We start from the raw sequence: 140078 nt of genomic DNA, 5'->3' as shown, positions 1-140078 counted from the left end.
GCGTTTCCCTCCCTCACTGTGTGTGTGCGTGTTTCCCTCCCTCGCTGTGTGTGTGCGTGTCCCCCCCCCTCGCTGTGTGTGAGCGTGTCCCCCTCCCTCGCTGTGTGCGAGCGTGTCCCCCCCTCGCTGTGTGTGTGAGCGTGTCCCTCCCTCGCTGTGTGTGAGCGTGTCCCCCTCCCTCGCTGTGTGCGAGCGTGTCCCCCCCCTCGCTGTGTGTGAGCGTGTCCACCCCTCGCTGTGTGCGAGCGTGTTTCTCCCTCGCTGTGTGTGAGCGTGTCCCTCCCTCGCTGTGTGCGAGTGTGTCCCTCCCTCGCTGTGTGTGAGCGTGTCCCTCCCTCGCTGTGTGTGCGTGTGTCCCTCCTTCGCTGTGTGTGTGCGTGTCCCTCCCTCGCTGTGTGCGAGCGTGTCCCTCCCTCGCTGTGTGTGAGCGTGTCCCTCCCTCACTGTGTGTGTGCGTGTTTCCCTCCCTCGCTGTGTGTGTGCGTGTCCCCCCCCTCGCTGTGTGTGAGCGTGTCCCCCTCCCTCGCTGTGTGTGCGTGTCCCCCCCTCGCTGTGTGTGAGCGTGTCCCCCCCTCACTGTGTGTGAGCGTGTCCCTCCCTCGCTGAGTGCGAGCGTGTCCCCCCCCTCGCTGTGTGTGTGCGTGTTCCCCCCTCACTGTGTGTGAGCGTGTCCCTCCCTCGCTGTGTGTGTGCACGAGTATCCCCCTCGCTGTGTGTGAGCGTGTCCCTCCCTCGCTGTGTGTGAGCGTGTCCCCTCCTCGCTGTGTGTGAGCGTGTCCCCCCCTCGCTGTGTGCGAGCGTGTCCCCCCCTCGCTGTGTGCGTGTGTGTCCCCCCTCGCTGTGTGTGAGTGTGTCCCTCCCTCGCTGTGTGTGAGCGTGTCCCTCCCTCGCTGTGTGTGAGCGTGTCCCTCCCTTGCTGTGTGTGCGCGTGTCCCTCCCTCGCTGTGTGTGAGCGTGTCCCCCCCCTCGCTGTGTGCGTGTGTGTCCATCCTCGCTGTGTGTGAGTGTGTCCCTCCCTCGCTGTGTGCGAGCGTGTCCCTCCCTCGCTGTGTGTGAGCGTGTCCCCCCCCTCGCTGTGTGCGAGCGTGTCCCTCCCTCACTGTGTGCGGGTGTGTCCCTCCCTCGCTGTGTGTGAGTGTGTCCCCCCCTCACTGTGTGTGTGCGTGTCCCTCCCTCGCTGTGTCTGTGCGTGTCCCTCCCTCGCTGTGTGTGCGCGTGTCCCTCGCTCGCTGTGTGCGTGTGTGTCCCCCCTCGCTGTGTGTGAGTGTGTCCCTCCCTCGCTGTGTGTGTGCGTGTCCCCCCCTCGCTGTGTGCGAGCGTGTCCCCCCCTCGCTGTGTGCGAGCGTGTCCCCCCCTCGCTGTGTGCGAGCGTGTCCCTCCCTCTCTGTGTGCGTGTGTGTCCCCCCTCGCTGTGTGTGAGCGTGTCCCTCCTTCGCTGTGTGCGTGTGTGTCCCTCCCTCGCTGTGTGCGTGCGTGTCCCTCCCTCGCTGTGTGCGTGCGTGTGTCCCTCCCTCGCTGTGTGCGTGAGCGTGTCCCTCCTTCGCTGTGTGCGTGTGTGTCCCCCCTCGCTGTGTGCGTGTGTGTCCCTCCCTCGCTGTGTGCGTGCGTGTGTCCCTCCTTCGCTGTGTGCGTGTGTGTCCCCCCTCACGGTGTGCGTGTGTGTCCCTCCCTCGCTGTGTGCGTGCGTGTGTCCCTCCCTCGCTGTGTGCGTGCGTGTGTCCCTCCCTCGCTGTGTGTGTGAGCGTGTCCCTCCTTCGCTGTGTGCGTGTGTGTCCCTCCCTCGCTGTGTGCGTGTGAGTCCCTCCCTCGCTGTGTGCGTGTGTGTCCCTCCCTCGCTGTGTGTTAGCGTGTCCGTCCTTCGCTGTCTGCGAGCGTGTCCCCCCCTCGCTGTGTGCGTGCGTGTGTCCCTCCCTCGCTGTGTGCGTGCGTGTGTCCCTCCCTCGCTGTGTGTGTGAGTGTGTCCCTCCTTCGCTGTGTGCGTGTGTGTCCCTCCCTCGCTGTGTGCGTGTGTGTCCCTCCCTCGCTGTGTGCGTGTGTGTCCCTCCCTCGCTGTGTGTTAGCGTGTCTGTCCTTCGCTGTCTGCGAGCGTGTCCCCCCCTCGCTGTGTGCGTGAGTTCCCCCCTCGCTGTGTGCGTGAGTTCCCCCCTCGCTGTGTGCGTGAGTTCCCCCCTCGCTGTGTGCGTGAGTTCCCCCCTCGCTGTGTGCGTGAGACCCCCCCTCACTGTGTGCGTGTGTCCCCGCCCTCGCTGTGTGCGTGAGCGTGTCCCTCCATCGCTGTGTGTGAAGTGTGTGTCCCCTCGCTGTGTTAGTGTGTCCCCCCTCGCTGTGTGCGTGAGTCCCCCCCCCGCTGTGGGGGTGAGTCCCCCCCCCGCTCTGGGCGTGAGTCCCCCCCCTCGCTGTAGTGCGTGAGTCCCCCCTCGCTGTGTGCGTGAGTCCCCCCCCCGCTGTGTGCGTGAGCCCCCCCCCCTCGATGTGTGCGTGAGTCCCCCCCTCGCTGTGTGCGTGAGTCCCCCCTCGCTGTGTGCGTGAGTCCCACCTTTCGCTGTGTGCGTGAGTCCCCCCACTCGCTGTGTGTGCGTGAGTCCCCCCCTCGCTGTGTGCGTGAGTCCCCACCTCGCTGTGTGCGTGAGTCCCCCCGTCGCTGTGTGCGTGAGTCCCACCTTTCGCTGTGTGCGTGAGTCCCCCCCCTCGCTGTGTGTGCGTGAGTCCCCCCCTCGCTGTGTGCGTGCGTGTCCACCTCTCGCTGTGTGCGTGCGTGTGTCCCCCCCCGCTGTGTGCGTGCATGTGTCCCCCCCCGCTGTGTGCGTGCATGTGTCCCCCCTCGCTGTGTGCGTGTGTGTCCCCCTCGCTGTGTGCGTGCGTGTGTCCCCCCTCGCTGTGTGTGAGCGTGTCCCCCCCTCGCTGTCTGTGAGCGTGTCCCTCCTTTGCTGTGTGTGAGAGTGTCCCCCTCCCTCGCTGTGTGTGTGCGTGTCCTCCCCCTCGCTGTCTGTGAGCATGTCCCCCTCCCTCGCTGTGTGTGTGCGTGTTCCCCCCCTTCGCTGTGTGCGTGTGTCCCTCCTTCGCTGTGTGTGTGTGTGTGTCTCCCTCGCTGTGTGTGTGCGTGTGTCCCCCCTCACTGTGTGTGTGCGTGTCCCTCCCTCGCTGTTTGCGTGTGTCCCTCCTTCGCTGTGTGTGAGCGTGTCCCTCCTTCGCTGTCTGTGAGCGTGTCCCCCCCCCTCGCTGTGTGCCTGTGTCCCCCCTCGCTGTGTGCGTGTGTACCCCCTCGCTGTGTGCGTGTGTCCCCCCCTCGCTGTGTGCGTGTGTCCCCCTCGCTGTGTGCGTGTGTCCCCCCCTCGCTGTGTGCGTGTGTCCACCCCCAGCTGTGTGCGTGTGTCCCCCCCCTCGCTGTGTGCGTGTGTCCCCCACTCGCTGTGTGCGTGTGTCCCCCCCCTCACTGTGTTTGTGTGTCCCCCCCCTCGCTTGGTGTGGGTGTCCCCCCCGTGCTGTGTGCGAGTGTCCCCCCCTCGCTGTGTGTGAGCGTGTCCCCCCCTCGCTGTCTGTGAGCGTGTCCCTCCTTCGCTGTCTGTGAGTGTGTCCCCCCTCGCTGTGCGCTTGTGTCCCCCCCTCGCTGTGTGCGTGTGTCCCCCCCTCGCTGTGTGCGTGTGTCCCCCCCCCTCGCAGTGTGCGTGTGTCCCCCCCTCGCTGTGTGCGTGTGTCCTTCCTTCGCTGTGTGTGAGCGTGTCCCTCCCTCACTGTGTGCGTGTGTCCCCCCCCCTCGCTGTGTGCGTGTGTCCCCCCTCGCTGTGTCCGGGTGTCCCCGCCCTCGCTGTGTGCGTGTTCCCCCCCCTCGCTGTGTGCGTGTGTTCCCCCCCACGCTGTGTGCGCGTGTCCCCCTCACTGTGTGTGTGCGTGTCCCTCCCTCGCTGTGTGTGTGCGTGTCCCCCCCTCGCTGTCTGTGAGCGTGTCCCCACCCCTCGCTGTGTGCGTGTGTCCCCCCCTCACTGTGTTTGTGTCCCCCCCCCCTCGCTTGGTGTGGGTGTCCCCCCCCTCGCTGTGTGCGTGTGTCCCCCCTCACTATGTGCGTGTTTCCCCCCCTGTGCTGTGTGTGCGTGTCCCTCCCTCGCTGTGTGCATGTGTACCCCTTCGCTGTGTGTGAGCATGTCCCTCCCTCGTTCTGTGTGTGCCTGTCCCCCCCTCGCTGTGTGCGTGTGTGTCCCCCTCGCTGTGTGCGTGTATCCCTCCTTTGCTGTGTGCGTGTGTGTCCCCCCTCGCAGTGTGCGTGTGTCCCCCCCTCGCTGTGTGCGTGTGTCCCTCCTTCGCTGTGTGTGAGCGTGTCCCTCCCTCGCTGTGTGTGTGTGTGTGTGTGTGTGTCCCCTCACTGTGTGCGTGTGTGTCCCCCCCCTCGCTGTTTGTGAGCATCTCCCCCGCTCGCTGTGTGCGGGTGTCCCCCCCTCGCTGTGTGCGCGTGTCCCCCTCGCTGTGTGTGCGTGTGTCCCCCTCGCTGTGTGTGTGCGTGTCCCTCCCTCGCTGTCTGTGAGCGTGTCCCCACCCCTCGCTGTGTGCGTGTGTCCCCCCCTCACTGTGTTTGTGTGTCCCCCCCTCGCTTGGTGTGGGTGTCCCCCCCCTCGCTGTGTGCGTGTGTCCCCCTCGCTGTGTGCGTGTCTCCCCCCTCACTATGTGCGTGTTTCCCCCCCTGTGCTGTGTGCGTGTTTCCCCCCCTCGCTGTGTGTGTGTGCGTGTGTCCCCCCTCGCTGTGTGTGTGCGTGTGTCCCCCCCTCGCTGTGTGTGTGCGTGTGTCCCCCCTCGCTGTGTGTGAGCGTGTCCCCCCCTCGCTGTCTGTGAGCGTGTCCCTCCTTCGCTGTCTGTGAGAGTGTCCCCCTCCCTCGCTGTGTGTGTGCGTGTCCTCCCCCTCGCTGTCTGTGAGCGTGTCCCCCTCCCTCACTGTGTGTGTGCGTGTCCCTCCCTCGCTGTGTGCGTGTGTCCCTCCTTCGCTGTGTGTGAGCGTGTCCCTCCTTCGCTGTCTGTGAGCGTGTCCCCCCCCCTCGCTGTGTGCCTGTGTCCCCCCTCGCTGTGTGCGTGTGTACCCCCTCGCTGTGTGCGTGTGTCCCCCCCCTCGCTGTGTGCGTGTGTCCCCCCCCTCGCTGTGTGCGTGAGCGTGTCCCTCCTTCGCTGTGTGTGCGTGAGACCCCACCTCGCTGTGTGCATGAGCGTGTCCCTCCTTCGCTGTGTGCGTGAGACCCCCCTCGCTGTGTGCGTGCGTCCCCCCCCTCGCTGTGTGCGTGAGTCCCCCGCTCGCTGTGTTTGTGAGACCCCCCTCGCTGTGTGCATGAGTCCCCTCCCCGCTGTGTGCGTGAGCCCCCCCCTCGCTGTGTGCGTGAGCCCACCCTCGCTGTGTGCGTGAGCCCCCCCTCGCTGTGTGCGTGACTCCCCCCCTTGCTGTGTGCGTGAGCGTGTCCCTCCTTCGCTGTGTGTGCGTGTGTCCCCCCCTCGCTGTCTGCGTGTATCCCCCCCTCGCTGTGTGCGTGAGCGTGTCCCTCCTTCGCTGTGTGTGCGTGAGTCCCCCCCTCGCTGTGTGCGTGAGTCCCCTCCCTCGCTGTGTGCGTGAGTCCCCTCCCTCGCTGTGTGCGTGAGTCCCCTCCCTCGCTGTGTGCGTGAGTCCCCCCCCCCGCTGTGTGCGTGAGTCCACCCCTCGCTGTGTGCGTGAGTCCACCCCTCGCTGTGTGCGTGAGTCCACCCCCCTCGCTGTGTGCGTGAGTCCCCCCCTCGCTGTAGTGCGTGAGTCCCCCCTCGCTGTGTGCGTGAGCCGCCCCCTCGCTGTGGGCATGAGCGTGTCCCTCCTTCGCTGTGTGCGTGTGAGACCCCCCTCGCTGTGTGCATGTGTCCCCCCCTCGCTGTGTGCGTGAGCCGCCCCCTCACTGTGGGCATGAGCGTGTCCCTCCTTCGCTGTGTGTGTGTGAGCGCCCCCTCGCTGTGTGCGTGTGTCCACCCCCCGCTGTGTGCATGTGTCCCCCCCTCGCTGTGTGCGTGCATGTGTCCCCTCCTCGCTGTGTGCGTGTGTGTCCCCCTCACTGTGTGCGTGAGCGTGTCCCTCCTTCGCTGTGTGTGCGTGAGTCCCCCCCGCTGTGTACGTGAGTCCCCCCCGCTGTGTGCGTGAGTCCCCCCCTCGCTGTGTGCGTGAGTCCCCCCCCCCCGCTGTGTGCGTGAGTCCACCCCTCGCTGTGTGCGTGAGTCCACCCCTCGCTGTGTGCGTGAGTCCACCCCCCTCGCTGTGTGCGTGAGTCCCCCCCCTCGCTGTAGTGCGTGAGACCCCCTCACTGTGTGCGTGAGTCCCCCCCTCGCTGTGTGCGTGAGCCGCCCCCTCGCTGTGGGCATGAGCGTGTCCCTCCTTCGCTGTGTGCGTGTGAGACCCCCCTCGCTGTGTGCATGAGTCCCCCCCCCGCTGTGTGCGTGAGTCCCCCCCCTCGCTGTGTGCCTGTGTCCCCCCTCACTGTGTGCGTGAGTCCCCCCCTCGCTGTGTGCGTGTGTCCCCCCCTCGCTGTGTGCGTGAGCCGCCCCCTCGCTGTGGGCATGAGCGTGTCCCTCCTTCGCTGTGTGTGTGTGAGCCCCCCCTCGCTGTGTGCGTGTGTCCACCCCCCGCTGTGTGCATGTGTCCCCCCCTCGCTGTGTGCGTGCATGTGTCCCCCCCTCGCTGTGTGCATGTGTCCCCCTCCTCGCTGTATGCGTATGTGTCCCCCTCGCTGTGTGCATGTGTGTGTCCCTCCTTCGCTGTGTGTGCGTGAGTCCCCCCTCGCTGTGTGTGCGTGTGTCCCCCCCCTCGCTGTGTGCGTGAGTCCCCCCCCTCACTGTGTTTGTGTGTTCCCCCCCCTCGCTTGGTGTGGGTGTCACCCCCCTCGCTGTGTGCGTGTGTCCCCCCTCACTGTGTGTGTGCGTGTGTCCCCCCTCGCTGTGTGTGAGCGTGTCCCCCCTCGCTGTGTGTGTGCGTGTGTCCCCCCTCCCTGTGTGTGTGCGTGTGTCCCCCCTCGCTGTGTGTGAGCGTGTCCCCCCCTCGCTGTCTGTGAGCGTGTCCCCCCTCGCTGTGTGTGTGCGTGTGTCCCCCCTCGCTGTGTGTGAGCGTGTCCCCCCTCGCTGTCTGTGAGCGTGTCCCCCCTCGCTGTGTGTGTGCGTGTGTCCCCCCCTCGCTGTGTGTAGCGTGTCCCCCTCGCTGTCTGTGAGCGTGTCCCTCCTTCGCTGTCTGTGAGCGTGTCCCCCTCCCTCGCTGTGTGAGTACGTGTTCCCCCCCTTCACTGTGTGCGTGTGTCCCTCCCTCGCTGTGTGCGTGTGTCCCCCCTCACTGTGTGTGTGCGTGTCCCTCCCTCGCTGTGTGCGTATGTCCCTCCTTCGCTGAGTGTGAGCGTGTCCCCACCCCTCGCTGTGTGCGTGTGTCCCCACCCCTCGCTGTGTGCGTGTGTCCCCACCCCTCGCTGTGTGCCTGTGTACCCTCTCGCTATGTGCGTGTGTCCCCCCCTCGCTGTGTGCGTGTGTCCCCCCCCTCGTTGTGTGCGTGTGTCCCCCCCCTCTCTGTGTTTGTGTGTCCCCCCCCTCGCTTGGTGTGGGTGTCCCCCCCGTGCTGTGTGCGTGTGTCCCCCCTCGGTGTTTGTGAGCGTGTCCCCCCCTCGCTGTCTGTGAGCGTGTCCCTCCTTTGCTGTCTGTGAGTGTGTCCCCCTCCCTCGCTGTGTGTGTGCGTGTCCTCCCCCTCGCTGTCTGTGAGCGTGTCCCCCTCCCTCGCTGTGTATGTGCGTGTTCCCCCCCTCGCTTTGTGTGGGTGTCCCCCCCACTCGCTGTGTGCGTGTGTCCCCCCCTCACTGTGTGCGTGTGTCCCCCCCTCGCTATGTGCATGTGTGTCCCCCTCGCTGTGTGCGTGTGTGTCCCCTCGCTGTGTGCATGTTCCCACTCCCTCGCTATGTGTGTGCGTGTGTCCCCCTCGCTGTGTGCGTGTGTCCCTCCCTCACTGTGTGCGTGTGTCCCCCCTCACTGTGTGTGTGTGTGTCCCCAACCCTCGCTGTGTGTGAGCATGTGTTCCCCCCTCGCTGTGTGCGTGTGTCCCTCCTTCGCTGTGTGTGAGCGTGTCCCTCCCTCACTGTGTGCGTGTGTCCCCCCTCACTGTTTGTGTGCGTGTCCCCAACCCTCGCTGTGTGTGAGCGTGTGTCCCCCCTCGATGTGTGCGTGTGTCCCTCCTTCGCTGTGTGCGTGTGTGTCCCCCCTCGCAGTGTGCGTGTGTCCCCCCCTCGCTGTGTGTGAGCGTGTCCCTCCCTCGCTGTGTGTGAGCGTGTCCCTCCCTCACTGTGTGCGTGTGTGTCCCCCCCCTCGCTGTGTGCGTGTGTCCCCCCTCGCTGTTTGTGAGCATCTCCCCCGCTCGCTGTGTGCGGGTATCCCCCCCTCGCTGTGTGCGTGTGTCCCCCTCGCTGTGTGTGCGCGTGTCCCCCTCGCTGTGTGTGTGCCTGTCCCTCCCTCGCTGTCTGTGAGCGTGTCCCCACTCCTCGCTGTGTGCGTGTGTCCCCCCCTCACTGTGTTTGTGTGTCCCCCCCTCGCTTGGTGTGGGTGTCCCCCCCCTCGCTGTGTGCGTGTGTCCCCCTCGCTGTGTGCGTGTCTCCCCCCTCACTATGTGCGTGTTTCCCCCCCTGTGCTGTGTGCGTGTTTCCCCCCCTCGCTGTGTGTGTGTGCGTGTGTGTCCCCTCGCTGTGTGTGAGCGTGTGTCCCCCTCGCTGTCTGTGAGCGTGTCCCTCCTTCGCTGTCTGTGAGAGTGTCCCCCTCCCTCGCTGTGTGTGTGTGTGTCCTCCCCCTCGCTGTCTGTGAGCATGTCCCCCTCCCTCGCTGTGTGTGTGCGTGTTCCCCCCCCTTCGCTGTGTGCGTGTGTCCCTCCTTCGCTGTGTGTGTGTGTGTGTGTCTCCCTCGCTGTGTGTGTGCGTGTGTCCCCCCTCACTGTGTGTGTGCGTGTCCCTCCCTCGCTGTGTGCATGTGTCCCTCCTTCGCTGTGTGTGAGCGTGTCCCTCCTTCGCTGTCTGTGAGCGTGTCCCCCCCCCTCGCTGTGTGCCTGTGTCCCCCCTCGCTGTGTGCGTGTGTACCCCCTCGCTGTGTGCGTGTGTCCCCCCCCTCGCTGTGTGCGTGTGTGTCCCCCTCGCTGTGTGCGTGTGTCCCCCTCGCTGTGTGCGTGTGTCCCCCCCTCGCTGTGTGCGTGTCCCCCCCCCTAGCTGTGTGCGTGTGTCCCCCCCCCTCGCTGTGTGCGTGTGTCCCCCCCTCGCTGTGTGCGTGTGTCCCCCCCCTCGCTTGGTGTGGGTGTCCCCCCCTGTGCTGTGTGCGAGTGTCCCCCCCTCGCTGTGTGTGAGCGTGTCCCCCCCTCGCTGTCTGTGAGCGTGTCCCTCCTTCGCTGTCTGTGAGTGTGTCCCCCCTCGCTGTGCGCTTGTGTCCCCCCCCTCGCTGTGTGCGTGTGTCCCCCCCTCGCTGTGTGCGTGTGTCCCCCCCTCGCAGTGTGCGTGTGTCCCCCCCTCGCTGTGTGCGTGTGTCCCTCCTTCGCTGTGTGTGAGCGTGTCCCTCCCTCACTGTGTGCGTGTGTCCCCCCCCATCGCTGTGTGCGTGTGTCCCCCCTCGCTGTGTCCGGGTGTCCCCGCCCTCGCTGTGTGCGTGTTCCCCCCCCTCGCTGTGTGCGTGTGTTCCCCCCCACGCTGTGTGCGCGTGTCCCCCTCGCTGTGTGTGTGCGTGTCCCTCCCTCGCTGTGTGTGTGCGTGTCCCCCCCTCGCTGTCTGTGAGCGTGTCCCCACCCCTCGCTGTGTGCGTGTATCCCCCCTCGCTGTGTGCGTGTGTCCCTCCTTCGCTGTGTGTGTGCGTGTCCCTCCCTCGCTGTGTGTGTGCGTGTCCCCCCCTCGCTGTCTGTGAGCGTGTCCCCACCCCTCGCTGTGTGCGTGTGTACCCCCTCGCTGTGTGCGTGTGTCCCCCCCCCGCTGTGTGCGTGTGTCCCCCTCGCTGTGTGCGTGTGCCCCCCCTCGCTGTGTGCGTGTGTCCCCCCCCAGCTGTGTGCGTGTGTCCCCCCCCTCGCTGTGTGCGTGTGTCCCCCACTCGCTGTGTGCGTGTGTCCCCCCCCTCACTGTGTTTGTGTGTCCCCCCCCTCGCTTGGTGTGGGTGTCCCCCCCTGTGCTGTGTGCGAGTGTCCCCCCCTCGCTGTGTGTGAGCGTGTCCCCCCCTCGCTGTCTGTGAGCGTGTCCCTCCTTCGCTGTCTGTGAGTGTGTCCCCCCTCGCTGTGCGCTTGTGTCCCCCCCCTCGCTGTGTGCGTGTGTCCCCCCCTCGCTGTGTGCGTGTGTCCCCCCCCTCGCAGTGTGCGTGTGTCCCCCCCTTCGCTGTGTGCGTGTGTCCCTCCTTCGCTGTGTGTGAGCGTGTCCCTCCCTCACTGTGTGCGTGTGTCCCCCCCCTCGCTGTGTGCGTGTGTCCCCCCCTGTGCTGTGTGTGCGTGTCCCTCCCTCGCTGTGTGCATGTGTACCCCTTCGCTGTGTGTGAGCATGTCCCTCCCTCGTTCTGTGTGTGCCTGTCCCCCCCTCGCTGTGTGCGTGTGTGTCCCCCTCGCTGTGTGCGTGTGTCCCTCCTTTGCTGTGTGCGTGTGTGTCCCCCCTCGCAGTGTGCGTGTGTCCCCCCCTCGCTGTGTGCGTGTGTCCCTCCTTCGCTGTGTGTGAGCGTGTCCCTCCCTCGCTGTGTGTGTGTGTGTGTGTGTCCCCTCACTGTGTGTGTGCGTGTCCCCACCCCTCGCTGTGTGCGTGTGTCCCCCCCTCGCTGTGTGAGCGTGTCCCTCCCTCACTGTGTGCGTGTGTATCCCCCCCCTCGCTGTTTGTGAGCATCTCCCCCGCTCGCTGTGTGCGGGTGTCCCCCCCTCGCTGTGTGCACGTGTCCCCCTCGCTGTGTGTGCGCGTGTCCCCCTCGCTGTGTGTGTGCGTGTCCCTCCCTCGCTGTCTGTGAGCGTGTCCCCACCCCTCGCTGTGTGCGTGTGTCCCCCCCTCACTGTGTTTGTGTGTCCCCCCCTCGCTTGGTGTGGGTGTCCCCCCCCTCGCTGTGTGCGTGTGTCCCCCTCGCTGTGTGCGTATCTCCCCCCTCACTATGTGCGTGTTTCCACCCCTGTGCTGTGTGCGTGTTTCCCCCCATCGCTGTGTGTGTGTGCGTGTGTCCCCCCTCGCTGTGTGTGTGCGTGTGTCCCCCCTCGCTGTGTGTGAGCGTGTCCCCCCCTCGCTGTCTGTGAGCGTGTCCCTCCTTCGCTGTCTGTGAGAGTGTCCCCCTCCCTCGCTGTGTGTGTGCGTGTCCTCCCCCGCGCTGTCTGTGAGCGTGTCTCCCTCCCTCGCTGTGTGTGTGCGTGTTCCCCCCCTTCGCTGTGTGCATGTGTCCCTCCTTCGCTGTGTGCGTGTGTCCCTCCTTCGCTGTGTGCGTGTGTCCCCCCTCACTGTGTGTGTGCGTGTCCCTCCCTCGCTGTGTGCGTGTGTCCCTCCTTCGCTGTGTGTGAGCGTGTCCCTCCTTCGCTGTCTGTGAGCGTGTCCCCCCCCTCGCTGTGTGCGTGTGTACCCCCTCGCTGTGTGCGTGTGTCCCCCCCCTCGCTGTGTGCGTGTGTCCCCTCCTCGCTGTGTGCGTGTGTCCCCCCCTCGCTGTGTGCGTGCGTACCCCCCCTCGCTGTGTGCGTGTGTCCCCCCCTCGCTGTGTGCGTGTGTCCCCCCCCTCACTGTGTTTGTGTGACCCCCCCTCGCTTGGTGTGGGTGTCCCCCCCTGTGCTGTGTGCGAGTGTCCCCCCCTCGCTGTGTTTGAGCGTGTGCCCCCCTCGCTGTCTGTGAGCGTGTCCCTCCTTCGCTGTCTGTGAGTGTGTCCCCACTCGCTGTGCGCTTGTTTCCCCACCCTCGCTGTGCGCGTGTGTCCCCCCCTCGCTGTGTGCGTGGGGCCCTCCTTCGCTGTGTGTGAGCGTGTCCCTCCCTCACTGTGTTTGTGTGTCCCCCTCCTCGCTTGGTGTGGGTGTCCCCCCCTGTGCTGTGTGCGAGTGTCCCCCCCTCGCTGTGTTTGAGCGTGTGCCCCCCTCGCTGTCTGTGAGCGTGTCCCTCCTTCGCTGTCTGTGAGTGTGTCCACCCTCGCTGTGCGCTTGTGTCCCCCCCCTCGCTGTGCACGTGTGTCCCCCCCTCGCTGTGTGCGTGTGGGTCCCCCTCGCAGTGTGCGTGTGTCCCCCCCTCGCTGTGTGCGTGTGTCCCTCCTTCGCTGTGTGTGAGAGTGTCCCTCCCTCACTGTGTGCGTGTGTCCCCCCTCGCTGTGTCCGGGTGTCCCCCCCTCGCTGTGTGCGTGTTTCCCACCCTCGATGTGTGCGTCTTTCCCCGCCCTCGCTGTGTGCGTGTTCCCCCCCCTCGCTGTGTGCGCGTGTCCCTCCCTCGCTGTGTGCGAGCGTGTCCCTCCCTCGCTGTGTGTGAGCGTGTCCCTCCCTCACTGTGTGTGTGCGTGTTTCCCTCCCTCGCTGTGTGTGTGCGTGTCCCCCCCCTCGCTGTGTGTGAGCGTGTCCCCCACCTCGCAGTGTGTGAGCGTGTCCCTCCCTCGCTGTGTGCGAGCGTGTCCCTCCCTCGCTGTGTGTGTGAGCGTGTCCCTCCCTCGCTGTGTGTGCGTGTCCCCCCCCTCGCTGTGTGTGAGCGTGTCCCCCCCCTCGCTGTGTGTGCGTGTGCCCCCCTCGCTGTGTGTGAGCGTGTCCCTCCCTCGCTGTGTGTGAGCGTGTCCCTCCCTCGCTGTGTGTGAGCGTGTCCCCCTCCCTCGCTGTGTGCGAGCGTGTCCCCACCCTCGCTGTGTGCGAGCGTGTCCACCCCTCGCTGTGTGCGAGCGTGTTTCTCCCTCGCTGTGTGTGAGCGTGCCCCTCCCTCGCTGTGTGCGAGTGTGTCCCTCCCTCGCTGTGTGTGAGCGTGTCCCCCCCTCGCTGTGTGCGTGTGTCCCCCCCCTCGCTGTGTGTGCGTGTGTCCCTCCTTCGCTGTGTGTGTGCGTGTCCCTCCCTCGCTGTGTGCGAGCGTGTCCCTCCCTCGCTGTGTGTGAGCGTGTCCCTCCCTCACTGTGTGTGTGCGTGTTTCCCTCCCTCGCTGTGTGTGTGCGTGTCCCCCCCCTCGCTGTGTGTGAGCGTGTCCCCCTCCCTCGCTGTGTGCGAGCGTGTCCCCCCCCTCGCTGTGTGTGAGCGTGTCCCCCACCTCGCTGTGTGTGAGCGTGTCCCTCCCTCGCTGTGTGCGAGCGTGTCCCTCCCTCGCTGTGTGTGTGAGCGTGTCCCTCCCTCGCTGTGTGTGCATGTCCCCCCCTCGCTGTGTGTGAGCGTGTGTCCCCCCTCGCTGTGTGTGCGTGTCCCCCCCTCGCTGTGTGTGAGCGTGTCCCTCCCTCGCTGTGTGTGAGCGTGTCCCTCCCTCGCTGTGTGTGAGCGTGTCCCCCACCTCGCTGTGTGTGAGCGTGTCCCTCCCTCGCTGTGTGCGAGCGTGTCCCCCCCTCGCTGTGTGCGCGTGTCCCTCCCTCGCTGTGTGTGAGCGTGTCCCTCCCTCGCTGTGTGTGAGCGTGTCCTCCTCCCTCGCTGTGTGCGAGCGTGTCCCCCCCCTCGCTGTGTGTGAGCGTGTCCCTCCCTCGCTGTGTGCGAGTGTGTCCCTCCCTCGCTGTGTGTGAGCGTGTCCCTCCCTCGCTGTGTGTGCGTGTGTCCCTCCTTCGCTGTGTGTGTGCGTGTCCCTCCCTCGCTGTGTGCGAGCGTGTCCCTCCCTCGCTGTGTGTGAGCGTGTCCCTCCCTCACTGTGTGTGTGCGTGTTTCCCTCCCTCGCTGTGTGTGTGCGTGTCCCCCCCCTCGCTGTGTGTGAGCGTGTCCCCCTCCCTCGCTGTGTGCGAGCGTGTCCCCCCCCTCGCTGTGTGTGAATGTGTCCCCCACCTCGCTGTGTGTGAGCGTGTCCCTCCCTCGCTGTGTGCGAGCGTGTCCCTCCCTCGCTGTGTGTGTGAGCGTGTCCCTCCATCGCTGTGTGTGCGTGTCCCCCCCTCGCTGTGTGTGAGCGTGTCCCCCTCCCTCGCTGTGTGTGCGTGTCCCCCCCTCGCTGTGTGTGAGCATGTCCCCCCCTCACTGTGTGTGAGCGTGTCCCTCCCTCGCTGTGTGCGAGCGTGTCCCCCCCCTCGCTGTGTGTGTGCGTGTTCCCCCCTCACTGTGTGTGAGCGTGTCCCTCCCTCGCTGTGTGTGTGCACGTGTATCCCCCTCGCTGTGTGTGAGCGTGTCCCTCCCTCGCTGTGTGTGAGCGTGTTCCCCCCTCGCTGTGTGTGAGCGTGTCCCCCCCTCGCTGTGTGCGAGCGTGTCCCCCCCTCGCTGTGTGCGTGTGTGTCCCCCCTCGCTGTGTGTGAGTGTGTCCCTCCCTCGCTGTGTGTGAGCGTGTCCCTCCCTCGCTGTGTGTGAGCGTGTCCCTCCCTCGCTGTGTGTGAGTGTGTCCCTCCCTCGCTGTGTGTGAGCGTGTCCCTCCCTCGCTGTGTGTGCGCGTGTCCTCTCCCTCGCTGTGTGTGAGCGTGTCCCCCCCCTCGCTGTGTGCGTGTGTGTCCATCCTCGCTGTGTGTGAGTGTGTCCCTCCCTCGCTGTGTGCGAGCGTGTCCCTCCCTCGCTGTGTGCGAGCGTGTCCCTCCCTCGCTGTGTGTGAGCGTGTCCCCCCCCTCGCTGTGTGCCAGCGTGTCCCTCCCTCGCTGTGTGCGGGTGTGTCCCTCCCTCGCTGTGTGTGAGTGAGTCCCCCCCCTCACTGTGTGTGTGCGTGTCCCTCCCTCGCTGTGTGTGTGCGTGTCCCTCCCTCGCTGTGTGTGCGCGTGTCCCTCCCTCGCTGTGTGCGTGTGTGTCCCCCCTCGCTGTGTGTGAGTGTGTCCCTCCCTCGCTGTGTGTGTGCGTGTCCCCCCCTCGCTGTGTGCGAGCGTGTCCCCCCCTCGCTGTGTGCGAGCGTGTCCCCCCCTCGCTGTGTGCGAGCGTGTCCCTCCCTCGCTGTGTGCGTGTGTGTCCCCCCTCGCTGTGTGTGAGCGTGTCCCTCCTTCGCTGTGTGCGTGTGTGTCCCTCCCTCGCTGTGTGCGTGCGTGTCCCTCCCTCGCTGTGTGCGTGCGTGTGTCCCTCCCTCGCTGTGTGCGTGAGCGTGTCCCTCCTTCGCTGTGTGCGTGTGTGTCCCCCCTCGCTGTGTGCGTGTGTGTCCCTCCCTCGCTGTGTGCGTGCGTGTGTCCCTCCTTCGCTGTGTGCGTGTGTGTCCCCCCTCACGGTGTGCGTGTGTGTCCCTCCCTCGCTGTGTGCGTGCGTGTGTCCCTCCCTCGCTGTGTGCGTGCGTGTGTCCCTCCCTCGCTGTATGTGTGAGCGTGTCCCTCCTTCGCTGTGTGCGTGTGTGTCCCTCCCTCGCTGTGTGCGTGTGTGTCCCTCCCTCGCTGTGTGCGTGTGTGTCCCTCCCTCGCTGTGTGTTAGCGTGTCCGTCCTTCGCTGTCTGCGAGCGTGTCCCCCCCTCGCCGTGTGCGTGCGTGTGTCCCTCCCTCGCTGTGTGCGTGCGTGTGTCCCTCCCTCGCTGTGTGTGTGAGCGTGTCCCTCCTTCGCTGTGTGCGTGTGTGTCCCTCCCTCGCTGTGTGCATGTGTGTCCCTCCCTCGCTGTGTGCGTGTGTGTCCCTCCCTCGCTGTGTGTTAGCGTGTCTGTCCTTCGCTGTCTGCGAGCGTGTCCCCCCCTCGCTGTGTGCGTGAGTTCCCCCCTCGCTGTGTGTGTGAGTTCCCCCCTCGCTGTGTGCGTGAGTTCCCCCCTCGCTGTGTGCGTGAGTTCCCCCCTCGCTGTGTGCGTGAGACCCCGCCCTCGCTGTGTGCGTGAGCGTGTCCCTCCATCGCTGTGTGTGAAGTGTGTGTCCCCTCGCTGTGTTAGTGTGTCCCCCCTCGCTGTGTGCGTGAGTCCCCCCCCCGCTGTGGGGGTGAGTCCCCCCCCCGCTCTGGGCGTGAGTCCCCCCCCTCGCTGTAGTGCGTGAGTCCCCCCTCGCTGTGTGCGTGAGTCCCCCCCCCGCTGTGTGCGTGAGTCCCCCCCCTCGTTGTGTGCGTGAGTCCCCCCCTCGCTGTGTGCGTGAGTCCCCCCTCGCTGTGTGCGTGAGTCCCACCTTTCGCTGTGTGCGTGAGTCCCCCCCCTCGCTGTGTGTGCGTGAGTCCCCCCTCGCTGTGTGCGTGAGTCCCCCCCTCGCTGTGTGCGTGAGTCCCCCCGTCGCTGTGTGCGAGTCCCACCTTTCGCTGTGTGCGTGAGTCCCCCCCCTCGCTGTGTGTGCGTGAGTCCCCCCCTCGCTGTGTGCGTGCGTGTCCACCTCTCGCTGTGTGCGTGCGTGTGTCCCCCCCCGCTGTGTCCGTGCATGTGTCCCCCCCCGCTGTGTGCGTGCATGTGTCCCCCCCTCGCTGTGTGCGTGTGTCCCCCCCTCGCTGTGTGCGTGTGTCCCCCCCTCGCTGTGTGCGTGTGTCCCCCCCTCGCTGTGTGCGTGTGTCTCCCCTCGCTGTGTGCGTGTGTCCCACCCTCGCTGTGTGCGTGTGTCCCCCCCTCGCTGTGTTCGTGTGTCCCCCCCTCGCTGTGTTCGTATGTCCCCCCCTCGCTGTGTGCGTGTGTCCCCCCCCTCGCTGTGTGTGTGAGCGTGTCCCTCCTTCGCTGTGTGTGCGTGAGACCCCACCTCGCTGTGTGCATGAGCGTGTCCCTCCTTCGCTGTGTGCGTGAGACCCCCCTCGCTGTGTGCGTGCGTGTCCACCTCTCGCTGTGTGCGTGCGTGTGTCCCCCCCCGCTGTGTGCGTGCATGTGTCCCCCCCTGCTGTGTGCGTGCATGTGTCCCCCCCTCGCTGTGTGCGTGTGTCCCCCCCTCGCTGTGTGTGTGTGTCCCCCCCTCGCTGTGTGCGTGTGTCCCCCCCTCGCTGTGTGCGTGTGTCCCCCCTCGCTGTGTGCGTGTGTCCCCCCCTCGCTGTGTGCGTGTGTCCCCCCCTCGCTGTGTTCGTGTGTCCCCCCCTCGCTGTGTTCGTGTGTCCCCCCCTCGCTGTGTGCGTGTGTCCCCCCCTCGCTGTGTGTGTGAGCGTGTCCCTCCTTCGCTGTGTGTGCGTGAGACCCCACCTCGCTGTGTGCATGAGCGTGTCCCTCCTTCGCTGTGTGCGTGAGACCCCCCTCGCTGTGTGCGTGCGTCCCCCCCTCGCTGTGTGCGTGAGTCCCCCCCTCGCTGTGTTTGTGAGACCCCCCCCTCGCTGTGTGCGTGAGTCCCCTCCCCGCTGTGTGCATGAGCCCCCCCCTCGCTGTGTGCGTGAGTCCCTCTCGCTGTGTGCGTGAGCCCCCCCTCGCTGTGTGCGTGACTCCCCCCTCCCTTGCTGTGTGCGTGAGCGTGTCCCTCCTTCGCTGTGTGTGCGTGTGTCCCCCCCTCGCTGTGTGCGTGAGTCCCCCACCTCGCTGTGTGCGTGAGCGTGTCCCTCCTTCGCTGTGTGTGCGTGAGTCCACCCCTCGCTGTGTGCGTGAGTCCCCTCCCTCGCTGTGTGCGTGAGTCCCCCCCCCGCTGTGTGCGTGTGTGTCCCCCTCGCTGTCTGCGTGTATCCCCCCTCGCTGTGTGCGTGAGCGTGTCCCTCCTTCGCTGTGTGTGCGTGAGTCCCCCCCCCGCTGTGTGCGTGAGTCCCCCCCCGCTGTGTGCGTGAGTCCCCCCCCGCTGTGTGCGTGAGTCCACCGCCCGCTGTGTGCGTGAGTCCACCCCTCGCTGTGTGCGTGAGTCCCCCCCCCCGCTGTGTGCGTGAGTCCACCCCTCGCTGTGTGCGTGAGTCCACCCCTCGCTGTGTGCGTGTGTCCCTCCCTCGCTGTGTGTGAGCGTGTCCCTCCCTCGCTGTGTGCGTGCGTGTCCCTCCCTCGCTGTGTGTGAGCGTGTCCCTCCCTCGCTGTGTGCATGTGTGTCCCCCCTCACTGTGTGCGAGCGTGTCCCCCCCCTCGCTGTGTGTGTGCGTGTCCCCCCCCTCGCTGTGTGCGTGTGTCTCTCCCTCGCTGTGTGCGTGTGTGTCCCTCCCTCGCTGTGTGTGAGCGTGTCCCTCCCTCGCTGTGTGTGAGCGTGTCCCTCCCTCGCTGTGTGCGTGTGTGTCCCACCTTTCGCTGTGTGCGTGAGTCCCCCCCCTCGCTGTGTGTGCGTGAGTCCCCCCCTCGCTGTGTGCGTGCGTGTCCACCTCTCGCTGTGTGCGTGCGTGTGTCCCCCCCCGCTGTGTCCGTGCATGTGTCCCCCCCCGCTGTGTGCGTGCATGTGTCCCCCCCTCGCTGTGTGCGTGTGTCCCCCCCTCGCTGTGTGCGTGTGTCCCCCCCTCGCTGTGTGCGTGTGTCCCCCCCTCGCTGTGTGCGTGTGTCTCCCCTCGCTGTGTGCGTGTGTCCCCCCCTCGCTGTGTGCGTGTGTCCCCCCCTCGCTGTGTTCGTGTGTCCCCCCCTCGCTGTGTTCGTATGTCCCCCCCTCGCTGTGTGCGTGTGTCCCCCCCCTCGCTGTGTGTGTGAGCGTGTCCCTCCTTCGCTGTGTGTGCGTGAGACCCCACCTCGCTGTGTGCATGAGCGTGTCCCTCCTTCGCTGTGTGCGTGAGACCCCCCTCGCTGTGTGCGTGCGTGTCCACCTCTCGCTGTGTGCGTGCGTGTGTCCCCCCCCGCTGTGTGCGTGCATGTGTCCCCCCCTGCTGTGTGCGTGCATGTGTCCCCCCCTCGCTGTGTGCGTGTGTCCCCCCCTCGCTGTGTGTGTGTGTCCCCCCCTCGCTGTGTGCGTGTGTCCCCCCCTCGCTGTGTGCGTGTGTCCCCCCTCGCTGTGTGCGTGTGTCCCCCCTCGCTGTGTGCGTGTGTCCCCCCCCTCGCTGTGTTCGTGTGTCCCCCCCTCGCTGTGTTCGTGTGTCCCCCCCTCGCTGTGTGCGTGTGTCCCCCCCTCGCTGTGTGTGTGAGCGTGTCCCTCCTTCGCTGTGTGTGCGTGAGACCCCACCTCGCTGTGTGCATGAGCGTGTCCCTCCTTCGCTGTGTGCGTGAGACCCCCCTCGCTGTGTGCGTGCGTCCCCCCCTCGCTGTGTGCGTGAGTCCCCCCCTCGCTGTGTTTGTGAGACCCCCCCCTCGCTGTGTGCGTGAGTCCCCTCCCCGCTGTGTGCATGAGCCCCCCCCTCGCTGTGTGCGTGAGTCCCTCTCGCTGTGTGCGTGAGCCCCCCCTCGCTGTGTGCGTGACTCCCCCCTCCCTTGCTGTGTGCGTGAGCGTGTCCCTCCTTCGCTGTGTGTGCGTGTGTCCCCCCCTCGCTGTGTGCGTGAGTCCCCCACCTCGCTGTGTGCGTGAGCGTGTCCCTCCTTCGCTGTGTGTGCGTGAGTCCACCCCTCGCTGTGTGCGTGAGTCCCCTCCCTCGCTGTGTGCGTGAGTCCCCCCCCCGCTGTGTGCGTGTGTGTCCCCCTCGCTGTCTGCGTGTATCCCCCCTCGCTGTGTGCGTGAGCGTGTCCCTCCTTCGCTGTGTGTGCGTGAGTCCCCCCCCCGCTGTGTGCGTGAGTCCCCCCCCGCTGTGTGCGTGAGTCCCCCCCCGCTGTGTGCGTGAGTCCACCGCCCGCTGTGTGCGTGAGTCCACCCCTCGCTGTGTGCGTGAGTCCCCCCCCCCGCTGTGTGCGTGAGTCCACCCCTCGCTGTGTGCGTGAGTCCACCCCTCGCTGTGTGCGTGTGTCCCTCCCTCGCTGTGTGTGAGCGTGTCCCTCCCTCGCTGTGTGCGTGCGTGTCCCTCCCTCGCTGTGTGTGAGCGTGTCCCTCCCTCGCTGTGTGCATGTGTGTCCCCCCTCACTGTGTGCGAGCGTGTCCCCCCCCTCGCTGTGTGTGTGCGTGTCCCCCCCCTCGCTGTGTGCGTGTGTCTCTCCCTCGCTGTGTGCGTGTGTGTCCCTCCCTCGCTGTGTGTGAGCGTGTCCCTCCCTCGCTGTGTGTGAGCGTGTCCCTCCCTCGCTGTGTGCGTGTGTGTCCCTCCCTCGCTTTGTGCGTGTGTGTCCCTCCCTCGCTGTGTGCGTGTGTGTCCCTCCCTCGCTGTGTGCGTGCGTGTCCCTCCCTCGCTGTGTGCGTGCGTGTCCCTCCCTCGCTGTGTGTGCGCGTGTCCCTCCCTCGCTGTGTGTGCGCGTGTCCCTCCCTCGCTGTGTGCGTCAGCGTGTCCCTCCTTCGCTGTGTGCGTGTGTGTCCCACCCTCACTGTGTGTGAGCGTGTCTCCCCCCTCGCGGTGTGCGTGTGTCCCACCCTCGCTGTGTGCGTGAGCGTGTCCCTCCTTCGCAGTGTGTGTGTCCCCCCCCCTCGCTGTGTGTGATGGTGCCCCCCCTCGCTGTGTGCGAGCGTGTCCCTCCTTCACTGTGTGTGTGTGTCCCCCCCTCGCTGTGTGTGATGGTGTCCCCCCTCGCTGTGTGTTAGCGTGTCCGTCCTTCGCTGTCTGCGAGCGTGTCCCCCCCTCGCTGTGTGCGTGAGTTCCCCCCTCGCTGTGTGCGTGAGTTCCCCCCTCGCTGTGTGCGTGAGACCCCCCCTCACTGTGTGCGTGTGTCCCCGCCCTCGCTGTGTGCGTGAGCGTGTCCCTCCATCGCTGTGTGTGAAGTGTGTGTCCCCTCGCTGTGTTAGTGTGTCCCCCCTCGCTGTGTGCGTGAGTCCCCTCCCCGCTGTGGGCGTGAGTCCCCCCCCGCTCTGGGCGTGAGTCCCCCCCCTCGCTGTAGTGCGTGAGTCCCCCCTCGCTGTGTGCGTGTGTGTCCCCCCTCGCTGTGTGCGTGTGTGTCCCTCCCTCGCTGTGTGCGTGCGTGTGTCCCTCCTTCGCTGTGTGCGTGTGTGTCCCCCCTCGCTGTGTGCGTGTGTGTCCCTCCCTCGCTGTGTGCGTGCGTGTGTCCCTCCCTCGCTGTGTGCGTGCGTGTGTCCCTCCCTCGCTGTGTGTGTGAGCGTGTCCCTCCTTCGCTGTGTGCGTGTGTCCCTCCCTCGCTGTGTGCGTGTGTGTCCCTCCCTCGCTGTGTGCGTGTGTGTCCCTCCCTCGCTGTGTGCGTGTGTGTCCCTCCCTCGCTGTGTGCGTGCGTGTCCCTCCCTCGCTGTGTGCTTGCGTGTGTCCCTCCCTCGCTGTGTGCGTGTGTGTCCCACCTCGCTGTGTGCGTGTGTGTCCCCCCCTTGCTGTGTGCGTGAGTCCCCTCCCTCGCTGTGTGCGTGAGTCCCCCCGTCGCTGTGTGCGTGAGCGTGTCCCCCCCCTCGCTGTTTGAGTGTGTCTCCCCCCTCGCGGTGTGCGTGTGTCCCACCCTCGCTGTGTGCGTGAGCGTGTCCCTCCTTCGCTGTGTGTGTGTCCCCCCCCCTCGCTGTGTGTGATGGTGCCCCCCCTCGCTGTGTGCGAGCGTGTCCCTCCTTCACTATGTGTGTGTGTGTCCCCCTCGCTGTGTGTGATGGTGCCCCCCCTCGCTGTGTGCGAGCGTGTCCCTCCTTCGCTGTCTGCGAGCGTGTCCCCCCCTCGCTGTGTGCGTGAGTTCCCCCCTCGCTGTGTGCGTGAGTTCCACCCTCGCTGTGTGCGTGAGACCCCCCCTCACTGTGTGCGTGTGTCCCCGCCCTCGCTGTGTGCGTGAGCGTGTCCCTCCATCGCTGTGTGTGAAGTGTGTGTCCCCTCGCTGTGTTAGTGTGTCCCCCCTCGCTGTGTGCGTGAGTCCCCCCCCCGCTCTGGGCGTGAGTCCCCCCCCCGCTCTGGGCGTGAGTCACCCCCCTCGCTGTAGTGCGTGAGTCCCCCCTCGCTGTGTGCGTGAGTCCCCCCCCCCGCTGTGTGCGTGAGTCCCCCCCCTCGCTGTGTGCGTGAGTCCCCCCCTCGCTGGGTGCGTGAGTCCCCCCTCGCTGTGTGCGTGAGTCCCACCTTTCGCTGTGTGCGTGAGTCCCCCCCCCTCGCTGTGTGCGTGCGTGTGTCCCCCCCCGCTGTGTGCGTGAGTCCCCCCCCTCGCTGTGTGCGTGAGTCCCCCCCTCGCTGTGTGCGTGAGTCCCCCCCTCGCTGTGTGCGTGAGTCCCACCTTTCGCTGTGTGCGTAAGTCCCCCCCCTCGCTGTGTGTGCGTGAGTCCCCCCCTCGCTGTGTGCGTGCGTGTGTCCCCCCCCGCTGTGTGCGTGCATGTGTCCCCCCCCCCGCTGTGTGCGTGCATGTGTCCCCCCCTCGCTGTGTGCGTGTGTCCCCCCCTCGCTGTGTGCGTATGTCCCCCCCTCGCTGTGTGCGTGTGTCCCCCCCTCGCTGTGTGCGTGTGTCCCCCCCTCGCTGTGTGCGTGTGTCCCCCCCTCGCTGTGTGCGTGTGTCCCCCCTCGCTGTGTGCGTGTGTCCCCCCCTCGCTGTTTTCGTGTGTCCCCCCCTCGCTGTGTTCGTGAGTCCCCCCTCGCTGTGTGCGTGAGTCCCCCCCCCGCTGTGTGCGTGAGTCCCCCCCCTCGCTGTGTGCGTGAGTCCCCCCCTCGCTGGGTGCGTGAGTCCCCCCTCGCTGTGTGCGTGAGTCCCACCTTTCGCTGTGTGCGTGAGTCCCCCCCCCTCGCTGTGTGCGTGCGTGTGTCCCCCCCCGCTGTGTGCGTGAGTCCCCCCCCTCGCTGTGTGCGTGAGTCCCCCCCTCGCTGTGTGCGTGAGTCCCCCCCTCGCTGTGTGCGTGAGTCCCACCTTTCGCTGTGTGCGTAAGTCCCCCCCCTCGCTGTGTGTGCGTGAGTCCCCCCCTCGCTGTGTGCGTGCGTGTGTCCCCCCCCGCTGTGTGCGTGCATGTGTCCCCCCCCCCCGCTGTGTGCGTGCATGTGTCCCCCCCTCGCTGTGTGCGTGTGTCCCCCCCTCGCTGTGTGCGTATGTCCCCCCCTCGCTGTGTGCGTGTGTCCCCCCCTCGCTGTGTGCGTGTGTCCCCCCCTCGCTGTGTGCGTGTGTCCCCCCCTCGCTGTGTGCGTGTGTCCCCCCTCGCTGTGTGCGTGTGTCCCCCCCTCGCTGTTTTCGTGTGTCCCCCCCTCGCTGTGTTCGTGTGTCCCCCCCTCGCTGTGTTCGTGTGTCCCCCCCTCGCTGTGTTCGTGTCTCCCCCCCTCGCTGTGTGCGTGTGTCCCCCCCTCGCTGTGTGCGTGAGCGTGTCCCTCCTTCGCTGTGTGTGCGTGAGACCCCACCTCGCTGTGTGCGTGCGTGCCCCCCTCGCTGTGTGCGTGAGTCCCCCCCTCGCTGTGTTTGTGAGACCCCCCCTCGCTGTGTGCGTGAGCCCCCCCTCGCTGTGTGCGTGAGCCCCCCCTCGCTGTGTGTGTGACTCCTCCCCCCCTTTGCTGTGTGCGTGAGCGTGTCCCTCCTTCGCTGTGTGTGCGTGTGTCCCCCCCCGCTGTGTGTGTGTGTGTCCCCCTCGCTGTGTGCGTGAGTCCCCCACCTCGCTGTGTGCGTAAGTCCCCTCCCTCGCTGTGTGCGAGTCCCCCCCGCTGCTGTGTGCGTGTGTGTCCCCCTCGCTGTCTGCGTGTATCCCCCCCTCGCTGTGTGCGTGAGCGTGTCCCTCCTTCGCTGTGTGTGCGTGAGTCCCCCCCCCGCTGTGTGCGTGAGTCCCCTTCCCCGCTGTGTGCTTGAGTCCCCCACCCGCTGTGTGCGTGAGTGCACCCCCCGCTGTGTGCGTGAGTCCACCCCCCGCTGTGTGCGTGAGTCCCCCCCCCGCTGTGTGCGTGAGTCCACCCCTCGCTGTGTGCGTGAGTCCACCCCTCGCTGCGTGCCTGAGTCCACCCCCCTCGCTGTGTGCGTGAGTCCCCCCACAGCTGTAGTGCGTGAGTCCGCCCTCGCTGTGTGCGTGAGTCCCCCCCCTCGCTGTGTGCGTGAGCCGCCCCCTCGCTGTGGGCATGAGCGTGTCCCTCCTTCGCTGTGTGCGTGTGAGACCCCCCTCGCTGTGTGCGTGATTCCCCCCCCCTCGCTGTGTGTGTGTTTGTCCCCCTCGCTGTGTGCGTGAGCCGCCCCCTCGCTGTGGGCATGAGCGTGTCCCTCCTTCGCTGTGTGTGTGTGAGCCCCCCTCGCTGTGTGCGTGTGACCCCCCTCGCTGTGTGCGTGCATGTGTCCCCCCCTCGCTGTGTGCGTGCATGTGTCCCCCCCTCGCTGTGTGCGTGTGTCCCCCTCCTCGCTGTAGTGCGTGAGTCCCCCCTCGCTGTGTGCGTGAGTCCCCCCCCTCGCTGTGTGCGTGAGCCGCCCCCTCGCTGTGGGCATGAGCGTGTCCCTCCTTCGCTGTGTGTGTGTGAGACCCCCCTCGCTGTGTGCGTGATTCCCCCCCCCTCGCTGTGTGTGTGTGTGTGTCCCTCGCTGTGTGCGTGAGCCGCCCCCTCGCTGTGGGCATGAGCGTGTCCCTCCTTCGCTGTGTGTGTGTGAGCCCCCCTCGCTGTGTGCGTGTGACCCCCCTCGCTTTGTGTGCGTGAGTCCCCCCTCGCTGTGTGCGTGCGTGTGTCCCCCCACGCTGTGTGCGTGCATGTGTCCCCCCCCCCGCTGTGTGCGTGCATGTGTCCCCCCCTCGCTGTGTGCGTGTGTCCCCCCCTCGCTGTGTGCGTATGTCCCCCCCTCGCTGTGTGCGTGTGTCCCCCCCTCGCTGTGTGCGTGTGTGTCCCCCTCGCTGTGTGCGTGTGTCCCCCCCTCGCTGTGTGCGTGTGTCCCCCCTCGCTGTGTGCGTGTGTCCCCCCCTCGCTGTGTTCGTGTGTCCCCCCCTCGCTGTGTTCGTGTGTCCCCCCCTCGCTGTGTTCGTGTGTCCCCCCCTCGCTGTGTTCGTGTCTCCCCCCCTCGCTGTGTGCGTGTGTCCCCCCCTCGCTGTGTGCGTGAGCGTGTCCCTCCTTCGCTGTGTGTGCGTGAGACCCCACCTCGCTGTGTGCATGAGCGTGTCCCTCCTTCGCTGTGTGCGTGAGACCCCCCTCGCTGTGTGCGTGCGTCCCCCCCTCGCTGTGTGCGTGAGTGCCCCCTTGCTGTGTTTGTGAGACCCCCCCTCGCTGTGTGCGTGAGCCCCCCCTCGCTATGTGCGTGAGCCCCCCCTCGCTGTGTGTGTGACTCCTCCCCCCCTTTGCTGTGTGCGTGAGCGTGTCCCTCCTTCGCTGTGTGTGCGTGTGTCCCCCCCTCGCTGTGTGTGTGTGTCCCCCCCTCGCTGTGTGCGTGAGTCCCCCACCTCGCTGTGTGCGTGAGCGTGTCCCTCCTTCGCTGTGTGTGCGTGAGTCCCCCCCTCGCTGTGTGCGTGAGTCCCCTCCGTCGCTGTGTGCGAGTCCCCCCCCCGCTGTGTGCGTGTGTGTCCCCCTCGCTGTCTGCGTGTATCCCCCTCTCGCTGTGTGCGTGAGCGTGTCCCTCCTTCGCTGTGTGTGCGTGAGTCCCCCCCCCGCTGTGTGCGTGAGTCCCCCCCCCGCTGTGTGCGTGAGTCCCCCACCCGCTGTGTGCGTGAGTCGACCCCCCGCTGTGTTCGTGAGTCCACCCCCCGCTGTGTGCGTGAGTCCCCCCCCGCTGTGTGCGTGAGTCCACCCCTCGCTGTGTGCGTGAGTCCACCCCTCGCTGTGTGCCTGAGTCCACCCCCCTCGCTGTGTGCATGAGTCCCCCCCCCGCTGTAGTGCGTGAGTCCGCCCTCGCTGTGTGCGTGAGTCCCCCCCCTCGCTGTGTGCGTGAGCCGCCCCCTCACTGTGGGCATGAGCGTGTCCCTCCTTCGCTGTGTGCGTGGGAGACCCCCCTCGCTGTGTGCGTGATTCCCCCCCCCTCGCTGTGTGTGTGTTTGTCCCCCTCGCTGTGTGCGTGAGCCGCCCCCTCGCTGTGGGCATGAGCGTGTCCCTCCTTCGCTGTGTGTGTGTGAGCCCCCCTCGCTGTGTGCGTGTGACCCCCCTCGCTTTGTGCGTGCATGTGTCCCCCCCTCGCTGTGTGCGTGCATGTGTCCCCCTCCTCGCTGTAGTGCGTGAGTCCCCCCTCGCTGTGTGCGTGAGTCCCCCCCCTCGCTGTGTGCGTGAGCCGCCCCCTCGCTGTGGGCATGAGCGTGTCCCTCCTTCGCTGTGTGTGTGTGAGACCCCCCTCGCTGTGTGCGTGATTCCCCCCCCCTCGCTGTGTGTGTGTGTGTGTCCCTCGCTGTGTGCGTGAGCCGCCCCCTCGCTGTGGGCATGAGCATGTCCCTCCTTCGCTGTGTGTGTGTGAGCCCCCCTCGCTGTGTGCGTGTGACCCCCCTCGCTGTGTGCGTGCATGTGTCCCCCCCTCGCTGTGTGCGTGTGTCCCCCTCCTCGCTGTTTGCGTGTGTGTCCCCCTCGCTGTGTGCATGAGCGTGTCCCTCCTTCGCTGTGTGTGCATGAGACCCCCCCGCTGTGTGCGTGAGTCACCCCCCGGTGTGTGCGTGAGTCCCCCCCTCGCTGTGTGCGTGAGTCCCCCCCCCCGCTGTGTGCGTGAGTCCACCCCTCGCTGTGTGCGTGAGTCCCCCCCCTCGCTGTGTGCGTGAGTCCCCCCCTCGCTGTGTGCGTGAGTCCCCCCTCGCTGTGTGCGTGAGTCCCACCTTTCGCTGTGTGAGTGAGTCCCCCCCCGCTGTGTGTGCATGAGTCCCCCCCTCGCTGTGTGCGTGAGTCCCCCCCTCGCTGTGTGCGAGTCCCCCCCTCGCTGTGTGCGTGCGTGTCCACCCCTCGCTGTGTGCGTGCGTGTGTCCCCCCCCGCTGTGTGCGTGCATGTGTCCCCCCCCGCTGTGTGCGTGCATGTGTCCCCCCCTCGCTGTGTGCGTGTGTCCCCCCCTCGCTGTGTGCGTGTGTCCCCCCCTCGCTGTGTGCGTGTGTGTCCCCCTCGCTGTGTGCGTGTGTCCCCCCTCGCTGTGTGCGTGTGTCCCCCCCTCGCTGTGTGCGTGTGTCCCCCCCTCGCTGTGTTCGTGTGTCCCCCCCTCGCTGTGTTCGTGTGTCCCCCCTCGCTGTGTTCGTGTCTCCCCCCCTCACTGTGTGCGTGTGTCCCCCCCTCGCTGTGTGCGTGAGCGTGTCCCTCCTTCGCTGTGTGTGCGTGAGACCCCACCTCGCTGTGTGCATGAGCGTGTCCCTCCTTCGCTGTGTGCGTGAGACCCCCCTCGCTGTGTGCGTGCGTCCCCCCCTCGCTGTGTGCGTGAGTCCCCCCTCGCTGTATTTGTGAGACCCCTCCCCGCTGTGTGCGTGAGTCCCCTCCCCGCTGTGTGCGTGAGCCCCCCCCTCGCTGTGTGCGTGAGCCCCCCCTCGCTGTGTGCGTGACTCCCCCCCCCCTTGCTGTGTGCGTGAGCGTGTCCCTCCTTCGCTGTGTGTGCGTGTGTCCCCCCCTCGCTGTGTGCGTGAGTCCCCCACCTCGCTGTGTGCGTGAGCGTGTCCCTCCTTCGCTGTATGTGCGTGAGTCCCCCCCTCGCTGTGTGCGTGAGTCCCCTCCCTCGCTGTGTGCGTGAGCCCCCCCCCCGCTGTGTGCGTGTGTGTCCCCCTCGCTGTCTGCGTGTATCCCCCCCTCGCTGTGTGCGTGAGCGTGTCCCTCCTTCGCTGTGTGTGCGTGAGTCCCCCCCCCGCTGTGTGCGTGAGTCCCCCCCACGCTGTGTGCGTGAGTCCCCCCCCCGCTGTGTGCATGAGTCCACCCCCCGCTGTGTGCGTGAGACCACCCCTCGCTGTGTGCGTGAGTCCCCCCCCTCGCTGTGTGCGTGAGTCCACCCCTCGCTGTGTGCGTGAGTCCACCCCCCTCGCTGTGTGCGTGAGTCCCCCCCTCGCTGTAGTGCGTGAGTCCCCCCTCGCTGTGTGCGTGAGTCCCCCCCCTCGCTGTGTGCGTGAGCCGCCCCCTCGCTGTGGGCATGAGCGTGTCCCTCCTTCGCTGTGTGCGTGTGAGACCCCCCTCGCTGTGTGCGTGAGTTCCCCCCCCTCGCTGTGTGCGTGTGTTCCCCCCTCGCTGTGTGCGTGAGCGTGTCCCTCCTTCGCTGTGTGTGCGTGAGACCCCACCTCGCTGTGTGCATGAGCGTGTCCCTCCTTCGCTGTGTGCAAGACCCCCCTCGCTGTGTGCATGCGTCCCCCCCTCGCTGTGTGCGTGAGTCCCCCGCTCGCTGTGTTTGTGAGACCCCCCTCGCTGTGTGCATGAGTCCCCTCCCCGCTGTGTGCGTGAGCTCCCCCCTCGCTGTGTGCGTGAGCCCCCCCTCGCTGTGTGCGTGACTCCCCCCCCTTGCTGTGTGCGTGAGCGTGTCCCTCCTTCGCTGTGTGAGCGTGTGTCCCCCCCTCGCTGTGTGCGTGAGTCCCCTCCCTCGCTGTGTGCGTGTATCCCCCCCTCGCTGTGTGCGTGAGCGTGTCCCTCCTTCGCTGTGTGTGCGTGAGTCCCCCCCTCGCTGTGTGCGTGAGTCCCCTCCCTCGCTGTGTGCGTGAGTCCCCCCCCGCTGTGTGCGTGAGTCCACCCCTCGCTGTGTGCGTGAGTCCACCCCTCGCTGTGTGCGTGAGTCCACCCCCCTCGCTGTGTGCGTGAGTCTCCCCCTCGCTGTGTGTGAGCGTTTCCCTCCCTCACTGTGTGTGTGCGTATTTCCCTCCCTCGCTGTGTGTGTGCGTGTCCCCCCCCTCGCTGTGTGTGAGCGTGTCCCCCTCCCTCGCTGTGTGCGAGCGTGTCCCCCCCCTCGCTGTGTGTGTGCGTGTCCCTCCCTCGCTGTGTGCGAGCGTGTCCCTCCCTCGCTGTGTGTGAGCGTTTCCCTCCCTCACTGTGTGTGTGCGTGTTTCCCTCCCTCGCTGTGTGTGTGCGTGTCCCCCCCCTCGCTGTGTGTGAGCGTGTCCCCCTCCCTCGCTGTGTGCGAGCGTGTCCCCCTCCTCGCTGTGTGTGAGCGTGTCCCCCACCTCGCTGTGTGCGAGCGTGTCCCCCCCCTCGCTGTGTGTGAGCGTGTCCCTCCCTCGCTGTGTGCGAGCGTGTCCCTCCCTCGCTGTGTGTGTGAGCGTGTCCCTCCCTCGCTGTGTGTGCATGTCCCCCCCTCGCTGTGTGTGACCGTGTCCCCCCCTCGCTGTGTGTGCGTGTCCCCCCCTCGCTGTGTGTGAGCGTGTCCCTCCCTCGCTGTGTGTGAGCGTGTCCCTCCCTCGCTGTGTGTGCAAGTCCCTCCCTCGCTGTGTGTGCAAGTCCCACCCTCGCTGTGTGTGCAAGTCCCTCCCTCGCTGTGTGTGCATGTCCCTCCCTCGCTGTGTGTGCATGTCCCTCCCTCGCTGTGTACGTGTGTCCCCCCGTCGCTGTGTGCGTGCGTGCGTGTCCCTCCCTCGCTGTGTGTGAGCGTGTCCCCCACCTCGCTGTGTGTGAGCGTGTCCCTCCCTCGCTGTGTGCGAGCGTGTCCCCCCTCACTGTGCGTGTGCGTGTCCCTCCCTCGCTGTGTGCATGTTTCCCCCCCTCGATGTGTGCGTCTTTCCCCGCCCTCGCTGTGTGCGTGTTCCCCCCCCTCGCTGTGTGCGCGTGTCCCTCCCTCGCTGTGTGCGAGCGTGTCCCTCCCTCGCTGTGTGTGAGCGTGTCCCTCCCTCGCTGTGTGCGAGTGTGTCCCTCCCTCGCTGTGTGTGAGCGTGTCCCTCCATCGCTGTGTGCGTATGTCCCCCCCTCGCTGTGTGCGTGTGTCCCCCCCTCGCTGTGTGCGTGTGTCCCCCCCTCGCTGTGTGCGTGTGTCCCCCCCTCGCTGTGTGCGTGTGTCCCCCCCTCGCTGTGTGCGTGTGTCCCCCCCTCGCTGTGTTCGTGTGTCCCCCCCTCGCTGTGTTCGTGTGTCCCCCCCTCGCTGTTTCGTGTGTCCCCCCCCGCTGTGTTCGTGTCTCCCCCCCTCGCTGTGTGCGTGTGTCCCCCCCTCGCTGTGTGCGTGAGCGTGTCCCTCCTTCGCTGTGTGTGCGTGAGACCCCACCTCGCTGTGTGCATGAGCGTGTCCCTCCTTCGCTGTGTGCGTGAGACCCCCCTCGCTGTGTGCGTGCGTCCCCCCCTCGCTGTGTGCGTGAGTCCCCCCCTCGCTGTGTTTGTGAGACCCCCCCTCGCTGTGTGCGTGAGCCGCCCCTCGCTGTGTGCGTGAGCCCCCCCTCGCTGTGTGTGTGACTCCTCCCCCCCTTTGCTGTGTGCGTGAGCGTGTCCCTCCTTCGCTGTGTGTGCGTGTGTCCCCCCCTCGCTGTGTGTGTGTGTCCCCCCCTCGCTGTGTGCGTGAGTCCCCCACCTCGCTGTGTGCGTGAGCGTGTCCCTCCTTCGCTGTGTGTGCGTGAGTCCCCCCCTCGCTGTGTGCGTGAGTCCCCTCCCTCGCTGTGTGCGAGTCCCCCCCCGCTGTGTGCGTGTGTGTCCCCCTCGCTGTCTGCGTGTATCCCCCCCTCGCTGTGTGCGTGAGCGTGTCCCTCCTTCGCTGTGTGTGCGTGAGTCCCCCCCCGCTGTGTGCGTGAGTCCCCCCCCCGCTGTGTGCGTGAGTCCCCCACCCGCTGTGTGCGTGAGTCCACCCCCCGCTGTGTGCGTGAGTCCACCCCCCGCTGTGTGCGTGAGTCCCCCCCCCGCGGTGTGCGTGAGTCCACCCCTCGCTGTGTGCGTGAGTCCACCCCTCGCTGCGTGCCTGAGTCCACCCCCCTCGCTGTGTGCGTGAGTCCCCCCCCCGCTGTAGTGCGTGAGTCCGCCCTCGCTGTGTGCGTGAGTCCCCCCCCTCGCTGTGTGCGTGAGCCGGTACCTCGCTGTGGGCATGAGCGTGTCCCTCCTTCGCTGTGTGCGTGTGAGACACCCCTCGCTGTGTGCGTGATTCCCCCCCCCTCGCTGTGTGTGTGTTTGTCCCCCTCGCTGTGTGCGTGAGCCGCCCCCTCGCTGTGGGCATGAGCGTGTCCCTCCTTCGCTGTGTGTGTGTGAGCCCCCCTCGCTGTGTGCGTGTGACCCCCCTCGCTGTGTGCGTGCATGTGTCCCCCCCTCGCTGTGTGCGTGCATGTGTCCCCCCCTCGCTGTGTGCGTGTGTCCCCCTCCTCGCTGTAGTGCGTGAGTCCCCCCTCGCTGTGTGCGTGAGTCCCCCCCCTCGCTGTGTGCGTGAGCCGCCCCCTCGCTGTGGGCATGAGCGTGTCCCTCCTTCGCTGTGTGTGTGTGAGACCCCCCTCGCTGTGTGCGTGATTCCCCCCCCCTCGCTGTGTGTGTGTGTGTGTCCCTCGCTGTGTGCGTGAGCCGCCCCCTCGCTGTGGGCATGAGCGTGTCTCTCCTTCGCTGTGTGTGTGTGAGCCCCCCTCGCTGTGTGCGTGTGACCCCCCTCGCTGTGTGCGTGCATGTGTCCCCCCCTCGCTGTGTGCGTGTGTCCCCCTCCTCGCTGTGTGCGTGTGTGTCCCCCTCGCTGTGTGCATGAGCGTGTCCCTCCTTCGCTGTGTGTGCGTGAGACCCCCCCGCTGTGTGCGTGAGTCACCCCCCGGTGTGTGCGTGAGTCCCCCCCTCGCTGTGTGCGTGAGTTCCCCCCCCCCCGCTGTGTGCGTGAGTCCACCCCTCGCTGTGTGCGTGAGTCCCCCCCCTCGCTGTGTGCGTGAGTCCCCCCCTCGCTGTGTGCGTGAGTCCCCCCTCGCTGTGTGCGTGAGTCCCACCTTTCGCTGTGTGAGTGAGTCCCCCCCCCGCTGTGTGTGCATGAGTCCCCCCCTCGCTGTGTGCGTGAGTCCCCCCCTCGCTGTGTGCGTGAGTCCCCCCCTCGCTGTGTGCGTGCGTGTCCACCCCTCGCTGTGTGCGTGCGTGTGTCCCCCCCCGCTGTGTGCGTGCATGTGTCCCCCCCCGCTGTGTGCGTGCATGTGTCCCCCCCTCGCTGTGTGCGTGTGTCCCCCCCTCGCTGTGTGCGTGTGTCCCCCCCTCGCTGTGTGCGTGTGTCCCCCCTCGCTGTGTGCGTGTGTCCCCCCCTCGCTGTGTGCGTGTGTCCCCCCCTCGCTGTGTTCGTGTGTCCCCCCCTCGCTGTGTTCGTGTGTCCCCCCCTCGCTGTGTTCGTGTCTCCCCCCCTCACTGTGTGCGTGTGTCCCCCCCTCGCTGTGTGCGTGAGCGTGTCCCTCCTTCGCTGTGTGTGCGTGAGACCCCACCTCGCTGTGTGCATGAGCGTGTCCCTCCTTCGCTGTGTGCGTGAGACCCCCCTCGCTGTGTGCGTGCGTCCCCCCCTCGCTGTGTGCGTGAGTCCCCCCCTCGCTGTATTTGTGAGACCCCTCCCCGCTGTGTGCGTGAGTCCCCTCCCCGCTGTGTGCGTGAGCCCCCCCTCGCTGTGTGCGTGAGCCCCCCCTCGCTGTGTGCGTGAGCCCCCCCTCGCTGTGTGCGTGACTCCCCCCCCCCTTGCTGTGTGCGTGAGCGTGTCCCTCCTTCGCTGTGTGTGCGTGTGTCCCCCCCTCGCTGTGTGCGTGAGTCCCCCACCTCGCTGTGTGCGTGAGCGTGTCCCTCCTTCGCTGTGTGTGCGTGAGTCCCCCCCTCGCTGTGTGCGTGAGTCCCCCCCCCCCGCTGTGTGCGTGTGTGTCCCCCTCGCTGTCTGCGTGTATCCCCCCCTCGCTGTGTGCGTGAGCGTGTCCCTCCTTCGCTGTGTGTGCGTGAGTCCCCCCCCGCTGTGTGCGTGAGTCCCCCCCTCCCTGTGTGCGTGAGTCCCCTCCCTCGCTGTGTGCGTGATTCCCCCCCCCCGCTGTGTGCGTGTGTGTCCCCCTCGCTGTCTGCGTGTATCCCCCCCTCGCTGTGTGCGTGAGCGTGTCCCTCCTTCGCTGTGTGTGCGTGAGTCCCCCCCCCGCTGTGTGCATGAGTCCACCCACCGCTGTGTGCGTGAGACCACCCCTCGCTGTGTGCGTGAGTCCCCCCCCTCGCTGTGTGCGTGAGTCCACCCCTCGCTGTGTGCGTGAGAACACCCCCCTCGCTGTGTGCGTGAGTCCCCCCCCTCGCTGTAGTGCGTGAGTCCCCCCTCGCTGTGTGCGTGAGTCCCCCCCCTCGCTGTGTGCGTGAGCCGCCCCCTCGCTGTGGGCATGAGCGTGTCCCTCCTTCGCTGTGTGCGTGTGAGACCCCCCTCGCTGTGTGCGTGAGTCCCCCCCCCTCGCTGTGTGCGTGTGTTCCCCCCTCGCTGTGTGCGTGAGCGTGTCCCTCCTTCGCTGTGTGTGCGTGAGACCCCACCTCGCTGTGTGCATGAGCGTGTCCCTCCTTCGCTGTGTGCGTGAGACCCCCCTCGCTGTGTGCGTGCGTCCCCCCCTCGCTGTGTGCGTGAGTCCCCCGCTCGCTGTGTTTGTGAGACCCCCCCTCGCTGTGTGCATGAGTCCCCTCCCCGCTGTGTGCGTGAGCCCCCCCTCGCTGTGTGCGTGAGCCCCCCCTCGCTGTGTGCGTGACTCCCCCCCCTTGCTGTGTGCGTGAGCGTGTCCCTCCTTCGCTGTGTGAGCGTGTGTCCCCCCCTCGCTGTGTGCGTGAGTCCCCTCCCTCGCTGTGTGCGTGTATCCCCCCCTCGCTGTGTGCGTGAGCGTGTCCCTCCTTCGCTGTGTGTGCGTGAGTCCCCCCCTCGCTGTGTGCGTGAGTCCCCTCCCTCGCTGTGTGCGTGAGTCCCCCCCCGCTGTGTGCGTGAGTCCACCCCTCGCTGTGTGCGTGAGTCCACCCCTCGCTGTGTGCGTGAGTCCACCCCCCTCGCTGTGTGCGTGAGTCTCCCCCTCGCTGTAGTGCGTGAGTCCCCCCTCGCTGTGTGCGTGAGTCCCCCCCCCTCGCTGTGTGCGTGAGCCGCCCCCTCGCTTTGGGCATGAGCGTGTCCCTCCTTCGCTGTGTGCGTGTGAGACCCCCCTCGCTGTGTGCGTGAGTCCCCCCCCCTCGCTGTGTGCGTGTGTCCCCCCCTCGCTGTGTGCGTGAGCCGCCCCCTCGCTGTGGGCATGAGCGTGTCCCTCCTTCGCTGTGTGTGTGTGAGCCCCCCCTCGCTGTGTGCGTGTGTCCACCCCCCGCTGTGTGCATGTGTCCCCCCCTCGCTGTGTGCGTGAGTCCCCCCCCGCTGTGTGCGTGAGTCCACCCCTCGCTGTGTGCGTGAGTCCCCCCTCGCTGTGTGCGTGCGTCCCCCCCTCGCTGTGTGCGTGAGTCCCCCCCTCGCTGTATTTGTGAGACCCCTCCCCGCTGTGTGCGTGAGTCCCCCCCCCTTGCTGTGTGCGTGAGCCCCCCCCTCGCTGTGTGCGTGAGCCCCCCCTCGCTGTGTGCGTGAGCCGCCCCCTCGCTGTTGGCATGAGCGTGTCCCTCCTTCGCTGTGTGTGTGTGAGCCCCCCCTCGCTGTGTGCGTGTGTCCACCCCCTGCTGTGTGCATGTGTCCCCCCCTCGCTGTGTGCGTGCATGTGTCCCCCCCTCGCTGTGTGCGTGTGTCCCCCTCCTCGCTGTATGCGTGTGTGTCCCCTTCGCTGTGTGCATGTGCGTGTCCCTCCTTCGCTGTGTGTGCGTGAGTCCCCCCTCGCTGTGTGCGTGCGTCCCCCCCTCGCTGTGTGCGTGAGTCCCCCCCCTCACTGTGTTTGTGTGTCCCCCCCCTCGCTTGGTGTGGGTGTCACCCCCCTCGCTGTGTGCGTGTGTCCCCCCTCACTGTGTGTGTGCGTGTGTCCCCCCTCGCTGTGTGCGTGAGCGTGTCCCTCCTTCGCTGTGTGTGCGTGAGTCCCCCCCTCGCTGTGTGCGTGAGTCCCCTCCCTCGCTGTGTGCGTGAGTCCCCCCCCCCCGCTGTGTGCGTGAGTCCACCCCTCGCTGTGTGCGTGAGTCCACCCCTCGCTGTGTGCGTGAGTCCACCCCCCTCGCTGTGTGCGTGAGTCTCCCCCTCGCTGTAGTGCGTGAGTCCCCCCCCTCGCTGTGTGCGTGAGCCGCCCCCTCGCTGTGGGCATGAGCGTGTCCCTCCTTCGCTGTGTGCGTGTGAGACCCCCCTCGCTGTGTGCGTGAGTCCCCCCCCCTCGCTGTGTGCGTGTGTCCCCCCCTCGCTGTGTGCGTGTGTGTCCCCCTCGCTGTGTGCGTGTGTCCCCCCCTCGCTGTGTGCGTGTGTCCCCCCTTCGCTGTGTTCGTGTGCGTGTCCCTCTTTCGCTGTGTTCGTGTGTCCCCCCCTCGCTGTGTTCGTGTGTCCCCCCCTCGCTGTGTTTGTGTCTCCCCCCCTCGCTGTGTGCGTGTGTCCCCCCCTCGCTGTGTGCGTGAGCGTGTCCCTCCTTCGCTGTGTGTGCGTGAGACCCCACCTCGCTGTGTGCATGAGCGTGTCCCTCCTTCGCTGTGTGCGTGAGACCCCCCTCGCTGTGTGCGTGCTTCCCCCCCTCGCTGTGTGCGTGAGTCCCCCCCTCGCTGTGTTTGTGAGACCCCCCTCGCTGTGTGCGTGAGTCCCCTGCCCGCTGTGTGCTTGAGCCCCCCCCTCGCTGTGTGCGTGAGCCCCCCCTCGCTGTGTGCGTGAGCCCCCCCTCGCTGTGTGCGTGACTCCCACCCCCCCTTGCTGTGTGCGTGAGCGTGTCTCTCCTTCGCTGTGTGTGCGTGTGTCCCCCCCTCGCTGTGTGCGTGAGTCCCCCACCTCGCTGTAGTGCGTGAGTCCCCCCTCGCTGTGTGCGTGAGTCCCCCCCCTCGCTGTGTGCGTGAGCCGCCCCCTCGCTGTGGGCATGAGCGTGTCCCTCCTTCGCTGTGTGTGCGTGAGTCCCCCCCCCGCTGTGTGCGTGAGTCCCCCCCCGGCTGTGTGCGTGAGTCCCTCCCCCGCTGTGTGCGTGAGTCCACCCCCCGCTGTGTGCGTGAGTCCACCCCTCGCTGTGTGCGTGAGTCCCCCCCCCGCTGTGTGCGTGAGTCCACCCCTCGCTGTGTGCGTGAGTCCACCCCTCGCTGTGTGCGTGAGTCCACCCCCCTCGCTGTGTGCGTGAGTCCCCCCCCTCGCTGTAGTACGTGAGTCCCCCCTCGCTGTGTGCGTGAGTCCCCCCCCTCGCTGTGTGCGTGAGCCGCCCCCTCGCTGTGGGCATGAGCGTGTCCCTCCTTCGCTGTGTGCGTGTGAGACCCCCCTCGCTGTGTGCGTGATTCCCCCCCCCTCGCTGTGTGTGTGTGTGTGTCCCCCTCGCTGTGTGCGTGAGCCGCCCCCTCGCTGTGGGCATGAGCGTGTCCCTCCTTCACTGTGTGTGTGTGAGCCCCCCTCGCTGTGTGCGTGTGACCCCCCTCGCTGTGTGCGTGCATGTGTCCCCCCCTCGCTGTGTGCGTGCATGTGTCCCCCCCCTCGCTGTGTGCGTGTGTCCCCCTCCTCGCTGTGTGCGTGTGTGTCCCCCTCGCTGTGTGCATGAGCGTGTCCCTCCTTCGCTGTGTGTGCGTGAGTCCTCCCCCGCTGTGTGCGTGAGTCCCCCCCGTTGTGTGCGTGAGTCCCCCCTCGCTGTGTGCGTGAGTCCCCCCCCTCGCTGTGTGCGTGAGTCCCCCCCCTCGCTGTGTGCGTGAGTCCCCCCCTCGCTGTGTGCGTGAGTACCCCCCTCGCTGTGTGCGTGAGTCCCCCCCTCGCTGTGTGCGTGAGTCCCCCCCTCGCTGTGTGCGTGATTCCCCCCCCCTCGCTGTGTGTGTGTTTGTCCCCCTCGCTGTGTGCGTGAGCCGCCCCCTCGCTGTGGGCATGAGCGTGTCCCTCCTTCGCTGTGTGTGTGTGAGCCCCCCTCGCTGTGTGCGTGTGACCCCCCTCGCTTTGTGCGTGCATGTGTCCCCCCCTCGCTGTGTGCGTGCATGTGTCCCCCCCTCGCTGTGTGCGTGTGTCCCCCTCCTCGCTGTAGTGCGTGAGTCCCCCCTCGCTGTGTGCGTGAGTCCCCCCCCTCGCTGTGTGCGTGAGCCGCCCCCTCGCTGTGGGCATGAGCGTGTCCCTCCTTCGCTGTGTGTGTGTGAGACCCCCCTCGCTGTGTGCGTGATTCCCCCCCCCGCTGTGTGCATGTGTCCCCCCCTCGCTGTGTGCGTGAGTCCCCCCCCCGCTGTGTGCGTGAGTCCACCCCTCGCTGTGTGCGTGAGTCCCCCCTCGCTGTGTGCGTGCGTCCCCCCCTCGCTGTGTGCGTGAGTCCCCCCCTCGCTGTATTTGTGAGACCCCTCCCCGCTGTGTGCGTGAGTCCCCCCCCCTTGCTGTGTGCGTGAGCCCCCCCCTCGCTGTGTGCATGTGTCCCCCCCTCGCTGTGTGCGTGAGCCGCCCCCTCACTGTGGGCATGAGCGTGTCCCTCCTTCGCTGTGTGTGTGTGAGCGCCCCCTCGCTGTGTGCGTGTGTCCACCCCCCGCTGTGTGCATGTGTCCCCCCCTCGCTGTGTGCGTGCATGTGTCCCCCCCTCGCTGTGTGCGTGTGTCCCCCTCCACGCTGTGTGCGTGTGTGTCCCCCTCACTGTGTGCGTGAGCGTGTCCCTCCTTCGCTGTGTGTGCGTGAGTCCCCCCCCGCTGTGTGCGTGAGTCCCCCCGCTGTGTGCGTGAGTCCCCCCCTCGCTGTGTGCGTGTCCCCCCCCCGCTGTGTGCGTGAGTCCACCCCTCGCTGTGTGCGTGAGTCCACCCCTCGCTGTGTGCGTGAGTCCACCCCCCTCGCTGTGTGCGTGAGTCCCCCCCCTCGCTGTAGTGCGTGAGACCCCCTCACTGTGTGCGTGAGTCCCCCCCTCGCTGTGTGCGTGAGCCGCCCCCTCGCTGTGGGCATGAGCGTGTCCCTCCTTCGCTGTGTGCATGTGAGACCCCCCTCGCTGTGTGCGTGAGTCCCCCCACGCTGTGTGCGTGAGTCCCCCCCCCCTCGCTGTGTGCCTGTGTCCCCCCTCGCTGTGTGCGTGAGTCCCCCCCTCGCTGTGTGCGTGAGTCCCCCCCTCGCTGTGTGCGTGTGTCCCCCCCTCGCTGTGTGCGTGAGCCGCCCCCTCGCTGTGGGCATGAGCGTGTCCCTCCTTCGCTGTGTGTGTGTGAGCCCCCCCTCGCTGTGTGCGTGTGTCCACCCCTCGCTGTGTGCATGTGTCCCCCCCTCGCTGTGTGCGTGCATGTGTCCCCCCCTCGCTGTGTGCATGTGTCCCCCTCCTCGCTGTATGCGTGTGTGTCCCCCTCGCTGTGTGCATGTGTGTGTCCCTCCTTCGCTGTGTGTGCGTGAGTCCCCCCTCACTGTGTGTGTGTGTCCCCCCCCTCGCTGTGTGCGTGAGTCCCCCCCCTCACTGTGTTTGTGTGTCCCCCCCCTCGCTTGGTGTGGGTGTCACCCCCCTCGCTGTGTGCGTGTGTCCCCCCTCACTGTGTGTGTGCGTGTGTCCCCCCTCGCTGTGTGTGTGCGTGTGTCCCCCCTCGCTGTGTGTGAGCGTGTCCCCCCCTCGCTGTCTGTGAGCGTGTCCCCCCTCGCTGTGTGTGTGCGTGTGTCCCCCCTCGCTGTGTGTGTGCGTGTGTCCCCCCTCGCTGTGTGTGAGCGTGTCCCCCCCTCGCTGTCTGTGAGCGTGTCCCCCCTCGCTGTGTGTGTGCGTGTGTCCCCCCTCGCTGTGTGTGAGCGTGTCCCCCCTCGCTGTCTGTGAGCGTGTCCCCCCTCGCTGTGTGTGTGCGTGTGTCCCCCCCTCGCTGTGTGTAGCGTGTCCCCCCTCGCTGTCTGTGAGCGTGTCCCTCCTTCGCTGTCTGTGAGCGTGTCCCCCCCCCTCGCTGTGTGCGTGCATGTGTCCCCCCCTCGCTGTGTGCATGTGTCCCCCTCCTCGCTGTATGCGTGTGTGTCCCCCTCGCTGTGTGCATGTGTGTGTCCCTCCTTCGCTGTGTGTGCGTGAGTCCCCCCTCACTGTGTGTGTGTGTCCCCCCCCTCGCTGTGTGCGTGAGTCCCCCCCCTCACTGTGTTTGTGTGTCCCCCCCCTCGCTTGGTGTGGGTGTCACCCCCCTCGCTGTGTGCGTGTGTCCCCCCTCACTGTGTGTGTGCGTGTGTCCCCCCTCGCTGTGTGTGTGCGTGTGTCCCCCCTCGCTGTGTGTGAGCGTGTCCCCCCCTCGCTGTCTGTGAGCGTGTCCCCCCTCGCTGTGTGTGTGCGTGTGTCCCCCCTCGCTGTGTGTGTGCGTGTGTCCCCCCTCGCTGTGTGTGAGCGTGTCCCCCCCTCGCTGTCTGTGAGCGTGTCCCCCCTCGCTGTGTGTGTGCGTGTGTCCCCCCTCGCTGTGTGTGAGCGTGTCCCCCCTCGCTGTCTGTGAGCGTGTCCCCCATCGCTGTGTGTGTGCGTGTGTCCCCCCCTCGCTGTGTGTAGCGTGTCCCCCCTCGCTGTCTGTGAGCGTGTCCCTCCTTCGCTGTCTGTGAGCGTGTCCCCCTCCCTCGCTGTGTGAGTGCGTGTTCCCCCCCTTCGCTGTGTGCGTGTGTCCCTCCCTCGCTGTGTGCGTGTGTCCCCCCTCACTGTGTGTGTGCGTGTCCCTCCCTCGCTGTGTGCGTATGTCCCTCCTTCGCTGAGTGTGAGCGTGTCCCCACCCCTCGCTGTGTGCGTGTGTCCCCACCCCTCGCTGTGTGCGTGTGTCCCCACCCCTCGCTGTGTGCCTGTGTACCCTCTCGCTGTGTGCGTGTGTCCCCCCCTCGCTGTGTGCGTGTGTCCCCCCCCTCGTTGTGTGCGTGTGTCCCCCCCCTCTCTGTGTTTGTGTGTCCCCCCCCTCGCTTGGTGTGGGTGTCCCCCCCGTGCTGTGTGCGTGTGTCCCCCCTCGGTGTTTGTGAGCGTGTCCCCCCCTCGCTGTCTGTGAGCGTGTCCCTCCTTTGCTGTCTGTGAGTGTGTCCCCCTCCCTCGCTGTGTGTGTGCGTGTCCTCCCCCTCGCTGTCTGTGAGCGTGTCCCCCTCCCTCGCTGTGTATGTGCGTGTCCCCCCCCTCGCTTTGTGTGGGTGTCCCCCCCCCTCGCTGTGTGCGTGTGTCCCCCCCTCACTGTGTGCGTGTGTCCCCCCCTCGCTATGTGCATGTGTGTCCCCCTCGCTGTGTGCGTGTGTGTCCCCTCGCTGTGTGCATGTTCCCACTCCCTCGCTATGTGTGTGCGTGTGTCCCCCTCGCTGTGTGCGTGTGTCCCTCCCTCACTGTGTGCGTGTGTCCCCCCTCACTGTGTGTGTGCGTGTCCCCAACCCTCGCTGTGTGTGAGCATGTGTTCCCCCCTCGCTGTGTGCGTGTGTCCCTCCTTCGCTGTGTGTGAGCGTGTCCCTCCCTCACTGTGTGCGTGTGTCCCCCCTCACTGTTTGTGTGCGTGTCCCCAACCCTCGCTGTGTGTGAGCGTGTGTCCCCCCTCGCTGTGTGCGTGTGTCCCTCCTTCGCTGTGTGCGTGTGTGTCCCCCCTCGCAGTGTGCGTGTGTCCCCCCCTCGCTGTGTGTGAGCGTGTCCCTCCCTCGCTGTGTGTGAGCGTGTCCCTCCCTCACTGTGTGCGTGTGTGTCCCCCCCCTCGCTGTGTGCGTGTGTCCCCCCTCGCTGTTTGTGAGCATCTCCCCCACTCGCTGTGTGCGGGTATCCCCCCCTCGCTGTGTGCGTGTGTCCCCCTCGCTGTGTGTGCGCGTGTCCCCCTCGCTGTGTGTGTGCGTGTCCCTCCCTCGCTGTCTGTGAGCGTGTCCCCACCCCTCGCTGTGTGCGTGTGTCCCCCCCTCACTGTGTTTGTGTGTCCCCCCCTCGCTTGGTGTGGGTGTCCCCCCCCTCGCTGTGTGCGTGTGTCCCCCCCTCACTGTGTTTGTGTGTCCCCCCCTCGCTTGGTGTGGGTGTCCCCCCCTCGCTGTGTGCGTGTGTCCCCCTCGCTGTGTGCGTGTCTCCCCCCTCACTATGTGCGTGTTTCCCCCCCTGTGCTGTGTGCGTGTTTCCCCCCCTCGCTGTGTGTGTGTGCGTGTGTCCCCCCTCGCTGTGTGTGTGCGTGTGTCCCCCCTCGCTGTGTGTGTGCGTGTGTCCCCCCCTCGCTGTCTGTGAGCGTGTCCCTCCTTCGCTGTCTGTGAGAGTGTCCCCCTCCCTCGCTGTGTGTGTGCGTCTCCTCCCCCTCGCTGTCTGTGAGCATGTCCCCCTCCCTCGCTGTGTGTGTGCGTGTTCCCCCCCTTCGCTGTGTGCGTGTGTCCCTCCTTCGCTGTGTGTGTGTGTGTGTGTCTCCCTCGCTGTGTGTGTGCGTGTGTCCCCCCTCACTGTGTGTGTGCGTGTCCCTCCCTCGCTGTGTGCGTGTGTCCCTCCTTCGCTGTGTGTGAGCGTGTCCCTCCTTCGCTGTCTGTGAGCGTGTCCCCCCCCCTCGCTGTGTGCCTGTGTCCCCCCTCGCTGTGTGCGTGTGTACCCCCTCGCTGTGTGCGTGTGTCCCCCCCCTCGCTGTGTGCGTGTGTGTCCCCCTCGCTGTGTGCGTGTGTCCCCCCCTCGCTGTGTGCGTGTCCCCCCACCCCTAGCTGTGTGCGTGTGTCCCCCCCCTCGCTGTGTGCGTGTGTCCCCACCTCGCTGTGTGCGTGTGTCCCCCCCCTCACTGTGTTTGTGTGTCCCCCCCCTCGCTTGGTGTGGGTGTCCCCCCCTGTGCTGTGTGCGAGTGTCCCCCCCTCGCTGTGTGTGAGCGTGTTACCCCCTCGCTGTCTGTGAGCGTGTCCCTCCTTCGCTGTCTGTGAGTGTGTCCCCCCTCGCTGTGCGCTTGCGTCCCCCCCCTCACTGTGTGCGTGTGTCCCCCCCTCGCTGTGTGCGTGTGTCCCCCCCTCGCAGTGTGCGTGTGTCCCCCCCACGCTGTGTGCGTGTGTCCCTCCTTCGCTGTGTGTGAGCGTGTCCCTCCCTCACTGTGTGCGTGTGTCCCCCGCCCTCGCTGTGTGCGTGTTCCCCCCACTCGCTGTGTGCGTGTGTTCCCCCCCACGCTGTGTGCGCGTGTCCCCCTCGCTGTGTGTGTGCGTGTCCCTCCCTCGCTGTGTGTGTGCGTGTCCCCCCCTCGCTGTCTGTGAGCGTGTCCCCACCCCTCGCTGTGTGCGTGTGTCCCCCCCTCACTGTGTTTGTGTGTCCCCCCCCTCGCTTGGTGTGGGTGTCCCCCCCCTCGCTGTGTGCGTGTGTCCCCCCTCACTATGTGCGTGTTTCCCCCCCTGTGCTGTGTGTGCGTGTCCCTCCCTCGCTGTGTGCATGTGTACCCCTTCGCTGTGTGTGAGCATGTCCCTCCCTCGTTCTGTGTGTGCCTGTCCCCCCCTCGCTGTGTGCGTGTGTGTCCCCCTCGCTGTGTGCGTGTGTCCCTCCTTTGCTGTGTGCGTGTGTGTCCCCCCTCACAGTGTGCGTGTGTCCCCCCCTCGCTGTGTGCGTGTGTCCCTCCTTCGCTGTGTGTGAGCGTGTCCCTCCCTCGCTGTGTGTGTGTGTGTGTGTGTCCCCCCTCACTGTGTGTGTGCGTGTCCCCACCCCTCGCTGTGTGCGTGTGTGTCCCCCTCGCTGTGTGAGCGTGTCCCTCCCTCGCTGTGTGTGAGCGTGTCCCTCCCTCACTGTGTGCGTGTGTGTCCCCCCCCTCGCTGTTTGTGAGCATCTCCCCCGCTCGCTGTGTGCGGGTGTCCCCCCCTCGCTGTGTGCGCGTGCCCCCCTCGCTGTGTGTGCGCGTGTCCCCCTCGCTGTGTGTGTGCGTGTCCCTCCCTCGCTGTCTGTGAGCGTGTCCCCACCCCTCGCTGTGTGCGTGTGTCCCCCCCTCACTGTGTTTGTGTGTCCCCCCCTCGCTTGGTGTGGGTGTCCCCCCCCTCGCTGTGTGCGTGTGTCCCCCTCGCTGTGTGCGTGTCTCCCCCCTCACTATGTGCGTGTTTCCCCCCCTGTGCTGTGTGCGTGTTTCCCCCCCTCGCTGTGTGTGTGTGCGTGTGTCCCCCCTCGCTGTGTGTGTGCGTGTGTCCCCCCTCGCTGTGTGTGAGCGTGTCCCCCCCTCGCTGTCTGTGAGCGTGTCCCTCCTTCGCTGTCTGTGAGAGTGTCCCCCTCCCTCGCTGTGTGTGTGCGTGTCCTCCCCCTCGCTGTCTGTGAGTGTGTCCCCCTCCCTCGCTGTGTGTGTGCGTGTTCCCCCCCTTCGCTGTGTGCATGTGTCCCTCCTTCGCTGTGTGTGTGTGTCCCTCCTTCGCTGTGTGCGTGTGTCCCCCCTCACTGTGTGTGTGCGTGTCCCTCCCTCGCTGTGTGCGTGTGTCCCTCCTTCGCTGTGTGTGAGCGTGTCCCTCCTTCGCTGTCTGTGAGCGTGTCCCCCCCCTCGCTGTGTGCGTGTGTACCCCCTCGCTGTGTGCGTGTGTCCCCCCCCTCGCTGTGTGCGTGTGTCCCCTCCTCGCTGTGTGCGTGTGTCCCCCCCCTCGCTGTGTGCGTGTGTCCCCCCCTCGCTGTGTGCGTGTGTCCCCCCCTCGCTGTGTGCGTGTGTCCCCCCCTCACTGTGTTTGTGTGTCCCCCCCCTCGCTTGGTGTGGGTGTCCCCCCCTGTGCTGTGTGCGAGTGTCCCCCCCTCGCTGTGTTTGAGCGTGTGCCCCCCTCGCTGTCTGTGAGCGTGTCCCTCCTTCGCTGTCTGTGAGTGTGTCCCCCCTCGCTGTGCGCTTGTGTCCCCCCCCTCGCTGTGCGCGTGTGTTTCCCCCTCACTGTGTGCGTGTGTGTCCCCCTCGCAGTGTGCGTGTGTCCCCCCCTCGCTGTGTGCGTGTGTCCCTCCTTCGCTGTGTGTGAGCGTGTCCCTCCCTCACTGTGTTTGTGTGTCCCCCCCCTCGCTTGGTGTGGGTGTCCCCCCCTGTGCTGTGTGCGAGTGTCCCCCCCTCGCTGTGTTTGAGCGTGTGCCCCCCTCGCTGTCTGTGAGCGTGTCCCTCCTTCGATGTCTGTGAGTGTGTCCCCCCTCGCTGTGCGCTTGTGTCCCCCCCCTCGCTGTGCGCGTGTGTCCCCCCCTCGCTGTGTGCGTGTGTGTCCCCCTCGCAGTGTGCGTGTGTCCCCCCCTCGCTGTGTGCGTGTGTCCCTCCTTCGCTGTGTGTGAGCGTGTCCCTCCCTCACTGTGTGCGTGTGTCCCCCCTCGCTGTGTCCGGGTGTCCCCCCCTCGCTGTGTGCGTGTTTCCCCCCCTCGATGTGTGCGTCTTTCCCCGCCCTCGCTGTGTGCGTGTTCCCCCCCCTCGCTGTGTGCGCGTGTCCCCCTCGCTGTGTGTGTGCGTGTCCCTCCCTCGCTGTGTGTGTGCGTGTCCCCCCCTCGCTGTCTGTGAGCGTGTCCCCACCCCTCGCTGTGTGCGTGTGTGTCCCCCTCACTGTGTTTGTGTGTCCCCCCCCTCGCTTGTTGTGGGTGTCCCCCCCCTCGCTGTGTGCGTGTGGCCCCCCTCACTATGTGCGTGTTTCCCCCCCTGTGCTGTGTGTGCGTGTCCCTCCCTCGCTGTGTGCATGTGTACCCCTTCGCTGTGTGTGAGCATGTCCCTCACTCGTTCTGTGTGAGCCTGTCCCTCCCTCGCTGTGTGTGAGCGTGTCCCTCCCTCGCTGTGTGCGTGTGTGTCCCTCCCTCGCAGTGTGTGTGCGTGTGTCCGTCCCTCGCTGTGTGTGTGCGTGTCCCTCCCTCGCTGTGTGTGCGCATGTCCCTCCCTTGCTGAGTGTGCGCATGTCCCTCCCTCGCTGTGTGTGAGCGTGTCCCTCCCTCGCTGTGTGTGAGCGTGTCCCTCCCTCACTGTGTGTGCGCGTGTCCCTCCCTCGCTGAGTGTGCGCATGTCCTTCCCTCGCTGTGTGTGAGCGTGTCCCTCCCTCACTGTGTGTGTGCGTGTCCCCCCCTCGCTGTGTGTGAGCGTGTCCCCCCCTCGCTGTGTGCGAGCGTGTCCCTCCCTCGCGATGTGTGAGCGTGTCCCCCCCTCGCTGTGTGTGTGCGTGTCCCTCCCTCGCTGTGTGTGAGCGTGTCCACCACTCGCTGTGTGCGTGTGTCCCCCACCTCGCTGTGTGCGTGTGTCCCCCCCTCGCTCAGTGCGTGTATCCCCCCTCGCTGTGTGCGGGTGTCCCCCCCCCGCTGTGTGCGGGTGTCCCCCTCGCTGTGTGCGTGTGTACCCCCTCGCTGTGTGCATGTGTGTCCCCTCGATGTGTGTGAGCGTGTCCCTCCTTCGCTGTGTGCGTGTTTGTCCCTCCCTCGATGTCTGTGAGCGTGTCCCTCCCTCGCTGTGTGTGAGCGTGTCCCTCCCTCGCTGTGTGTGTGCGTGTCCCCCCCTCGCTGTGTGCGCGTGTCCCCCCTCGCTGTGTGTGCGCGTGTCCCCCCCTCGCTGTGTGTGCGAGTGTCCCCCACCTCACTGTGTGCGTGTGTCCCCCCCTCACTATGTGCGTGTGTCCCCCCCTCGCTGTGTGTGAGCGTGTCCCTCCTTCGCTGTGTGCGTGTCCCCACCTTCGCTGTGTGCGTGTGTCCCCCCCTCGCTGTGTGTGCGTGTGTCCCTCCCTCACTGTGTGTGCATGTGTCCCTCCCTCACTGTGTGTGCGTGTGTCCCTCCCTCACTGTGTGTGCGTGTCCTTCCCTCGCTGTGTGTGAGCGTGTCCCTCCTTCGCTGTGTGTGTGTCCCCCTCCTTCGCTGTGTGTTAGCGTGTCCCTCCTTCGCTGTGTGTGTGTCCCCCGCCTCGCTGTGCGCTTGTGTCCCCCCCCTCGCTGTGCGCGTGTGTCCCCCCCTCGCTGTGTGCGTGTGTGTCCCCCTCGCAGTGTGCGTGTGTCCCCCCCTCGCTGTGTGCGTGTGTCCCTCCTTCGCTGTGTGTGAGCGTGTCCCTCCCTCACTGTGTGCGTGTGTCCCCCCTCGCTGTGTCCGGGTGTCCCCCCCTCGCTGTGTGCGTGTTTCCCCCCCTCGATGTGTGCGTCTTTCCCCGCCCTCGCTGTGTGCGTGTTCCCCCCCTCGCTGTGTGCGCGTGTCCCCCTCGCTGTGTGTGTGCGTGTCCCTCCCTCGCTGTGTGTGTGCGTGTCCCCCCCTCGCTGTCTGTGAGCGTGTCCCCACCCCTCGCTGTGTGCGTGTGTGTCCCCCTCACTGTGTTTGTGTGTCCCCCCCCTCGCTTGTTGTGGGTGTCCCCCCCCTCGCTGTGTGCGTGTGGCCCCCCTCACTATGTGCGTGTTTCCCCCCCTGTGCTGTGTGTGCGTGTCCCTCCCTCGCTGTGTGCATGTGTACCCCTTCGCTGTGTGTGAGCATGTCCCTCACTCGTTCTGTGTGAGCCTGTCCCTCCCTCGCTGTGTGTGAGCGTGTCCCTCCCTCGCTGTGTGCGTGTGTGTCCCTCCCTCGCAGTGTGTGTGCGTGTGTCCGTCCCTCGCTGTGTGTGTGCGTGTCCCTCCCTCGCTGTGTGTGCGCATGTCCCTCCCTTGCTGAGTGTGCGCATGTCCCTCCCTCGCTGTGTGTGAGCGTGTCCCTCCCTCGCTGTGTGTGAGCGTGTCCCTCCCTCACTGTGTGTGCGCGTGTCCCTCCCTCGCTGAGTGTGCGCATGTCCTTCCCTCGCTGTGTGTGAGCGTGTCCCTCCCTCACTGTGTGTGTGCGTGTCCCCCCCTCGCTGTGTGTGAGCGTGTCCCCCCCTCGCTGTGTGCGAGCGTGTCCCTCCCTCGCTGTGTGTGAGCGTGTCCCCCCCTCGCTGTGTGTGTGCGTGTCCCTCCCTCGCTGTGTGTGAGCGTGTCCACCACTCGCTGTGTGCGTGTGTCCCCCACCTCGCTGTGTGCGTGTGTCCCCCCCTCGCTCAGTGCGTGTATCCCCCCTCGCTGTGTGCGGGTGTCCCCCCCCCGCTGTGTGCGGGTGTCCCCCTCGCTGTGTGCGTGTGTACCCCCTCGCTGTGTGCATGTGTGTCCCCTCGATGTGTGTGAGCGTGTCCCTCCTTCGCTGTGTGCGTGTTTGTCCCTCCCTCGATGTCTGTGAGCGTGTCCGTCCCTCGCTGTGTGTGAGCGTGTCCCTCCCTCGCTGTGTGTGTGCGTGTCCCCCCCTCGCTGTGTGCGCGTGTCCCCCCTCGCTGTGTGTGCGCGTGTCCCCCCCTCGCTGTGTGTGCGAGTGTCCCCCACCTCACTGTGTGCGTGTGTCCCCCCCTCACTATGTGCGTGTGTCCCCCCCTCGCTGTGTGTGAGCGTGTCCCTCCTTCGCTGTGTGCGTGTCCCCACCTTCGCTGTGTGCGTGTGTCCCCCCCTCGCTGTGTGTGCGTGTGTCCCTCCCTCACTGTGTGTGCGTGTGTCCCTCCCTCACTGTGTGTGCGTGTGTCCCTCCCTCACTGTGTGTGCGTGTCCTTCCCTCGCTGTGTGTGAGCGTGTCCCTCCTTCGCTGTGTGTGTGTCCCCCTCCTTCGCTGTGTGTTAGCGTGTCCCTCCTTCGCTGTGTGTGTGTCCCCCGCCTCGCTGTGTGCGTGTGTGCCCCACCTCGCTGTGTGTGCCTGTGTCCCCCACCTCGCTGTGTGCGTGTGTGCCCCACCTCGCTGTGTGTGCCTGTGTCCCCCACCTCGCTGTGTGCATGTCCCCCCCTCGCTGTGTGTGAGCGTGTCCCTCCTTCGCTGTCTGTGAGCGTGTCCCCCCCTCGCTGTGTGTGAGCGTGTCCCTCCCTCGCTGTGTGTGAGCGTGTCCCTCCTTCGCTGTGTGCGTGTGTCTTCCCCTCGCTGTCTGTGAGCGTGTCCCTCCTTCGCTGTGTTCGTGTCCCCCTCCCTCGCTGTGTGTGAGCATGTCCCTCCCTCGCTGTGTGTGTGCACGTGTCCCCCCCTCGCTGTGTGCATGTGACCCTCCCTCGCTGTGTGTGAGCATGTCCCTCCCTCGCTGTGTGTGTGCACGTGTATCTCCCTCGCTGTGTGCATGTGACCCTCCCTCGCTGTGTGTGCGTGTGTCCCCCTCGCTGTGTGTGTGTGTCCCTCCCTCGCTGTGTGTGTGCGTGTATCCCCCCCTCGCTGTGTGTGTGACCCTCCCTCGCTGTCTGTGAGCGTGTCCCTCCTTCGCTGTCTGTGAGCATGTCCCTCCTTCGCTGTGTGTGTGTCCCCCCCCCTCGATGTGTGTGTGTGTGTGTGTCCCCATCCCTCGCTGTGTGAGCGTGTCCCCCCCTCGCTGTGTGTGCCTGTGTCCCCCCCTCGCTGTGTGCGTGTGTCCCCCCCTCGCTGTGTGCGTGTGTGTCCCTCTCGCTGTGTGCGTGTGTGTCCCCCTCGCTGTGTGTGAGCGTGTCCCCCCCTCGCTGTGTGTGAGCGTGTCCCTCCCTCGCTGTCTGTGAGCATGTCCCCCCCTCGCTGTGTGTGAGCGTGTAACTCCTTCGCTGTGTGTGAGCGTGTCCCCCCCTCGCTGTCTGTGAGCGTGTCCCTCCCTCGCTGTGTGTGTGCGTGTCCACCCCTTCGCTGTGTGCGTGTGTCCCACCTCGCTGTGTGTGAGCATGTCCCTCCCTCGCTGTGTGTGAGCGTGTCCCTCCTTCGCTGTGTGCGTGTGTCCCCCCCTCGCTGTCTGTGAGCGTGTCCCTCCTTCGCTGTGTGTTTGCGTGTCCCCCACCTCGCTGTGTGTGAGCGCATGTATTCCCCCTCGCTCTGTGTGTGTGTCCCTCCCTCGCTGTGTGTTTGCGTGTATCACCCCCTCGCTGTGTGTGTGTCCCCCTCCCTCACTGTGTGTGTGTGTGTGTGTGTGTGTGTATCCCTCCCTCGCTGTGTGTGTGCGCGTGTATCTCCTCTCGCTGTGTGCGTGTGTCCCTCCCTCGCTGTGTGTGTGCGTGGCCCTCCCTTGCTGTGTGTGCATATGTCTCCCCATCGTTGGGTGTGCGCATGTCCCTCTCTTGCTCTGTGTGTGTGTTTGTGCTTGTGTGTGTCCCTCCCTCATTGTGTGTGCATGTCCCTTCCAGGCTGTGTGTTCGTGTCCCTCTCTCGCTGTGTGTCTGTAATTTTGTGCTTGTGCATGTGCGTGTCCCTCCCTCGCTGTGTGTGTGTCCCCCTCTTGCTGTGAGTATGTGTATCGCTCTTGCAGTGTATGTGTATTGCTCTTGCAGTGTATGTGAGTGTCCCTCCCTCGCTGTGTGTGTGTGTGTGTGTGTGTGAGTATGTGTGTCCCTCCCTGGCTGTGTGTCTGCGTGTATCCCCTTAACTGTGTGTGTGTGTGCGTGTCCCTCCCTTGCTGTGTGTGTGTGTCCCTCCCTTGCTCTTTGTGTATATCCCCCTCCCTGTGTGTGCCATCTCCCCTTGCTGTGTGAGTGCATGACCCCCTTGCTGTGTGTGTTTGTGTATGTTGCTCCCTCGCTGTGTGTGTGCATGTTCCTACCACGCTGTGTGTGTGCACGTCCTTCCCTCGCTGTGTATGAGCGTGCCCCTCCTCACTGTGTGTGTGCTAGTCCCTCCTTGCTGTGTGTGTGTGTGTACATCTCCCTCGCTCTGTGTGTGTATATGGTCCCACCCTCGCTGTCTGTGTGTGTGTGTGTCCCTCCCTTGCTGTGTATATGTGTGTCCCTCCCTTGCTGTGTATATGTGTGTCCCTCCCTCGCTCTGTGTGTGTCCCTCGCTGTGTATGTGTTAGTCCCCCCGTTTGTGTGTGAGTGCATGTCCCCCCTTGCTGTGTTTGCGTGTCCCTCCCACTCTGTGTGTGCATGTCCTTCTCTCCCTTGCTCTGTGTGTGTGTGCGCATGTCCCCCTTTTGGTGTGAATGTGTGTCCCTCTTGATGTGTATGTGCGTGTCACTCCCTCACTGTATGTCTGTGTGTCCCTCCCTGTGTGTCCCTCCCTCGCTGTGTGTCTGCGTGTATCCCCTTAACTGTTTGTATGTGTGCGTGTCCCTCTTGCTGTGCGTGTGTGTGTGTGTGGCCCTCCCTTGCTGTGTGTGCATGTGTCGCCCCCTCGTTATGTGTATGTGTGTGTGTCTCTCCCTCGCTGTCTGTGTGTGCGTCCCTCCCTTGCCGTGTATTTGTGTGTCCCTCTCTAGCTGTGTGCCTGTGTTTGTGTGCTTGCGCATGCGCGTGTCCCTCCCTCGCTGTGTGTGCTTGTCCCCCTCTTGCTGTGAGTATGTTTGTCCCTCTTGCAGTGTATGTGTGTGTCCCTCCCTCGCTGTGTTTGTGTGTGTGTGTGCACGCGCATGTCACTCCCTCACTGTGGGTCTGTGTGTCCCTCTCATGCTGTGTGAGTGTGTGTGTGTCTCCATCCATCCCTCTGTGTGTGTGTGTGTGTGTGTGTATGTCCCTCCCTCGCTGTGTATGTGCATGTCCTTCCCTCGCTGTGGGCGCATGTCCCTCGCTCACTGTGTGTGCACGTGTCACTCCCTTGCTTTGCGTGTGTGTCCCTACCTTGTGTGTGTGTGTGTCCCTCACTGTATGTGCGCATCTCCCCTCGCTGTGTGAGTGCATGTCCCCCCCCTTGCTGTGTGTGCTTGTGTCCCTCCTTCGCTGTGCCTGTGCATGTCCTCTCTCTCTCTGTGTGTGTGCTTGTCCCTCCCTTGCTGTGTGCTTGTCCTTCCCTCGCTGTGTGTGTGTCCCTCCTTTGCTGTGTGTGCGCGCATCCCTCCCTCGCTGCATGTCTCAGCAAGTCCCTCGCTCAGTGTGTGTGTGTGTGTGTCCCTCCCTCGCTGTTTGTGTGTACGTGTCACATCCTCACTGTATGCGCTTGTGTGTCCCCCCTTCACTGCGTGTCCCTCACTCACTGTTTGAGTGTGTGTCACTCTATCGCATTGTGTGTATGTTTATCTCTCTCCCTGTGTGTGTGTGTGTGTATCCCTCCTTCGCTCTGTGTGTGTGTTTACGTGGGTGTCCCTCTGTGTGTGTGCGTGTGTGTAATTGTGTCTCCCTCCCACGCTGTGAGTGTGCGGGTCCGTCCCTCCCTCGCTGTGTGTGTGTGTGTGTGTGTGTGTGTGTGTGTGTGTGTGTGTGCGTGTCCCCCTCACTGTATCTGTGTGTGTACATCCGTCCCTCCCTCACTGTGCGTGTGTGTGTGTGTGTGTGTGTGTGTGTGTGCGTGGTCCCACCCTCTCTGTCTGTGTGTGTGTGTCCCTCTCTCGCTGTGTATGTGTGAGTTTCCCCTACTTGCTCTGTGCGTGTGTGCGCGTGGCCCTCCCTCGCTGCGTGTGCATGTGTCTCCACCTCACTGTGTGTGTGCGTATCCCTCTCTTGCTGTGTGTGTGTGTGTGTGTGTGTGTGTGTGTGCGTGTGTGTCCCTCCCTCGCTGTGTGTGCATGTGTGTGTGTGTGTCCCTCTCTCGCTGTGTGTGCCTGTGTTTGTGTGCTTCCTCATGCACGTGTTGCTCCCTCGCTGTCTGTGTATGTGTGTCCCTCCCTCGCTCTGTGTGTGTGTGTGTGTGTGTGTGTGTGTGTGTGTGCTCCTCTTGCTTTGTGTGTGTGCACGTGGCCCTTCCTCGCTGTCTGTGCATGTGTCGCACCCTCGCTGAATGTGTGCGTGTGTGTGTGTCCCTCCCTCACTGAGTATGTGTGAGTTCCCCCCTTGCTCTCTGTGTGTGTGTCCCTCTTGCTGTGCGTGTGTGTGCGTGGCCCTCCCTCGCTGTGTGTGTATGCATGTGTGACACTCCCTCGCTCTGTGTGTGTGTGTGTGTGTGTGCGTGGCCCTCCCTCGCTGTGTGTGTGTGCATGTGTGACACTCCCTCGCTCTGTGTGTGTGTGTGTGAGAGACACTCCCTCGCTGTGTGTGTATGTGTGTGTGGTCTCACCCTCGCTGTCTCTGTGTGCGCGTGTCCCTCTCTCGCTGTGTGTCTGTGTTTATGTGCTTGGGCATGTGCGTGTTCTTCCCTCACTGTGTGTACGTGTCCCCCTCTTGCTGTGAGTATGTGTGTCCCTCTTGCAGTATATGTGAGTGTCCTTCCCTCGCGGTGTGTCTTGTGTGTGTGTGTGTGTGTATGTGTGTGTGTGTGTATGCATGTGTGTCCCTCCCTCACTGTTTATGTGTCAGTTTCCTGCACTGTGTGTGTATGTGTGTTACTCTTGCTGTGCATGTGTGTACGTGGCCCTCCCTCACTGTGTGTGCATGTGTCTCCCCCTCGCTGTTTGTGTGTGTGTCCCTCTCTTGCTCTGTGTGTGTGTGTTTGCATGTGTCCATGTCCCTCCCTGGCTGTGTGTGTGCATGTCCCCCTCTAGCTGTGTGTCTGTGTTTGTGTGCTTGAGCATGTGCGTGTCCATCCCTCGCTGTGTGTGCGTGTCCCCTCTTGCTTTTACAGTGTATGTGACTGTCCTTCCCTCGCTGTGTGTGTGTGTGTATGCGTGTCACTCCCTTGCTGTGTGTCTGTGTGTATGTGTGCGTGTCCCTCCCTTGCTTTGTGCGTGTGCATGTGCGTGTGTGTGTGTGTGTGTGTGTGCACCTCTTGCTGTGTGTGCGCATGTCACTCCCTCGCTCTGACTGTGTGTCCGTCCCTTGTGTGTGTGTTTGTCCCTCCTTCACTGTGTGTGTGCGTCTCTCACTCGCTCTGTGTTTGTGTGTGTGTATATGCATGCCCCTCCTTCGCTTTGTGTGTGTGTGTCCCCGTCCCTCGCAGTGTGTGTGTGTCCCTCCCTCTCTGTGTGTATGCGTGTATCCCCCTCACTGTGTGTATGTGCGTGTCCCTCCCTCGCTGTGTGTGTGTGTGTGTGTGTGTGTGTGTGTGTGTGTGTGTGTGTGTGTGTGTGCGCGCGTGTCCCTCCCTTGCTTTGCGTGTGTGTGCCCCCTCTCAATTTGTGTGCACATGCCCTCCCCCTCGCAGTGTGTGTGCTTGTCCCTCCTTCTCTGTGTGTCCCTCCCTCACTAGGTGTGTGCATGTGTGTCCCTCCCTCTGTGTGTGTGTGTGTGTGTGCGCACCGCTCTTGCTGTGCGTGTGTGTGTGTGTGGCCCTCCCTCACTGTGTATGTGTGAGTTCCCCCCTTGCTCTGTGTGTGTGTGTCCCTCTTGCTGTGCGTGTGTGCGCGTGTCCCTCTCTCACTGTGTGTGTCTGTGTTTGTGTGCTTCCTTAAGCGCATGTTGCTCCCTCACTGTGTGTGCGTGTCCCTCCCACGCTGTTTGTGTGTGTGTGTGTCCCTCCCTCGCTCTGTGTGTGCATGTGTGACACTCCCTTGCTCTGTGTGTCTGTGTGTGACACTCCCTCGCTCTGTGTATGTGTGTGTGTATGTGTTTGTTGGCACTCACCCTCGCTGTCTCTGTGTGTGCGTGTCCCTCCCTTGCTGCGTGTGTGTGCGTGTTCTTCCCTCACTGTGTATGTGTGAGTTACCCCCTTGTCCTGTGTGTGTGTGTCCCCCTCTTGCTGCGCATGTGTGTGTGTGTGTGTGTGTGTGTGTGTGTGGTCTTCCCTCGCTGTGTATGTGTGAGTTACCCCCTTGCCCTGTGTGTGTGTGTGTGTGTGTGTCCCTCTTGCTGTGTGTGTGTGTGTGTGTGTATGTGGCCTTCCCTCGCTGTGTACGTGTGAGTTACCCCCTTGCCCTGTGTGTGTGTGTGTGTGTGTCCCTCTTGCTGCGTGTGTGTGTGTGTGTGTGTGTGTGTGTCCTTCCCTCGCTGTGTATGTGTGAGTTACCCCCTTGCCCTGTGTGTGTGTGTGTGAGTTACCCCCTTGCCCTGTGTGTGTGTGTGTGTGTGTCCCTCTTGCTGTGTGTGTGTGTGTGTGTCCTTCCCTCGCTGTGTATGTGTGAGTTACCCCCTTGCTCTGTGTGTGTGTGTATGTGTGCGTGTCCCTCCCTTGCTTTGTGCGTGTGTATGCGCCTCTTGCTGTGTGTGCGTGTGTCACTCCCTCGCTGAGTGTGTGTCCGTCTCTTGTGTGTGTGTTTGTCCCTTCCTCGCTGTGTGTGCGCATCTCTCCCTTGCTCTGTGTTTGTGTGTGTATGTGTGTGTGTATGTGTGCGCGTCCCTCCTTCGCTTTATGTGTGTGTGTCCCCGTCCCTCTCTGTGTGTATGTGCGTATCCCTCCCTCGCTGTGTGTGTGTCCCTCCCTCGCCGTGTGTCTGTCTGTATTCCCCTCACTGTGTGTGTGTTTGCGTGTCCCTCCCTCGCTTTGCGTGTGTGTGCCCCCTCTCAATTTGTGTGCACATGCCCTCTCCCTCGCGGTATGTGTTTGTCCCTCCCTCGCTGAGTGTGTGCGTGTCCCTCCTTCGCTGCGTTTCCCTCCCTCGCTGTGTGTGCGTGTCGCTCCCTCGCTGCGTGTGTGCGTGTCGCTCCCTCGCTGTGTGTGTGCGTGTCCCTCCTTCGCTGCGTTTCCCTCCCTCGCTGAGTGTGTGCGTGTCCCTCCCTCGCTGAGTGTGTGCGTGTCGCTCCCTCACTGCGTGTGTGCGTGTCCCTCCCTCGCTGAGTGTGTGCGTGTTGCTCCCTCACTGCGTGTCTCAGTGTGTCCCTCCCTCGCTGAGTGTGTGCGTGTCGCTCCCTCACTGCGTGTTTCAGTGTGTCCCTCCCTCGCTGTGTGTGCATGTCCTTCCCTCACTGTGTCCATGTGTGTCTCCCTTTGCTGCGTGTCTGTGCGTGTCCCTCCCTCGCTGTGTGTGTGCTTGTCTCTGCCTCGTGTGTGGGTATCCCTTTCTTGCTGTGTGTGTGCGTGTCCCTCCCTTGCTGTGTGTGTGCATGTCCCTCCCTCGCTGTGTGTCTGCAGATAACCCACTCTCTGTGTAGTGCGCGTATCCCTCCCTCACTGTGCGTATGCGTGTCCCTCCCTCGCTATGTGTGTGTATATTTGTCCCTCCCTCGCAGTGTGCGTGTGTGTTAGTGTGTCCTTCCTTCGCTGTGTGTCTGCGGGTAACCCCCTCTCTGTTTGCGTTTGCATATCACTCCCTCGCTGTGCGTGTGTGTGTCCCCGTCCATTGTGTGCGTGGGTGCATATCCTTCCCTTGTTCTGTGTGTGTTTGTGTGTTTGTATGTGTGCGTGTCCCTCCTTCGCTTTGCGTGTGTGTGTGTGTATCCGTCCCTTGAGTGTGTGACCAGCTTGCCATGTCTGTGTGTGTCCTCTCTCGCTGTGTGTGTGTGCCCCCTCTCAATTTCTGTGCACATGTCCTCCCCCTCGGCATGTGTGTGCTTGTCCCTCCTTCGCGGTGTGTGTGTGTCCGCTCCCTCACTGTGTGTCTGCGTGTATTCCCCTCACCATAAGTGTGTGTGTTTGTCCTTTCCTCGCTGTGTGTGCGCGTCTCTCCCTTGCTGTGTGTTTGTGTGTGTGTGTATGTGTGCGTGTCCCTCCTTCGCTTTACATGTGTGTGTCTCCGTCCCTCACTGTGTGTGTGTGTCCCTCCCTCGCCGTGTGTCTGTCTGTATTCCCCTCACTGTGTGTGTGTTTGCGTGTCCCTCCCTCGCTTTGCGTGTGTGTGCCCCCCCTCAATTTGTGTGCACATGCCCTGCCCCTCACCGTGTGTGTGTTTGTCCCTCCTTCACTGTGTGTCCCTCCCTCGCTGTGTGTGTGCGTGTCTCTCCCTCGCTGTGTGGGTGCGTGTCTCTTCCTCGTGTGTGCGTATCCCTTTCTTGCTGTGTGTGTGAGTGTCCCTTCCTCGGTGTCTGTGCGTGTCCTTCCCTCGTGGTGTCTGTGTGTGTGTGCAGATGCACGTCCCCACCTTCGCCGCGTGTGTACGTGTCCCTCCCTCGCCGCGTGTGTGCGTGTCCCACCCTCGCCGCGTGTGTGCGTGTCCCACCCTCGATTTGCGTGTGTGCGTGTCCCACCCTCGATTTGCGTGTGTGCGTGTCCCAACCTCGATTTGCGTGTGTGCTTGTCCCACCCTCGATTTGCGTGTGTATGTCCGTCCCTCGCTGTGTGTCTGCGTGTATCCCCCTCGCAAACACACACAGTGTGTCACTCCCTTGCTGTGTGTGTGTGTGTGTGTGTGTGTGTGTGTGTGTGTGTGTGTGTCCAAAATTTGCACCATCAGTGAATTGGCCATCATAAGTTGACTGTGGTATTCAGGAATGTGTGGTTTAAGTAAGTTCACCGCGAGAAATGCAGGGTTTAATGTATAGGTAGAGGGGTGGGTCTGGGTAGGATGCTCTTCAGAGTTTTGGAATGGACTGGTTGGGCCGAATGGCCTGGTTGCACACGATGGCGATTCTATTCAGGTTATTGTTCAGCCATACCAACCATCCCCGTCTCTTACACCTTGCCTCATCCCCAATATTCTCCTTAACACAGTAATCTCCTCCAGACTCTAAAACACTCTTTGCCTATATAACCTTCTCCAGTCCTTTCAAAGATCGATATGTCTGTCACCTCTTCCTGCTTTTCGAACCCTCCCTATAACTATTCCCATTTGGTAGAGGCCTCCCAATCATTGTTCCCTCTTGAAACTCCCATAAACATTTGTATCTCTGAAAACTCATGTGGACTGTCTCAATTTCCCTTTGACAGTTACATGCTCTATTTCAGTGAAGTAATTAAGTTTTGGCAGCACTCACTGTTATAATCTCCCTCCAGCCTTACAGCACTGAGGATCTGTAGAAGGTCTTTTCAACCCGAGAGCCATCTCTGTGTCTGTGATCTCCTCCACTCCCCATAATACATTCTCTCTGAGCTCCTCTGTAATCCACTAAACACTCCCTAACACTGTCTGTATCAGTGTAACCTTCTCCAAAAACACAACCTTCTCTATCCGTGTAAATCCCTACACCGGTCCCTATCCCTCTCAGCTCCGTCTAACAATACAACCCTCCATGTCTGTGTATTCACCTTCAGTCCCTACTCACCTCCCTATCTGTGTAACCTTCTCCATGCATTTTTGCTTCAGTCTCTACAACTGTCCCTGTCAGTGTAATCTCTTCCAGACCCGAAAACTCTTCTCTTTTTGACTTACTCAGACCACACAACCCTCACTATCTATAACCTACTCCTGTCTGAGAAACCTACCTCTGCAAACTGCTCCAACTCTTCAACTCTCCATAAGCTCCTGCAGCTCTTACATCCCTCCCTATTTACCAAATCTCTTCCATTCCCTAAACACCAACAGTCTGTGGAGACCCGACCACCATCCCGATCAGTGTAATCCTCTCAGGTCTCTGCAGTAATCCTGATCTGTCGAACTCACTCCATTCCTGTTCCTCTCTCAATCCAGTCCCTACAAAACCCACTATCTATTTAACACCCTCCTGTCACTATCACCCCCATGTCAATGTAAGCTCCTCCTGTGTCTCCATCATCTACCCATCTCCATAACCTTGTCCAGCTCTTACACCACTATCTGTTTAAATGTCACCTTCCTCTGCAACTTCCTTCTGTTTGTGCTATGCTCCCTTATCTGTGAAACTGTTTCTGACCATAATTGTTATCCCAGTCTCTGAAAAGAAATCCAGATTCCACAGCCTCCATAACCCCCAGAACCTAAGCCTTCCTATGTCTATAAACATCTTCAGTCACGACTCCCCTCCATATCTCTGTTTGTTCTTCCAGTCGATACAAACATCTTTATCTCTGTAATCTGCTCAGCTCCCTAAAACAGTCCCTGTCTGTGATCCAGCCCTGGTCTACAAACATCCTTATCCCTGTAAACTTCTCTATCCCTCCCAACATTCCCATCTCCATGAACCCCTGTCAGCCGTACAGCTCTCCAAATTTCTGTAACCTCCTGTGGGTCTATGGTCCTCCCTCCCTGTGAAACCACCTCCAGTCCCCACATCCCTCCCAATCTGGGTCCTCTGCTCCAGATCAGACCATTGCTGTCTCTGTAAACACCTCCACTCCTGACAACTCTTCCCATTTGTGTAACTTCGTTCAGACCCCATACTCTCCAGCTTCCTGAATCCTCTTCCTGCATTGCAACTAAAACCACATGTTTATGTAACAACCACCAGTGCTTACACCCTCCCCAACTCAGTAACCACTTACAGTCCTAACAAAACACCTAAACTGAAACCTCTCATTTCCCTACAATCTTCCCTCCCTCCCTCCCTCCTCAAAGGCTTCATCTCCATGAAACCTCACAATTACTGAAGCCTTCTTTTGGCATTGCAACCCTCCTAATGTCTGCAAAATCCTCCTGTCCTGATATTCCTCTCTATCTCTGTAACCCCCGCCACCCTCCAGTGCCCTTCTGGGGAACATGGCAGAGGAGGGAAGATTTGTAAAGTCCGAGCCATGTTACGGAGGTAGAATTCTGGGAATTACAGATTTGGTCGAATGTCTGTGGTGTGCAGATTATTGGCGAGGATTCTAAAGACCGGATTTATGACGACTTGGAAAACCATAGTTAAATTAGCCACAGTCAGTATGGGTTTGTGAGGGGTCAGGTCATGCCTCACAAACCTTATTGAATTCTTTGAGGATATGACAGAATATGTTGATGGCTCATTCAAAAAAGAAGGAAAATTGGGATACAGGGAAATCTGTCTGTCTGGATACAGGATTGGATGGCCCAGAGAAGACAGAGGGTGGCAGCAGATGGACAGTATTGAGCCTGGAGCTCAGTGACCAGTGGTGTACTGTAACAATCAGCTCCAGGAGTCTGCTCTCTGTGATTTTTGTAAATGACTTGGATGTGGATGTTGGAGAGTGGGTTAGTAAGTTTGCCAATAACATGAAGGTTGATGGAGTGGTGGGGAATGTGGGAGGGCTGTTGGAGGTTGCAATGGGACATTGACAGGACGCAGAGCTGGGCTGGAAGTGGCAGATGGAGTTCAATCTGGAAAAGTGTGAAGTAATTCATTCTGGAAGGTCGAATTTGAATCCAGAATACAGGGTGAAAGGCAGAATACTTGTCAGTGTGGAGGAACAGAGATCATGGGGTCCGTGTCCATAGATCCCTCAAAATCGCCACGCACGTTGGTAGGGTTGTTAAAAAGGCATATGTTGTGTTGGCTCCCCTTAGAAGGGGATTGACTGTAAGAGCCGTGAGGTTTTACTGCATCTTTATAGCGTCCTGGTGAGACCACACTTGGAATACTGTGTTCAGTTCCTGTTTACAGGAAGGATGTGCAAGTTTTAGAGAGTGTACACAGGAGATTTACCAAGATGCTGCCTGCAATGGAGGGCATTTCTTGTGGAGAAAGGTTGAGGGAGCTAAGGCTTTTTTCATTGGAGTGAAGAAGGAGGTGGGGCGACTTTGTTGAGGTGAAAAAGATGATGAGAGGCACAGAGAGAGTGAATAGTCAGAGACGTTTCCTCCTATCGCATAAATGGCTATTACAAGGCGGCATAATTTTAAGGTCAATGGAGGATGGATAAGAGGATAGAAAATGGTAGGTGGTTGGATGGACTGCCAATGGTGGGAGTAAAATTAGACACATCTGGGACATTTAATAGACTCTTGGACAGACACATGGATAATAGTAAAATGAAGGGTATGTAGTTATTTTGAGCTTACAGTTGGAGAAAAGGTTGGCATGAAATCATGGCCGAAGGGTCTTGGGCTGAACTGTTCTGTGTTCTGTGTTCTGTCTGGTAAACTGAGTAATAAGCTCAGATCAGTGTAAAAAAGGATATGGCATTCAGGAGGAGGTAGTGAACTGGATACAAAATTTGCTTGATGGTAGGAGACAGAGAGTGGTGGGAGACATGTTGTTTTTCTGACTGGAGGCATGTGACCAGCGGTGGAGTGGGTCCTGTGTTGTTTGTCATTTGGATAAATGGTTTGGATGGAAATATTGGTTTCCTGGTAAGTAATTGTTTTGGGTGACACTGAAATTGGTGGGAAAGTGGACAGTGAAGAAGGTTATCTGTGATACAACAGGATGAACAGTCCTGCTGGGATAGTGGGCTGAAGAATAGCAGATGGAGTTTAATTAGATAAAGGTGAGGTGTTCCATTTTGGTGAAACAATCCAGGGTGGGACTTGTACAGTTAATGTTCGGGCCTGGGTGGTGTTTTCAGTCAGAGACCCAGGGATGCAGGTACACAGTTCTTTGAATGTGGTGTCCCAGGTAGACAGGCTGGTGAAGCAGGTGTTTGGGATGGTTACCTTCATTGGGGAGAGCATTAAGAGTAAGAGTTGGGATGTCATGTTGTATCTGTAAAAGACATTGGTGGGGCCACCATTAAAACATTGTTTATCAGGAGGAAGAACTCATCTAGTTCACTAACCACCTTTAGGGAAGGACATCAAATATTCTAACCTGGTCTGGCCGACATGTGACTCCAGACCCACAGCAATATTGCTGACTCTGAGCTACCCTCTCAGTAATTAGCAGAGGGGTCAAATACCGTTGTTCCAGGCAGTGACACCCACATCCCATGAATGAATATATAAAAATACCTATGTCTCTCCCTACCTCTGCAAATCCCTCCAGCTGCAGCAATCCGTCCTGGCTTTGTATACCCTGACCCCTCTCTGTAACACTCTCACCACCTCCAGCACCTTCACCTCTCCCTGTTCTTATTGTGTCAATGAACCCTGACCGTGGCTCCCCTTCCCACAGCCCTCCTCCTGCGAGCAGACCCATTGTAATCCATTAAAATTTACTCCGAAAACACACTCTGACTTCAGGATTTTAAGTACTTTTTGGTGATCTTCTCAGCCTCATAATCTAGTATGATTCCTTTTGATCTGAGTGAGGGATCAGTGGGAATTTCTTGCTGAGGTTTTTACTGTTTCAATGGAATGTCGTTTTGTTGAGTATTTTAGACTGTTCCTTCAAATGTTTTCCACTGTTCATTTACAGGCACATATTTCAGTCTGTTTAGCCTGTTTACCTTGGTCAGTTCTCCTCTCAACTTCATGTCATTGGCTATTTTTGTTTCTAGTTGTAGCTTGTCCTTTCTGTGATTCACTTTAAAACTTTGTTTATTTAAAGTGCACTTTATCACAATTTCCCGAAGGATCTCTGCAGGTGACATTACTCATTCACTAAGTTTCATTACACGGTCGCTCTGCGATTGTTATGTCCCTTAACAGTTGCACAATGTGTTTTTCAAAGAAACACTGAAAAAAAATTAACCGAACTCCTCTTCCAATATCAATGCTGTCCGTGTGATTGTCCCAGATTATACAAATATTGAAGTTTTACAAAGTTATCACAATACCTTTGTTAAAAAATTCCAATGAGTTCCTGTTTAATGCAGTGACGAGCCATTAAATGCTGTTCGGTGGCTAAAACTGTTCTGCTGCTTCTGTCCTTGGCAAGTAGTAGCCAGAATTTACATTCAGACTGACTCTACTTCATGATCTGAGGCTAATTGATTTCTCTGTAAAGCCTTTGTTATCCATTATTGTTAGCGTTGCCCATTTTGCCTGAGTTTGCACAAGATTACGAACCACTGAATATTTTTGTTTACCCTGTATCCATGTCTCCCTGGTGTCTAATTCTCTTTTATCTCTGTGTCACAAATCCATCGACCTTATTACAGCAACGTTGTCCGTTCAAAACAAAAACAGAATATTCTCTCTTCCACAATTTTCTGTCACAAACCTATTTGCTGATGTACAATTTTAATTAACCTCTGTCCCATCCTGTTCCTTTCTGCTAGTGTTCAGCCACATTCCCAGGCTATTCCATTGCTTTACCTTTTCCCTTTGGATTTGAAAGCTCCTTTCACCTGCATTCTCTCTGTCAGTTTAATTCCCTGTCCATAAACCTACCGACATGATTGGCCAGGACACTGGTCCCAGCACGGTTCCAGAGGGACCATCCGAATAGTTTCTTTTAAATCAGGTATGGGATGTGGGTGTCTCTGTCTGACCAGCCTTTCTTGCCCAGTCCTCGTTGACCTTGAGCTGAGTGACTTGCTCGGCCATTTCAGAGGGTAATTGAGAGGCAAACCCTTTGCTGTGGGGATGTTGTGCAGACCACGTGAGGATGGGCAGATGTCCTTCTCTAAAGGACAAGTGTTTGGATTTGTTGTACATCAGTAATGGTTTCATACTTATTTGTGGATTGTTAATTATTATTTTTAAAATTATTGATTTCAAATGTCTCCTTTTCAGATGGCGGGATTCAATCCTGTCTGCCCTGAACATTAGCTGAGGTTTTGGATACATTCTCTCGCAATAATACCACTAGGCCATTACTTCACCTTATCACTGGGTGCTCATCCCTGAGCACTGATATCAGGGCATCATGAAGCTAAACCCTTTCTTCCGACATGACTGTGTGATCCTGACATCTTCCAGCAATCTTGGACTATCACTTAATATCGCTCCATTTTACAGATCTCTGTGGAACTCAGTGCCATTCTCCATGTGTAACCCTCACTGCATCTGTTTACTTTCCCATTCTGTCTATTTCTCTGTCTCCTGTAGGTACTCAGGAAAGTCCTGACTCAATAGCCTTCCCAGCTGCTGGGTGGATCGTCCATCACCTCATTGAATGCAGTTGGTCTGCCAGAGAGAGACAAAGGGAAAGGAGATCTGGAGCCTTCAATAAATCCTGTAGTGAAGTAAGGTCACCCACAGTGCACAGAGCAAAGAGCAATGAGAGGGCTCCAAACATCTGTGAACACAACATGACATAGACACAGTGCTGGAGGGGAGCACAGTACACACACACACCCCAGGCTCAATCACCACCCCAATGTAAGTTCTATTATATTAAAACTCACTACTCTACAACAGTGTATCTATGGCATGTCTTGTGGTCCAGTGTCTTCAATAAGTTTTAATTCCTATAACAGATCCTATCGCTGTAACCTCCTCCCTTCCCGATCGTCCCTCCACATATTTGAAATGTACTTCATTCCAGACTACCATCCCTATGCCTGTAACTTGGTTCAGTGTCTACAACATGCCTTATCTCGTTTGCCTTCTCCTCCAATAATGTAAAAACAAGGACTGCAGATGCTGGAAACCAGAGTCTAGATTAGAGTGGTGCTGGAAAAGCACAGCAGGTCAGGCAGCATCCGAGGAGCAGGAAAATCGGTGTTTCGGACAAAAGCCCTCCATCAGGAACAGAGGCAGGTGCCTGCAGAGTGGGGAGATAAATGAGAGGGGGGTGGGATGGGGAGAAAGTAGCAAAGAGTACAATAGGTGAATGGGGTGGGGAAGAAGGTGATAGGTCAGAGAAGAGGGTGGGGGCAGGTAGCAAAGAGTACAATGGGTGAATGGGGGTGGGGATGGGGTGATTGGTCAGAGACGAGGGTGGAGTGGATAGGTGGGAAGGGAGATAGGCCATTAGGACAGGTCATGGGGGGCTGAGCTGGAAGGCTGGAGGTGGGGAAATGAGGAAACTGGTGAAGTCCACATTGATGCCCTGGGGTTGAAGTGCTCCGAGGCGGAAGGTGAGACGTTCTTCCTCCAGGCGTCAGGTGGTGATGAAGCAGCGGTGGAGGAAGCCCAGGGCCTGCATGTCCTCGGCAGAGTGGGAGGGGTCGTTGAAATGTTGGGCCACAGGGCAGTGGGGTTGATTGGTGTGGGCGTCCCGGAGATATTCCCTAAAGTGCTCTGCTAGGACGTGTCCAGTTTCCCCAATGTAGAGGAGACCGCATAGGGAGCAACGGATACAATAAATGATATTGGTGGATGTGCAGGTAAAACTTTGGATGTGGAAGGCTCCTTTGGGGCCTTGGATGGTGGTGAGGGGAGAGGTGTGGGCGCAGGTTTTGCAATTTCTGCAGTGGCAGGGGAAGGTGCCAGGAAGGGAGGGTGGGATTTTGGGAGGGGTGGACCTGACCAGGTAGTCACTCAGGGAACGGTCTTTGCGGAAGGCAGAAAGGGGTGGGGAGGGAAATGTATCCCTGGTGGTAGGGTCTGTTTGGAGGTGGCGGAAATGTCGGCGGATGATTTGGTTTATGCGAAGGTTGGTAGGGTGGAAGGTGAGCACCAGGGGCGTTCTGTCCTTGTTATGGTTGGAGGGGTGGGGTCTGAGGGCGGAGGTGTGGGATATGGACGAGATACGTTGGAGGGCATCTTTAACCACGTGGGAAGGGAAATTCCGATCTCTCAAGAAGGAGGCTATCTGGTGTGTTCTGTGGTGGAACTGGCACTCCTGGGAACAGGTACGGCGGAGGTGGAGGAATTGGGAATACGGGTTGGCAAATTTGCAGGCGGTAGTCTCGGAAGAGGTGCAATCGAGGTAGCTGTGGGAGTTGGAAGGTTCATTAAAAAATGTCAGTGTCAAATCGGTTGTCATTAATGGGGATGGAGAAGTCCAGGAAGGGGAGGGAGGTATCAGAGATGGTCCAGGTAAATTTAAGGTCAGGGTGGAATGTGTTGGTGAAGTTGATGAATTGCTCAAACTCCTCAAGGGAGCACGATGTGGCGCCAATGCAGTCATCAATGTAGTGGAGGAAGACGTGGGGAGTGGTGCCATTGTAACTACGGAAGATGGACTGTTCTGCGTAGCTAACAAAGAGACAGGCAGAGCTGGGGCCCATACGGGTGCCCATGGCTACCCCTTTGGTCTGGAGGAAGTGGGAGGATTTGAAGAAAAAATTGTTAAGTGTGAGGACAAGTTCAGCCAAACGAATGAGAGTATTGGTGGAAGGGTACTGTTGTGGACATCGGGAGATGAAGAAACGGAGGGCTTGGAGATCCTGGTCATGGAGGATGGAGGTGTAGAGGGATTGGATATCCATGGTGAAGATGAGGCGTTGGGGGCCAGGGAAACAGAAGTCTTGGAGGGGGTGGAGGGTATGGGTGTTGTCTCGAACGAATGTGGGTAATTCCTGGACTGGGGGATAGGACAATGTCGAGGTAGGCAGACATGAGTTCGGTGGGGTAGGAGCATGCTGAGACAATGGGTCGGTCAGGATGGTCAGGCTTGTGGATCTTGGGAAGGAGTTAGAACCGGGCAGTGGGGGATCCCGGACAATGAGATAGGAAGCTGTGGGTGGGAGATCTCCTCCTGAGGTGATGAGGTTCTGTCTGCTCTGGGAGATGATGGTTTGGTGATGGGAGGTGGGTCATGGTCGAGGGGGTGATAGGAGGAGGTGTCTTCGAGTTGGCATCATGGCTTCAGCAGTGTAGAGGTCAGCGCACCAGACTACCTCTGCACACCCTCTATCTGCTGGTTTGATGATGCGGTCGGGAGTGGAGCAGAGGGAATGGAGGGCTGTACGTTGTAAGGGTGAGAGGATGGAGTGGGGGAGGGGGTAGATAGGTTGAGGCGGTTAATGTGTCAGCGGCAGTTGCAAATGAAGAGATCGAATGCAGGTAATAGGCCAGCGCGGGGTGTCCAGGTGGATGGAGTATGTTGGAGGTGGGCAAAAGGGTCCTTGGAAGGTGGGTGGGAGTCTTCATTGTAAAAGTAAGCTCTGAGGCGGAGGCGGTGGAAGAAGTGTTCGATGTCACGGCGTGTATTGAATTAATTGATGTGTGGACGGAAGGGGATAAAGGTGAGGCCTTTGCTGAGGACTGATCATTCGTCCTCAGTGAGGGGAGGTCAGGGGGAATGGTGAAAACTCGGCAGGACTGGGAGCTGGGACCAGGCGTAGGTGTGGAGCTGGGGGAGGTGACGGAGCCTGTTACTGGAGAGGGTGTGGTGTTAGGGGGAATAGGGATGGAGTCATGCGCAGGGGTGGTATTCCCCTCAGGGTTCTGGGGGCAGGGATTGTGACAGTGAGACCTGGGGGGGTTGTCAGCAGAATGCAAGTGCGCGGCGTTGGTGGGGGCGGAAGTGGTGGCAAGCACGGCAGTGGGGCGGGGGGCATGGAAGTCACTGAGTGTGTGACATTCGCGATGATGTGAGGGGCGGAAGTGATATCATTTGTGGTGTGTGAGGAATTGTGAGGGGCAGAAATGGCATTTACTTTATGTTAACCAATAATTTCCTGTCACAAATCTCTTTGACAATGTCGTATTTTAATTAAACTCAGTCCCTTACTGTTTCTTTCTGTTGGTCTTCATCCACATCTCCATCGTGTTCCAATATTTCAACCTTTCTCTTTGGACTTGGGAATTTCCATTCACGTCAGACCTGTCCCCCTTCACATCTGTGTCCATTTATAGCACACTGCATAATCCTGATACCTGGGGAGCCTATCTCAATAAAATAGCTCAGTCTTCCCTGAGTACTTGTAACAGTGCTCACTGGTCAGAACCACTTCTGATGTTACCATTGTGTGATCCTCACACTGCTGATATCACTCAGTCTCTCTGCATGTGATATCCCTTACTTTTGGGTCTAATTGCTACCTCTGTCAGCGTCTCCCGCTCTTGCAGCTCCTCCAGATCCTGAGCCACTCCAGAGGGACGCAGCAGAACAGGCCAGGAATGGACATTAGGAATTTCCAGATCTCTGTGGGATTCAATGCCATTCTCCATGTGTAACATTCATGCATCAGTGTAATTTTCCATTCTGTCTATTTCTCTGCCTCCTGTAGGTATTCCTGATGTCCCTGATTCAGCAGAATTCCCAATTCCTGTCTCGTACATCAGCACATTGAAGACGGTTGGTCAGCCAGCGAGATGGAGAGGGAGATCTGGAGCCTTCAGTAAATTCTGCAGCCGGTAAGATCACTCACAGTAAACAGCACAGGGAGGAGTAAGTGGATTTTAATTCAGACCCTGAGGGCATGATGTAGGAACAATGCTGGGCAAGGAACATGAGAAAATTCTCAGGCTTCATTATCACCATCTTGTCTGTAAATTCATCTGTTCCACAGAACCCTCCCTATGTCTGTCAGTTTCTCCATTGTCTGTTTCATCGATACCACTTCCCCTATCTCTATCAGCCCCTACAATACTGCCTATCCCTGTAAGCTCCTCCTACCACTACAACTCTCCAAGTTTCTGCCTTTGTCATTAATCCCGGGTTCTGTCACATCTCTCCTTAACTGAAGAAAAACAACTCTTCAGTTCCTTAAGCCACCCTGGTCAGTGTAGTCCTTTCCAGATCTGAGAAACCTCCCTGTCTTTGTGACTTTTTTGAACTCCTACTACCTTCATGATCTCTGTAACCTTCCCGTCACGACAACAAAAAAGCCATGTACTTTAGTAACCTCCTGCAGCTGTAAGACTCCTCCTTGTCTCTGGGCACAGTGCAGAGTGACCCTGCTTCTCTCATAAATTAGTTTCTGCATTTCTAATGATGATTATGAACTCTTCCTGTTTCTGAAATGCAGTCAGTCTCTGTAAACTCTGCTGGTCCCAAATGATGTAATTTCCTACGATAACTACAAACCTTTATGCCTTTAACCTCCTCCAGATGCAATCACACAGTTTATCTCTATAACCTCCATGAGTGGTGGAGTCATAGAAATGTACAGCACGGAAACAGATCCTTCGGTTCAACCTGTCAATGCCGACCAGATATCCCAACCCAATCTAGTCCCACAGGCCAGCACCCGGCCCATATCCCTCCAAACCCTTCCCATTCCTATACCCATCCAAATGCCTTTTAAATGTTGCAGTTGTATCAGCCTCCACCACATCCTCTGGCAGCTCGTTCCATACACGTACCACCCTCTGCTTGAAAAAGCTGCCCCTTAGGTCTCTTTGATATCTTTCCCCTCTCACCCTAAACCTATGCCCTCTAGTTGTGGACTCCCCAACCCCAGGGAAAAGTCTTTGTCTGTTTATCCTATCCATGTCCCTCATAATTTTGAAACCTCTGTAAGATCACCCCTGAGCCTCCGATGCCACAGCCCCAGCCTGTTCAGCCTCTCCCTGTAGCTCAAATCCTCCAACCCTGGCAACATTCTTGTAAATCTTTTCTAAACCCTTTCAAGTTTCACAACATTTTTCTGATAGGAAGGAGACCAGAATTGTACAAAATATTCCAACAGTGGCCTAACCAATGTGCTGTACAGCCGCAACATGACCTCCCAACTCCTGGACTCAATACTCTGACCAATAAAGGAATACATACCAAACGCCGCCTTCATTCTCTTATCTATCTGCGATTCCACTTTCAAGGAGCTATGAATCTGCACTCCAAGGTCTCTTTGTTCAACAACACTCCCTAGGACCTTACCATTACGTGTATAAGTCCTGCTAAGATTTGCTTTTCGAAAATGCAGCACCTCGCATTTATCTGAATTAAACTCCATATGCCACTTAGCCCTTTGTCCCATCTGGTCCAGATCCTGTTGTAACCCTCTTCGCTGTCCACTACACCTCCAATTTTGGTGTCATCTGCAAACTGTAGCTCTTATGCTCTCATCCAAATGATTTATGTAAATGATAAAAAGTAGAGGGCCCAGCACTGATCCTTGTGACACTCCACTGGTCACAGGTCTCCAGTCTGAAAAACAATCCTCCACCACCACTCTCTGTCTTTTACTTTTGAGCCAGTTCTGTATCCAAACGGCTAGTTTTCACTGTATTCCATGAGATCTAACCTTGCTAATCAGTCTCCCATGGGGAACCTTGTCGAATGCCTTACTGAAGTCCATATAGATCACATCTATCACTCTGCCCTCATCAATCTTCTTTGCTACTTCTTCAAAAAATCACTCGAGTGTGTGGGACATGATTTCCCACGTACAAAGCCATGTTGACTATCCCTAATCAGTCCTTGCCTTTCCAAATTCATGTACATCCTGTCCCTCAGGGTTCCCTCCAACAACCTGCTCACCACTGAGTTCAGGCTCATCGGTCTATAGTTCCCTGGCTTTTCTTTACCACCCTTCTTAAACAGTTGCATCACGTTTGCCAACCTCCAGTCTTCCAGCACCTCACCTGTGATTATTGATGATACAAATATCTCAGCAAGAGGCCCAGTAATCACTTCTCCAGCTTCCCACAGATTTCTCGGGTACACCTGATCAGGTCCTGGGGGGTTATCCACCTTTAACCGTTCCAAGACATCCAGCACTTCTTCCTCTGTATCTGAACATTTTGCAAGATGTCACCATCGATTTCCCTACAGTCTATATCTTCCATATCCTTTTCCACAGTAAATACTGATGCAAAATATTAATTTAGTATCTCTCCCATTTTCTGTGGCTCCACACAAAGGCCGCCTTGCTGACCTTTCAGGGGCCCTATTCTCTCCCTAGTTACCCTTTGTCCTTAATATATTTGTAAAAACCCTGTGCATTCTCCTTAATTCTATATGCCAGAGCTGTCTCATGTCCCCTTTTTGCCCTCCTGATTTCCCTCTTTAGTATACTCCAACTTCCTTTATACTCTAAGGACTCACTCGATCTATCCTGTCTATACCCGACATGTGCTTTCTTCTTTTTCTGAACTAAACCCTCAATTTCTTTAGTCATCCAGAATTCGCTATACCTACCAGCCTTCCCCTACACCCTGACAGGAATATACTTTCTCTGGATTCTTGTTATCTCATTACTGAAAGCTTCCCATTTTCCACCCATCCCTTTACCTGCGAACATCTGCCTCCAATCAGCTTCCAAAAGTTCTTGCCTAATACCGTCAAAATGGGCCTTTATCCAATTTAGAACTTCAACTTTTAGATCTGGTCTATCCTTTTCCATCACTATTTTAAAATGAATAGAATTATGGTCGCTGGTCCCAAAATGACCCCCCACTGACACCTCACTCACCTGCCCTGCCTTATTTCCTTAGTTTAGGTCAAGTTTTGCACCTTCTCTAGTTGGTACACCCACATACTGAATCAGAAAATTGTCTTGTACACACTTAACAAATTCCTCTCCATGTAAACCTTTACACTATGGCAGTCCCAGTCAATGTTTGGAAAGTTAAAATCCCCTACCATATCTACCCTATTATTCTTACAGATAACTGAGATCTCCTTACAAGTTTGTTTGGCAATTTCCCTTTGACAATTGAGGGGTCTGTAATACAATCCCAATAAGGTGATCATCCCTTTCTTATTTCTCAGTTCCACCAAATAACTTCCCTGGATGTATTTCTGGGAATATCCTCCCTTAGCACAGCTATAATGCTATCCGTTATCAAAAATACCACTCCCCCTCCTCTCTTGCCTCCCTTTCTATCCTTCCTGTAGCATTTGTATCCTGGAACATTAAGCTGCCAGTCCTGCCCATCCCTGAGCCATGTTTCTGTAATTGCTCTGATATCCCAGTCCCATGTTCCTAACCATGTCCTGAGTTCATCTGCCTTTCCTGTTAGGCCCTTTGCATTGAAATAAATGCAGTTTAATTTATTAGTCCTACCTTGTCCCTACCTGTCCTGACTGATTGACTCACTTCTGTTCTCAGCTGTACCCGTCTCAGATCGAGCTTCCAAAATCTTCCCTGTGATTGTTATCACGTCCCATCCCTGCATTCCTCCAAATCTGTGTAAAGTCCTCCCCTTCCTAAAACCCACCCTGTTTCTGTCACCTGTCCCAGCTTCCACAACCCTCCCTATCTCTGTAAGACACCCCCCCCCCACCCCACCCCCATCCCAGTTACTACAGCCCACTGTATCACTAAATGCCAGTAGTCACGATAATATCAGAGTAAGGTGTGAAAGAAGGAATACTGTACTGGGTTAATGATCAGTCGTGATCATGTTGAATGGTGGGACCGACTCTGTGGTCAAGTGGCCAATACCTGCTCTTCTTTCCTGTGCTTCTCTATAAACTTACTATCTATATAACCTCCTTCAGTCCCCACAGCCCTCCCTCTCTCCATAAACTCCTTCAGTCCCCACGACTCTTCCTATCTATGTAACCTGAATCATTCCCCACAAACCTCCCTAACTCCATAACCTCCAAAAGGCCCCACAACCCTCCCTATCTCCATAATCTCATCCTGACCCAATGACCCTCCCGTTCAGAGTAACCTCCTTCAATCCCCATCATCCTCCTGATCTGTGCTACCTCCTTTAGGCCCAACAGCCCTGCAGATCTCTTTGGCCCCTATCAGGCCCCACATCACTCCCTATCTCCATAATGTTCTTCAGTCACCACTGCACCCTCTGTGTCCATAATCTCATACAGTCCCCACATCACTCCCTATCTCCATAATGTCCTTCAGTCACCACTGCACTCTCTGTGTCCATAATCTCGATCAGTCCCCACATCACTCCCTATCTCCATAATGTCCTTCAGTCCCCACGACCGTGCTTATTTCCAAAACATCTATTACCATGATATAAACATGAACTCCCATAACCCTTTCTGCTGCCAGTCTGAAACCAAACAGTGTTAGCCTATAGTAGGTCAGGAGCTGAAATATGTTTGAAAGGATATGTCAATGAACAACAACTGGACCCTTAGAAACACTTTTAATAAAAAAGAGGATGTGTTTTTGAGCCTGTTGGATTTTATTTTTATTGTTGTGAATATAAATGGCAGAGTAGATACGGGTGTAGGAGTGGTTGGACTGAAGATACGATTTATTTGAATTTTCAGAAAACTTTACACAAGTTTCAATCAGGGCTAAAGAGTAATTTGGTAAAGAATAGGGCACCTTAACTGTCCGGAGGTGGGTGAGATATTAGACAAAATAGTGTTGTCAGAATTTACTGTGGAGAAAGACATGGAAGCTCAGGAAGTTGGGGAAATAAATAGTGATGTCTTGGAAAGAATCCTCAACAAAGGAAAAAAAAGTGCTGGAATCTGAAAACAAATAAAGGTAGATCAATCCTCAGTCGCTTATTAGGTCGATCCTAGAATATTGTGGGAATCTGGGGAAGAGATTGCAGTGTTCCTAACATATATTTATTTTATCAATACACACAATGAGCGACCGGAAGACTGGAGGGTGGCTAATGCTGTTCCATCACTTAAGGTCTGCAGTGAGTAGCCAGGAAATCACAGCCCAGTGAGCCCAGTGCTAGGTAAGTTGTTGGAGGAGATTCTGAGAGAAAGGAGTTACATATATTTGGAAAGGCAAGGGCTGATTAGAGATAGTCAGCATGGCTTTGTGAGTGGGAAACCGTGTTTCACAAACTGGATTGACTCTTCGAGGAGTTGACCAAGCGATAAATGAAGGCAGCGCAGTCAGCGTTGTCTACAGCAAAGCATTTGACATGGTTCCAGGGGATGGAGAACATCTAGTCAAGAGGAAGAAGGAAGCTAATTTAAGCTTGAGGAACCAAGGATCAGAAGCAGGGCTATAGAGAGTTACATGGGCCAGCACGGTGGCTCAGTGGTTAGCACTGCTGCCTCACAGCACTAGGGACGTGATTTCAATTCCAGCCCCAGGCGACTGTCTGTGTGGAGTTTGCACATTCTCTCCATGTCTGTGTGGGTTTCCGACGGGTGCTCCGGTTTCCCCCCACAGCCCAAAGATGTGCAGGTTAGGTGAATCAGCCATGCGTTGTTCAAGAAAGGGAATAGAGATAATCCTGGGAATCACAGACCTGTCAGTCTTCTGTCTGTGATGTGCAGATTATTGGAGAGGACTCTAAGATACAGGATTTATGATTCCTTGGAAAACCATAGTTTGATTAGAGGAAGTCATCATGACTTTGTAAGGGACAGGTCATGCCTCACAAATCTTATTGAATCCTTTGAGAATGTGACAAAACACATTTATGGCTCATTGAGAAAGTACAGAGCATGGGATACAGGGAAACCTGCCTGTCTGGAGACAGAAATCCTGGTCCTTAGAAGACAGAGGGCGATGACAGATGGAAATCATTCAGCCTGGAGCTCAGTGACCAGTGGTTTTCTGCAGGGAGAGGTCAAAAAATCTCTGCTCTTAGTGATTTTATGAATGACTTGGATGTGTGAGTGGAAGAGTGGGTAGGTAAGTTTGCCAATGACATGAAGGTTGGTGGAGTGGTGAATAGTGTGGATGTCTGCTGGAGGTTGCAATGGGACATTGACAGGATGTAGAGCTGGGCTGAGAAGTGGCAGATGAAGTCAAATCTGGAAAAGTGTGAAGTGATGTATTCTGGAAGGTGAGACTTGAATGCAGAATACAGGGGTAAAGGCAGAATGCTGAATAGTGTGGAGGAACAGATGGATCTTGGATTTCATGACCAGAGATCCATCAAATTTGCCACCAAACTTATAGTGTTGTTAAGAAAGAATATGTTGTATTGGCTTTCATTAGCTGGGAGATTGAGTTTTAAAGGCATGAGGTTATGCTACAGCTCTGTACAGTCCTGTTTCGATCCCAATTAGAATATTGTGTTCAGTTTTGATCCCTTCATTATCGGAAGGATGTGGAAGCTTTATAGAGGGTAAAGAGGAGATTTACCAGGATGCTACCTGGACTGGAGGGCATGTCTTATGAAGAAAGGTTGAGGGAGCTAAGGCTTTTCTCATTGGAGTGAAGAAGAGTGTGGTGTGATTTGGTAGAGGTGAACAAGATGGTGTGAGGCAAAGATAGAGTGAACAGTGAGAGACCTCTTTATCCCATGTCATACATGGTACAAGGGGGCATAATTGTAAGGTGATTGGAGGATGGGTAAGGGGAGATTTCAGATGGAGGTTCTTTACACAGAGAGTGGTCGGTGGGTGTAATGGGACACTTTAACAGACTCTTGGATCGGCAAAATGAAGAGTATGTAAGTTAGTTTGATCTTCCAGTCGGGTAAAAGATGGGCATGGCATCATGGCCGAAGGGTCTTGTGCTGTACTGTTCTGTGTTCTACGTTCTGTATGGTAAACTGGGTAATAAGCTCAGATCAATGTAAAAGGATATGGTATTCAGGAGGAGCTAGTGAACTGGATACAAAATTAGGCTTGATGGTAGGAGACAGAGGGTGATGGGAGACATGTTGCCTTTCTGACTGGAGACATGTGACCAGCGGTGGAGTGGGTCCCCTGTTGTTTGTCATTTGGATAAATGGTTCGGATGGGAATATTGGTTTTGTGGGAAGTAACTTTTTTGAGTGACCCTGAAATTGTTGGTAAAGTGGACAGTGAAGAAAGTTATCTGTGATACAACAGTTCAAATAGTACACTGGGATAGTGGGCTGAAGAATAGCAGATGTCTCTCTGTTATCTAAACCTCTTTTATCTCAGTGTCACAAATCCATCTACCTTATTGATAAGACGTCGTCCATTGAAAAAAAAACATAATTTACTCTCCCACAATTCCCTGTCACAAACCTATTCACTGAAGTACAGTTTTAGTTAATCGCTGTCCCATCGTGTTCCTTTTTGATTACCTTCAGTCACATCCCCATACTGTTCCGATGCTTCACCTTTCTCTTTGAATTTGGAAAGCTCCTTTCACCTGGACCCTGTCCCTGCATCCTCTCTGTCAGTTTAAAGCCCTGTCCATAAACCTACTGTCATGATTGGCCAGGACACTGGTCCCATCACGGTTCCAGTGGGACCATCCTATTGGATTTTTTTATAAATCACGTAGGGGATGTGGGTGTCTCTGGCTGACTAGCCTTTATTGCCTATCCCTAGCTGCCCGTGAGCTGAGTAGCTTGCTTGGCCATTTCAGAGGACCATTGAGAGGCAAATACTTTGCTGTGGGTATGTCATGCAGACCACGTGAGGATGATCAGATCTCGTTGTTGAAAGGGCAAGTGGGCAGCACGGTAGCTCAGTGATTAGCACTCCTGCCTCACAGCACCAGGGTCCCAGGTTCGATTCCAGCCGCGGGCGACTGTGTGGAGTTTGCACATTCTCCACGTGTCAACGTGAATTGCCTCTGGATGCTCCGGTTTCCTCTCACAGTCCAAGGACGCGCAGGTCAGGCGAATTGGCCATGCTACATTGCCCACAGTGTTAGGTGTATTAGGTCGAGGGAGATGGGTCTGAGTGGGTTACTCTTGGGTCGAAAGGCCTGTTTCCACACTGTAGGGAATCTAATCGAAGGGATTGTGATTTTTGTACATCAGCAATGGTTTCATATTTGTTTAACGGTTGTTCATTGCTATTTTTAAAATTATTGATTTTAAATTCCACCATATGTTATGGTGGGATTCAAACCTGCCTCTCCTGAACATTAGCTGAGGTTTTGGACAAATACCCTAACAATAATGTTATTACACCATCACTTCACCTGCTCACTGGTTGCTAATCCCTGAGCACTGATACATGAAGCTACACCCATTCTTCTAACATGACTGTGTGATCCTGAAGTCTTCCAGCACTCCAGTGATATCACTTAGTCTCTCTCCATGTAGTAACCCTCACTGTGTGGGTCTAATTGCTGCCTCTGTCAGCGTCTCTCACTCTTGCAGCTACTCTAGATCCTGAGCTAACAGAATTCTCCACTCCAGAGAGACGCAACAGCACCGGCCTGGGATGGAGTTTGGGATTTTCCAGATATCTGTTTGGGCTCATTTCCATTCTCCTTGTGTAACCCTCACTGCATCAGTCTAATTTCCCATTCTGTCTATCTCTCTGTCTCCTGTAGGTACTCAGGAAGTTACTGACTCAATAGACTTCCCAACTGCTGTGTGTCTCATCCATCACCTCATTGAAGATAGTTGGTCAGCCAGAGAGACAAAGGGAAGGGAGATCTGGAGCCTTCAATAAATCCTGCAGTGAGGTAAGATCACTCATAGTGCACAGAGCAGAGAGCAATGAGAGGGCTCCAAACATCACTTACAAGACATGACATAGATACAGTGCTGGAGGGGGAGCACAGTACAGTACAGTTACACCCCATGCTCAATCACCACGTCTACTTTAACTTATGTTGCACTGAGACAGCATCGGGAGTTCATAGTTATCAATTCAGTCCTGTGCTGTCTTAGTGAGCATCAGTACAACAGACGGGAGAGTAGGTCTCCGACGAGAGTTTGTGAATGCTGCCTGGGATATTTCTGTTCTGCGTTCTCCCTCCAACACTGTACTAAGATTCATTACTCTGCAACACTGTATCTGTGGCATGGCTTGTGCACCAGTGTCTTCAGTCATTTTTAACTCCTACAATAGTCCCTGTCCCTGTAACCTCCTCCCTTCCCGATAGTCCCTCCACATATTTGAAATGTACTGCATTCCAGACTACCATACCCATCGCTGTAACTTGCTTCAGTGTCTACAACATGCCTTATTTTGGTACACTAATCCTCTTTAACTGGATACAGAGTGATACAGCACGGAAACAGAACCTGTGGTCCAACTCTTCAATGCTGCCCATGTTACCTAAACTGAATGAGTCTCATTTGCCTGCCTTTGGCCCTTAGCTCTTCAAACCTTCTCCTCTCCATGTACCTGCTCAAATGTCTTTTCCATGCTGTAATTGTTCTTGTTTCTCCCATGTGCCTGAGGCAGTCTATTCCGTCTATGCACCATCCTCTGTGGATGATGTTCCCCCTCAGCTCCCTCTTTAAATCCTTGCTCTCTCACCTCCCGTTTATATCCTCTAGTTTTGGACTCACCTACCCTTGGTTATTCACCATTCTTAGAGTCACCCCTTGGCCTCCTCTGCCCAAGTGAAATATTTAGGACAATGTTACAAATATCTCCAACGTATGTAACAAAGTGCTGGCCAATGTCGGCAAATGTGCCAAATGTCGCTTTCCCCAACCTGTCCACCTGTGATGCCATTTCCGAGGAACAATGTAACTGGCACCCCCTGGTCTCTCTCTCTCTCTCTCTCTCTCTCTCTCTCTTTCTCTCTCTGGTCAACAACTCTGGCCAGAGCCCTTCCATTAACTGTATTAGTCCTCCCTGGTTTGTCTTAACAAAATCCAACAGCTGAATTAAACTCCATCTTTCATTCCTTGGTCCACTGGCCCAGTTGGTCAGTATCCCCTTTGATAACCGTATTTACTGCCCACGACACCATTCAATTGATCATCAACAAACTTTCGCACAATCACTCCTATATTTTCAACCAAATTGTTTATGTCGATGATGCACATCAGTGGACCCAGCCCTGATCCTTTCTTCAATAATGGAATCAAACCATATTCTTGTCATAACGCCACACAGCATGGAAACTGACCCTTCAGTTGATACTCACCATAATCTAAAACTAAACTCTTCCCAGCTGCTTTTGCTGGCCCATATCACTCCAACCCTTCCCTATTCACCTGTTTATCCAAATATCTTTTAAATGTTTTAATTGTACCTACATCAACCCTTTTCTCAGGAAGTTCATTCCACACTCAAACCACCTTCTGTGTAGCAAATTGCCCCATATCTTTTTTTTTGAACACCTCTCCCCTCTAACCTTAAAAATGTGGCCCCTCCTCTTGAGACTCCCCCATCCTGAGGAAAAGGCAACTACCATTAAATTGATCTATGTACCTCATTTTTTTTCCATAAATCTTTATAGCATCATGTCTCAACCTCCAGGCTCCAGTGAAAAAAGACTCAGCCTATCCAGCCATTTTTCAGAACTCAGGCCTTCCATACCCAGCAATATCCTGGTAAATCTCTTCTGAACCCCCTGCAGCTTAATAATATCCTCCCTATAACTGGGGCGACCAGAACTGGACAGAGTATTGCAGAACAGGCCTCACAAATGTCTGTGCAATCTCAACATGACGTCCCATATCCTCCACTCAATGGACTGAGCAATAGTCAGGCATGCCAAGCACTGTTTTATCCATCCTGTGATGCAAACTTCAAGGATTATGTACCTGAACCCGGAGGTCCCTCTGCACTAAAACACTAACCGAAGCCTTAACATTAATTGTATAAGCTCTACCCTTGTGATGCATTTAATCGGATTCTGGAACTTGCCATGGCTTTGTGTTTTAAAACCTCCAGCACCACCTCTTTTATAACATGCACTCTTTTCAAGTCATAGAGATATACAGCATAGAAACATACCCTTCAGTCCCCAACTCGTCCAGGCTTACCAGAAGATCTGAATAAATCCATTCCCTTTTCCAGCATTTGGCCCATATACGTCTACACCCTCACAATTCAGATGCCCATCCAGATACCTTTTAAATGTTGTAATTGTGTCAGTCTCCATTACTTTCTCTTTCAGCTCATTCCATAACCCATCACCATGTGTGTGAAGAAGCTGTCTCTTCAGTCCCTCTGTGAACCATTCACCTCTAACCTTAAACTTATGCCCTCCAGTTTTGGACTCCCCAACTTCTGGGAAAAGGCCTTGAATGCTTACCCTATCCATGGCCCCCATGTTTATTAAACCTCTGTAAGGTCACCCCTCAGTCTCCGATTCTCCAGTGACAGTAACCCCAGATTATTCACCAACAACCCGGGCAATACCTTGTTAATCTTTTCTGAGCCCTTTCAAGTTTGACAACATCCTTCCTGTAGCAGAGAGACTGGAATTGCAGAGAACTCCAATTGCGGTCTCATGTATTACTCCTGTTCCCTGAGTTCCCCAGTCTTTCTCCACAGTAAGTTCTGGAATGAAAAAATTGTTTAGGATCTTAGCAAATATCCTGCAGTTCCAAACATCGATGGCCTCATTGATTTTTAATGGACACTATTTTGTCCTGAGTTACTTATACACTCTTAATATACTGATACAATCACTTTTGGATTCCCCTTTCCTTCTCTGCTGAGGCTATTTCATTTAGCCTTTCTCCATTCCTGTTTTCCACCCAAAGTGTATTCCAACAGTCCCTGTATATCCTCAGGGATTCCCTTGATCCAGCTGGCTATACCTGACATGTGCCCCCTTTTCCTTGACCAGACCCTCAATGGACAGCCAGTGTTTCCGAATGCTGTCAGCATTGAGCTGCACACAAACAGGAACATGCTGGTGGTGATCGATCAGTTTATCTCACTTTTAAAATATTCTCACTTGCCAAACTTCCCTTTCCCTGTAAATAATTCCCTTCCCCAATCACATTTTGAAAGTTCCTGGCTAATACGATCAAGATTGGTCAGGCTCCATTTTATAACTTGCACTTGTGGACCAGGCCTGTCCTTTTCCAAAGCTGAATTTCAAACTACTAGAACTGTGGTCACTTTGGCAAAATGCTTTCCCACTCACACCTCAGTCCCTTTCCCTACCTTAATTCCCAAGGGGAGGTCAGGTTTTGCCCCTTTCTCTTTTCAGGCTATTTACATATTGATTGGGAGTTTTCTGGAACACAATTACCAAATTCCTCCCTTAAACACTGAACACTGGCAGTCCCAGTCTAGGTTTGGAAAGTTCAAAAACCGTGCCATTCCAGCCCTATTATTATGGTTGATATTTAAGATGTTCCGACATATTTGTTCCTCAGTCTGCCACAGATTATTCTGGGTCAGCAGTCCTATCGTATCAAAGTGATGACCCATTCTTATTTCTCAGTTCCACTAACATAGCTTCACTGGGCGATCCCACACGAATATCCTCTCAAAGTACTGCTAGGATGATTCATGCAATCAAAACCCCACCACCACACGTCCTCTCTTGCCTCGCCTTCCTGTAGCATCTCTACCTTTAAACAATGAACTGCCAGTCCTGCCCCTCCCTCAGCTGTGTTTCTGTAATAACTATAATATCCCAGTCCCATGTTCCAATCCATGCTTTTGAGTTCATCTTCCTTAGCTGTCTGACCCCTTACATTGAAATAAATGCAGTTTAATCATCAGTTTTCCCCCATTCCCTGCTATGTTCTTGCCTGCCTTGTCTGCTGAAATTGCTGTCTTTAACTCGTGCACCAGCCTCAATCTTCTTTCTGGCCTTACGTTTATTTAAGGTCCAACACCCTGCCAGAACAAGGTTATACCCTCTCAAGCAGCTCGAGCAATTCACCCCACCAGGATATGGATCCATCTCCTGCTCCCAGTTGAGGTGCCTTTCCCACCCTGTCTCCCAGTGCTGACACCTTTAGGGATCTATGGACTTGTCCTTCAAGGTCCCTGTATTCCTCAGTACTCCGCAATGACCTACCGTTCATTTTGTCTGTTCTTCTCTTATCGTACCTCGCACAGAGTATTACCTCACTTCAATCAGAACTAAACTCTGCTTAGATTATCATCCGATCGACATCAGACTGCAGATGGAGACCATCCTCCTCGCTGTGAACAACACCCTCACCTTTCATGTCATCTGCAAACCGACTGATGATACCTTCTGCTTTCACATCCGAGTTATTAATGTTCAATGGTTCCTGCACAGATCTCTGTGGTACACCCGGTGAAAGTATTCTGTCCACCAATTTTGCATCCAATTTGCCAACTTGCCTTGGAACCCAGTCCTTTTGGACCAGCCTTCCATGTTGGATCTTGTTTAAGGACTTATTCAAGTCCATGTAAACCACATCATCTGCACTGCCTTCATCAATATACTAAAGCACCATTTTAAAAAAAACTGAACTGAATTCCTCAGACAGTATCTTCCTCTGCCAAATCCGTGATGACTAAACCGAGTTGATCCTTACCTTTGCAAGTGTTGATTCATCCTCACAGTAGTTCAAAATAATTTCCCTCCCCCTGCTGTCAGACTATCTGCTCTGTAATTACCTGGCCTACCCCGTTACCCTTTTTGAACAATGGAACCACATTAGTGATCCTCCAGTCATTCAGCACTTCACCTGTGGCCAGCAAAGTATTATATTTATCCACCAGGGCCCCAACAATCTCTGGGTAATTTGCATGGGGTCAAAGAATGCTGTTCCAGGCAGTGACACCCACATCCCATGAATGAACAAATAAAAATACATATATCCCTCCCTACCTCTGCAAACCCCTTCAGCTGCAGCAATCCGTCCTGGCTTTGTAACACCGTTCAGGCCCTGACCACTCTCTGTAACATTCTCACCACCTCCAGCACCTTCACCTCTCCATGTTCGTATCGTGTCAATAAACCTTGACAACGATTCCCCTTCCCATTGCCCTCCTCCTGCTAGCAGACCCATTGCAATCCCTTTAAAACTTACTCTAAAACTCTCTCTCACTTCAGGATTTAAAGTACTTTGTGGTGATCTTCTCAGCCTCATAATCTAATATGATCCATTTTATCCTGAGTGAGGGACCGGTGGGGATTTCTTGCTGAGTTTTTGTCTGTTTCAGTGGAATGTCCTTTTGTTGAGTATTTTACACTGTTCCTTCAAATGTTTTCCACTGTTCATTTACAGGCACATATTTCAGTCTGTTTAGCCTGTTTACCATGGTCAGTTCTCCTCTCAAACTCATGTAATTGGCTATTTTTGTTTCTAGTTGTAGCTTGTCCTTTCTGTGATTCACTTTAAAACTTTACATTTCTTTAAACTGCACTTTATCACAATTTCCCAGAGGATCTCTCCAGGTGACATTACTCATTCACGAAGTTTTATCACACAACAGTCTCTCTGAGACAGTTACGTCCCTCGCCAGTTGCACAATGTGTTATTCTAAGAAACACTGAAAAAAATTCTCTGAACTCCTCTTCCAATATCACTGTTGTCAGTGTGATTGTCCCAGCCTTTGCGAATATTGACGTTTCACTCAGTGTTCACCGTGCCTGTATTAAACATTCCAATGAATTCCTATTTATTGCAGTGATGAGCCATGAAATGCTGTTCGGTGGGTGGTCGAAAACTGTTCTGCTGCTTGTGTCCTTGGCAAGTAGGAGCCAGAGTTTACATTCAGACTGACTCTACTTCATGATCTGATGCCAAATCCTTTCTCGGTCATGCCTTTCTTACCCATTATTGTTTGCATCGTCCATTTTGCCTGAATTTGCACAAGGTTGTGAACCATTGAATATTTACGTTCCACCTTTTGTTCGCCCTGTAACCACATCTCTCTGGTGTCTAAATCCCTTTTATCTCTGTGTCACAAATCCATCTACCTTGTGCAGAGACTTTGTCCATTAATAAAAAACATAAGTTACTCGTTCCCACAATTTCCTGTCACAAATGGATTTGCTGATCGACAGTTTTAGTTAAACTTTGTCCCATCCTGTTCCTTTCTGTTGTCTTCAGTCACATTCCCACGCTGCTCTGATGCTTCATGTTTTCTCTTTGGATTTGGAAAGCTCCTTTCACCTGAAGCATGTCCCTGCATCCTCTCTGTCAGTTTAAAGCCCTGTCCATAAATCTACCAATGTGATTGGCCAGGACATTGTTCCACTGGAACTGTGCTGGGACCAATCTGAATGGATTTTTTAAAAAATCAGGTATGGGAAGTGGGTGTCTCTGTCTGACTAGCCTTTATTGCCCATCCCTTGCTGCCCTTGAGCGAAGCAGCTGGCTCGCCCATTTCACAGGGTCATTGAGAAGCAAACACTTTGCTGTGGGGATGTCCTGCAGACCACATGAGAGTGAACTGTTGTCTTTCTCTGTGTTTGGATTTTTATCAATACTTATTTATGGATTGTTAATTCCAATTATTAAAACATATATTCATTTAAAATTCCACATAGTTAGAAGTTAGAAAGAAGAAGGGGGGTGGTCACTTTGTTGGGACTGTATTGTAGACTGTTGTAGACCCAACAGATACCAAAGGAGCAGATGTATAGAGAGATTGCAGATAACTATAGGAATAATAGAGGAGTGCAGGCTGGAGATTTTAATATTCCCTGTATTGACTGGGCCACCTAGAGTATAAAAAGACCTGGACGGAGAGCAATTTTTCAAAGGTGTCCAAGGAAGGTTCCTAAATCAATATGCAGAGGGCCCTACTCTACTCAGGCAGGTGCAACAGTGGACCTCCCCTCAGAAAACGAGGTCGGGCAAGTGACTGAAGTGTCATTCAGAGAGCACTTTGGGTCCAGTGCCCACAACTGTCTTCGTTTTAACATAGTTATGGAAAAAGATCAGCAGCTCCACAGATTGAAGAGGAATACTGGAACAGGGCCAGGTTTGGGGCCATTCTGCAGGATCTGGCCAGCGTCAATGCTGTGAAATTAAAATTGCACAACGCCCAGTTATAATCCAACTCGCTTTGGAAGCGCTGGTGATCACTGTAACAGATGAAAGGCTTAAACTAAATTTTTTTGATATTATGTTCTATGACACTGCCATCCTGTTGCTATAAATTCTGTACCTTAGGATTGTGCTCCACAACCACCTGATGAAGAAGCAGTGTTCTGAAAGCTAGTCCTTTCAAATAAACCGGTTGGACTGGAACCGAGTGTCGGGTGATTTTTAACTTAGTACACCCCCAGTCCGACACCAGCACCTCCACATTATGATTCCAATCGATTGGGTGAGTCCGTTTAAAGGAAAAGGAACAACTGGCAAATGGGAGGCTTTTCAAAGTGTGATTTGAAGAATCCAGGACCAGTCTGCCCCATTGGGATAAAGGGAAAAGCTGTCAGGGTTAGGGATCCTTGGCTGGTGAGGGATAATAAGGCTCTGGTCTTGAAATGAAGACTGCATACATTGGGTTTAAGAATTTCGTATCTATATATTCTTAAAGACACGATCAATCTGTGGAGACCCTACAATCCTCTCAGTCCCTGTAATACTCCCAATCTGCAGAAGTCATTCTAATGCCTGTGACTCTTTCAATACAGTTCCTCCAAGACCCTCTATCTATGTGATATCTTTTCATTGCCAGCACCCACCCTGTCAATGTAAGCTCCTCCAGTGTCTCCATCCATCTACTCATTTCCACAATCTTCTCCAGCTCTTCCATGTGTAAACATCACCCTCCCCTCCAACCCTTCCCACTCTGACCAAACTGGAGGAGGTTACTAACGCTCCCTAATCTGTGAAACTGTCTCCAACCAAAATTGCTGTCTTTGTCACTTGGAGAATCTGTCTGACTCCACACCCCCTTTATCTAAATAACCTGCAGCACCTAAGCCTTCCTGTGTCTATAAACATCTTCAGTGATGACTACCCTCCATACGTCTATTTGTTTTTCCAATCTGTACAACCCACTTTATCTCTGTACCCAGCTCCATTCACCTGAAACATTCCTGTCTGTGTAAAACACCCCATCCTACCAACATCCTTATCCCTGTAAACTGCTCCATTCCTCCCAACCTCCCCATCTCCATGAACTCCTGTAGGCCCGACAGCTCTCCACATTTCTGTAACCTCCTGTAGCTCTATGCTCCTCCCTCCCTGTGAAAGCACCTCCAGTCCCACAATTCTCCCAGTCTGGGTCATCTGCTCCAGATCAGAGCATTGCTGTCTCTGTTACCTCATACAACTTTAGCAACGCCTCCTATTTGTGTCACTTCATTCAGATCGCATCCTCTCCCGCTTCCCGAAACCTCTTGCTGCCACCACAACCCTTGCTATTTAAAGCATGGAATAGCACATTCCAGTACAAGCCCTTCCGCCCACAATATTGTGATGACCTTTTATCCTACTCTGAAGATGAAACGAACCTACATACCTTACATTTTACTATCATTGATGTGCGTATCCAAGAGTTGCTTAGATGTCTGTAATGTGTCTGAATCTATTACCATGGCTGGCAGTCTATTCCACGCACCCACTACACTCTGTGTAAATAACATACCAGTCCCATCCATGCCGACAGGATATCCCAACTCAATCTAGTCCTACCTGCCAGCACCTGGCCCATATCCCTCTGATATCTGAGCTAAACCTTCCGCCAATTGCCTTAAACTTATGTCCCCTTGTGATAGCCATTTCGCCATGGGAAGTAGTCTCTAGTTATCCTCTCTATCTATGCCTCTCATTCCCTTGTAAACCTCTATCAAGTCACCATTCATTCCTCCTTCGCTGTGATCAGAAAAGCCCTCGCTTCCACAACCTACCTTCAATGGGCATGCCCTCCCGTCCAGGTAGCATCCTGCTCAATCTCCTCTGCACTGTCTTTAAAGCTTCCACGTCCTCCCTATAATGAAGCGAACAGAACTGTTCACAATATTCGAAGTGTGGTCTAACTGGGGTTCTGGAGAGCTGCAGCAAAATCTCACATCTCTTAAATTCAATCCCCCTGCTAATGAAAGCCAACACACCATCCGCCTTCTTAACAGCCTGTCAACTTGGGTGGGAACCTGAGGGACACAGGATCCCTTTGTTCCTGCACGCTGCTAAGAATCCTGCCTTTAACCACGTAAAGGTTTTCTGCAGAATCCTCCAATCTAAAACTATCCCTATCTTTGCAATTTCCTCCAGTCCCTACAACATTCATAAACTGTGAAACCTCCTCAAGTCAATATATTCCTAATGTCTGCAAAATCCTCCCGTCCTGATGTCCCTCCATATCTCTGTAACCCACACCATCCTCCAGTGCCCTTCTGGGGAACATTGCAGAGGAAGGAGGAGTTGGAGAGTCTGGGCCATGTTACGAGGTATGAAGGACTGCAGAACCTGGAGGATGGTACAAATGTCGGAAGGGACGTGGGACTTGCAGAAGGTTAGAAGTTCCGGGATTCATTGAACCTGCAGGATGGGACAGGGGATGGCTTGTGGAACCTGGAGGATATTATGATTTGAACCACAGGTAATTTTTGATTGGACCATTCAGCCAATCTTACAGTCATAGAGATGTACAGCATAGAAACAGACCCTTCATTCCAACCCAGCCATGGCGGCAGGATATTCCAACCCAATCTAGTCCCACCTGCCAGTACCTGTCCTATCTCCCTCCAAACCCTTTCTATTCATATATCCATCCAAATGCTTCTTAAATGTTGCAATTGTACCATCTGTAAGATTGGCTGAAAGATCCAATCAAACATTACCTGTGGTTCAAATTATAACATCCTCCAGGTTCCACAACCCATTCATGGTCCCATCCTGTAGATCAGATACCCCAACCCAATGTAGTCCCACCTGCTAGCACCCGGCCCATCTCCCTCTAAACCCTTCCTATTCAGATACCCATCCAGGTGCCTTTTAACTGTTGCAATTGTACTAGCTTCCACAACTTCCTCTGGCACCTCTTCCGTACATACACTATCCTCTACGTGAAAAAGTTGCCCCTTAGTTCTCTTATATATCCTTCTATTCTTACCCTAAACCTCGCCCTATAATTCTGGAAACACATACCCCAGGAGAAAGACTTTGTCTATTTACCCTATCCATGCCCCTCTTGATTTTATAAATCTCTATAAGGTCACCCTCAGCCTCCGACACTCCAGGAAAAACAACCATCACCTGTTCAAACTCTCCCTACAGCTCAGCCCGGGCAACATTCTTGTAAATCTTTTCTGAACTCTTTCAAGTTTCATAACATCCTTCCGATATGAAGTAGAATAGAGTTGCATGCAGTATTCCAAAAGTGACCTCACCACTGCCCTGTACAGCCGCAACATGACCTCCCAACTCCTGTACTCAATACTCTGACCAATAAAAGAATGTATACCAAGCGCTGCCTTCGCTATCCTAACTACCTGTGACTCTACTGTCAAGGAACTCTGTATTTCATTTGAAAAATTGCATAGACGGGTAGAGTGGCCCGAGGTCTTCTGGGTAATGCTAGTTCAGTCTAAGCTGGTAGGCAGAGCCAGTGAAATATTTGCAGCGCTGTCTGATGAATGGTCGAGAGATAATGCACATGTCAAACAGGCTGTTTTAAGTCCTTATGGATTGCTTATGAAAGGGAAGCCACTACAATTCCCTTTACCGTACCATCGCTATCTGTCAAAGCTCCTTCAGGTCTATATCCTCCGAATTGTTGAAACCTGCTCTTACCTTTGCAACTCCCATTATTTCCTAACATTGTTGTGTCTCTTAAACCACCCCTATCAGTTTAATCTCCTCCACTGCATACAACACTCCTAGTCTGTGTAATCTCTTCACATCCTTCAGTTTCTATATTCCTATGTATTGGTGTGATTGCTTTGTGGCCATTGTATTCTCGTTTATATCTGCAAAAGGCTCCGCTCACTGCAGTACATCCTAGCTCATAAGTGAATCTGGTCTCTTACAAGCTTCTCTACGACTCTCTCCTCCAGTATCTATAAGCTTCCCTATCCCTGTCGTAACTTGCAGCATGTACACCACTCTCTCTCTGACATACCTTCCAGTGCATAAACTCATCTCTCCTTCTAACTTTATCCAGTCTACAACTTCCTCCCTATCCGTGCAACATTATCCAGTCTATATCATCTTCCATGTGTTTGCAACATTCTGCAGTCCAGACCACCCTCCCTTTCCCTGTAATATTCTCCAGTCCATACCATCCTCCCTCTCACTGTGATATTCTCCAGATCCCACACCTGTTGTTAAATGTACGACATCCTGGAATCCTGTGAATGTTTCTACGCCCTGATCAACATAGTCCATGTAACAATCCACAACCCTATACACATCCCTCTCTCTGGAATATCATCAAAGACGCTTTATCTCTCTAACTTCCTCCAAGCAATAAAATGTTTTCTCCTGCGAACATTCTGTAACAACTGTAACTATGTTTAACCCTGCAACATTGTCGCGCCCTCAAACTTCTCTCCCACTCTGTGGCCTCTATCCATCCCTCAAAGGCCCTCTCTCGGTGACACGCGCCATGCATTTGCAACAAGGCAGATGGAATGACAGCATTAACTGAAGGGAACAGATATGATCGAACTGTTATTGTGGAGGGGTGGCTGCAGAATGACCGTGGCTGGGATGTGATTATTGAGGGGTCGTAGGGATTTAGGCAGGATCAGCAAAAAACCAAACAAGGTCCTGTTTTGTTGTGAAGAAAGAATGCAGTCAGTGCATTAGTGAGAGAGCCAATTTAATCTGGGAATCAAAATATCGAGTCATTTTGAATGGACAGCTTCCAAATAGCAAGGGGGATCTGGAAGATCAAATCACAATCCATGCTCGTTGTTAAGTTGGTTGCAATATTTTCTTGGTGATAGTAGACAGAGGTATGTGGAGTGGTCAATTTCTGATTGGACGTCTGTGGCCAATGCTGTTTCACAAGGATCAGTGCTGCGATGTCTGTGTGTAATTTATATCTGTGATTCAGATGAAAAGGTCAGCAGTTTGAGTGGTAATTTTGCGGACGACATTTGGAAAGGCATGTAATGATTAGGGATAGTTAAGGGAATTGTGGATAGTGAGGAAGAGTGTTAAAGGTTGCAGTAGTATGTAGATCAGCTGGAACGCTGGGCAGAGATGTGGCAAATTGAATTACATCGGGACAGGTGTGAAGTGATGCATTTATGAAGCCAAATGGAAGAGAGTAGTACACTAATTGACTAGTTGGAAACATTGATAAACAGAGAGACATTGGAAGCAAATCCACAGCTCCCTCAAAATAACAACACAACAGGATGTGGTGATAAAGGAGGAGTATGGTAGGTTTCCCTTCATTGGTCACAGTATTGAGTACAGATGTTTGCATGTCATGTTGTGACTGAATGAAACTTCAGTCGGCCATGTTTGGAAGGTTGCTTGTCGTTCTCATCGACACACCATAGGAAGGGTGTGGAGGCTTTGGGGAGCGTGCAACAGAGGGTTGGCAGAATGTTGCCTGGTTGAGAATGTGTTTACTGTTAGGAGGTTGGACGCAGTTGGATTGTTTTGCGTGAGTATCGGAGACTGAGGGGTGACCTGGTACAGGTATATAGCATTAGGAGAGACGTGAATAGTGTAGATAATTGGAATCCTTCTTCCAATGTAGAAATATCAAATATTAGGGCGCATCGGTTTAAGGTGAGAGTGAGAAGTTTTAAGTGAGATGAATGAGACCAGTTGTCTTTACCGAGAGGGTGGAAGCTGCTCAGGAGGTGGGAGAGGTGGAAATAAGAGCAAAGTTTTGAAGGGCATGTAGACAGAAACATGAACAGGCAGAGAATAGAGGGATATCGCCCATGTGCAGGCAGATGGGATTAGTTTAGAATAGCATCATTGTCAGTACAGCCATGGTGGGCCGAAGGGCCTATTACTCTGCTGTACTGTCCGATTTTCTAACTTCACGGCATCTACCCTGTCAAAGCCCCTCAGAATCCTGGATGTTTCATTCAATTTCTTTCCCATTCTTCAAAATCCCATTCGGTTCAAGGGCAATCTACTCCACCTCTTCACATTGGAAAATCCCGCCATCTCCTGGATCAGCCGAGTGAACCTTCCCTGGCCTGCCTCCAACACAAGAATGTCTTTCCTTAGGGCACACATACTATTCATTATAATCTAGGTGTGGTCTGACTTGTACCTTGCATCGTTTTAGCAAGACCCCCCTATTTTTAGACTCCATTCCCTTTGTAATAAATGACAACATTTGATTTGCCTTCTCTATGACCTGCTGATCCTGTAAGCTACCTGTTTCAGATTGATACACAACGATTCCCAAAATCCTTTGTGCAGTCAGTCTGAAACCAAACCTTGTTAGTCTGACAGTAAGTCGGGAACGTGCTGGAATGTGTTTAAAAGGATATGACAATAATTGATAACTGGATGTTTAGAAACAAAGGGAGCTGTATGATTTTATAAAAGTGGAATATTTTTAAATCTTTTGGATTCTATATTTTGGCGTGACCTTAAATGGCAGAATAGATAAGGTTGGGGGAGGCTAGTTGCGGTAGAGGGATATTTGAAATTTCAGAAGCATTTTGACAAGTTTTCACAGGGGCAAATCTTAGCTCGTGAGAGAATAGGGCCCCTGAAAGGTCAATGAGGCTGTCTGTGTGGAATCACTGCTGATGGGTGAGATACTGAACACATATTTTGTTTTTGGATTTACTGTGGTGAAAGACATGGAAGCTCGGAAACTTGGGAAAATACATAGTGATGTCTTGAAAAGAGTGCACATTGGAGAACAGGAGGTGCTGGATGTCTTAAAATGCAATAAGTTAGATAAAACCTTGGGACATGGTCAGATGTATCCCAGCGCCTTGTGAGAAGCGAGGGAAGAAATTACAGGGCCCCTTCCAGAGATATTTGTTGCATCGACAGCTACTACGGACCAGTGAGACTGATGGCAGGGTGATAAGGTGTTGGACGAGATTCTGAGAGAAACGATCATCGTGCATTTGGAAAGGTAAGGACAGATTAATGATCATCAGCATGGCTTTGTGCACGGGGAGTCATGCCTCAAACCTGAGTGTGGAGGTAGACAAGTGAGACGTCAAAGCAGAGCAGTACACGATGTCCACATGAAGGTTATCAAGGCCTTTGACAAGGTTCTGCATGGCAGACTGGTTAGTAAGTTTAGATCAGACATAACCAGGGAGCGCTCACTAATTGGATACAAAACAGGATTGACTATAGGAGACAGAGCATGTTCATAGAGGGTTACTGCTCAAACTGCAGGCCTGTGATCAACGGTGTACTATAGGGTTCGGTGCTGGGTCACTGTTGTGCATCATTTGTATAAACAGTTTGGCTGATAGTACAGGAGTCATGGTTAGCAAGTTTGTGAGTGAGACTGAAATTGGTGATAATGTGGACAGTGAAGAGGGTTATCGAAGAGTACAATGGGATCAACAGTACTGCTGGACCAGTGAGGTTAGGAATAACAGGTGGAGAAATCCAAGAAGTTGTATTGTGGTAAAGCAGACCAGGCTGGACTTGTACAATTAATGTTCGGGCCCTGGGTCGTGTGTCAATCAGTGACCCAGGGACGCAGGTACACAGTTTTTTGAAAGTAGCGTCACAGGTAGACAGGCTGGTGAAGCAGGTGTTTGGGAGGGTTACCCTTCATTGGGCAGAGCATTGAGAGTAGGAGTTGGAATGTCATGGTGTATCTGTACAGGACATTAGTGAGGCCTCTGTATAAACATTGTTGATTATCTGGTAAAAATCAACTTGTTCACGTATATCCTTTAGTGAGGGATATCTGACATTCTTACCTGGTCTGGCTCACATGTGACTCCAGTCACACAGCAATATGGCTGACTCTGAGCTGCCTCTGGGCAATTAGCAGGAGGGCAATGTATGCTGGTCCAACCGGTGACATCCTCAGGCCGTGAATGAATCAATGAAAAAATACATATGTCTATCCCTACCTTTGCAAACAGCTCTAGCTACAGCAATCCGTACTGGCTTTGTAATGTTGTTCAGGCCTTTGCCCCTCTCTGTAACACTCTCACCACCTCCAACACCTTCAATCCTCCCTGTTCCACTACTCTGATTAAACACGACAATGTTTCCTCTTCCTACTGCACTCCTCCACATTTCTAAATGTTAGTTACTTCAGAATTGATCGGTTCTTTTTCATCTCTTAATCAAATCGGCCAAGACCGTCTGAAGTGAGGAAAGAGCATTGGGAAGGTGTTGAGCACCTCGAGACTTTCTGTGGGGAAAACGGGAATCCAGGAGAAAACAGCACAAGGAGCGCGCTGTCACACCTCCACCCCACCCACCCCCTTTCCATGTCCACCTTCTGCCTCAAGTGTAACAGAGTCTGTGGAAGGCCACATCGGTCTGGACAGCCAACTCCAGACTCCCCCATCCCCACTGAGAGTGGGAGAGAGTCAGTCTCATCTGTGAGCCACCGCCAAAGAGATGATGAGATAGGAAGGTTGAATCCCCTCACAATTATTCCAGTGCCTTTGTTACAAATTCAAACAATTCCCTGTTAATGCACTGTCTAATAATGTGCTATCACTCAGTATCTCTCCATCTGGTATCCCTCGCTGTGTGGGTCTATTTACTGCCTCTGTCAGCATTTCTCCCTCTTACAGATGGTCTGAGATCCTGAGTCAACAGAATTGTCCATTCCAGAGAGATGCAGCAGCACAGGCAAGGGATGGAGACTGGGATTATCGAGATCTCTGCTGCACTCAGCGCCACTCTGCATGTGTTCTCCTCATTGCATCAGTCTAATTTCCCATTCTGTCTATTGCTGTCTCATGCAGGTCATCAGGATGTTCCTAACTCCTGTCTCATCCATCACCTCATTGAAACTGGTTGGTCAGCCAGAGAGAGATGGAGAAGGAGATCTGGAACCTTCAGTAATTCCTGCAGTTGTTAAGATCGCTCACAGTAAACAGCACAGGGTGGAGGTAGTAGACTTCTATATTCAGACTTGGAAGACCGGACATAGATACAGAGCTGGGTAAGGAACAACAACATTCTAGGCTTCATTCCCACCATCTTGTGAGGGTCCTGCTTTCATCTCTTCTGTACTGGTCCTCAATGCGACAGCACAGGGGATCGCAGGCATCAATCCTGGCCTATGCTGTTTTGGTGATCTCTGTAATATTCTCCAGTCCCGATAATGCTTCCTCTGTTTGGAATCTCCCCTATGCCGCATCATTCTATGTGTCTTTGTCTCTGTCTCTGTCAGGTTCTCCAGTCCCTAACACCCTAATCCCTAACCTTCTGCAGTAGATACTAAATTCCTTCATCCCTGTAAACCCTAACAGGCCTGTCTATCCCTGTAAGCTTCTCCCACCAATACCACCCTCCATGTATTTGTCTTTAACCACCCCATCGGTACCTACCTATGTAACCTTCTCCAGCTCCTACAACCCTTCCTTAGCTGTGAAAAATTTGTAATCTCCTTATCCTTCTCCAATTCTTTGATCTTTATCTTGTTAAATTTCACCCTCATTCCCGACACCATACCCCTCCCGACCATAGGAACCTCTTTCAGTTTGTGCAACGCTCCCCATTTGTGTAACTGTCTCCAACCCAGTAACCTGGCATTCTCCATTGCCTTCCTATCTATGTAGCCTCCAGAGCCCAGAAGCCTTCTTATATCTGTAAATGTCTTCAGTCAAGACAACCTTCCATATCTCTGTTAGTATACACAATAATCTCCGAGATGAAACAGCCCCCTGTCTGTGCTTCTCAGTCTGCCTGCCTCTTCCTATCTCCATCCCTATCTCCAGAATCTAATCCAGCTCCCTCGATCTCTGTAAATTCCTTCAATCCCCAAATCCCTTTGTCCCACTGACATTCTTGAACAGATGTAACTCTGTATAACTCTTAACATGCTTGAGCCCCCGTAAGCCTCCCTATCTCTGTAAACTCTACTCATCTGTTCAACCCCCCACTACTGAGGAATGACTCCCTGTATTCGCCATAAGGAAGATGGAATGACAGTGAACAGATATGATGGAACTGTCATTCTGGAAATGAAGCTGCAGAATGACCATCGCTGGGAAGTGAATACTGAAGGGTTGTTGGGATAGAGTCATAGAGTCTGAGAGATGCGCAGCATGGAAACCGACCCTTCGGTCCAAACCATCCACGCTGTGCAGCTATCCCAACCCAATCTAGTCCCAATAGGCAGACTAGGCAAAAAGCCAACACGTTATGAAGGAAGCATGAGGTTAATGCATTAATGAGACAGTCATGTAGATCTGAATATGAAAAGTAGAGCTGAGAATAAGCAAGTAGCAGCAACCTCTATCAGGAATTCTTTTGTAGGCTCCAAACAGTGATGGGAATGTCAATATAGTGACAGTCGGGACACTGAATGTACTTATGGCAAGGGCAATACAGTAACTGTGTGTGACAGTGGTCTCCATGCCGACTGATACAGCAACGAGCCTGTTGGATTGAATTTGTTGGTGTGAATATAAATGGCAGAATTGTAAGGGTGTAGGAGGGGTGTACTGGTATAGGGGATATGGTGTATTTGAATTATCAGAAGCCTTTATGAAAGTTTCAATAAGGGCGAAAGAGTAACTTGGGAGAGAATAGGGCCCCTTAAAGATCAATAATGTCACCCATGTGTGGAACCAGAGGAGATGGGTGAGATATTAGACAAAATAGTGTTGTCAGTATTTACTGTGGAGAAAGACATGGAAGCTCGGGAACGTGGGGAAATAAATAGTGATGTCTTGGAAAGAATCCTCAACAGAGAAGAGAAAGTGCTGGAATCTTAAAACAAATAAAGGTAGATCAGTCCTCAGTAGCTCATTAGGTCGATCCTAGAATATTGTGGGAAGCTAGGGAAGAGATTGCAGTATCCCTTACAGAGATATGTGTATTATCAACAGGCACAGATAGATGTTGGAAGTCTGGAGGTTGGCTAACGCTGTCCCATCACTGAAGGACTGCAGGGAAAAGCCAGGAAATTACAGCCCAGTGAGCCCAGTGATGGGGAAGTTGTTGGAGGAGATTCTGAGGGAAAGGACCTCCTTACATTTACAAAGGCAAGGGCTGATTCAAGATGGTCAGCATGGCTTTGTGAGTGGAAAACCACGTTTCACAAACAGGATTGACTCTTCGAGGAGGTGGCCAAAGATAGATGAAGGCAGAGCAGTCAACGTTGTCTACATGGACTTTAGCATCTAATCAAGAGGAAGAAGGAAGCTTACTTAAGGTCGAGGAAGCAAGGATCAGACAGGGTTCCAGAGAGTTACATTGGATGGCACGGTGTCTCAGTGGTTAGCACTGCTACCTCATAGCACCACGGACTCCATTTCGATTACAGCCTTAGGCGACTGTCTGTGGGGAGTTTGCGAATTATCCCTGTGGGTTTCCTCCAGGTGCTCCGGTTTCCCCCCCACAGCCCAAAGATGTGCCAGTTTGGTGGCTTAGCCTTGCTAAATTACCCATAGTGTTTAGGGATGGGTAGGTTTGGTGCATTAGTCAGTGCAAATGGAGAGTAATAGGGTGGGGGAATGGGGCTGGGTTGGATATTGTTTGGAGGGTTGATATGGAGGTGTTGGGCCAAATGGCCCGTTTCCACACAGTAGGGATTCTCTGAAGGTACCAGGAAAGAACCAAGAGATGGACTTAGGGCAACTAGAAGGGTGCATGAAAAAGCATTGTTGGGAAGGATTAAGGAAAACCGTGAGGCATTCTCCATTTATGCGAGGAACAAGAGCAAGGCCAGAGTGAGGATAGGGCCGGTCAGGGATAGTGAAAGGAACTTGTGCCTGGAGTTACAGGAGGTAGGGGAAGCCCTTAATGAATACTATGCCTCAGTATTCACTGCTGAGAAGGGTCTTGTCGTTTGTGAGGACAGCGTGAAACAGGCTAATGTACGTGAACAGGTGGATGTTAAGAAGGAGGATGTGCTGAGAATTTTGTAAAAGATAAGGACAGATAAGTCGCTGAACCAGACTGGATGCGTCGAAAGTTACTACAGGAACCGAGGGAGTGGATTACTGAGCACCTGGTGATGACCTTTGCAGCCTCACTGTCCACTGGAGTCAGACCAGATGATTGGAGGCAGGAAAATATTATTCCCTTGTTCAGGAAAGGGAATATCCTGGGAATTGCACACCTGTCAGTCTTATGTCTGTGGAATGCAGATTATTGGAGAGGTCTCTGGGAGACAGGATTTATTATTCCTTGGAAAACCATAGTTTGATTAGAGATAGTCAGCATGGTTTTGTAAGGGGCAGGTCATGCCTTACAAGTCTTATTGAATCTTTAGAGAATGTGACAAAACATCTTTATGGCTCATTCAGAAAGTACAGAGGCATGGGGTACAGGGAAACCTGTCTGTCTGGATACAGGATTACTGGCCCACAGAAGACAGAGGGTGATGATAGATGGAAAGCATTCATCCTGGTGCTCAGTGACCAGTGGTTTTCTGCAGGGAGAGGTTACAGGACCTCTGCTGTTTGTGAGTTTAGGAATGACTTGGATGTGTGATTAAAAGAGGGGTTAGTAAGTTTCCCAATGACACAAAGGTTGGTGGAGTGGTTGATCGTGTGGAGGGCTGTTGTAGGTTGCAACAGAACATTGACAGGATGCAGAGTTGGACTGAGAAATGGCAGATGGAGTTCAATCTGGGAAAAGTGTGAAGTCATTCATTTTGAAGATTGAATTTGAATGCAGAATACAGAGTTAAAGGCAGGATCTTTAGCAGTGTGGAGGAAAGAGGGATCTTGGGTTCCAAGTCCATACATCTCTCAAAGTAGCCACCCAAGCTGATTGGCTTGTTAAGAAGCAATATATTGTGTGGGATTTCATTAGTTTGGGGATTGAGTTTTAAAGCTGTGAGTTTATGCTGCAGCCCTATAGAGACCTAGTTCGACCCCACTTGGAATATTGTGTTCAGATTTGGTCCCTTCATTGCAGGAAGGATGTGGAAGTTTTAGAGAGGGTGAAGAGGAGATTTACCAGGTTGCTGCCTGTACTGGAGGGCATGTCTTATGAAGAAAGGTTGAGGGAGCGAAGGCTTTTCTCATTGGAGTGAAGAAGGATGAGGGGTGACTTGGTAGAGGTGAACAAGGTGATGAGAGTCATAGATAGAGTCAATAGAGAGAGATTTTTTTAACCCTCATATAAATAGTCATTACAAGGGGGTATAATTTTCGGGTGATTAGTTGATGGTTAAGGGGAGAATTCAGATGTAGGTTCGTTACATACAGAGTGGTGGCTGAGTGGAATGCACTGCCAGCGGTGGCGGTAAAATTAGATGCATTAGGGACATTTAATATACTTCTGGATAGGCACATGGATGATAATAAAATGAAGGGTATGGAAGTTAGAGTCGTAGAGATGTACAACATGGAAACAGTTCAGTCCAACCTGTCCATGCTGACCAGACATCCCAACCCAATCTAGTCCCACCTGCCAGCACCCGGTCCATATCCCTCCAAACCCCTACTATTCATATACCCATCTAAATACCTCTTAAATGTTGCAATTATACCAGTCTCCACCACTTCCTCTGGCAACTCATTCCATACACATACCACCCTCTGCATGAAAAAGTTTCCCCTTAGTTTTTTTTATATCTTTCCCCTTTCATCCATAACCTATGCCCTCTAGTTCTGGACACTCCAAACCCAGGGAAAAGACTTTGTCTTTTTTCCCTATCCATGTCCCTCATAATTTTGTAAACCTCTATAATGTCACCCCTTCGTCTCCGACGCTCCAAGGAAAACAGCCCAAGTCTGTTCAGCCTCTCCCTATTGCTCAAATCCTCCAGCCCTGGCAACTTCCTTGTAAATCTTTTCTGAATCGTTTCAAGTTTCCCAACATCTTTCCGATAGTAAGGAAACCAAAATTGCACGCAGTATTACAACAGTGGCCTATCCAATGTGTTGTACTGTCGCAACATGACCTCTCAACTCCTGTACTCAATACTCTGACTAATAAAGGAAAGCATACCAAACGCCTTCTTCACTATCCTATCTACCTGCGACTCCACTTTCAAGGAGCTATGAACCTGCACCTCAAGGTCTCTTGGTTCAGCAACACTCCCTAGGACCTTACCATTAAGTGTATAAGTCCTGTTAAGATTTGCTTTCCCAAAATGCAGCACCTCGCATTTACCTGAACTAAACTCTATCTGCCACTTTTATTTTTGATCTTATGGTCGGATAAAAGATTGGCATGTCATCATGGCCGAAGGGTCTTGTTCTGTCCTGTTCTGTGTTCTACATGTCGTATGGTAAGCTGGGTAATAAGCTCAGATGAATGTAAAACGTTATAGCGTTCAGGAGGAGTTAGTCAACTGGACAGAAAATTGGGCTTGATGGTTGTAGACAGAGGGTTGTGGGAGAGCTGTTGTTTTTCTGACTAGAGGCATGTGACCAGCGGTGGAGTGGTTCCACTGTTGTTTGTCATTTGGATAAATGGTTTGGATGGGAATATTGTTAAGTAAGTTAAATAAGTTTTTTGGGTGACACAGAAATTGGTGGTAAACAGGACAGTGATGAAGGTTATCTGTGATACAACAGGATGGACAGTACTGCTGAGATAGTGAGCTGAAGAATAGCTGATGGAGTTTAATTAGATAAACGTGAAGTGTTCCATTTTGGTGAAACAAACCAGGGTGGGACCTGTACAGTTAATGTTCGGGCCCTGGGTAGTGTTGTCAGTCAGTGACCCAGGGATGCAGGTACACAGTTCTTTGAAAGTGGTGTCACAGGTAGACAGGCTGGTGAAGCAGGCGTTTGGGGTGGTTACCTCCATTGGGGATAGCATTGAGCATAGGATTTGGGATGTCATGTTGTATCTGTACAAGACATTGGTCAGGTCACAATAAAAGCGTTGTTGATCAGTGGGAAGAACACATCTGGTTCACTGACCTCCTTTTGTGTAGACCATCTGACATTTTAAACTGGCCTGACTAACATGTCACTCCAGACCCATTGCAATATGGCTAACTCTGAGCTGTCCTCTGGGTAATTAACAGTGACTCCCACATCCCATGAATGAATAAATAAAAATACATATGTCCCTCTCTACCTCTACAAACCCCTCCAGCTGCAGCAAACTGTACTGGCTTTATAACATCGTTCAGGCCCTGACCACTCTCTGTAACACTCTTACCACCTCCGGCACCTTCACCTCTCCCTGTTCCATTTGTGACATTGAACCCTGACACTGATTCCCTTTCCCACTGCTCAACTCCTGCTGGCAGACCCTTTGCAATCCCTTTAACTCTTACTCCTAAAACACTCTCTCACTTCAGGATTTTAAGTACTTTTTGGTGATCTTCTAAGCCTCATAATCTAATATGATACATTTTGTCCTAAGTGAGGCGCGCCAGTGGGAATTTCTTGCTGAGGTTTTGTCTGTTTCAGTGTAATGTTCTTTTGTTGAGTGATTTACACTGTCCTTTCAAATGTTTTCCACTGTCCATTTACAGGCACATATTTCAATCTGTTTAGCCTATTTACCTTGGTCAGTTCTCCTCTCAAACCCATGTCATTGGCTGTTTTTGTTTCGAGTTGTAGCATGTCCTTCTGTGATTCACTTTAAAACTTTATATTACTTTAAACTGAACTTTATCACAATTTCCCTGAGTATCTCTCCAGGTGACATTACTCATTCAATAAGTTACATCACACAACGATCGCTCTGAGATAGTTATGTCCCTAGCCAGTTGCACAATTTATTATTCAAAGAAACACTGAAAAAAAAATTCTCTGAACTAATCTTCCAATATCACTGTTGTTAGTGTGACTGTCCCAGATTATGGGAATATTGAAGTTTCCCAAAATTATCACAAAGTGTTTGTTAAAAAATTCCAATGAGTTCCTGTGTAATGCAGTGATGAGAAATGGAATGCTGTTCGATGGCGTAAAACTGTTCTGCTGTTTGTGTCCTTGGCAAGTAGTAGCCAGAATTTACATTCAGACTGACTCTACTTCATGATCTGAGGTCAAATGATTTCTCTGTACTGCCTTTGTTATCCATTATTGTTAGCGTTACCCATTTTCCTGGGTTTCCACAAGGTTGTGATCCATTGAATATTTATGTCCACCTTTTGTTCGCCCTGTAACCACGTCTCTCTGGTGTCTAAATTTCTTTTATCTCTGTGTCACAAATCAATCTACCATATTGAAGAGAGTTAAAAATCACACATCAGGTTATAGTCCAACAGGTTTAATTGAAAGCTTTCAGAACAACGCTCCTTCATCAGGTGAGAGTGGAGGGCTCGATCGTAACACAGATTTATAGCAAAAATTTACAGTGTGATGCAACTGACATTATACATTGAAAAATTGATTGTCTGTTAAGCCTTTCATTGTTTAGAATACAGTGATAGTTTCACTTCTTTCATGGGTAAATCACAAAACATTTTTTTAAAGTTGCATTCTCGGGTTAGCTGTTAACAATGGTGATAGCTAGACAATATGTGAAGGTGTTAGCCCCCTGTGTTCTCTGTCTATGCCCTGATATTTAGATTGATTTTGTTTGGTTTCCCCAATGTACCATGCTTCCGGGCATTTTTGCCTGCAATGTATAAGATAGACAAGGTTGGCTGAGTCACATGAGTACCTGCCATGTACAAGGTGGGAGGTGTTCCCACACGTAATAGTGGTATCTATATCCACAATCTGACACGTCTTGCAGTGTCCACCGTAACAGGGTTGTATGGAGTTGTCCTGAGGGCCATCCGCTTTATCCTCGATTACAACGTCTTCACTGTCCACTATGCCACCCTCCAGCCTTTCCAGCACATCACACATGGCTATCAATGGGACAAATATCTTTGCTCGGGGCTCCACGATGTTCTGTGATGCACTTAATCAGGTCCTGGGTTTTTCCATAGCTTTGTGTTTTAAAACCTTCTATAACATGCACTCTTTTCAAGTCATAGAGATGTAGAGCATGGAAACAGACCCTTTGGTCCAACTCGTTGATGCTGACCAGAAGATGTAAATAAATCCATCCCATTTACCAGCATTTGGCCCATGTACTTCTAAACCCTTATTATTTATACACCCATCCAAATATCTCTTAAATGTTGTCATAGTATCAGTATCTGCTACTTTCTCTCTCAGCTCTGTGTGTATAAAAAAGCTGTCCCTTCAGTGCCGTTTAAACCTTTCCCCTTTAACCTTAAACCTATGCCCTCCAGTTTTGGACTCTCCAAACCCTGGGAAAATACCTTGAATGTTTGCCAAATCCATACCCCTCATGTTTATATAAACCTCTGTCAGGTCACCACTCAGTCTCCGATGCTCCAGGGAAAATAACCCCAGCTTATTCAGCAACAACCCTGGGAACATCTTGTAAATCTTTTCTGAACACTTTCAAATTTCACACCATCCTTCCTATAGCCGGGAGACTGGAATTACAGAGAACTCCAAATGTGGTCTAATGTATTACTCTTGTTCCCTGAGTTCCCCAGTCTTTGTCCACAGTAAGTTCTGTAGGGAAAAATGTGTTTAAGGTCTTACCCATATCCTACTGTTCCACACATCAGTGGTCTCATTGATCTTTAAGAGACAGCATTTTGTCTCGAGTTACTCTTTTACTCAATATATTTATACAATCACTTTTGGATTCTCCTTATCATTCTCTGCATGTACACTTTCTGCAATCCTGATTTCTACCCAAAGTGTATTGCTAAAGTCCCTGTGATCCTCAGGGATTCCCTTGATCCAGCTGGCTATACCTGACACGTGCCCCCTTTTCCTTGACCAGACCCTCAGTAGACAGCCAGTGTTTCTGAATGCAGTCAGCATTGGCCTGCACACAAACAGGTGGTGATTGCTCAATTTATCTCACTTTTAAAATATTCCTCACTTGCCAGACTTCCCTTTCCCTGCAAATAGACTCCCCAATCACCTTTTGAGAGTTCCTGGCTAATATTCCTGGCCCCATTGTATAACTTGAACCTGTGGACCAGCCCTGTCCTTTTCCATCGCTATTTCCAAGCTAATAGACTTGAGTCACTTTGGCAAAATGCTTTCCCACTCACACCTCAGTCCCTTTCCCTACCTTAATTCCCAAGTGGAGGTCAGGTTTTGCCCCTTTCTCTTTTCAGGCCATTTACATATTGATTGGGAGTTTTCTGGAACACAATTACCAAATTCCTCCCTTGCAAACACTGAACACTGGCGGTTCCAGTCTAGGTTTGGAAAGTTTAAAAACCCCAACCATAACAGCCCTATTATTATGATTGATATTTGAGATCTCCTGATATGTTTGTTCCTCAGTCTGCCACTGATTATTCGGGGTCAGTAGGACAATCGTGTCAGAGTGATGACCCATTCTTATTTCTCAGTTCCACTAACATAGCGTCGCTGGGTGATCCCACAGGAATATCCTCCCTAGGTACTGATGTAATGATTCACGTAATGAAAAACCACCACCACGCGTCCTCTTTTGCCTCCCCTTCGATGCTTCCTGTAGCATCTCCACCTTGAAACAATGAGCTGCCAGCCCTGTCCCTCCCTCAGCTTTGTTTCTGTAATAACTATAATATCCCAGTCCCATGTTCCAATCTATGCCCTGAGTTCATCTTCCTTAGCTGGCAGGCCCCTTTCATTGAAATAAATGCAGTTTAATCCTCAGTTCCCCCTCCCCCATTTCCTGCTATGTTCTTGCCTGCCCTTTTCTGCTGAAATTGCTGTCTTTAACTTGTGCACCAACCTCAATCTTCTTTCTGGCCTTATCACTGTTTAAGGTCCAACACCCTGCCAGATTAGATTATATCCTCTCAAGCAGCTCAAACAATTCGCCCCAACAGGATGTGGGTCCCCCTCCTGCTCCCAGTTCAGGTGCCTTCCCCACCCTGTCTACCTGTGCTGACACCTTCAGTCATCCAGGGACTTGCCCACCAAGGTCCCGGTGTTACTCAGTTCTCCAGGAGGACCTACCCTTCATGATGTATATCCTTCGGTTATGAGACTTCCCACAGTGCATTACCTCACAGTGATCAGAGGTAAACTCCATCTGCCATTACTCAGTGTGTGTACAACTCTGAGTATGACTAACTTCATCCAGTCTCCCCAACCGTCCCTACCTGTAATTGTCGAGAGAATGCACAACCCTCCCTATTGCGTTAACCTCCTCCAGTCCCTCTCATGGACACCATCATCTATAAAGCTTCTCCTGTTCCTGACTATATTTTCCTCCTGTTCCAATAAACCCTTGTGAACTTTGTGACCTCGTCCAATCTCTGCAGTGCTCTGTATAATCAGCCTCACTGTGACTGGAATCTGGCTTCAATTCCAGCCTTGGCCAACTGTCTGTATGGACTTTGCATGTTCTCCCCCCGACTGTGTGGGTTTCTTCCGGGTGCTCTGGTTTCCTGCCATAGTCCAACATTTGCATGATACGTGGATGGGCCGTCATAAATTGACTGTAGTATTCAGGCAAGTGTGGTTTAGGTGAGTTCACCATGAGGAATGCAGGGTTTATTGGACAGGGAGAGGGATGGGTCTGGTTAGGATGCTCTTTAGAGGGGTTGGTGTGGACTTGTTGGGCCGAATGGCCTATTTCCAGACTGTGGAGATTCTATTCAGTTTATTGTCCAGTCCTGTCAACCATCCCTGTCTCTTGATCCTTGCCTCATCCCCAATACTCGAGGAGAAAGTGAGGACTGCAGATGCTGGAGATCAGAGCTGAAAATCATTTCCTGAAGAAGGGCTGATGCCCGAAAGGTCGATTCTCCTGTTCCTTGGATGCTGCCTGACCTGCTGCGCTTTTCCAGCAACACATTTTCAGCTCATCCCCAATACTCTCCTTATATGTGTAATCTCCAACAGTTTCTAAAACATTCCTTGCTGATGTAAGCTTCTCCAGTCCTTAACCATGATTGCTATGACTGTCATCTCTTCCTGCTTTTAGAACCCTACCTATAACTGTTGACATTTGTTACAGCACTCCCAATCACTGTTCCATCCTGAAAACCCAAAAACCTTTATCTCTCTGTAAACCCATCTGGACTGTCTGTACTTCCTTTTGACAATCCCGTTCTGAGACTTTCTCTATATCAAAAAAGTCATTAAGTGTAGGTAACCCTTATTATTGTAACCTCCCTCCAGTCTTACAGCACTGAGGATCTGTAGAACCTCTTTTCAAACCGACAGCCATCTCTGTGTCTGTAATCTCCTCCAGTCCCCATAATACATTCTCTCTGAGCTCCTCTGTAGCCCGTTGAACACTCCCTAACACTGTCTGTATCAGTGTAACCTTCTCCAAAAACACAACCTTCCCTATCTGTGTTAATCCCTACACCAGTCCCTATCCCTCTAAGCTCCGTCTAACAACACAACCCTCCATGTTTGTGTATTCACCTTCAGTCCGTACTCACCCCCCTATCTGTGTAACCTTCTCCATGCATTTTTTGCTACAGTCTCTTCAACTGCCCTTTTAAGTTTAATATTTTCCAGTCCCGAAAACTCCCCTCTCTTTAACTTTCTCAGGCCACACATCCCTCACTATCTGTGACCTACTCCTGTTGGAGAACCCTCCCTCTGTGAACTGCTCCAACTCTTCAACTCTCCATAAGCTCCTGCAGCTCTTCCAGCCCTCCCTATCGACCAAACCTCTTCCAGTCCCTAAAACGCCATCAGTCTGTGGAGACCCTACCACCATCCCTATCTGTGTTATCCTCTCAGGTCTCTGCAACACTCCCGATCTGTAGATCCCACTCCAATGCCTGTGCTCCTCCCAGTCCTGTTCCTGCAAGACTCATTAACAATATAACATCCTCCCGTCACTATCACCCACCCTGTCAATGTAAGCTCCTCCTGTATCTCCAAACGTTTACTCATCCCCATAATCTTCTCCAGCTCTTACCCCCATCTGTGTAAACATCACTCTCCACTCGAACCCTCCCTACCGCAGGAACTTCCTTCTGTTTGTGCTATGCTCCCTTATCTGTGAAACTGTCTCCAACCAAACGTGCTACTCAATCTCAAAAAAAGAATCCAGATTCCACAGCCTCCATGTCTAAATAACCCCCAGAACCCATGCATTCCTATATCTATAAACATGTTCAGTCACGATGACCCTCCATATCTCTTTTTGATCTGCCAGGTGATACACATCTTTTTATCTCTGTAATCTGCTCAGCTCCCTAAAACAGTCCCTGTCTGTGTAATACAGCCCTGGCCTACAAACATCATTATCCCTGTAAACTTCTCTATCCCTCCCAACATTCCCAACTCCATGAACCCGTCAGCCCTACAGCGCTGCATGTTCCTTTAGCCTCCTATGGCTCTATGGTCCTCCTTCCCTGTTAAACCACCTCCAGTCCCCACGTCCCTCCCAGTCTGGGTCCTCTGCTCCAGATCAGACCATTGCTGTCTCTGTAAACACCTCCACTCCTGACAACTCTTCCCATTTGTGTAACTTCGTTCAGACCACATACTCTCCAGCTTCCTGAATCCTCTTCCTGCCATTGCAACCAAAACCACATGTTTATGTAACAACCTCCAGTGCTTAAACCTCCCCGACTCAGTAACCTCTTGAACTCTTAAGGAAACACATAAACTGTGAAACCTCTCATTTCTCTACAATCTTCCCTCCCTCCTGAAATGCCTTCATCACCACGAAAACTCACAATTACTGAAGCCTCCTTTTGGCATTGCAACCCTCCAAATGTCTGCAAAATCCTCCTGTCCTGATATCCCTCCCTGACTCTGTAATCCCCACCACCCTCCAGTGCCCTTCTGGGGAACATGGCAGAGGAGAGAAGATTTGTAGCGTCAGGACCATATTACACAGGTAGAATTCTGGGAATTACAGATTTAGTCTAATGTTTGTGGTGTGCAGATTATTGGTGAGGACTCTAAAGAAAGGATTTTTGACAACTTGGAAAGACATAGTTAAATTAGAGACAGCATGGGTTTGTGAGGGGCAGGTCATGCCTCACAAACCTTATTGAATTCTTTGAGGATATGACAGAATACGTTGATGGCTCATTCAGAAAAGAAGGATGATTGGGATGCAGGAAAATCTGTCTGTCTGGATACAGGATTGGATGGCCCAGAGAAGACAGAGGGTGGCAGCAGATTGGCAGTATTGAGCCTGGAGCTCAGTGACCAGTGGTGTTCTGGAACAATCAGCTCTGGCACTCTGCTCTCTGTGATTTTTGTAAATGACTTGGATGTGGATCTTGGAGAGGGGGTTAGTACGTTTGCCAATAACACGAAGGTTGGTGCGTCGTGGGGAATGTGGAGGGCTGTTGTAGGCTGCAATGGGACATTGGTAGGACGCAGAGCTGGGCTGAAAGTGGCAGATGGAGTTCAATCTGGAAAAGTGTGAAGTGATTCATTCTGGAGGGTCAATTCTGAATATAGAATCCAGCGAAATACTTGGCATTATGGAGGAACAGAGAGATCATGGGGTCCATGTTCATAGATCCCTCAAAGCTGCCACGCACGTTGATAGGGTTGTTAAAAAGGCATATGTTGTGTTGGCTTTCCTTGGCAAGGGGATTGATTTCAAGAGCCGTTGAGTTTTACTGCATCTTTATAGCGACCTGGTGAGACCACACTTGGAATATTGTGTTCAGTTCTCGTCCCATCTTTACATGAAGGATGTGCAAGTTTTAGAGAGCGTACACAGGAGATTTACCAGGATGCTGCCTGGAATGGAGGGCATTTCTTATGGAGAAAGTGTGAGGGAGCTAAGGTTTTTCTCATTGGAATGAAGAAGGGGGTGGGGTGACTTGGTAGAGGTGAACAAGGTGATGAGAGGCACAGAGAGAGTGTATAATCAGAGACTTGTTCTCCTATGGCATAAATGGCTATTACAAGGTGGCATAATTTTAAGGAGATTGGAAGATGGATAAGAGGATAGAGAATATTAGGTGGTTGGATGGACTGCCAATGGTGGTAGTAAAATTAGACACATTCGGGACATCTAATAGACTCTTTGACACACACATGAATAGTAGTAAAATGAAGGTATGTAGATTAGTTTGATCTTACAGTCGGATAAAAGGTTGGCATAGCCTCATTGCCAAAGGGTCTTGGGCTGAACTGTTGTGTGTTCTGTGTTCTGTCGAGTAAACTGGGTAATAAGCTCAGATCAGTGTAAAAAGGATATGGCATTCAGGAGGAGCTAATGAACTGGATACAAAAATTACTTGATGGGAGGAGACAGAGGGTGGTGGGAGACATGTTTTTCTGACTGCAGGCAAGTGACCAGCGGTGGAGTGGGTCCACTGTTGTTTGTGATTTGGATAAATGGTTTGGATGGGAATATTGGTTTCCTGGTAAGTAATTGTTTTGGGTGTCACTGAAATTGGTGGTAACGTGGACAGTGAAGAAGGTTATCTATGATACAACAGGATGGACAGTACTGCTGGGATAGTGGGCTGAAGAATAGCAGATGGAGTTTAATTAGATAAAGGTGAGGTGTTCCATTTTGGTGAAACAAACCAGGGTGGGACTTGTACAGTTAATGTTCGGGCCCTGGGTAGTGTTATCAGTCAGAGACCCAGGGATGCAGGTACACAGTTCTTTGAATGTGGTGTCCCAGGTAGACAGGCTGGTGAAGCAGGCGTTCGGGATGGTTACCTTCATTGGGGAGAGCATTAAGAGTAGGAGTTGGGATGTCATGTTGTATCTGTACGAGATATTTGTGGGGCCACCATAAAAATATTGTTGATCAGGAGGAAGAACTCCTCTCGTCACTTACTTGCTTTAAGGAAGGGCATTAAATATTCTAACCTGGTCTGGCCAACATTTGACTCCCGACCCACAGCAATATGGCTGACTCTGAGCTAACCTCTGGGTAATTAGCAGTTGGGTCAAAGAATGTTAGTCCAGGCAGTGACACCCACATCCCAGGAATGAATAAATAAAAATCCATATGTCCCTCCCTACCTCTGCAAACCCCTCCAGCTGCAGCAATCCGTCCTGGCTTTGTAACACGGTTCAGACGCTGACCACTCCCTGTAACACTCTCACCACCTCCAGCACCTTCACCTCTCCCTGTTCCTATCGTGTCAATGAACCCTGACCGTGGCTCCCCTTCGCACAGCCCTCCTCCTACGAGCAGACCCATTGTAATCCATTAACATTTACTCCTAAAACACACTCTGACTTCAGGATTTTAAGTACTTTTTGGTGATCTTCTCAGCCTCATAATCTAGTATGATTCCTTTTGATCTGAGTGAGGGACCAGTGGGGATTTCTTGCTGAGGTTTTTACTGTTTCAATGGAATGTTCTTTTGTTGAGTATTTTGCATTGTCCCTTCAAATGTTTTCCACTGTTCATTTACAAGCACATATTTCAGTCTGTTTAGCCTGTTTACCTTGGTCAGTTATCCTCTCAAACTCATGTCATTGGCTATTTTTGTTTCTAGTTGTAGCTTGTCCTTTCTGTGAGTCACTTTAAAACTTTATATTTCTTTAAAATGCACTTTATCACAATTTCCCGAAGGATCTCTGCAGGTGACATTACTCATTCACTAAGTTTCATTACACGGTCGCTCTGCGATAGTTATGTCCCTTAACAGTTGCACAATGTGTTTTTCAAAGAAACACTGAAAAAAAATGAACCGAAGTCCTATTCCAATATCAATTTTGACCGTGTGATTGTCCCAGATTATAGAAATATTGAAGTTTTCCAAAATTATCACAATATCTTTGTTAAAAAATTCCAATGAGTCCCTTGGTAATGCAATGATGAGCAATGGAATACTGTTCAGTGGCTAAAACTGTTCTGCTGCTTGTGTCCTTGGCAAGTAGTAATTTACATTCAGACTGACACTACTTCATGATCTGCAGCCAAATGCTTTCTCTGTAATGTCTTTGGTATCCATTATTTTTAGTGTTAATCATTTTTCCTGAGTTTCCGCAAGATTGTGAACCATTGAATATTTTTGTTCACCCTGTATCCATGTTTCCCTGATGTCTAAATCTCTTTTTTCTCCGTGTCACAAATCCATCTACGTTATTACAGTGACGTTGCCCATTAAAAAAACATAACTTACTCTTTCCCACAATCTTCTGTCACAAATCTTTTCGCTGATATACATTTTTAGTTAAACTCTGCCCCTTCCTGTTCCTTTCTGCTTGTCTTCAGCCACATTCCCATACTGTTCCATTGCTTCGCCTTTTCTCTTTGGATTTGGAAAGCTCCTTTCACCGGAACCCTGTCCCTGCATCCTCTCTGTCAGTTTAAAGCCCTGTCCATAAACCTACCGACATGATCAGCCAGGACCCTGGTCCCAGCACAGTTCTAGTGGGACCATCCGAATGGATTATTTATTAAATCAGGTATGGGATGTGGGTGTCTCTGGCTGACCAGCCTTTCTTGCCCAATCCTAGCTGCCCTTGAACTGAGTAACTTGCTTGGTTTTTGAAGAGGGTAATTGGGAGGCAAATACTTTGCTGTGGCTATGTCGTGCAGACCACGTGATGATGGGCAGATGTCCTTCTCTGAATGACATAGCAGCCTGGGATACCAGCAGCGGTGTTTGTGCAGTGTGTCCAGGAAGCTTTTCCAACTCAGTATGTAGATTGTCCGACCAGAGGGGAGGCCATATTGGATTTGGCACTTGGTAACGAACCGAGACAAGTAATGGGCTTGTTAGTGTGTGAACATTTTGGTGATGGTGACCACAATTCTGTGACTTTCACCTTGGTTATGGAGAGAGATAGGTGTGTGCAACAGGGTAGGTTTTACAATTGGGGGAAGGGTAAAAACGATGCTATAAGACAGTATCTGAGGAGCATAAGATGTGAACATAAGCTGTCAGTGAAGGATGTCGTGGAAATGTGGAACTTTTTCAAGGAACGGATATGACGTGTATGCACCTGTCTGGCAGTGAAGAGATGGTAGTGTGAGGGAACCTTGGTTGACGAGGGAGGTTGAATGTCTTGTAAAGAGGAAGAAGGAGGCTTACATAAGGTTGAGGAAACTAGCTTCAGAAAGAGCGTTGGAGGGATACAGGATAGCCAGAAGGGAGCTGAAGAAAAGGATTAGGAGAGCTAAGAGAGGGCATGAAAAATCTTTGGCGGGTAGGATCAAGGATAACCCCAAGGCATTTTATGCGTATGTGAGAAAGATGAGAATGACGAGAACGAGGGTAGGTCCGATCAAGGACAGTAGTGGGACACGGTGTATTGAGTCGGAAGAGAAAGGAGTGGTCTTGAATGAGTACTTTTCTTCAGTATTTACAAACGAGAGGGACCATATTGTTAAAGAGGAGAGTGTGAAACGGACTGGTAAGCTAGAAGAGATACTTGTTAGGAAGGCAGATGTGTTGGGCATTTTGAAAAACTTGAGGATAGACAAGTCCCCCGGGCCTGACGGGATGTATCCTAGGATTATGTGGGAAGCAAGAGAGGAAATTGCAGCACCGTTGGCAATGAACCTTTCATCTTCACTGTCAACAGGGGTGGTACCAGAGGACTCGAGAGTGGCGAATGTTGTGCACCTGTTCAAAAAAGGGTATGGGGATAACCCCGGGAATTACAGGCCAGTTAGTCTTACTTCAGTGGTCGGCAAAGTAATGGAAAGGGTACTGAGGGATAGGATTTATGAGTATCTGGGAATGCACTTCTTGATTAGGGTGAGGCAGCACGGATTTGTGAGGGGTAGGTCTTGCCTTGCAAGTCTTATTAAATTCTTTGAGGAGGTAACCAAGCATGTGGATGAGGGTAGAGCAGTGGATGTGGTGTACATGGATTTGATAATGGTAGGCTCATGTGGAAAGTCAGGAGACATGAGATAGAGGGAAATTTGGCCATTTGCGAAGATAAATGGCTAACCGGTCGAAGTCAGAGAGTGGTGGTAGATGGTAAATATTCAGCTTGGAGCCCAGTTACAAGTAGAGTTCCGCAGGGATCAGTTCTGGGTCCTCTGTTGTTTGTAATTTTTATTAATGACTTGGAAGAGGGTGTCGAATGGTGGGTCAGTAAATTTGCAGATGATACGAAGATTGGTGGAGTTGTGGATAGCGAGGAGGGCTGTTGTCGGCTGCAAAGGGACTTAGATATGATGCAGAGCTGGGCTGAGGCATGGCAGATGGAGTTCAACCCTGTCAAGTGTGAGGTGGTCCATTTTGGAAGGACAAATAAGAATGCGGATTACAGGGTTAACGGTATGGTTCTTAGTTAGGTGGAGGAGCAGAGGGATCTTGGGGTCTATGTTCATCAATCTTTGAAAGTTGCAACTCAGGTGGATAGACCTTATAAGAAGGCCTATAGTGTATGAGTGTTCATGAGCAGAGGGATTGAATTCAAGAGTCGTGAAGTGATGTTGCAGCTGTACAGGACCTTGCTTAGCCCACATTTGGAGTACTGTGTGCAGTTCTGGTCGCCTCACTTTAGGAAAGATGTGGAACCCTTGGAGACGGTGCAGAGAAGATTTACCAGGATGTTGCCTGGAATGGAGAATAGGTCGTACGAGGATAGGTTGAGAGTGCTAGGCCTTTTCTCACTGGAACGGTGAAGGATGAGGGGTGACTTGATAGAGGTTTATAAGATGATTAGAAGAATAGATAGAGTCAGAAACTTTTTCCCCGGGTACAACAAAGTGTTACAAGGGGACATAAATTTAAGATGAAGTGTGGGAGGTACAGTAGGGATGTCCGGGGTCGGTTCTTTACACAGAGAATGGTGGGGGCATGGAATGCGCTGCCTGTGGGAGTGGCAGAGTCAGAATCATTGGTTACTTTTAAGTGGCATTTGGATAGGTACATGGATGGGTGCTTAAGCTAGGAAAAATGTTTGGCACAACATTGTGGGCCGAAGGGCCTGTTCTGTGTTGTATTGATCTATGTTCTATCTATGTTCTATACATTTCATTGGGAACTGGAGATTTCTCCACCTTTCTGCCTGTGAAAACATTTAATACCTCCTCCTTATTGATCTTAACATGTTCAGGAACCTCAGCATCCCAACTGAAATCCCCAGCTACAATGCCTTTCTCCTGTGTGAATACAGATGGGAAGTATTCATTGAAGACCTCACCTGCTTTCTCTGGCTCCATGCACAGATTGTCCCTTTGGATTCTCACAGGCCTTCCTCTTTCACTGGGAATCCTCTTACTCTCACGATGCTGATAAAATGTCTGTGGCTTTTCCGCAATCGTATCTGCCAAATATATTTCATAACCATTGTTTGTCCCTCATTTTCCACAATCCCCTTGCACTCTCTATACTTGTGAAGGGCTTCACCTGATTTTATTGCACTGTATTTTCTTTATCAAACTCACGATATCACTTGATCAGTATTCCCTGGACTTGCTGCCTTTAATATTCACTCTTCAAGGAGCACACTACCCCAGCGTTCTCACTGCATCACTTTAAAATACTCCACTTTTCTAACATGGACCCAACTGCAGGGAGTTCCTCCCAGTCTATGTTTGCCAGATCCTCTGTAATGATCGTGATACTGATAGGAGGCACAGTTGTGAGGGGGACAGACAGGAGACTGTGTGCCTCCAGAGGAGAGCTCAGGATGGTGTGCTGCCTCCCAGGTACCAGGGTCAAGGATGTCTCTGAGTCATTATTGAACATTATGAAGGGGGAGAGTGAACATCCAGAGGTCATTGTGCACATTGGTCCACATCACAGAGGTAGTCAAATGGTTGGGGCCCTGTGAAATGAGTACAGGGAGTCAGATGAGAAGTTAAAAAAGCAGGATATTGACCTTAATGATCTTCAGATTACTCCCAGTGCCAAGTGCCAGTGAGGATAGAAATAGAAAGGTAGGCCGGATGGATGTGTGGCTGAGGAGCTGGTATAGTGGGCAGGGTTTTCAGTTCTTGGGTCATTGAGATCTCTTCTGGGGTAGAGGGGCCCTGTACAAAGGGGATGGTTTGCACTTGAAGCAAAGGGGCACAAGTATCCCAGGGAGGAGATTTGCTAGTGTTACCCTGGAGGATTTAAACTAGTTTGGCAGGGAGTTGAGACTCTGAGTGAGAGAGGGACCATCGAAAAGTCAGGGGAAATACATCAGCCATCAAGAGCAAGTTACCTATTCAGGATATCCAGGGGTACAGTCGAGGGAGGAGAAAGATATCTAGTTTAAAGGGCATTTATTTCAACACACGAGGCCTGACTGGTAAGGCAGATGGGCTCAGAGCATGGATTAGCTCTGGGGACTGGGATATTATAGCCATAATAGAAACATGGCTGAGAGAAGGGCAGGACTGGCAGCTCAGTGTTCCAGGATAAAGAAACTACAGGTGTGACAGAAGGACAAGTAAGTGAGGAGGGGAGTTGTCCTTTTGATTCGGAAGGACATAACAACTGTTCATCAAGACAATTCTGATAAGCAGTCATCAAATGAGGCCATAAATTTAAAAGTTAGAAACAAAGAGGGGATGATCAGTCTGCTGGGATCATGTTCTCGACCCTCAAATAACCAGCAGGTACGAGAGGAGCAAATATGTAGTGAGTTTGCAGGTACCTATAAAAATAATAGAGTAGTATTGGATGGAGATTTTAACTTCCCCTGGATTGACTGGGTCACCCAGAGTGTAAAAGGCCCGTACTGGGTGGAATTTGTAAAATGTGTCCAAGAAGGTTTCCTCAATCAAGACGTAGAGGGCTCTATGCTACTCAGGCGGGTGCAACACTGGACCTCTCCTCAGAAAACCAGGCAAGTGACTGAAGTATCTGTCGGAGAGCACATTGCGTCCAGTCACCACAACTGTCTTTGTTTTAACATAGTTGTGGAAAAAGATCAGGCAGGTTGACAGATTTAGGTCTTAAACTGGAACTGGGCCAATATTGGGGCCATTCAGCAGGATCGAGCAGGGGTTGATTGGGTGAAGGTAAAACTCACACGACACTAGGGTATAGTCTAGATGGTTTACAGAGGAACCTCAATTATCTGAACGAGATGGGCGGGCACTATTTCGTTTGGTTAATTGATTATTCGGTTAATCGATTCAATACCTTTCCTCTGGGGCTCGGTGTTTTCAGTTCAGTCTGCTCCCTGTTCAGGTGACTAGGCAGCAGCAAGCCATGAGTGAGCCCCCACACCCTGTCAGACCCCAAAAACACACCCCGCTCACCTCCAAACCCATCCAACACCGCCCCCACCCGACTCTCAACGTCACCGACCCAACAGCAAATCCTGCCCCCAAAACCATCTGATCCCACCCTCCACCAGCCACCTGCTCCCACCTGCCAGACACGTCCGACATCACCCTCCAGCCCGTCCCCAAATCCGTTCAACACCGCCCCCCCCGCCCACCACATCCATCGTCCAATCCATGTCCACGCCCATGCCCCCGTAAGTGTTACCTCGGTAAGTGGATAGTGAAGAAGGTGTTTGGTATGCTTTCCTTTATTGGTTAGAGCATTGATTGTAGGAGTTTGGAGGTCATGTTGCAGCTGTGCAGCACACTGGTTAGGGCACTTTTGGGATATTGCATGCAGTTCTGGTCTTTTTCTTATTAGAAGGATGTTGTGAAACTTGAAAGTGTTTAGAAAAGTTTTACAAGGATGTTGTCAGGGTTGGAGGATTTGAGATATCGGGAGAGGCAGAAACGACTGAGACTGTTTTCTCTGGAGCGTCAGAGGCTAAGGGGTCACATTTCTGAGGTTTATAAAATCATGAGGGGCATGGATAGGACAAACAGACAAGGTCTTTTCCCTGGGGTAGTGGAGACCAGAAATGGAGGGCGTAGGTTTAAGGTGAGAGATGAAAGATTTAAAAAGGACCTAAGGGGCAACCTTTTCACGCAGAGTGTGGTTTTGTAGGGAATGTACTGCCAGAGGAAGTGGTGGAGTCTGGTACAATTCCAGCATTCAAAAAGCATCTGGATTGGTATATGAATAAAAAGGGTTTATTGGAATATGGGCCAAGTGCTGGCAGATGGGACGAGATTAGGAAAGGATATCTGGTCGGCGTGGACGAGTTGGACCGAAGTGTCCGTTTATGTGCTGTACGTCTCTCGGTCTGTCTGGCTCTAAATGTTTTCCACTGTTCATTTACAGCCTGACATTTCAGTCTGTTTCCCCTGTTTACCTTGGTCAGTTCTCTCTCAATATCATATAATGGACTTTGTTACTGATGCTCGGGTGTGATTTATGGTCACTTTAAAATGTCATAATCTCTTTGAATTCCAGTATAATTTCTTGGAGGATCTCGGTGTGATATTACTCACTCACTCAGCTTCATCACCCAATGGTCGATCTGAGATAGTTACATCCCTAGCTATTTGCACAATGTGTTATTCAAAGAAACACTGACAAAAACATTCAAGGAGGATCTCGGATAATATCACTCTTGCCAATGTGTCTGTCCCTGACTATACAAAGACTTAAGTCTTAAAAAATTATCACACCACCTTTGATACAATTTCTAATGAATTCCTGTTTAATGCAGGGATGAGCAATGAAATACTGCAAGGCAGCATCTCCGAGACACCACACTCTGCGTGAAAAGGTTGCCCCTTAGGTCCCTCTGAGACTCCGAGGCAGCATCAATCAACCAAACGACCCCGTGGCCCAACATTTCAACTCCCCCTCCCACTCTGCCGAGGACATGGAGATCCTGGGCCTCCTTCACCGCCGCTCCCTCACCACCAGACGCCTGGAGGTAAAACGCCTCATCTTCCACCTCAGAACACTTCAACCCCAGGGCATCAATGTGGACTTCAACAGCTTCCTCATTTTCCGTTCCCCCACCTCATCCTAGTTTCAAACTTCTAGCTCAGCACTGTCCCCTTGACTTGTCCGGACTTGTCCGTCCTGCCTAGCTCCTTTTCCACCTATCCACTCCACCCTCTCCTCCCTGACCTATCACCTTCATCTCCTCCCCAACTCCCCATTGTGCTCTATGCTACTCTCTCCCCACCCCCACCCTCCTCTAGCTTTTCTCTCCACGCGTCGGGCTCACTGCCTTTATTCCTGATGAAGGGCTTTTGCCCGAAACGTCGATTTCTCTGCTCGTTGGATGCTGCCTGAATTGCTGTGCTCTTCCAGCACCACTAATCCAGAATTTGGTTTCCAGCATCTGCAGTCACTGTTTTTACCAGCATAAAAACTGTTCTCCTGCTTGTGTTTTTGACACATAGCACCCAGAATGTGTATTCAGGCTGATTCAGCTGCATAATCTGAGGCCAAATGCTTTCTCTGTAATGCCTTTGTTATCCATTAGTGTCAGGATTCCCATCTCGCTTTTGCATTCTGCCTGAGATCCTGTAAGGTTGTTTACTGTTGAATACTTATGTTCTACCTTTTGTTCACCCTGTAATCACGTCTGTCTGGTGACTAAGTCTCAATTATCTCTGTGTCACAAGGCTATTACGTTATTGTAGATACTTTGTCCATTCCAAATCAAAACAACATTATAATTACCTCTTCCCCACGATGTCCTGTCACAAACCACTTCATTGATGTACAGTTTTAGTTAAACTCTGCCCCTTCCTGTTCCTTTCTGCTTGTCTTCAGCCACATTCCCATGCTGTTCTGAGGCTTCACATTTTCTTTTTGTATTTGGAAAGCTCCTTTCACCTGAACCCTGTCCCTGCATCCTCTCTGTCAGTTTAAAGCCCTGTCCATAAACTCACCGAAATGATTGGCCAGGAAACTGCTCCCAGCAGTGTTGATTTTAAATCACTCATGGGATATTGCTGTCTCTGGCTGGCCAACATTGCATGCCCACCCTGAGCAGCCTGAGAGCTGAGTGGCTTGCCAGATTATGACAGTGGGCATTTGAATGTCAGTCCCATTGCCCTGGGTCTGGATTCATGTGTAGGCCAGACTGGCAGCCGAAAACAGAATTGCTTACTGAAAGGGTATTATTAAGCGGTTAGATGTGTATCCCTGACTCTGGCATTAAATTCTGGATGAACTGTCTAGTGAGAGTAACACGAGGTCATTGCCTGGTCAACTGATAGCTCCCTTATCCCTGAGTACTGATCCCAGTGCACCTTCTTCCTGACCATGGTTTGATCCTGATACCCCCCTGCTCTCTGGTGATATCATACAGTCTCTCTCCATGTGGTATCTGTCACTGTGAGGGTTTAATTGATGCCGGTGACTACACCTTTTGCAGCTACTCCAGATCCTAAGCCAACAGAATTCTCCACTCCAGGGAGATGAGGCATCTCAGACCAGGGATGGAGACTGGGATTTTCCAGATCTCTGTGGGACGTGGTGCCATTCTCCATGTGTAACCCTCACAGCATCAGTCTAATTTCCCATTCTGTCTGTTTCTCTATCTCCTGTAGATACTCAGGATGCTCTTGACTCAACAGAATTCCCAATTCCTGTCTCGTCCATCACCACACTGAAGACAGTTGGTCAGCCCGAGAGATGGAGAGTGAGATCTGGAGCCTTCAGTAAATCCTTCAGTGAGGTAAGATCACTCACAGTGAACAGAGCAGAGTGTATTTAAGGGATTGAACTTTAGTCCAGAAGACATGACACAGATACAGTGTTGAAGGGTAAACACAGAGCATGATGGTCTCAGGCTCAAACCCCACCGTCTTGTTAATTTACATCTCTGCTGTACTGAGCCTTCCTATGTCAATACAGTAAGTTGACAGTTATCAATTCAGGCCTGTGCTGTCTTAGTGAGGATCAGTACAACAGAGGGGAAAGCAGGCCTCCCTCAAGGAGATGGTATTGAAACCTGGGATCTTTCTGTACTATATTCTCCCTCTCATACTCTCTCTTGTCATGTGATAGAGTCATACAGCAAGGAAACATGCCTTTCGGTCTAACTTGTTTGTGCCAATGTAATTGTAATGCTTGTAATTCCCAGAAATTTTCCTATTTCTGTCACCTCCACCCCTCCCAAATTCCCGCTGTATATTTGAAACCTCCTCCATTGCTGACGACTCTCCCTGTATGTAAATTGCTCCAATGTCAATAACATGCCCAATCTCAATGATCTCATCCTGCACTCAGTACAATAATTCCCATTTCTGTAGTTTTGCACAATACTTACAGTAACGCCGTCTCTGTAAAATCCTCCAGCCTGGAGCAAAATACCCATCTGTGTACTTTCCTCAAGCGCCAAGAAAACATGATATCACTGTAACCTTCTGCAGGTCCGATCACACTCCTGCCTCCTGGCCTATAGTACCACACGACCACAGTAACCTTCTCCCAACCCTACCGACCTCCTTACCGATATGAACACCTCCAGACCCTGTTCAAGCCACAGCAGCACTCCACATCACTGTTTGCTCGTCCACTCTCTACAGTCCTCCCAGCACCTCAAACACTCTCTCTTTGTGTAATTCTGCAATTTGGGCAGCATGGTGGCTCAGTGGTGAGCGATGGTGCCTCACACTGCCAGGGACCCAGGTTTGATTCCAGCGTTAGGTGACTGTCTGTCTGTGTGGAGTTTGCACCTTTTCCCTGTGTCTGCGTGGGTTTCCTCCAGATGTTCCAGTTTCCTCCCACAGTCCAAAGATGTGCAGGTCAGGTGAATTGGCCATGCTAAATTGTTCATAGTGTTAGGTGCATTGTCGGAGAGAAGTGGGTCTGGGTGGATTACTCTTTGGAGAGTTGGTGTGGGCTTGTTGGGCCGAAGTACCTGTTCTCATGCTGCAGGGAATCTAATCCAAACTCTCCCTCTGCATTCCATATTACTGTCCCTAAATGTATCCATCTATCCATAATCAGCCCTAACCCCTTCAAACCTCCGGGTCTCTGTGACTCCCACACTCCAACATCCCTCCTTTACTGTGCAACCTTTTCCATTCCTGAAACACTCTGAAAATGTGAACATCCTACAAACCTCCCTATCTGCGTAATCCTCCCAGGACACTGTAAAACCCCCGATCTGTGGAACCAGCTCCAATGCTTGTGACTCTCCTGATCAGTTTCTACAAGACTTACTATCTATGTAACATCCTCCCATCACTATCACCCGCCCTGTCAATGTAAGCTCCTCCGGTCTCCCCATCAATCTAATCATCTCCATAACCTTCTCCAGCTCGTACACCCCTATCTGTGTAAACGTTACACTCCCCTACAACCATCCCTAAAGCAGAAAGCTCCTCCAGTGTCTGCAATACTCCCTATCTGTGTTTGTGTCTCCAGGATCTATTGCTGTTCCTGTCTCTGTAAACTCTGACAGATTGTACAGCTTACCAGTCCGTATACTTTCCAGAACTTCAGCATCTGACATCAACAAAAGTCTTCATTAACTACAGCCTTCCATATCTCTGTTCTTTCCTCAATCCTATACAACTCTTTTAATCTCTGTAAGTAGCACAATTCCATAAAATACCCCTTGCCTGCGTAAACTGACCCAATCCGACAGTGAGAAGCCTCACTGTCCTTTTGATCACCTCAAGTCCCTTCAGATCTCCCTGTATCTTCCCTGACTCCATTGAATACAGCCCATCTCATGTTATAACTCCGCTAACTCATATGTTACTCCCCATCTCTGTGATATTCTTCAGTTACTGTAATTCTCATTCTTTATCTCCAGAGTTTCCAATCCCCCTGATCAATGTAAGGTTATTGATCCCTTGCAGCATGTTTAACACCTGTAGCAGCCATCAACTCCTCAATGCACCCTGTCGCTGTAACCTCCTCAAATACTACAGCTCACTCTCTTTGTAATATCTTCCAGTATCTGCAACCCTCTCGATTTTTGTAACCCCCTCCAGAACAGCATTCCACATCTCTGTGTAACTGATGGGAATGCTGCAGACCTGCTTTCACAGTCCTCAGTAACTGTCTGAACTCCTGCAGTTCTACAACCCTCAGTATCTCTGGCTCCTCCAATCCCTACACTTCTCCCTGGCTGTTTGAACTGATCCAGCCCCTTCAACCCTCCCCTCCACTCTTGTCCATGTCAGTGTAATTCCCAGCACCAACAATCCTCCCAGTCTCTATAAACTCCTGCAGCTCCAAATACCACCCCAATCCGTGTAATCTCCAGTCCCTCCAGTCCTTCCTTTTCTCTATAAACTCCTGTAGCTCCAAATACCACCCCATCTGTCTATTCTCCAGTGCCTATAACCCTCCCTTTCTCTAAAACTTTTTTGTAGCTCCAACTACTACTGTGTAATCTCTAGTCCCTATATTCCTCCCGATCTCTGTAAATCCTTCAGAACTGATAATCCTGTAACTCCACTTGACATCTTTCAGCCCGACAACCACCTGATCTCTAACCACCAACAGTGATCTCAAACCACTGAACTCCGTAACATCCTCCAGTCTCTACAGCCCAGCTTTTCTCTCTTAGCTTGTCTGGTAACTGTATTCCCCTTCATCTCCGGTTACAGACCCTTGCACAGTGAAACAATGTCTCAGTATCGAATCTGTAAGAACACAAGAATCTTTGGTTTATCAATAAATTTGCGTCATTCTTCTAACTTTTAACGACTGCAAGTTCAACCTTCTCCACCTCTTCTCATCAATATCCCTCCATTTTGAAGACCAGCCTGGTGAACCTTTCTGCAGTTGATCTGAAACCAAGAGCTGACAGTAATAATCACGAAAGTGCTGGGATGTATGTTAAACGATATGCCAGAAATACTAACTGCACACTTAGAAACCTATGTAATAACGCAATCCATAAGACCATCATGTATAGGGGTAGAATTAGACCATTCAATCCATGAGGTCTATTCCACTATTCAATTGCGTATGAATTGTTTCTCAACCCTATTCTCTCACTCCCTGTAACCCTTGATCTCTTTATTCATCCAGAACCTGCTTATCTCTGAGTAAGATACACTGAATCACTTAGCATCCACAGCCCTATGAGGCAGTGAGTTCCACAGATCCATCACCCTCTGGCTGAATAAATTCCTGCACATCTCTATTCTAAAGGGTCGTCCCTTCACTCTGAAGCTGTGCCCTTGGCCTCTGGTCTCTCCTGCTCGTGGAAACATCTTGCCCACGTCCACTCCATCCAGGCCCCTCAATATTCTGTAAGTTTGAATGAGATTCTGCCGTCGCCTCTGAAACTTCATCAAGTGCAGTCCCAGAGACTTCACCTGCTCCTCATATGACACAAATTTCATCCCTGAGATCTTTCTTGGAAACCCATTTCTCGTACCCCTTCACATCCTTTGTTCAGACTCTTAATGAATAACGTGTTGAATGTAGTCCCAACACTGACCCCGTGGAGCTCCCCCATCACCAGTTCCCATCGTGAAAAAGACCCCTTTATTCACACTCTCTGCCTTGTGCCAATCAGACAAATCCTCTATCCATGTTCAGCATGTTGTTCTGAAACGGAAATGTCATTTCACACACACTGCTGGATTTAATTTTCTGTCTGGGTGTAAACAGCAGAGTTTCCCCATGACCTTCCCATCTGTAATTCCCTGGAGAAGGTGGTGGGGAGCTGCCTTCCTGACCCATTGCAGTCCTTTGGGTGTAGGGACAGACACAGTGCTGGGAGGATGGAGCGTGGCTTGGAGGGCACCTTGGAAATGCTGGTGTTCCCGTGCACCCGGAGCTCCTGTCCTTCCAGGGAATAGTGGTTCCAGGTTTGTGAAGTGCTGTTGAAAGATACTTCCTGATGGATCTCAGTGCTACTTGTAGATATTTTATTCATTCATTCATGAAGATGAGATTTGTTGGCTGAGCCAGCATTTGTTGTTGATTTGGAGTTGTCCCTGAGAAGGTGGTGGGGAGCTGCCTTCCTGAGTCACTGCATCAGCAGTTGGAACTGTTATTATCTGTGTCCCCTCCAGCAGGCGCTACAACACTCCACACGTCTGTAACTGCACACAGACAATGCAGCTCTCCCTTTTATATCTGACATCCATCCCGACTTATAACTCTTGTAGTTCCTCACAATATCTCACCTCATCCATTCCCATCTGTGCCTGACATCTCTAAAATTTCTTTATTCTTGTTTAAACTTCTGATCACCTCAACTCTATCCCCTTTTAAATTTGTAAACCCTTAAGCTTCTGTAACTCTCCACATAACTGTATTCAATGACAGCACAGGTTCCCTTCATAAATCTCTATAATTTCAATGGTTGTGTGTGCTAAATTGGCACTTTTCATCCTCCTTATCCATCTAAGAACTTCCAGCTCCTATAATCCCATATTTGGAATGCTCCCATTCTCTGCACCTCCTCATGTCCTTTTTAGATTACTTACAGTGTGGAAACAGGCCTTTAGGCCCAACAAGTCCACACCGCGCCACCGAAGCGCAACCCACACCATATCCCTACATTTACCCCTTACCTAACACTACGGGCAATTTAGCACAGCCAATTCACCTGACCTGCACATCTTTGGACTGTGGGAGGAAACCGGAGCACCCGGAGGAAACCCACGCAGAGACGGGGAGAATGTGCAAACTCCACACAGTCAGTCACTGGAGGTGGAAATTGAACCCGGGTCTTTGGTGCTGTGAGGCAGCAGTGCTAACCACTGTGCCACCGTGCCACCGTCCTGAGGGTCCTTGAACATCACAATTGCTCCAAAAGATTATATTCCGCCCAGTTGCTGCAAGTCTTCTAACTCTGTAACATTCAACAGTCTCCAGTACCTTACACCACTTGCTGGCTGTCATTTTGCATTTGTTGAAGTCTACACATTTCTGTCAGCAGCTCAAAAAAAGCCTTTTCGGCTCTACAAAGCACCGTCATGAACAAGCCACCATCTCTCTATTTCCTTTGCCTTCTTCAATGTCTGAAACTCTCACTGTATCTTTCAGCAAACTTCTTTAGTTGCTACAGGTCTGCCTAGCTCCCCAGATAACATGTTCCATCCCATACAGCTCGCTCAGTACTGTAACACCCTCTGCTCTGTCTAATCCTCCTCTTTTCCACTGTCTTCCAGGCACAACAGCAATCCTATAAGAGAGCAGTTCGGAATGGGGTGTTATAAACCTCAGCTGAGGCTTGAGGCCTACCATTACCTGGGAGTCACAAATGGATGGAACCTGAGAGAGAGCAGCTCAAACCGGGAGAATATACATCCGTAATGAGGATCGAGGCCAACTGGGACTTGGAGTTGGAGAAACAGCAGAGCAGGAGCCTCGAAATCAGCACCGAATCACAGAGGGAGTGACCATGTGATAGAACAACTTGGAGCAGGAGCATGAGGCTAACTCACACCTGGGAGTTAGAGAGGCAGCAAAGTGGGAGGATATAAATCAACACTGAGGATCAAGGCCTAATCGTGCCTGGGAGTCACAGAGACGCTGACCCTGTGAGGGAGAAGAGTGGAGTGGGAGATGGAAGATTACACATACCTGGGAGTCACAGAGATGGTGACCCTGTGAGGGAGCAGGGTGGAGTGGGAGCTGGAGGATTACACATACCTGGGAGTCACAGAGATAACTTTCTGCTGCTGGGACCTGCCTGCACTGAGTTTGAAAGAAGTGCAAGAGCCATCACAGAAAAATCTGCAAGTTCATTGGCTGATAAATACACCGGTATTAGCAACTGTCAGTTAATTGCTGTAAGTTAGCATTTTTTTAAACTTCTGAAATAAGGGTTGAGCACAGAAATAAGAAGGAGAAGTGAAATTGTGAGCCAATAATAAATTCAAAGTTTGGGAGAAGATTTGTAGCTCGGGTGCTCGTTGTTGTGTTTCTGGTTTAGGTAGATGAGAGTGTGACTGGAACGATGGTGCAGCAGGAAGGGCTTCAGCTTCCTGGGACATTGGGACTGGTTCTGTGGAAGGCAGCAACTGGACAAGCTGGATGGGCTAACGTGACAGAGCTGGGACTGAATTCATTGTGGTCTGTGTGGGAGGGATTGAAAATAACTTGATGTGTGCTTAGGATCCAAAAAGGAATAGTAGAGGAGACTACCAGGATTCTCAAAATAATGGGAGCCTCAGTTGGTACTAATTTACAACAACAAGTTTATCAGTGGAAGATGGAGTAAGAAAGGAAGCCTTAATCTGAGGTACTCTGCATGGACATGAATATTCGGAATGTAGGGAGTTCCAGATGTAGATTAGTGTGTGGAAATCTGATGTACTGATCACCAAGAGCTGGCTCAAGGAATGGCAGGATTGTGTGTTAAATATTGCTGAATATAAAGGATTCCAAAATGATTGAAGGGAAGTGAAAGAACGAAGGTAGAAGTATTGGTTTAGATTAGCATTAGTTAAGGCGTCCAAGAGAAAGAGCATCCGTCCAAGGACAGAATTTGGCTGGAGCTACAGAACAAAAAGTATGCAATTAAACTGTGAGGTACAGTCTGTCTGCCAGGACCAAAGAAATGATGGAGACAATAAATACACAGGGTCATTTGAGAGCGATAACAATACTACAGATTAGTTATACTGAGAAAATTAATGTTTCCAGATACAGACAGGGATACTGGTGGTGAAGGGTCACGAGGGACAAGTGTTCCTGGATTACATGGAGGAGAGCTCACTGCAGGAGTATGTATCCAACCCAAGAGAGCATGTACTATTGGATCTGGTCCTTGGGAAAGAGGTGGGGCAAGTGGATCCAGTGTCAGTAGGGAGTGGTTTTGGGGCGCAGCAATCATTTTATTGTAAAGTTCAGGATATTGGTAGCGAATGAAATGCAATAATTGAGAGTGAGAAACATTAGTTGACTGACAGCAGTCTTCAACGGGGCAAGAATGAAGCTGGGAACTTTTCAACAAAGCCAGTGAAATGGTAGCTTTAAATAGTGTGAACCAGATCAGATGGAGATGGGGCTGTAGTGTGACCACGACAGACCTGGATAATCAAATCTTTTCCCCATTTCTACAGGAAGGATAAACAGGCCAACACAGTGAAGTAGCAATGTGTATAAAGGATGGGATCAGTATTATTGTGATGCTCATCAATTTACACACTGCTCCTCTCTGCCCTAACCCCTCATCCCTGCGTATTAATCCTATCAGATATTGGTCACCTTTGCAAACTTCAGAAAATAGCACAGTATAGAGGAAATACCTCTGTCCACTGTCTGCGTTGGACAAGATGTAACGTTATTTTTTAAAGCCCAAGTTCTGTCTCCCCAGACAGTGTAGGACTTCAGGTGCAGATCCCAACACCTTTTTAAAATGGTTTGAGAGTTTCTGCCTTTACTCCGCTTCCATGTGTGACTCCCAGATCCCGACCATACTCTGGGTGAAATCACAACTTTCCTCATCACGTCTCTACTATTTCAACCACATACATTAATTATTCGCCACAGGTAACTGAGCTCTCCAACAGGAACAAGGTATTCTCTCCCTTTCTATCCAGACTCCTGACATTATGTGCACCCCAATCAAATCTACTCTCAGGATCCTCCATTCCAATCTTTCCCCATAACTGCACTTCCACTGTCACAGGGTAACGGATCTCCTCTATTCCCTTTCCAGTACAATTCCATCCTCCCATGTGATGGGGTGACCAGAAATGCACACATTTCCCAAGCTGTGACTCATTATTTATACAATTCCTGCATAAGCTTCCTGCTCTGAAATTCTGCCCTTTGGCTGACAGAGGAAATGATGCCATTTGCTCCATTAATGAGATTATTGATGTGTCCAGCCTACTTCATTTACCTGCTCACACTGACCATACTCTCATTTATTGTGTATTCCTCTCTCTTGTTGATGTCCCCAAATGCTTTGCCTTGCACTTCTCTGGGTTATTTGCTCCATTCCCCTGGATCCTGTAGTTTCTGTTTTTAAACAGTCTGCCATGGGATCTCTCGTCAAATCCAAGGAAGTCACATGCAGTTATGGGTTAGTGCCTCAAACCGACACAGTCAGATTAATTACACATGATATTCCTTGAACAAATCCAGACCGACTGTCCTGGAGTCCCTGGGACTTCCTCAGTGATCGTTTATCCACTGTCTCAGAATTCCAGCCGCGACCTATTCAGTCAGTCCCTTGCTCTACATTAAACAAAGCTGCCGTGTTAGCCATTCTCCAGGCCTCCGGCACCATCCCTGCATCCAGTGAGGATTGGATAATGTAGGTAACTATAAGGCTGGGGATTTTCCCCGGCTCCTTTTAACAGTCTGGAACATTGTGTTGCCTCTTTCTAAGGATTTGAGTCTCCTGTATATTTGTCCGCTCCAAGTTTGTTGCTCCCAATATTTCATCCCTATTTTGATCCAGACAGACAAAGGCCTAACCCATCTTATGATTTGGTCAAGTCTCATTTTAATCAGGTTTTATGGAGGGTTTCTCTCCGCAAGGTGAATTGCATTTTCTCATGATACCAGCCCCAATCTGCCTCATTAATGACTCTCCCTGCTCGCGTGGTCTTCCTCTCATCTGACACTAACGCGATGATTTTTACCCTTTGTCACAACAACTGCCCTCTGCCTGGATATCCCAGAATGCACCGGCCTCCCTGTTTCCCAGAGCCATCTTTAAAAAGTCATTTTACTCTTGGATTGTGAATCTGAAACTGTCCTGGACATGGCAAAGGGGTAAAACTGGGGCCCGACTTTGTGGCCAAGCCCCTGAGTTTCTGGTGAATGGCATGGTACAGGAGAGGGACATTATCTTCCTAAAGGGCTGGCAGGGGAAGCTATGACACCAGACCCTTCCAGCTTTGTCCGTGGCTGACCCCTAGGTCAGTGAGGTACCAGACTTCTGGGTGAATACCTAGCAGTATAGGAAGGAGGTCAGTGACCTTCTCCACTCCACCAGGATAAGTGCCACCATCTGAAATTTGTGACTTCACCCTCACTCTCTCTCTGTTTCTGCACCCACCTCCCACCAAGGCTCATTTTCTTCCACCGTCAGTGAATGCAGCACCTTCTCTCAGTCTCTCTGTAATCTCTTCTCTGCCCCTCTGCCCAACTCTGCCTGGTGTCTGTGCTGCCCCCTCCCTCACTCAGAACACCTCGACACCTTCCCCCCAGCTGTGCTAGCACTAACAGCTGTACCAACCACTTACATTTCCCTAATCCTACTTGGTAATTCTTACATTCCAGAAGGAACCATCAAACACTAGGGCACAAAGAGCGATGAGGGATATGGGTCAGCCTAACATTCATCTCCTCACCCCCTCATAGGGGAAGGATCCTGACCCTAACAACCACGAGAGGCTGACTGACCTTGTCCAAGCTCCTGCACTGGGATCTGAGACTCCCCCTGATTCACTGTCCTAGGCACCGTGACTGACCGTGTCCAAGCTCCTGCACTGGGATCTGAGACTCCCCCTGACTCACTGTGCTGGGCACCGTGAATGACCGTGTCCAAGCTCCTGCACTGGGATCTGAGACTCCCCCTGACTCACTGTGCTGGGCACCGTGAATGACCGTGTCCAAGCTCCCGGACTGGGATCTGAGACTCCCCCTGACTCACTGTGCTGGGCACCGTGACTGACCGTGTCCAAGCTCCTGCACTGGGATCTGAGACTCCCCCTGACTCACTGTGCTGGGCACCGTGACTGACCGTGTCCAAGCTCCCAGACTGGGATCTGAGACTCCCCCTGACTCACTGTGCTGGGCACCGTGACTGACCGTGTCCGAGCTCCCAGACTGGGATCTGAGACTCCCCCTGACTCACTGTGCTGGGCACCGTGACTGACCGTGTCCAAGCTCCCAGACTGGGATCTGAGACTCCCCCTGACTCACTGTGCTGGGCACCGTGACTGACCGTGTCCGAGCTCCCAGACTGGGATCTGAGACTCCCCCTGACTCACTGTGCTGGGCACCGTGACTGACCGTGTCCGAGCTCCCAGACTGGGATCTGAGACTCCCCCTGACTCACTGTGCTGGGCACCGTGACTGACCGTGTCCGAGCTCCCAGACTGGGATCTGAGACTCCCCCTGACTCACTGTGCTGGGCACCGTGACTGACCGTGTCCAAGCTCCCGGACTGGGATCTGAGACTCCCCCTGACTCACTGTGCTGGGCACCGTGACTGACCGTGTCCAAGCTCCCAGACTGGGATCTGAGACTCCCCCTGACTCACTGTGCTGGGCACCGTGACTGACCGTGTCCAAGCTCCTGCACTGGGATCTGAGACTCCCCCTGACTCACTGTGCTGGGCACCGTGACTGACCACGTCCAAGCTCCTGCACTGGGATCTGAGATCTGAGACTCCTCCTGACCCACTGTGCTGGGCACCGTGACTGACCACGTCCAAGCTCCCAGACTGGAATCTGAGATCTGAGACTCCCCCTGACTCACTTTGCTGGGCACCATGACTTACTGTGGACAATGATATCAAGCTTCCTGGATTTGTGTCTCTGCTAAACATCAAGACAACACAGCAGATGGGTGAGCCTGGTAGATGTAGCTGAGGAGAAAGGCTGCTAAAGGCAGTGTATGGCAAGGCAATAATTCGGTGAGCATTCACGTCAGTTCAAAGTGAATGTGTACAAACATGGATTGGGCAGCCCATGAGCGGAGTGGGTGTCCCTGAGCACAGTGTCCTTGCAGCAGGATTGCGTGCGTACAAACACGGAGTGAGCAGCCCAAAGGGACAGCCCATGAGCTGGGTGTGTGTCTCTGAGCACAGTGCCCTTGTAGCAGCATTGCAATGAGAGTTGTCAGTGCAGCCTGAGCTGCAGCATTGAAGTACAGAAGTGTACTGTCAGTGGGTTGGAGATGTGCTGGCATGGCATGGTGAAGTTGGCATGTGTCAGATGATAGCATTGGTGGGTGTGGAGGACATGCAGCTTCTGTCAGTGCAGTGTCCCCGGAGACGTTGGTGTCCAAGACAGAAGTCTGCAGGAGCGAGGGTCAAGGTGGCTTTGTGGGCAGCACGGTGGCACTGCTGCCTCATAGTGCCAGCGACCCGGGTTCAATTCCCGCCTCAGGCGACTGACTGTGTGGAGTTTGCACGTTCTCCCCGTGTCTGCGTGGGTTTCCTCCGGGTGCTCCGGTTTCCTCCCACAGTCCAAAATTGTGCAGGTTAGGTGAATTGGCTATGCTAAAATTGTCCATAGTGTTAGGTAAGGGGTAGATGTAGATGTAGGTGTATGGGTGGGTTATGCTTCGGCGGGGCGGTGCGGACTTGTTGGCCTGAAGGGCCTGTTTCCACACTGTAACTAATCTAATTTAAAAAAAACCAGGTACCAGCTCTGACATTCATGTCAAATTCTCAATATTCAGTTTCCCCACATTGGGAAACGATCTGAAGCTGCAAGATGATGAGGGGAGGGATCCACAATAATGTGGCTGTTGATAATCAGTAATCATTCAATGAGCATTTCGCCACTCCCGTGCTCAAATCTTGTCTTAAAGAACAGTCCAGCACAGGAACAGGCACTTCAGCCCAGCAAGCCCGCATTGACACAGGATGACCTTCTAAAGTTAAAACAAAAGGTTTTGCTCCAATACCTTCTATGTCATTCTATTCCCTTTTCACCCATATTTGTGCCAAGATCCCTCTTAAACCTTGCTATATTGGCTTCTTCTCCTCTATCAGTGCATTCCAGGCACTTTCACATTCTGTCTGGAACAGCAAAAAAAAACCTTACCTATCATATCGCCTGAACTTTCTCCCTTTTACCTAAAACCTACGGTAATTGATATTTGTACTCTGGGTGGGGGGTGTGTTGGGGGGGGGTGGTGTTGGGGGGTGGTGGAGGGAAGCCTCTACCTGTCCTTCTATCTATGCCTCTGATAATTTTGTAAATATCTATCAGGGAGCCCCATAGCCAATGATGCCCAGGTACAAATAAACCATGTGTGTTCAATTTTTCCTTCTGGGTAATACCCTCCAAACCAGACAATATGCTGGTAAAACTTTTCCATACCCTCACCAACACTTCAGCATCGTGTGGCAACTAGTACTGAGCACATAATTCTAAATGTAACTCGAACTAAGTTTCTCTCCAGCTGCAGTATGACCTGCTAATTTTCATACTGCATGCTCCGATGCCTGTCTGCAAGTTTGCCATCAGTCTTCTTGATCACCCTCTCCACCCGTGTTACCACTTTCAGGGAACTGTGGAGCTGTACACCAAGATCCTTTGGAAATTGATGCAATCAGTAGTTTTTCCATCCACTTTATACTTCTCTCCTGCATTCGACCTTCTAAAATGTATCACGTCGCAACTGTCCAGATAAAGTTACATCAGTGTTTTCTCTGTCCAAGTCTGCAGCTGACCTGCACCCTGCTGTATTCTCTGGCAATCATCCACACAATCTGCAACTCCGCCAATCTATTTACAGATCTCCAGTCACAAAAACACTGTTCCACCACTACTCTGTCTTCTATGACCAAGCAGTTCTCTATCCATCTTACTAACTGACCGCTGATCCCATTTCACTTCATCTTCTGCATGAGCCTGCCATAAGGAAACATATCAAAGGACTTGCTAAAGTCTAATTGACCAACATTCAGCCCCACGCCCTCACAAATCAATTTTGTCACTTCCTCAAAACATTCAATTAAGTTTGTGAGACATGACCCTCCCCACGCAACTGCGTTGCTTGTTGCTAGTAAGTCCATACTAGAGTACTGTTGGAGCTGCACTCATTCAGACAATTGATTATTCCATCACATCCCTGACTTGAACCTTGCAGAGTAGATTAGATTCCCTACAGTGTGGAAACAGGCCCTTTGGCCTAACCAGTCCACATCAACCCTGTGAAGAGTAACCCACACACACCCAATTCCCTCTGACTAAAACACTTAAAAAGTTAGCATGGCCAATTCACCTGGCCTGCGGGAGGAAACCCATGCAGACACGGGGGGGAATGCGCAAACTCCACACAGACAGTCGCCCGAGGCCGGAATTGAACCCAGGACCTTGGCGCTGTGAGCCACCATGCCACTCTTGATGGTTCCCGTAGAGTGGGACATATGATGGGCCGTGATGGTTACTGTACAGTGGGAAGTATGTTAGGCCGTGATGGTTACTGTACAGAGGGAGGTCTGTCTGGCTGTGAGGTTGAAGAGTGAATGAGCTGTACAGAGTATGATTCTGCTGCTGCCGATGGCCCTCTGCACCTCAAGGCTGCATCATCATTAATTATTCAATCTGTTTACAGTCTGTCCCATTCAGTACTCAACTGGCGAGGAGGGTCTGCAAAATGTGAAGGTAGCCCTTGCTCCCCATTGTGGAGTGACCATTCTGACTGATATTTGAAATGGAGAGGCGTATCTGCAGCAGGCAGATCGGTGATGATGTGGTCAATGATATGTTTTCCTTTTATTGATTCCACCATAACCTGCCACAGAGCAGTCTAGCAGCCACAGGATCCAGCATCAATGCTGAGCACTATCATTAGATTGGATTCCATACAGTATGGGAACTGGCCCTTCGGCCCAACCAGTCCACACTGACCCTCCGAAGAGCAACACACGCCTCTCTGACTAATGCATGAACACTTTGGGCAGTTTACCATGACCAATTCACCAGAGCTGCACATCTTTGGACTGTGGGAGGAAACCCACGCAGACACAGGTAGAATGTGCAAACTCCACACAGGCAGTTGCCTGAGGCTGGAATCAAAGCTGGGACCCTGGTGCTATAAGGCAGCAGTGCTAACCACTGATCCGCCATGCCACCCTATATTGACTATATACCAAGGAGCTGTCCCCCTCTGTCTGGCTGTGTCCTGTCAGTGGGACAGAACCTACCAGCGAGGGTGGTGATGTTGCCTGGGACATAGTCCTGTTCACAGAATCCTGCTTTACAGACAATATCTGGCAGTTGCTTGATTGGTTCATGGGAAATATATAACAGGTCACTTTCACATTTTCTTTAATGAAGAGCTAATATCACTTTATTTCTTGCATATTTTAAAATAAACCAAACATCATTATTTTTCAGTTGAGAACTGTTGAAGTGAATGATAATTGAATTACCAGAGCGCATGCCTAACTATTACACGATTCAGTGACTGTAGTAAACAGCCGATTCATGTTCAGATCAGTGAACACACCATCTTGCAGGCAGCAAAGCTGTTGAAAATGACTTTGAGGAAAAGCCTGAATTCAGACACAGTGTTATTGGGCCTCACCACGACCTCCAAAACACTGGCCATCTCCAAAATCTGTCCAGAGAGCTCCCAAACTGGAGCTGGGCAGTTACTCACACAATCCCTCACAATAGACTGGTTAGAGACAGACCTGAACAACAGGGAGATGTGTGTGGGGCAGACTGTTCAATGGACTCGCACATGGTGCTGGTCCAGATGCAGTTCAATATTTATAACAACGACCTGTAAACAGTCATGTCTTGCAAGTATATCTTTTCTGTGTGCCACCCAATCTCGATAATTCTGCACCTTGGACCTGATCCTGAATGAAGGTGTTATAAAGGTGATGGGCTCCTGAAGCACATGGCATCGTACATTGAATCCCTCATAAACCATATCCAGTGTATGTTAGCCCCAAAATGTCAGTATCCAAACAGAATTGTACAGCTCCATTGATGGCCAGCGTGATCCCAGCCCAATGTCCTTGTGTGTGACTTAAGCTGGAAATCTCTGTGTAAATGTTTGCAGCATTGTTTTAACCATTAACAGCCATTAAGTAAAGTCTCTTTACTGAAGTTCCGATATCCTTTCATAATACCAACTTTTAGATTGTTCTATAAGCACAAAATTCACCCATTTATTCAGTACACTGTTATAATAACAATATGATGAAAACTCACAGTAAGTAGCATTGAAATGATGAGTCTCATTGCCACACCCAAGACCAAATTTTTATTAAGTACAAGGACTTTGAAAATACACAATTATTTTCCCTTGTATTAATATTGTATTAATATCCCTTCAGCTGTTCACAAAAAGCAATGTACTGCCTGGACCAAGCAGCCTGAGCTCACAAAATTCAAAACCATGTCCTGCATTGAACAGGTCTAGACAATACTGTTATGTTAATTTATTCATGAAATGTGATTGGGACGGCATTTATTGATCGATAGGGAACTTGAAACAGTGACACTGAAGGAACGGCAATATACTTCCCAATCAGGATGGTAGATGGCTTGGGACAGAAGCGAACATGGTGGAGGTCCCGTGTATCTGCTTCCCTTGACCTTCTCGATGGTCGGGTTTCAGAGGTACGTTGTAAGGAGCCTTGGTAAATTTCTGCAGGGCACCGTGTAGATGGCAGGGATTGCTGCTGCTGAGCGTCAGTGGAAGAGGGGTGAAGCTGCACTCACAGAGGCAAATGGAAGTATTTAATCACACACACATTCAACATGTGTCTGAGCAATAGGGGGCAGGCTTTCAGAAATTTTGAGGTGAGTTATTCCTGAGGAATTTCGAGCCCATGAGATATTCTTGTAGCTAAAGAATTTATATGCGTCAAAAAGTGGCGCTGGAAAAGTAAAACAAGTCAGGCAGCATCTGAAGTACAGGAGAAGGCAATGTTTTAGCATAACCCTTTCACAGGAATGGGTAATGAAATCATATGGTCAGTCCAGTTCAGGTTAACAATAATCCCCGCGATATTGTTTGGTGTGTGTTCAGTGATGGTGGTGGAAATGAACGTTAGAGGGTGTGTCTCAATTTTCCATTGATATCAGTAATCGTTGTCTGGCACATGTGTAATGGAAATGGGATTGTCACTGTTAAGCACAAACCTGCATATTTCCAGGTTCTGTTACATTTGGACAAGGACTGCTTCAGTATCTGAGTAAATCATGAATGGTGTTGAATACTGTCCAATCATTGGCAAACATCCTCACTTGTGATTTTACAGTCATTTATGAAGCAGCTGAAAATTAGAGGGCCTTAGGCAGAGAGCACTCTTACAGCTCACTGATGCTGTCCCTCTCTCTGAGCTAGGAAGCTTGCTTCTTGTTCCACCTGCTCCAGAGGTGTCCAACAACATATCTGAATGGAATAATATTTCAATATCTACCACAGAAGGCTGTGTTAGGATTTGGTTAGCTTAATCAGTTGGATGGCTGGTTTGTAATGCAGATTAATGCCAACAGTGTGGGTTCAATTCCTGGGGTGACTAAAGGACTGTCCTACTCAATCTCTCCCTTACTTGAGGTATGATGACTATCCAGTTAAACTACCGCCAGTTGTCTCTATCATCCTGTAGGAGTATGGTGCCCTACCTTTACATTTCTGATCTACAGGCTTACCCAGAAACCCCGCCCCTGGGGAACTGCGGCGAAACTTAGATGGCTGCTCCCCACCAACCCCAGCCACCTTCCTTTGTACGAGGTATAACTTATGCCAATGCAGACGATTCCTATTTGCTCCAGGTTTGCCGTTAATCCTGGATACGACATTTGGTCAAATGTAGTTATGATCATGTTAAAAGTTCAGTCACTGTCACCTCACCTCTCGAATTCAGCTGTGTGTTCTCTTGTTGTATATCATTAAACCAAGGCTTCAATGAGCCCAAACTGAGCTTTAGTACTAACCGAGCATTTTAGTACTGAGGAAGTGCTGCTTGACCCCACTGTAGATGACATCTGCCATCCCTTTATTCGTGACAGGGATTAGAGCAATGGGGTAGTCACTGATTGTCTAATGTTTTGTCTGTGTGTGTACAGAACACACCCGGATAGATTCCAACATTGTCAGGTAGGTCCCAGTGCTGTATCCCAGCAGGAACAGCCTGAATGGAATGTTATCATGGCCCACAGCCTTTGCATTTTCCAATCCCTCCAGCTGTTTGTAGATACCACACAAAGTGAGTCGGATTAGCTGAAGACTGCCATCTTGAGGAGACTAAAATAGATCATCCCATCGATATTTCTGTCTGAACATTGCTGTGAATGTTTCAGCCTTAGATTTCTATTATTGTGCTAAGCCCTTCCATCATTCAGGAAGGTGGTATTGGTGGATTCTTCTCCTCCAATGAATTGTGCGATTGTCCACCACCACTCACCCAGATAGAGATTAGGTCTTATTCACTGGTTACATCTGTGTCTCATTTGCTATTTATACCATGTGGTGAGTAAGTGGCCCAATTTAGTAACTTCATCTCATTCTGAGGTGTATTTGATGCTACTATAGTCAGGCCTTCCTGTTTTCTCAATTTATCAAGGGTGTATCCCTGGCTTGACGGCCAGGATAAAGTGGAGTATATGCCAGGCAGTGATAGTGAAAATTATACAGGAGTACAATTCTGATGCTATTGGTAATGACTGGAACCGCCTCACACAGGCCAGTGCAAAATTCCAAAATCTATTGGAAATCTGCCCTGTTTAGCACAGTGATGATGTCACGTATACACAGGGGGTCTTCACGATGTAAAAGTGGAACTTTGTCTCCAGAAATACTGTGTGTGGTAGTTCACCATTCCCAATACGGTTATCGAACAATGTGTCTGCAGCCAGTAGGTTGGTGATGGTGAGGTCAAGGATGTTTCTCCCTATCAGTCGTTCCCCCCAACCTGGTGCAGATGCAGTGAAGCAGTTATGTCCTTTTGGACCTGACCACCTCGATCAGTAATGCTGCTGCTGAGCTCCTCTTGGTGGTGGGTTTCAAATGGCCCACCCAGTTGACATTCTCCAGCTCTGTCACTCTCTCAGTGCTTCCTCCAAGTGTTGTTCAATGTAGAGGGACACTGATCCACCAGCTGAGGAGGGGTGTCAGCAGGAGGTTTCCGTGTCAGTGTTTGATCTGACACCGTGAGGCTGAGGGAGGGGAGTCAGCAGGAGGTTTCGGTGTCAGTGTTTGATCTGACACAATGAACTTCAAACTTCCTCCAAAACTACCCCCTTCGCTATCTCTCTCTCCTTCCCCAAACCCTACACTCCTCTCTATCTCTTTACTCTCCTCCAAACCTTCCACCCATCCCATCTATGTAACTTCCTCCAGCCCCTACCGCCTTCACTATCTCTATAACACCCTCCATGCACTGTACCCCTTTTATATATCTCTAACTTCCTGCAAACCCGACACCCCTCCCTATCTCCTTAACCCTCTCCAAATACTGCACCCCTCCCTAGCTCTCTAAACTCCTCCAAACACTACTCCTTTCCCTATCTCTTTAACCTACTCTAAACCCAGCACCACACTCTATCTCCTTAACCCATTCTAAACCCTGCTCCCCTCACTATCTTTCTGACCTCTCCAAACCCTATATCTCTCCCTACTTATCTCAACCTCACCAAACCCTGTCCTATCTGTCTAATCCCCTCCAATCCCTACACCCTTCCCTATCTCTCTAACCTGCTCCAAGCCCTATGCTGCTCCTTATCTCTCTGAAACCCTGTATTACCTCCCTATCTCTCTAACCCCCTCCAAACCTATACATTTCACTGTCCGTCTAACCCCCTCCAATCTGTAACCCTTCTCTCTCTCTCGAACCTCCTCCAAACCCTATACTACTCCATAATTCTCTCAAACCCTGCACGCCTCCCGATCTCACTAATCCACTTCAAACCCGACACCCCTCCCTATATCTCTAAGACCCTCCCAAATCATATACTACTCCCTATCTCTCTCAACCCGCTCATACTACCCGCTAATGTTTTATCACGCCTCATATTTACGCTTCTACTGCCGTTTTAAGTTTAGCCCTACACATATGGTAGTTGCCTCCATTGACCTGCTCAATGTGTACCTGCTTTAAGCTTCTCTTTCCGATTTAATTCCCTTCTTACTGCAGCAACTGACTCCATAACTAATAATGCATCACCACCTCCTCCTTTACCCCTCTCCTGTGCTGCCTATAGTTCTTGTACCGCACAATATTGAGTTGTCAGCCCTGACCTCCTTCAAACACATCTCTGTAATGGCAAAAATGTCACAATTCCACGTGTCAGCTCGTTCCCTTATCACATCTGTCTGTCCGATAATATACCCAACATTAAGGGAAAGCACATCAAGCCTGGAATATATTACCTGGAATACGCTGTACCACAGCGTTCTTCAGTCATTGACTGCTCGTTATCAAGCTGCCTAATTCATGAACCAAAACTGTAACTCTGGGACTGAATGAATATTTGTTGTAATTTCATTTTCAGTAAATGTATTCATCAAATGCAATTTTCCAGAACTGAACAGTCAGCTCTAAATACAACGGGTTTCTGCTGATTAATTGCCTGCTCAGTGTGCAGAGGGGACAGCCCTTTGTAATGGAGAAAGTGAGGACTGCAGATGCTGGTGATCAGAGTCGAAATGTGTGGCGCTGGAAAAGCACAGCCAGTCAGGCGACATTTGAGGAGCAGGAAAGTCAAAGCTTTGGGCATCAGCCTTTCATCGGGAAGGCATTGGTGCCTTCCCATGTTTTCCATTCCATGATTAACAGGTTATAGGGAACCATATGTGTTCAGGAAAGCAGCACTGTATAGAGCCCTGAAATGGAAAGCAGTCAATCAGATAGTTGGACAGTGAGTAGACATGGTGAGGTGAAGTACAGACTGATTGAAATACAAACATAGGGATAGATAAATCTCCTAGGGGAGATGGGATCCACCCTGGCTTACTACAGGAAGAGAGCAAAGAGATTACTGTACCTTTGGAGATGATCTTTGCGTCCTCACTCTCCAGTGGAGTAGTGCCAGATGATTGGAGGGAGGCAAGTGTTACTCCCTTCTTCAGGAAATGGGATAGGGATAATCCTGAGAATTACAGACCAGTCAGTTTACATCAGCATTGGGCCAAGTTTTGGAGAGAATTCTGAGAGACAGAATTTATGATTACTTGCAAATCATAGTTTGGTTAGAAATAGTCAGCATGGCTTTGTGAGGGGCAGGTCAGGCCTCACAAACCTTACTGAATTCTTTGAGGATTGGATCAAACACATTGAAGAAGCAAGAGTAGTGGCTGTGGAGTACATGGTTTTTAACCAGGCGTTTGGTAAATTTCCCCATGGTAGGTTCATTCAGAAAGTAAGGACGCATCAGATACAGGGAAACCGGTCTTTCTGGATGCAGAATTGACTGGTCCATAGAAGACAGAGGGGGATGGTAAATGGCAAGTATTTAGTCTGGAGCTCGGTGTTCATTGGTGTTCCATTGGGATCGGTTCTGGGACCTCTGGTGTTTGTGATATTTATAAATGACTTCGATGCAGAAGAGGGTAGGTGGATTAGTAATTTTCCTCAATTTAACAAAGCATGGTGTAATTGTGGGTAGTGTGGAGGGCTATTGTAGTTTGCACAGGACATTGACAGGATGCTGAACTGGGCTGATAAGAAACAGTTGGAGTTCAACCTGGAAAATTGTAAAGCGATTCAGTTTGTAGTATTCATACGTTGTGGAGTAACAGTGGGATCTGATGATCCATGTCATAGCTCCCACAAAGTTGTCACCCAAGTGGATAAGGTTCTTAAGAAGCCGGATGATGTTTTCATTAGCATGTGGGTTGAGATTAAGTCGTGAGGTTATGCTGCAGCTCTATGGAACCCTGGTGAGATCACACTTAGAATGCTGTGTTCTGTACTGGTCGCCTCATTATATGAAAGATGTGGAAGCATTGGTGGGTGTACTGAGGAAATTTATCAGGACGCTGCTTGGACTGGAGGGCAGGTCTTGTAAAGAAAAATCAGGGAACTAGGTATTTTTTCATTGGAACGAAAAAGAATGGAACTTGACTTGATAGAGGTGGACAAGATGAATAGAGGCAGAGATAGAGTGGATAGCCAGAAACTTTCACCCAGGACGGAAATGGCTATGATGAAGGAACACGGTTTTAAGGTAATTGGAGGAATATTTATGGGAGATGTCCGAGGTAGGTTCTTTACACAGAGAGTGTGGGTGTGTGGATAGGCACATGAATGATCGTATAATGAAAGGTATGTAGGTTAGTCTGATCTTAGAACAGGATAAAATGTCGGCAGGACGTCAAGGGCTGAAGGGCCTGTACGATGATTCCTGTTTCACCAAGCTTGTAGGTTCTCATCAATTCTTGAGTGTGTGAGGGAGTGATGTGTTTGAGATCAGGAAGCTTTGACGAGGTGTTAGGTCAAAACTTACATTTACGTTGTGCATTGTTACAGTCATCTGAGTGTCAGTACAATATGTGTATGTCACCACACACCAAACAGAATCCGCCAAGTTCAGTTATTAACGTGCTTCTTGGCCTGCCATTTGCTGCTGTTTTCTTCAGATATATTCTGTTTCGTGAACCATGTATTCATATCTGGCCATCCACAGAGATGTAAAATTTCATTTTAATACTGGTGATAATGAAGGTGACATTTATTGGGTATGGTTTCAGAGGTTTCTTTGTGAGACTCATGATAGTGCATCAGACTGTCAAATTTTTAACGTCTTTTCCCAGCATCAGGTCCAGGGTGCAGATGTATGGAGTCTGGGAGGTAGGCCAGGTGTCAGCCCCATCAGGAAGTTGTGCGGTGTGATTCTGACACTGCATGGCGACACATCTGCCCACTGGGCCAGGCTCTGACTGAAGATGGTTTTTTAAAACTTGGTTGCTGGTCAGCCATTGATATCTAATTTGGACATTATTTGTAGCTACACTGAGACCAGTGATAGTCTGTTAGCGAGCTCCCACCTTTCCCAGGGTGGATTCCAAATTATTTGTTGTGAAGAAATGTTTGACTAACCTGCCCTGACCCAGGTTAGAAACTCTTTGCACAGATTTAGGAGCAGGTCAGTGTGTCACTCAGCATCACAGGCAACTGTGAATTCCAGTAACACTGTAAATGATTCCAAATCTTTTGGAAGCCATTTTTAGCGTAGCTCATTGCAAGGTGTTGAGTTTACTGACCCGAACAATAATCAACTGTTAGCTATGTTTCGTGAATTGGGCAAAAATGAGATATGAAGTATGATTATTCAACTGAACTATAATCTCTGAAAACAATTAGGTCGATTCTATATTTATGGGAGTAAAGGATAAACTCCTATCAATTTTTTGTAACGCAAAAATAAAGAATGCACATTTTATTTTACTTTGAATAAAGAACATGGTACGTAACTGTTATGATCTGAATTATACATTCAATGTCAGGATTCAAAACAATGCATTGCCACTCCAACATTTTGAAAATGGTCGGCTTCTGAATGATTACATGTTCAGAGAGAGTAAACGATTGGACAATCAAATAGAATTAGCATTCATATACATTTATATATAATCAATCAGTTAAATTTCTCAGTGAAATGTACGAGCTTCAGCTAATAGCCAGCAATTTAGAAATGGCAATAATTAAACATGCACTGTGAATGATTACATTATCAAATTTTAGCGAAGAATAATTTCCAAACTTCCGATTTTTAGAAAGAATGCGACTTAATATGAAATGTGGACAGTGAAAAGAAAAAGGACATATTTTGGCGTGAGGGAAAAGTCAGACATTTTCAAAGACATTTGTGCCAAAGCAATGATATATTTGTTTTCGTTATCAGACCATAACATTTAAAATATTCATGTTCTGAGAAATAAATAGACTACATAATGAGACTGACCTTGTAATTTTTTTTGCATTTTAAATGTTTATCCTGCACCAAATAATCAGATATTTGCGAGCACTTAAAACGGGAAATAATCCGATACTGATTTTTATTTGCATCAGACACATGATAGAGTGCAAGCCTTTAAAGTACAGGACGAGGCCATTGGCCGCTGTGTGTGCACCAGCTCCAGTAATGTTTCCCAAGCACCTTCCATTTTCCAGCCCTATCTCTGTAGCCCATTAAATTTATAATTTACAAATATATATCCAATTCTTTATTGAATCGTCATCTACAACTCTCCCAGGCAGTCTAATCCAAATCCTAAGAACTCTCTCAATAAAGAAGTATTTATATATCTCAGTCCCAGCTCTTTTGCTGACCATATTGAAATTAGAACTCCTTGATGCTGTAATGCCAACTAACGGAAACAGAGTTTTCCTGTTTTACTCTGCAACTTTCTTCATACTTTTGAGCACCGCGATAAGTTCGCATCTTTGTCTGTTCTGCTCCAGGAAGAATAAGCCTTGCAAGAACTGTAACAAGCACTTCGTCGGAAAAACAGGCAGAAAACGAGCCATCTGGATGCATGAACAACAACTAGCCAGAAAAAAGACATGACCCACTATCACTAGGTCCTAACATACGGATGAGGAAGTATATCATTTTGACTGGGTCTGCACATCCATCTAGAACCAGCCAAAGAAAGACACGCACGAGAATTCTTAGAAGCATGGCAATCCAACCGGAACTCTATCAACAAACACATCGATTTTGATTCCATCTAACACTCTCTGAGGAAAAGGACCAGGCATGAAATCACCAATCCTGGAAATTACATCACTGACTCAAGGAAACCTAAACACTTAAATAGCAAGTGGGACATAACATTTCACCGGAGTCTCACTGATAATGTTCACGAGGATAGTGATGATCCATCGGAAAATGAACTCTCCAACTCAAACTGACATCCAGAAGAAATGCAATTTCTCTCGTCCTTTCTTTAACTAAATCCTTCATTCAAGTTATCATTCTGATTATTTTTAAAGTTATTGGTATTCTTCTGCAAAGTAACATGGAGTCTGTCTTATTGTGTGTGTGAGTGCGTGAGTGAGAGAGAGAGAGAGAGACAGAACAATCCTCTGTAATCTCTGAATTACTCCCCGTGCCATATGGAAAAGAGGTAAGGATTAGGACGGCGGTATAGTTTAACATGTTGGTAAAAAGCTAGTTCAGGGTTGATGGTTTCAGGTTATTGGATTATTGGGAATTCTTCCAGGACAAGTGGGACTTGTACAAAAAAGACAGAATGCATCTTAACTGGAGGAGCAACAACATCCTTTTGGGGAGCTTTGCTCGTGTTTGTCGAATGGATTTAAACTAATTAACCAGGAGTTTGGTAACCAAAGCAGCGGGTCAGAAACTGAGTAGAAAGTCGAGATGAATAGCCAAATCAGGCATGGCCAGTCGAATGACCATGCTGAGGGAAGGAATCCTATCAGTTCACATTGTGAGATGGAAGTTGGAATAAATGATAGAGATGAGGCTCAGGTTTATCAGCGATTAACAAATGAGGATGGAGAGTATGGGGTATGTGAGGGATTGAGGTGTGAGAGATCAGGAAGACAATGTACAAGAAAATATTAAAGGGTAAATATTGAAGGGATGGAGTGGAGTGGGGAATTCTGTGATAAATAACTGGCAGCAAAACACAGGAAAACTTGCTTTTCATCAAAGTGAATATCTGGGAAGTAATTTATTATGCTTCAGAGAAATAGCACCCTCATTGCTAGAAGTCTGCATTATATTGAAGAAAAATCTGTGTCCATGACATTGCTGTCGCTATAATAGTGGTGGTAAACAGCTGGAAAAATGCTCGTGTTGTTGTTAGACAATGCTTGCACTGAGCATGTGAATTACCCTGGATGTTCCCAGAGATGGCTTGGATGCTGGAACTCCATGAGATGATTCTGGTTTGTGATCGCGCCACTTACTGTGTCTAGTTAAAGGAACAAACCAGCAACTGCCATTGCTTATTGCTTCAGAATATATCAGAGCATTCATGGCTGCCAACGCATAGAATCATGAAACGAATTAAAGGTATGTCATGTCTGCAC

The 140078-nt window shown here is 53.3% G+C and overlaps 1 long non-coding RNA gene across 2 annotated transcripts; it reads left to right on the top strand.

The window, feature by feature from the left end:
- The first annotated feature begins 74480 nt into the window (after positions 1–74480).
- LOC140486879 (uncharacterized) lies at positions 74481–121710 on the top strand. 2 transcript variants are annotated; one of them, XR_011962664.1, is made up of 3 exons: positions 74481–74594; positions 115024–115151; positions 120571–121710. It is a non-coding gene; the product is annotated as an uncharacterized lncRNA (long non-coding RNA). The 2 variants fall into 2 exon arrangements; XR_011962663.1 differs by lacking the exon at positions 74481–74594 and adding an exon at positions 90626–90817.
- Positions 121711–140078: the final 18368 nt, after the last annotated feature.

Source organism: Chiloscyllium punctatum, chromosome 16, assembly GCF_047496795.1.
Source record: "Chiloscyllium punctatum isolate Juve2018m chromosome 16, sChiPun1.3, whole genome shotgun sequence".
Lineage (NCBI taxonomy): Eukaryota > Metazoa > Chordata > Chondrichthyes > Orectolobiformes > Hemiscylliidae > Chiloscyllium > Chiloscyllium punctatum.
This window is presented reverse-complemented; position numbering and strand designations above follow the sequence as displayed.